This window comes from Aulonocara stuartgranti, assembly GCF_965226115.1.
Source record: "Aulonocara stuartgranti genome assembly, chromosome: 16".
In the NCBI taxonomy this organism is placed as follows: domain Eukaryota; kingdom Metazoa; phylum Chordata; class Actinopteri; order Cichliformes; family Cichlidae; genus Aulonocara; species Aulonocara stuartgranti.
Window position 1 is genome coordinate 25,981,223 of NC_138952.1, and position 140,428 is coordinate 26,121,650.

Genomic DNA, 140,428 nt, shown 5'->3' on the forward strand with positions numbered 1-140,428 from the left:
CTGGGCTTAAGCCCGGGTTGTTTTGTCAGAAGCCCGGGGTCTTTTGGAGTGTAATTTTTTCATAGTTAGATGCCTGGCTGACAACTGTATAAAACAAAAAACTACACACAATATTCGAAGCACATAGTGCACACTGTGGGAATTTAGGACTGTGTGTAAATCCCCCCTAATATTGGTATGATCCGAGCTCAGACACTAAGCGGGGCGGGGCAGCTGCTGCCTGCCAGTGCGCTGTTGGAGAAACGGAGCTAGGCAGACAGACAAGAACTGAAGTTTGACCAGGTTCCAAAGCAAATCATTTATACTGCACTTGACCCATATTACTTACTTGCTCTTCAAGTGAATCAACAAATGGTGAAATGAAAAGCTGAAAAACAACAATGCTGTTTCTTTAGAGAGTCTTAGCTTACATGTGTGTTTATTTCATATTTTCAGTTGTTACCCTCCACGGCTAAATAAATCGGTTTCAGTAATGTACTGATATACAAGAATGGACATAAGGAGCTTCTTTCAAAGAAAAAACTCTGGTAGTATTTTATATATTATGCTTTGTATGTTGTTCAGTATATTTCATGTATATGCAAAACAAGAGGAATTTCAATACACAGCAGTATATTCACAGTTTAAACCAGATATTTACATACACTTTATGGAAAACACAAGAACATTTTTTTACTGTACAACATCAATTTAGAGTAAACTTGTTTTGTTTTGGATAAATAAATATTGAAATATCTTTTGAATTAGTTAAATGTCAGAATAAAGAGAGACAGAGCTCTCTATTTTTATCACTTATATCAAATTTAGGAGTACATATACACTAAGTTTATTGTTAATTAATTAGAAACTCCAGACGTTCCATTCTGAGCTGAAGAAGCTTCTGATAGGTTGGTAGAGTCCATGTGAGTAAATTGGTGGCACAGCTGTGGATGCATATAAGGCAAAACACAGAGACTGTTTCTTTGAAATGGGAAAATCAAGAGCTATCAACCAAAACAACAGGAAAAGAATTGTGGAGCTCCATAAGTGTGGCTCAGTTTTGAATACAATTTGGTGCCATTAAGAAATACAGATAGTTTCTCTCTTTACTCTTAAAGTTAACAAATACGTTTTTTATATTTATCAATCTAAAAAAATAAACATTTAGTCTGATTTGATGTTACAATTAAAAAAGTGTTTGTGTTTTGATCTGAAGAGTGTGTAAATATCTGGTTTCAACTGTATATTTGATGATTGTCAGCACAAAGAGGGAGAGAGAGGAACAGAGAGGGAGAGAGAGGAGAATGAGGACAGAACAGAGATGGAACAAGAGCAGATGAGACACACATGTTAGTCAAATGGTCGTTTACCAAAAGTATCACCGTATCATAGGTAACTCATGTATCTCGTACCTAGTGTTTCTTTTTAGGTTTGTTATTTTTCAAGTTATACATTTATTAAGTTATGCAGGCTTGTTTGCACAACAAGGCTAAATAATTATATAAATTTTTCTCAATCTAAATAGTGGACTTTGGTAGAATTAAAAAATAAGTGTAGTGCAGGTCTATGATGATTTTTAGTGCTACTATCATCTAGTTCTGATTCTGGTTCTGTTTTGGTTAAGTCCTCAGTAGTCCTGATTTTGAACTGTTGTAGTCCTGTTTTAATTCCGGATCAGTTCTGGGTCTGGTTGAATTGGGGTTTAGTCCTCGTGCCTTGATACAGCCCTGGCCTTGTTCTGCCTTGCTGCTTAATTAAAAAACTAGTTTAAGTTGTCCTGCATATGTGATATATTTTTTTCCCTATATGAAGTCATTCTTTTTTGAACAAAACTCAAAACAGAGCCTATTAATCTTTCAGTCATTTCTTCCCCCCCCCCCCCCCCCCCCCAAAAAAAAAAAAAAAAATCCCACATGCATACTATCCTTTAGGGCTAAGCCCTGGGTGTTTCAAATGTCTGGCTCCGCCTCTGCTCTTAACTTAAGTTTGTCAGTAAAGTTAAACATCTGCGCTAAAACCTGGTGACTTTTAGCTTTGAGCTGCCTGACAAAACAAGTTCGGGGAACAGCATACATCGTTTCTGATTGGTTTTCAGATTGTTGGACACGCCCTGTAACGCTTGCGTGGAAGCCCGGCTGACTTTTTGTTTATGTTTAAAATGCAATCAGCAGCGTAACATTTTTATTCAGTAAAGTCACGATTAGCCTTGTTTGAATCGATTTGAACGTCAGTTTACGTGGCTATGAAGGGTAGTTACTAAGATTTTCCAGAGGCAAGTCTTACCAGTGGCTGAAGTTACCGTAAGTTTTGACCAAATTGCAAGAATACGCCGGTTACACGAACGTGCTAGCAGATTTAGCCTAAGTAAGCTAAGCTAATGTTAACAGAAGCGCAGTGCAGACAAATTATAAAAAACTTCCGGATTGTGAGCTGAGGTAATCACATATCTTATGATTGTTTTATTTAAAAACTATTACTTAATCACAGTGGGTTACATGGGTATTTTTTTATTGTTGAAAGCAGGTACAAGACGAGTTATGTAAGAAAAAAGATATCCAGACAGTTTAAGGAAAACATGAATCCTTGACAACGTACAATGAAAGAATGTGTCGGTTTAGTTATGCTACTGCATGATTTGGGTCGACGTGTCTTGTAATAGAGAAGAGTCACTGCAAATCTTCACCCATTGAGAGGTACATATTGAATAAGTTATATACTATAACTTATATGATAACTTCGCTTATGGGAAGTTTGACAGTGATGGGATGAAAGATCTAATGACAGAATACATTTTGGAAGAATTGTTTCATCCTTCAAGCAGAGGGAGGGGACACTACAAGCTGCTGTGGTGGCATGCGGTGGGCTACATCTTTATAAGATTCGCCTCGTTTTTCCTTTATATTGTGACCCGTTTGTTTGTGATGGTTAATGTAGTAGATACAGAGTATTAATAAGTTATTCTTATGAAAAGAAACCCCAAACTGTTAATGACAAGCACTTTTCAAATTTTATAGTCATTGTGCCAATAAACCTCGTCCACATTGTCATGCATGATTTTTAAGATAACGTTTGGTTGTTAGTGGCTATACCGTCCTCTGGTTGCCTAGGTAACCATCTGGCATATGCACTCCCTCACATACCAGTCAACAGTACCTTTTACCCTCATTGCTGCCTGCCTCAGTGGGTCGTTTTAAAGCTGAGAAAAGTTTAACTCGTGATTTGCCCCCATTATTAAGTCACCATCATTTCTCTATACTTTATACGGCAGCGGTGGGTAATTAGTTTTCCCAAAGGACCACATAAAAATTTGGCACTGTTGTGGTAGACTGCAGCAATAAGCCTATAAAGAGATAAAATCAATTTTGAGCAGAACCGAGTTAATCTTATTGCTGTGGGCCTCCAAAACAGTCCCAGTCTGTCATGTGTCCCCTTTGGATAATTCATTGCCCACACCTATTTAGATGGCCACAAATAGTCTGCCCCAGAGCAGCTGTGGCTACAACTGTAGCTTGCCTCCACCAGTGTGTGAATGTGAGAGTGAATGAATAGTGGTATTGTAAAGCGCTTTGAGCGCCCCGAAAAGCGCTATATAAATGCAATCCATTATTATTATTATTATTATTATTATTATTATTATTATTATTATTATTATTATTATTTCAATAAAATTCGAATCACCTTTTCCTGTGTGGATGTCCCTTATGATATGACTTAACTGGTGATATCCAGTTAGCAAGTCAGAAACCTGCATGTTTTTTCTATTAGCCATCAAAAGGTGACCACTATTTTTGTAAAAAAAAAAAAAGAAGTCTGGTTTCAGAGAAATTGACTTGAAGACAGCAGAGCCTGACTGATATAGGATTTTTAAAGATCAATACTGATATTAATGTTTGATGATTTAAAAAGCTTTCTTTCATTCAGACACACAAAATATAAACAAGTTTCCCTAATATTCCTTATGAATCCTTACTAAGATAATATAACAGTGCATTTTAAAAATAGTTTTGTTTACTGTCACAACTAGCTGTGAATTATGCGTCTGCATTCTGTCCGACTCTGCTTGGATCAGCTGGTTGTTGTCTTTGTGGTGTTCTACACATTGTACAACGGCAACACTCTTAACAGTTTAATTTCATAGCTGTTATAAATGCTGTTATAAGAGCTAAGTTAGACTAATATTTAATATATTGGTCGGATTCTAGAATTTCACTGATTTATGACATCTATAAACATTTTTTGTTGAGTTTATTGTCTCAGTCACTAGTTTTACGTCATATTAAATACAGTATGTTTTTCATTTTCTACTATTTTTGTCCCATTTGAGTCAGAAGAGAAGATAAAACAGAGTGAAGCAACTTTTAGCCAATAACCTATCAAAACCAATGTTAGTTTCTCAGAGCAATATTGTGTGAAATTAGTCTCAAAAGGTTGACAAATGTATGTGATATGATTGGCAAGCATGCATTAAGTTACAAATGTCTGTAAAGATTTGGTTGTAATTCTGAATACTCACAAAAAATGGTCCAATCCACACACAAATGTAGGGCAGTGTGAACACACAGAAAACTATTTTACAAATGCAAAACCTGAGTGATATTTACGCACACATATTTAAGTTTAGCTCCACAAATCTAATCATTTTCTCTTTCGGAAAACTCCCTGCATGTAAAATGCCTAAAGTTATTTGCTTTGGGATTTTTGCTCACAAAAATATGAATGCACATATTGCATGATACACATAGAACATCACTTTGCATGTGAAATTCTGAGGATCTTCATACTGCCAGCTTCCCACAGATCCACAAATATAAACTGCATTTAAGTGCTGCTGAAAAACTGGGACCTGTGGGTTCCCTGTGTTTAATAAATAAATAAATAAAATGGGTGTTTATTTCTAAACAAACAGAGGAGTTCATCACTTCTTTACTACAAATGATACATTTATCAATTAAATATGCCATGCAGTAGTATATAATAAGCTGTCACACCTTAGTGAATAATCTTCCGATGGGAAATCATTCTGACAAAATGGTGATAGTTTAGGAACAGCAGACATACTCTTCAAACTGTATTGCTGATACAGCTGATTTGATAACAATGATCGACTGTTTATTACGCATTCAGATAATGTTAACATTAATCTGCTGTTATTGAGGAATGATTGGATGAATATGAAAGTGTTATCTCACATCACTGGGATCATTTCTATATTCAAAATATACAACAGCTTAGCTAGCACATATTCACTTCAGAGGATGAGCCACAGGAATGTTCAACCAGGGTGCTCTCCCATCTTCAGCTGTGCTCTGACCCTTTTCCCAGCAGAAGATCGTCCACTAAGTGGCGATAGGTTAGTTAAGACATATGCCATACATGCTAACGTATGGCACATTTAACTGGTAAATTGGTAAAGTGGATGAGGGGTAATGAACTGTTTTGCTTATTTAGAAATAAATATGTGTTTTATTTGAAACAACAAGAATCCGCTGGAAGCCCAGATGTCCCAGTTTTCCAATAGCACTTGAATCCAGCTTTCACTTTTGGACGTGCAAGCTGGCAGTGTGAAATGTGTCTCAAAACTCCACATGCACATGCAGCGTGACTTGTACACATCAGGTGTTTCTTGCACGTGTATTTAGCGATCTGTAAGCAAAGGAAATGAACATTGCAAATATTTGTAGTAAACAAAAACAATCAGTTTTGATAAGTTGAACTTGAAAATGTGTGCATAAATGGTCACTGTTTATTAAGGGTTTGATACATGCGTTTGTACAATAGTTTTGTGCGTTCAAATTGCTCTGTATTTGTGTGTGGGATTTGTGGGTACTCAAAGTTACACACAAATCTGTGTTTATGCTTGTGGATCATATCTTACATGGCTGTAACACTTTTGAGACTAAGGCTATGTTCACACTGCAGGCGAAAGCGCATCAATTCTGACTTTTTTGACCCTGTGCGACCCATATCCGATCATGGTTTGACAGTGTGAACAGCACAAATCCGATATTTTCAAATCCGACCTGGGTCACTTTCGTATGTGGTGCTGAGTCCGATACATATCTGATGTTTTAGAAAGCGACTGCTGTTTGAACGGTCATGTCGCATTAAATCCGTCTTTTACGTCACTGACACAAGACAGACGCCAATTATCAGCGCCCTCGCGAACGCTTCCTGGCCAACCAGTGAAACTGTTGGGAAGACAACGTTGGAGAAATGTGAACATTTTATTTATACTGTATAATCTGCAGATTCTGACAGAAATCTGCATCCTTTGAAGCACCGCTCCTCTAAAACAGCAATAAGGATCATTATTAGGTTATTTACATTATTATGTAAATAACAAAATAACTTTACAACTTAAAGCTAAATTGGGAAACGTAAAGTCTGAAACACGTCTTTATATTAAGGTCCATCAGTCAAACAATCCTGTTTGGTCTGGGTCTAAACAGAGCGCGTTGTGTGTGACGTCTTCTTTTGTGCATGCGGGCTGCTTTGAAGGTTCACACTAGAGAACGTTTGCTGTCATATTTTATTTGTAGTGTGAACAAGCAGACAAAAAAATCAGATTTGATCAAAAAATCGGAATTGAGCATTAAGACCTGCAGTGTGAACGTAGCCTAATTTCCCTCCATAGATCCACTGTCATGTCCGATTTGAAAATGCCAAGATGATCAGGCTGATGCTTCACATCAGGACTTGACTAAGCAGTGGATGATGCCAGCATGCCTATGTCTATCTTTTAAATACAGTTTCTGGTGACTTGACAGCATCACAGGAAAGACAAACACATGCATGCTGCTGGGTGTTCTTAATTACTGTGTACAATGACTAACGTGTGTATCTTTTTCAGGTTTTTGATCGAGTCTTCCTGTTCATCTGATAATGTTTTCTTTGAAGACTATGATGGCCTCGAAGGCTACCAAGCAGACTTCAACTGCAGCATCCAAGATAAAAAATAAGCTTCTCAGTGAGTCTGTTTGCTTTTTTTGGATCTCAGAAATTTGCTGAAAGAAGAGTTCATGTAAATGCCAAACACAAATACTGTCGTGTTTCCGCACCAGATACCTCGTCCTTCTTCAAGGTCTCTTTGAAGACCAACAACAAAGCCTTAGCTCTGGCCTTGCAAGCTCAGAGGAGGAGAAGCAGCCAGCTGGAGATGGAGGTCATGTACCTGCAGAAACAAGTGGACGCTCTCTGCTTTGAATTAGCCACCAAGAAATACAAGCACAGAAAACTGGTGCGTTTGTCGTTTGCTTGTGTTCTTCTACAGCACTAAAATTCTGAGTAGACAGTTACTGGTCATGATGCAAAGAAGAGTGCAGCGATGCTCCGCTGGATTGATTGCATTGACTGCAGAGCGTCTTTTTTTCCTCTTGCAGCTCCTTATCTTGAACAACTTCCGTAGTAATGCTTTGCAGCACCTGGACATGGTGGCAGACCTGTTCTCTGACAGCGTAAGGATTTCATTCAATACATATTTACAGTTTCTGTGGCATATTGACATATTTGTGACATTTTGGTGAGCGCTGCTGAAAAATTTACTTAAAACTGGCACAATGCAGGGTTTCCTACTGATGCACATAACTTCAGAACTGTTCAAGGCTGACAAACTCTTAACTTCTACAACTCTACAACTTATCTTTAATCTTTACAACTTGTCAGCTGACAGATGATTTTTTTTTTTAGAGCCTCACCAATACAGGATTTGAAAGACATGTAATGATACTGATATTTGATTATTTAAAAATCCATATTTGTTTTTTAATTTCAGGCACAGAAAACAAATTTCCCTAAACTGATCCTTTGTAGCTAATTATGAGTCCTTATGACGATAGTATGCACAACAAGTCGTGGATTACTTGTTTGAGTTCTGCCTGACCGCTGACGGACAAACTATTCAGTGTCACTACTATAACTGGTTGAACAGTTATTATACATTTTAATTTATCAGCAGATAAATGAAAATGATTATCAACAGATTGCTAATATTGGCTGATATATCGGTCGGGCTCTAAAAGTTTCCCATAGCTACTTCAGATGTGTAAGAAGCTGTGCATGATGTGTGCTGGCTTGCAGTGATTGTAATGAAATATTGGCTGCACTTCTGCAATTTAGCATCACACACACTCTGTAATGTAGCGCTGGCAGTCAAACATTCATCCTCTGAGGGGTTAATGATGCACCAAGGAAAAGATTAGCAGTGACTTGGCAACTGGAGACCATAGACAGTCAGTGACATTCAGAAACGGCATGAAATAACTGCTGCTGGTGTGCAGTGTTTGGGTCCCAACTTGAACTATACTTAATTTCACAGTGAGACTTTAAGATTGATTGGTAATTGCATTGGAGGATTATCTGGACAACTAAGCCTGGAATGTCAACGAGTGACCAACTGTCAGCTATGAAATGATGCGGTACAAGTGAATCGCTTCCTGTGTGAACATTTCTTGGATCCTAGGAAAAGTTTAGACGGAAAGCCACTTAAGTTTGAACAAAAGTAGAAGAAAATGCATTGCAATATCAAACCATACTAACATTTGCTTCTCACAGGATTCTCAGAGCCTTTCAGGAGATTCCCGGATCTCGTCTGGTGACATCAGAATGGAAAATCTTGCAGCTGGAAGGTCAGAAATGAACTGAGTTCACAGTGATCGGCTCTTTGCAATGAGAACCACTGATTTAGCTTAGGCATCTCTGAATGGCATTGACATTTCTTTTACACTTTTCAGACTTGCACTCCTTTTTTATTAAGGTCACTTCAGTGACGCCACCTAAGTGTGTCAGAATGTGTAGCCTGGTCATGTTTCCATAAAAGTCAGTGACAGACTTAGTAACATTTATCACTTTTAAAAACAGCACATTATTGAATAGACACGGACAAGAATACAATGTTTATATCTTACTGACAGCTTCAGTTGCTTTTCTTACACAGTGCTGTGAGAACGTATTTGCCCCTCCCTGTTTTTTGCATATTTGCAAAAATAAAAAACCAAAAAAACATTTTTCAGGTCATCAAACAAATTTTAATGTTGGGCAAAGTAAATAAAAAATGCAGTTTCTAAATGATGATTTATTCAGGGAAACTATCCAAACCCACCCAGATTTATGTGAAAAAGTATCAGCCTCAACCCACCCGTTAAATCGAGATTAAGTGTTGGGAGAATGGCCTTAATGGCCTTAAGGGGAAAAACCAGGGTTTTATTTTTCACACTTTAAGACCCATTTTAGTGTTATACACTACCTCATTTAATGGTTTGTCTTTATTTTTACTACTTTTTGTAGTAAAAATAATATTGTAGATAAAAACTGAAGACATCAAATATACCAAGCAAGATATGTGGAATTATTTAGCAAAAAATCTTAAAAAAACATCTAAATATGTCTTATTTTTTAGATTCCTCAAAGTATACACTCTTTGTTTTGTTGACAGCGCTGCAAACCCTCGGCCTTCTCTCAGTGCGCTTCATTATGTAGTCACCTGAAATGGTTTCACCTCACAGGTGTGCCTGTCAGAGTTGATTCTTAATGAGGTTGGGACCATCAGTTGTGTTGTGCAGAAGTTGTGTTAAACCTTGGATTAGAGCCCAGATAGATGCCACACAGAGTTGCAGTAGAAGACACATCTCTACATCAGCTGTTCAGAGGAGACTGCGTGAATCAGGTCTTTATGGTCAAACAGCTGCTAAGAAACCACAACTAAGGAAAAGCAACAAGCAGAACAGATTTGTTTGGGCCAAGAAACACAAGGAATGGACATTAGACCAGTGGATATCTGTGCTTTGGTCTGATGAGTCCAAATGTGAGATCTTTGGTTCCACCTGTGTCTTTGTGCAGAAAAGATGAATGGATGTTCTTTACATTCATGGTTCCCACTGTGAAGCATAGAGGAGGAGGTGTGATGGTGCTTTGCTGGTGACACTGTTAGGGATTCATTCAAAACTGAAGCCACACTGAAACAGCATGGCTACCACAGCATTCTGCAGCGTCATGCCATTGAGTTTGCGTTTAGATCAAACGTGTGAGCTATGTGCTACCTTCATTTTGCTTGAGGAATATGGAGCATTTAACTTTTCAACTCCAAAAAGGAAACACAGCATTTGGTGATGTCTGCCAGTTCTAGACTTTAGGCGGTCATTAACTAAAAAGGATTTTCAACAAATTTGAGTATTAAAAGCAATCTTATAATTGGTAGCTTGTCAAATTACTTTTGAGCCTGTGCAAAGTGTGTCATTGTCCAAATACTTTAGGACTTGACTGTAAAATTCTGTTTTCAGTGACAGAAATGTTTGCGCATGCACACGGCCTAACAGTGGTCAATTTAGCATTTACTTAAAATACCTTAGCCTCGACATAGAGCGAGATCTTGCTCTATAACAACAAGTGACAAGTGGATTATCACACGTTCTGTTTATGCTAACCTACTGTATACTGTAGGTTACGGTAATATTTGTCAAGTTTGGGAGACATTCTTATAGTTGCATAGGGTCCCCCAAAATATAGCTGCAAGACATCTCAATATATGTTACCTGATGCACTGTGAAAAGTTGCTCTACTACTTCCATTAACAGTGTGGAGAGAAGCTGTGAGAAATGATGATAATAATAATAAAAATAACAGTGTCAGACTGCTGTCACTAAACCAGAGTGTGAAATTTTTTTTTACCTCTCAGCTGCAAAAGAGCTGATGGAGTGTTGTCATCGCCCTGTCAGGTGGACCCAAGCTTGTGAATGCAATGTAGGATTTCACAGTTGATTCCACAGATGCATCTCCTAAAAATCTCAGACAAGTTTGAGTCTACCAGGAGGCTGAAAGGGTGGCACCTGCATTCACTAGTGAGTTGAAAGAAAAAAAAATTATATATATTTTTAATATCTTGCCTTTTTGTCCCATTTTAGTCAGTTACCGCTGCAGACAGATGTTTCAAGGAATTTGTGGTGTACCAGCAAAATCACAACATCTGCCCTGCTTGAAAAAACCATCAACGAGGACGTCTCCACTTTTCTGAATACATGTGAAAAGTCGACTGATGTTTGCAACGGTAGGCGTGATTTAAGCATTGAAAGTTTTAGTGTTAACTGTAAAATGTTGATGATGTGAAATGCTGATGTACTCTGCTTTTTGTGCAGATAACACAGAAGCTGAAAAAAGGCTGTCCACCCAGTGTGCACAGGCTGCCCACATAGAAGCGTCTGGCATGGCTAATACTCCGAGGGAAGATGTGGAGAATCCCTCTCAGTCCCAGGCTGATATTCATTCCGTCGTCTCTGTTCAGAACAGTCAGACTTGTGAAAAATCCACACCATCCCTTTCTGGAGATCAGAATCTTCCCAGTGTCTCCACCATGGAAAGTGAAACACAGCTTGGCAAAAATCAAGAGAAAACTGTTTTGCTCAATGCAACCATGGAGATGACCTTAAGTGAAGCCACTGAGATAGTCACTGTGGAAACCAAAGCGAAAAAAAAAGTCAGCTCTGGCAGAAAGGACAAGGAGCAAAGCTGCAGCTCAAGTATAGAAGTGCAGAAGTCTGCATCTTTGTTACAAGCACATAAAAAGCCGCTGAAGGATCAAAGTACTGCCACTGTCACTCGCATTCCTAAACTGGGCAAGCATCAGAAAGTATCAAAGGATAAAGTCAAATCTTCTGACCGCACTAACATCTCAAATGTAGACCAAATGGATGTGGAAGATTACTTCTCTGATCCTAAAATGAGGTTTTCAAGCACCAGCAGAAGTGTGGCTGAAGAAACAAGTTCCAAAATAACATGCAGGAAGTCCAGAGCTAAAGGAAAGTGGGCCTCTTCAGTAACCAGGAAAAGTTTTTTCACTGTGCCGTCTGGTGAAAGTGAGGGCAGCCAATCCCACCAGGAGAAAGTCCAAAAACCTAAAGCGGGAGACGAAAGCTTACAGTCTCAAGTCTCTGAGGACGCTCTGCTTTGTGCACAACCAGAGTCAGAGCATGCGGAGCGTCTGTCCTTTAGCAAAACTAATACTGTGACTAATTCTAGGGGAGGTCACAAATCAAGATGCAGGGAGACATTTGTTATCTCAATAACCGGCGACAGTGACTCACCAGAGCATGATGTGGCGCCTCCTACAGGATCCAGTTTTCAGGCAGAAGAAGCAGTCATGAGGAAAAGCGTTGTTGGACGTTTAGAATCAAGCAATCGTTCAAAGACTCGGCGCTCTGGGAAGCGATCCTGGGTGGCCACTCAGGACTCTGGGAACTGTCAAGAAGACTCAAGTAGCGGTGACAGTGGTGAAGCACTGCCACTAGACTGGCAGGCGGCTTTAGGATCACAGTTTCAAAAACCTAAAAAATCCAGGAGAGACAAAACAGGGCAGCCCAGCAGGAACAAAGTGGTGCAGCGAGAAGAGGGTGATGACTTGTTAGATGACAAGACGAAGAAAAAAGACAACAAAGACTTAAGATCTGAGAGTGAAACATGTTATCTTCCTGACCCTAGAGACGCCTCTGCTCTCTGCCTTGATTCTGAAATTGCTAAAGATCAATTACATGATTTACAAATGCTCGACTCACAGTCTGTCATCAGCGAAAAGCATGAAATCTTTGAACATCTGAATGATTCGCAGTCCAGGAGGGATTCGAGTCCCACATCATCTAGAAATGTATTCATGCTGAACACAGCCACGGAAACCAGATATCCCAGGAAGACTTTTGTTGTCTACAGACGAAAAACTAAGAACAGAAGTGGATGTAGTTCTGAAAACATCACCAGGATGTCGAATGCATCGGACACCTGCAGTCACACGGTGGACACCAGCGACCAGGCAGTTCATCAGAATGTGGGCGACCTGCTGATGGATGAGCTGCCGCCGTGGCTGGACGTGGATAACAGCACAGCTCACTTCGATGTGGACTCTCTACCCGCCACTCCAAGCAGGGAAACACCAGGCAGGCTCGCGACAATTGGAACGGCTGAAGCCTCTCCAGGTGTGGAACAGTCTTTATTTACAGCAGTGCAGTCTAATGCAAGCACAGCTCTGTCATCAGCTCTTATGTTACTGAGTTTGTACATTTTTAGCTTTCATTTGTGACAGATGGGTAATAATTGTACTTTGTTTATCACTGAGGTCATAGCAGACAAAGGTCAAAGGTTCAATACCCTGTCACTTTAAGACATTAATGTTTGTGGCAAATGTCCCCAAAACATTTATCTGAACAGAAAAGTATATACATAAGGACAGATTGTGAATTTGGCTATCATAATGCAGTATAGGGCTGTGCGATATGATCAAAATCTCATATCCTCATATCCATCTATCGTCCCAATAACGATATAAATCACAAAAATGTAACATTTTCTGTAAATTCTGTGAATTTCGGGCAGCTCGGCTTGCGTGAAGTGTTTCCAGCTGGGCGTCGCGTACCTGGAGTCGAGTGTTTTAACCAATGTATGAAACGATACATTTTTAGACATAAGTTGTAACGGCCGCCATTTTCTTTGTGAGCATTTATTACACGGCGTGCTGCGGGGAAAAGCCTGTTCTAACGTTTGAGTCTAAGGTTTATTTTTTAGCACCTGACGGCTCTTTTTTGCTTCTCATCCGTAAACACTCTGCATACTCTTTCACGTGATCCAGTTTATTTTGAAAAGTCTCAACAGGATCTTGAGCTTTATTGTGAAAGGTTTATGTGGAAAATAAACAAGCGGACACGCGATGGTTTTACCGTCGTTGTTGCTAATGACAACGCATAAAAACAGGCTCTTGTCCGTCCGTAGTGTGGTTATATAAAATATAAGAGAAAGAGAGAACTTTAACAAATTAATATAGCCACTACAGTGACCATCAAATCCATGAAAAAATATTGCCGTAAACAGTTTATTTTGCGACACCACAAAACGAACAATAGTGTAAAATGAAACGATAGACGTTTTTATATCGTCATCCGATATATATCGTTATATCGAACAGCCCTAATGCAGTATGAGTAAATGTAGAGGGTAGCTGAGAAGCAAAGCACAGAGTAATATGCATGCAGCATGCTATGATGCTGTGCTTAGCAGTACCTGTTTGTCCCCGCAGGCAGAGTCTTATCGACAGTAACCAACACTTTGACAACACCAGACTGTGAAAATGGAGAGAGAAGCAGGAGACGGAGACCTGGGAAGGGTGCCGTGAGTTACAAGGAGCCGCCTCTCAACAGGTGAGGATGTTTCTGTCTAAAATCTGTGGCCCTGCGAAAACCCAGAACAGCACAGTATTAACCTCATTTATGTTTTCTATCAGCAAAATAAGGCGTGGAGATAAATTCACTGACACCACATTCCTGAGTTCTCCTGTGTTTAAGGATGGCCGGAAGAAGAAGAAGATGACGACGACTGCCAAATGATAATTTGTCTTTTTTCCATTTTACTGTTTTTAAAAGTGATTTTAAGCTGTTTTCTTATTAAAGTTGTTTGCTAAAATCATTTTTCTACAGATTCGACCAGAAAGTATTGTGTGTCTTTAAGTGCTTTACATTTCACATTAAAGTAGAAATTTGAAGTATTTGTTCTTGAGTCTTTTCTTCAAGCTGTGTTCTGCTGACACTCAACAAGACAAAGTGTCACTAAAAAACTATTATAGTCATTATTGTTAACTTCTGTAAAGAGAATTTCCCAAATCTGGTTTAAAATGTATATCTTATCTTTAATGCTAGCACAGCTCAGTTGATGGACTTTTAGGGATTTGGGTTTTTTGTTTATGCACATATATCACATGTATAGCATTTAGTAAAATTTGTGTAATTTTTAGTAATGTCAAACTGGCATCAAAAAGGAAAAAATATATACCTCAGGGACATTGTCATATTGTTAAATGTTCAAATAATTAGAACCTGTTACTGTAATCGACAGTCAAAGTCATAATAAAGTAATCTGATATTTAGAATCGCCATGTATCATTGCTGTATGTTGGTAATACAAACAACAGCAGTAAGAAACATTGTTTTGATAAATAGCTCTGCGCTATCGTTGACATTCAGAACAGTCGAGTGACCTTGAAGGAGAGGTCGGGGATCAAATATGAAATAATAGTTTGAATCCTTTTACAGTACTTGTGTTGAGAATGTTTAACACAAGTACAAAGTTACAAGGCTTTGTTTATGACAACAGCTGAGTCATTAACTTGACAGATTTTAATGGATTGTTAACATGATCTACACTCCTATAAAGTTTTATTAGAATTCATTCAAAACTTCTTGATCTATCATGTTTACAGACAGAATGATGACATGCACGCATAACCTACTTGGCAGAGACAATAAGGTTTACCTCAGTCACTACATTGCTAAAATGCTGCGGTTTCAAATCAAATCAAATCCCTTTTATTGTCACATCACATGTGCAGGTACATTGGTACAGCACATGTGAGTGAAGTTCTTGTGTGCGAGCTTCACAAGCAACAGAGTTGTGCAAAATACAATAATGTAAACAAGCAAAATACAAGAATGGCTACATCTGAAACTAATAAATAATACAATATATAGGTTTCCTTAACCTCCTAAGACCTGAACTCTTCCACAGCATGCATTTTTAATTTCTCTTTGCTATTTGGGCTGATTGGGACCTGATGAATGTAGAAACAAATAATTACCAGATTTTTTTAAACCAGATTTTTGGTTCTGAGAAAAATGAGATCCACATATGAGGACATTCAGTACTGGTTTGTAGTATTCTGATATTTTCCTCCTTATACATACATACATTTGTGTAAGTACTAATTTAGCCTTGTACCAAAGTTACAATATGCTATTATGTTGTTTTTCTCCCCTTGCTCCTATATTGATTGCAATAGGCACATTTATGCACGTCACTGCTCTCTGTGTTTCTACCTACCCTGCTTCACTTGTTTCCTTGGGATGTCTGGTTTGGTAATGATCAGACTGACAGGTCTGTAAATTATTCAGGCTATGCTGTTCATCTGAGAAGTCTGCTGGACGTTGATGTTAAAAGCTTGTGTCCCACCTAGAAAGGTTAAAGCATTCAGTGTCGCATGACTGCAGTCGTCTATGTTTAGGATTTTGTATGATCGTGTCAGGTGAAGTACTGTAATCTCCTTTTGACCAGTTGAGTGAGTATCTTTCTTGAAAACACGTGCATGTGTTTAATGTGTTGCTGTTTGTTCTTTGTCTTTATCTAAAATGTGCTACACGGGGAAAAGGAATTCTAGTTTGGATTCGGAAATCATTGATTAGAGAGGAAGTGAGCCCAGTAAGGGTGTCAGGTTGTCTGTGAGATCATCAGTTAATCAATCCTGTATTTTAAGTGAACTGCCTGATGCAAGCTCATTGCCACCCTGATAGATTAAGACAGCGGTCTCCACCACCCGGGCCACGGACCGGTACCGGTCCATGAGTCGTTTGGTACTGGGCCGCGAGAGTTGAGGCTGTGATATTTATGGTTTTCGTGGGTTTTTTTATCGTTAGCTTGGTTTCCCTGGTTCTTTACCCGTGTAGTTGTGTGTATTATTCTGAAAGAAATGTTTACACGTTACCATAGCGACTAGAGACCATTATGGGGCAGAGAGGAAATGCTCCTCCTGAAATGCGCCAACAACATTGAGAGTTGGCGCATCTCAGGGGGAAGCTGATAATAAAGTGACACAGTGAACTCGCGTTTATCATTATATTTACAAAATACCACAGTTTTTGCTTGGTCGTAACATTTTATTTTGTTGTATTTGTCTGCGACACCTTTAAGGCTGGTCCGCGGAAATACTGTCTGAGATTAAGCCTTTCCTTGGGGACCACTGGATTAAGAGATAAACTATCCAATCTCATCTGATAGAATTCACATCTACTTGCTTTGTTCCACTAAAGTATGTTTTGGTATTAATTTTAAAGGATTGAAATGGCTATTTGTCCCACGTCAGTTTTTGCATACTAATCGTTAATAACAAAATGTTGCAAATGTATTAAAAATCAACAACTAAAATATCTAATTTATAAAGGTATTTAGACCTTTAGTTGAGAAATTTTTGGAAGCCACTTTGCGTTTTGGTCTTGTGTTGCCTGTTTGCATAGATCATTCTGGGAACTTAACCAATGCAGAGGCTGGTTGGGCACATCAGTGAGCAGTCCTGCAGGAAGACGACAGTGCAAACTTGAGCCATGATGGCTTTGAGTGCCGGCAGAATGGTGACTGCCTATAGACCAAGACCTTAAGTTGTCTAGAGGATTTGCACGCCTGGTTGCGGACAGTATATCTTATTTCCCATGACAAAACTTCTTGAGCTCCTTCACATAGGATGGGTGGTGTCAGTAAACTGGCATCATAAGTCTCTCTAACGCAGGGGTCTCAAACTCCAGTCCTCGAGGGCTGGTGTTCTGAAACCTTTCCACATGTCCCTGTTGCAACACACCTGAATACAATTAGTAGGTCATTAGCAAGAGTCTAGAACTTGACTGAACTGCCACCTCAGCATGCTCTATACTTCTATAGAGTCCTGGTAATGACCTATTAACTGTATTCAGGTGTGTTGCAACAGGAACACATGAAGTTTCAGGATACCGGCCCTCGAGGAGTGGAGTTTGAGACCCCTGCTCTAACGTGGTCTGTAGGTTTAAAGCACAGGTGTTAAAGGGCCAGTGTGCTGCAGGTTTTCGATGTGTCCTTGATCCAATCCAACACAGCTGATTCAAATGGCTAAACTACCTCCTCAACATGTCATGAAGTTCTCCAGAAGCCTGGTAATGAACTAATCATTTGATTAAGGTGTGTTGACCCAGGGTGCTATCTAAAAGCTGCAAGACACCAGCCCTCGAGGCCTGGAGTTACACACCCCTGGTTTAAAGCATTGGCGTTATACTACCACTACCTTGCTTCACTCTAAGGATGGTATCAGCACACACACTGCCTCTAGTTTATTAGTACAAAGAATTTATATTTTTTGTAATCCTTTTCCATGTGCTCACAGAGGCCTTTCAGAGCTTTCTGACAAACACAAAAGCTGATACGGTACCCTGTTAAGGAATTATATTCATGTCAAAAACTGCAGGTGAGAAAAAACGCAGCCAGGAGCAAATAATTTCATTTCATGGGTGCAGATATTCATTGCCACTCAATCAATTACATTCTTTGTGTATAAATTCAATAACCTGCAGGTGTAGAACTCAGCAGCCGCACACATAGAGAAGCCATCATGCATGCAACATCGAATTCTATAACTTTCTTGCACAGTCTTCTGTTTATCGAGGATTGGTTCCTGGTAAGTTGGTCCTTTCCCTGGTGTGCACTATTTCTGCTCAAACTGGCCAGATGCCCATCTCTATGAAGTCTCCCAGTGACTGGTGAATTCAATAAAAATGAACAGGAGGCACATCAAAGGGTCTGAATATGTTAACTGAAACATTAAAAGCATGGTTTCACATTCAGTTAGGTTACATGTTGTTAGGAAAATTACACTTTTATCATTCAAAAATGAATAAAACAACAAATTGCACAAAACTCTGAGGTGACTAGTTAAGATGTAGAAGATGTACTGTGGACTCTACATGTGTTGATTTCTCTGCAGGAGTCCTAGATGAAAGGATTTCATTCAGAAAATGGAGGCAAACAAGCTCAAAAGAGATGTTGAGGCCCTTATGTGAGTGGATGCTAAAATGTTACAAAGCATACCGTGCAGTCGGTAAGTAAACTGGCAACTGGTTCATTTTCTCCTGTTCCCAAACAGAGACAACTACATTGGACAGAAACTTAGGGAAGACGCCTTTGATCCGAAGGGCAAGGGAACTTTCACAGCGCTGGATGACTTGGTAAAAACTCAGCAGAAGCAACCAATGCTAAAATAATGTTTTAATGTATAACTAAGTAGAGCTGGCAACTTCTGTGTGACATGTTGTAGGCTCACTATGATCTTGCAATCAGTGTTGCCCTTTGGTGGCTGGAGAAGAAGGAAGGACGACATGTGCTCGACAGAGAGATCATGTACGTTTTCTGTTTTTTAAAGTTAAACGTTCTATCATTGATAATCCTGAATTATGTTTATTATGCTCACAAAATTTAGTAAAAATTAAATAACAAGTATAAAAATAAACAAAACTTTGGTAAAAGCAGCTGTAATAACACATGATGCCGTACAGTGCTTTTACAAAGGCAAATGAATAGAGTCAGTTGGTGGATTGGTTGCCTTTCATCACCTTCCTCCTGCACCACAGTGGAGCAACATGCAGTTTAGGAAGTGCCCAGTATCCTAATCGCTTAGAGCGGGAGGCTATGATCTTGTCATCCTTTGCTGGGATTATTATGGTAAGGATTTTTACATGTAAATGCAACTTTTAATAAATCTAAAAGCTGAAGGTAAACTCTCGAAAAACCTTCCTGAAAGTACTTTGATGCACTTAATGCCTAAACTGCTTATTTTAGCTGTTGTGTGTTTCTGTTTAGAGTAGCCTGCCAGTGGAGGAAATCTTGACTCTGTACAGGTGTAAACCAGCCGCTTCATACCCCAACCAGAAGTCCAAGGTACAAAAGTGTCCTAGTTAGGAAAGTGGCTGCAACTGTTTTATCCTTTTTGAAACATAATTTTGTCTAAAAACATTTCATTCCTTTTTCTTTTTCTTAACCCAAGGGCTCAATTGTCTATCCCATCACTCTGTCCTATCATCCGTTTGCAATACTTGGATCCTACAAGGCCGTGTACCACTCCAAGAAACACAGTAAGTGTGTGTTGTCTGGTTTAGCCTTTATGGTAGTGACAAGAGAATAAAGATACAAATTGTTTCTCAAATGGGAATCAAATAGATTTCTATACAATTAAACTGCTTTGTACAACCAAAGCGGGCGCGAGTTGCTGGCAACTTTAATACAGTCTATACTTGAAACAAGTCTCAAAACGGAGTGCGTCTGGTGCTTGGCAAGAATATTTAGATTTTATGAGTACATATAAAATATAAGCAACTTAAAATAAGATTTTCTTTTCTTTTTTTTACTCTTTCTGGAGACACACTCCTCAACAGATAAATGAGTATAGCAAAACCTCTCTGACCTCTTAGTAGTGTACTCAGCAGTATTTATCTTGAGTTTCCTGGGAAACTTTAAGTAAAAAAACAAAACAAAAAAAACAAAAGCAAGAACTTTTCCTTCTTTTGAGTTTTAATCTTCTTTGATCTGTGTTTTGTTTCTTTAAACAATATAGACAACATCATCAACAATGTACTATTCTGTCTACATGAACTTTTATGACTTCTGTTTTGTTTTTTCTTTGATTTTTTGCAAAAAGTGCTCTTTTGCCAAACGTTATTCTTTAAAAGTATTTATCAGTTTGCAGAATGTTTGATTTTTGAGCCAAGTAGAAATATAAGGAATACAAAACAGAAGCACTCAAACATGTACTTCAGTTCAGTAGTGACTGAGTAAAGCTATTCTGCAGACTCAGGCTGACTGCAATTGACAGCAGTTATTTGCTGGGAGGCAGGTTTGCTCCTACCAGGTGACCAGTGAGCAAAAATGGTTTCAAACCAGTTGGTTGCTTCAAATGCCAAATGTGAAAGAAAATTCATTCCAATCATCCTGGGAGGTTTTTCAATCTAGTGTGACTGAGCCATTAATATTCTGAAGGACTGTTTTTTGTTTTGTTTTTTGAAAACCCCAAAACGAAACTCTTGCAGATCAGAAGCTGAAACGATGGCTGTCCGGGCAGACAAAGGCAAGTGCTCCACCGAAGCAAGTTTCATCTTCGTTTTCCACTTCATCTCAGTCCTTCATCAGTGTGAGTACCGTATCTGAGCAATCACCATATGTGTGGTAGGCAAAATAAGAACTCTAAAAGATCTCTAAATACCAAGGAAAAATACTTCAGTAGTCAGTACAAATCATGTAAATGGCTCCTGTGTTTCCCATCATAAACCATATACAACATGCAGATATGTTTTAAACTTTTAACCACTTGCTAAACTCAGCTGCATACTCTGTTTTATTAACACCTGCTGCTTACTAAGTCTCGCTGTGTGCAACCCCCACCTCCCCCCCCAATTACAAATAAAGACAAGCAGCTTTATTTCAATGATGAAAGTAAAGTGAAGGTTGCATCTTCAAGAGACAGTAGCTTCAGCACATCAGACACACCTCGATATTTAATAATCTGACATCAAGCAGATTATTAAAGACTGCCTTTATTGTACATAGAGCCAAATTAAAATAATACTCTATGGTGCCATGGTATAAGACAAGATGTTGACTAAAACACGAGACGGTAGCACGTAGAATAAATAAAATCACACCTTTTAGGTTTTTTTCTTATTTAACATCCGCACCGCCTGCTGAAACAACCTTTTGCTAAATCTGGACGTGTGAGTCTTGGCCTATAACACCTGCCATAGATGATGGCCCGGGTGAGTGAAGTCCTGGACAATTTTGGTATTTCTGCTGAGGTAGCGTGATATGGCACTCTCCTCCAGAAACAAGCAGTCAGTTCTTTTCTGTGCAGTTCTTATCGCTCATTCCTGCACTTTCTTTTGGAAGTTGCAGTGGTGTTGGCCGACCAGGAGAGGTCCTCGTATATGAAACCCCCAGGATGTCTGCACCCTTCCTACGCGTGCTCCATTTATACAGAGAGGGGCAGAACTGTGTCATATTTCCTCCACTAATAATGCAGTTGTCTTTGTGGTGATGAGTCTCTGGTTATTCACCAAGAATCACTCAGATAGTCTTCATAGCTCTTCTCTGTATGCTGACTCATTTCTTGTGATAAGCTTAATGATGGTTGTGTCTAATTTAATTATGGTGTTATAGGAGCGGACAGGTACGCAGTGATGGAGTAGTAGAGGTGAGGACCTAGTTTGACTGTCTGTGAACGGCTGGTGAGGAAGTCTTTGGTCCTGTTGCCGATGGGGATTGAGAGGCCAAGTCATGTAGCATGCTGATTAGCATGTCCACAGGATGTCCAGCTCTGTGTTCCAGGTGGTTTAGTGCTGTGTGGATGGTGATGGCCTCTTCGGTGGGTCTGTTAGCTTTGTGTGCAAACTGATGTGAGCTAAATGTGGAAGAGAGGCTGGTTTTGATATGATGCAGGACCAGTGTCTCAAATCACCTCTTAATCAGTTAGGTAAATGTAGCTGACTTTATGCATTTCTAGAGCTGACTGACCTGAACGCACATCCTATTCCTGCAGAGTGAATCTATGAAATCTTTTGGCCTCAAATTGGAAGAAGAAACAATTTAGTTCCTCCGTGTTGCCATTCAGATGTTGCAGATGTTCCCTTTGTTGTTGTAGTCTTCATCAGACCTTTCTTGAGTTGTTACATGTCAGGTGGTCCTCAGTGCCACTGTTGTAGGCCCTCTTAGTCTCCTGTAAATACAGTTTGGGTAATGCGGTTCTTTTTTTCTTAGTATTCCCACATTTCCCTGACCTCATGGCATTTTCAGTCTAAGTTAAGGAAAAGTGATTAGGAAAAGCGATAGGAAGTAATTTTGAAATGTTCAACATCAGTCCAGAAATATTTCAGAGAAAAGACTAGGCTTTGAAATGGCCAAAGCCAAGAAGGAAATATTTGAACAGTAATTTCTTTTTCCAACGTCTGCATTGAAAATCCTCTGCTGCCACCCTGTGGATCTAAAAAGACCTCCCATACGCTCTGCTTCACTTTTAGAAAAGCAGTGATGTTCACCAGGAAAGGACTGAGCACTATGAAAGCTCGCAAGAGTCTCTGCACAACTGACGTCAACCTCCAGCAGCTGCCAGAAGTAGAGACATTGAGCTGGAGCAATAATACTAACATGAAATGGTAAAACTGCTCAGTTGAATGTTAACGTACTCAACTAAAAATGTCACTTAAACTCAAAAATGCACTTGAAGTACTCAGAAATAAAAGAGACATAAACAGAGAAGTATTTTCTGTCAACTGGGCTCTGTGTTATTTGATAATGCATTATATGAATAAGTTGTTACTACATTCAATGTCATGCTTTAATGTGTTTCCTTCACTCTGTACTCCTCGCAAAGTGCCATACCAGACTGTGTTGGTGGAGTTTATGCGATTATGGAGGTCTGATGACCTGAAGCACAACTCCATGCTTCTTGGTCAAACAGCCTTTGGTGATGCTGGAGATGTGCAATGACTCAAACTACTGATGGTCTCACCGGAGTCAGAGATTTTTAAAAATATATTATTTACCCAGGAAAAATACAACTCTTGGAGTTAAAAATGGCTTGTCCTCACCAAGAAAGACACAGCTCATACACAAGGTCAGGGTTTACTGATTTTCATATTTGATATGACCTTGACCTAATTTTCATCAAAATTAAATTGGCTCAACCTGTCACTGGTATCTATCTGGACTGGACTTCTTTAAGTTGTTTGAAGACGTTTTTATTTCTCATCCAAGAGGTTTCTTCAGTTCTAAAACCAAAAGGTGGAGAGTCCCGGATATTTAAACCCTAGTAGGGATTGGTAAATGGACTGATCCTTATATAGCAATTTTCTACTCTATCTGAGCACTCAAAGTGCTTTACACAACTTGTCACACCAGTACTTTTCCCCCCTAAGCACTTACTATCTAACATTCCTACATACCCCGATGGATGCATCAGAGAGCAACATGGGGTTAGTATCTTGTCCAAGGATATTTGGCATGTAGACTGCGATCAAACTGCAAACCTCCCAGTTAGTTAGTAGGTGACCTGCTCTACCACCTGAGCTACAGCCACCCTCAGGATCGATTCTGTGAAGGGTCGTTGAAACACTATTGATCATGTATGTCATCAAAAGGTCCAGGGTGTGAAAAAAAGGCGTGGGTCATTACCAACAGAGGTTTCGGGAGACACCTGTGTGACAACCTCAACCTCTCATGTACCTATTGAAGTCACCTGATGAGTTGGGGTTGAGGCGCCTGGGAAGGGATCTCAAAACTGGATTGTAGGTGGCAGACAGTGTGTCGTAGGCCTCTGTTCAATGACGGTCATTCACAGTAGACATAGAGGCCTGTTTCAGTCCTTTTTCAAACCATCTTTCTTCTCTGTCCAAAATGTGAACGCCGGGAACCTTTAAAAGAGTGAACTCTATCCTTTAGGTGCAGATATACAGCTGAGCCTTGTCCCGTCGAGGTGGCATGCGTTTGTGGAGTGGCTGTTTGGTTTCTCCCATGTACAAGTCTAGGCACTCCTCATAGCATACAGCAATATAAGTTTATGCTTTTGACAAGATTCACTTATTACCTGTTAAACATTCCAGTTTTGTCTTTGATGAAAACAATGAAATCATTTTTGTTACCTCGGGTTATGTTATTAATTTAGAGAATCAGTTTGTGGATAAATGATTATTGTAGGTTTGTTACCTTGCAGTATAAACTACCCTGATGCAACTGTTGTTGCGGCTATATAAATACAATTGAATTGTTATAGAAATGTAAGAAAATCTCAAATGATTGACTTTTAGAATCAGTCCTAATCCATGCCCAGTAATATTTAGAAGCATTCGTTACCATTGTAAGAGAAAAACTGGATATTTGGTATCTCTTTACAATTACATATCAGATTGTTTGTAGAGTTACTAAAACTGTCAAATAAGTGTACCTGAATACAAACTCCAAAGTGACACAAAGTAAAAGCACCTAAATATCACTTTGGTACTGATATTGACTTTACACTGAAGGTGCCTGGTCCCATTTTCCTCATACAAATAAAACACACAAATCCACATTTTTCTTTTTTGGAATTTCTGCAAATGTTTATAGAGGCTGATTCATTTTGTGATTACCTCTGACATTCTGCGAGCAAAGATTAATCTCCTTGATGAGTGGATAAAATGTGTCTCTAATGTCCATATCAATAAAGAGGGCACAGTGGGTCAGTAATTTGCCTGGTAGGACTTTTGCATTGATGATTCAGGGATTTTCGCTGTATGCGCAGGATCAAGACTCTTGGCAACGATGCCAGTACGTTAAATCCCCACTCATTGAAAAAACAGCTAAAGTGGGATCTACTAACCCTTTGATTGAGGTTTATATAGCGGGGCTCTGGTGCCGCTTTGTGAGACCACCATTTTTCTGTAGGTGACTGGCTCCAGCACACTGCAGGATGAGTAGTAAGGTAAGAGAGATTCATTTTGTTTAGAAGTGGGCTTCTTCAAGCTGACAAGTTGTGTTGCAGCTTCTCAAATAATGATTAGGTTCTAAAAACTAAGCTGCCAGACACACCGACAAACTGACAGTGCCTTTAACTGACTTTAACAACCCATGACATGATCAACACTACCAGAATCACACATACAGGCTCGACTGAAATCTGTAGTACAGCATCACCAGACTTGGCTGTGACTGCCTCTGTCCACCCTCCTCCTCCTCCCCTGGCTTTAGATCATATTCTATGAGGACAGAAACTTCCAGGGTCGCTCGTATGAGTGCGACACCGACTGCCCTGACATGCACCCCCACTTCAGCCGCTGCAACTCTATCAAGGTGGAAAGTGGTTGCTGGGTGCTGTATGAGAAGCCCAACTACACTGGCTACCAGTATGTTCTGACCAGAGGCGAGTACCCAGACTACCAGCGCTGGATGGGCTACAACGACACCATCCGCTCCTGCCGTACCTTCTCCTATGTGAGTGAACAGGAAACTATGTGCAGTTAATACTATGAAAAATGTCATTTGAGAATTACATTTTCTGACTTAGAAGTGGTTTTATGTCATTATTTAGATGATTAAACCACTGATTTTTACTGTTTTCTATGTGCACAAGCCAAATAACATGATTAAAATATTAGATATTTTTTCCTTCCAACTAAAGTTGCACTTTAATAAGAGTTTAGATTTAGTTGCTGAAAAGTGCTTTCCCTGTAAAGAATCTACATGAAATAGTTCAAGGTCAGGTGTAGGAGAAGGTAATGTTTGGCAAACAAGTAAATAAAAGTCAATTATAAATGTCAAATAAGTTGTTGTTGCTGTTTTCTCATAATTATGACACATTGTAAAACTGTATTAAATCAGGTTCCATGTATTATCTGTATATTATTATTTTTTATTTTAAGCACGTCTATGTTTAACTATTCTTTTGATGTGGCACGACAAATAAATACCAGCCTCTGACATTACTTAATGAAATTTTATTTGCTCACATGCAGATATCACTGAACAAGGCCAATGTAGGCCAACATTTAGATGATATATTAATGCAGTCCTACAAATTCAAAATTAAAAAAAACCCAATGGTTTTGACATTTTTTTTTTTTTTTTAGACACATTTATTTTTTAAGAGTAAGCTATGTCAATTTCCAATAAATCTTCCCCTCACACACACCCATACAGAGCTGCAGAGGTACTGATGCTACTCTAATTTTGTGTTTTACCTTACTGCTATGTTCATCCAGACCAGCGAGGGGCCCTACCGCATGCGCATCTACGAGCGACCCAACTTCCAGGGTCAGATGATGGAGTTCAGTGAGGACTGCGAGTCGGTGCAGGATCATTTTCGGAGCCGTGACATCTATTCCTGCAATGTCATGGACGGCTACTGGACCCTCTACGAGCACCCAAACTACCGTGGCAGGCAGTACTTCATGAAGCCCGGGGAGTACCGCAAGTTCAGTGACTGGGGGGCCACCTGCGCCACCACTGGCTCCTTCCGCAGAATCACAGAGTTCTAATCTGGATTGAATCGCTATAGAAAAACAAAACGAAATAAAAATGGTAACGTGTCTCAGCGATTGACTTGGCATTATTAAGATATAACTTCCTAAATAAATGGAGCTGTTGTTAAACTACTTTCTGTGCTTTCTTTGTTACTGACTGATTTAACTAACATCACATGAAATGACACATAAATTTTGTGGAAACATTTCCAGCATTTAAGTATCATCATTTATTATATGGACATTCCACACATTGACACATTTATTTGAAACCTTAATAGTTTCCTGTGCCAGAATGAGCCTTTATCTCATTTTGACATACTTGCACATTCAATAAGGAGGTTGCCATGTGGCATTAATATAATTAAAATGAACATGGCATTGTTCTGCTTAATTTTTACTGCATAAAATTTAGTGAAATTGCAGCAGAGAGTTTTAGAACACACTCACTGGCACGAGTGTCTCTAACTCTTTGTAATAAGGTAATTATTTACTTTCTGAATTCTCCTGATTAAAAAAAGGGCTAATTTTTGGTGTAATGTTTGTTGGAAGTACGGTTTTTAGTTTTTCTAGTAGTCAGTCTCACTCCTACAGAAAATTATAAATCAATATCAACACACACCAGCAAAAAGAAACGTTTTATAGGCATTTACTCACCCTTCATACTCTGAATCCAGCCCATTTAAAGCAAACACATGAAGATTGAAAGACCTGTGACTGTTCCAGCGCCTGCACATGTTGTAGCTCTTGCTGGAAGCTGTATGGCATCTGTTAACCTGAACACAGGACATGACAAACAGGAGTGGGAAGACTCTTGTAATATTTCTGCTGACACCACGCCTCATTTAAATAACACCAACTGCTCCTAAAAGGGTATTGTATATAAAGATGGAAGCTAATTTTAGGATTTAAAAACGCAGGAAGAAGTTTGACCAACAACAGCAGGCATTATGGGAAAGGTTTGTATGTCGTTTTACATGACGGATATCTGTAGATCAAAAATGAGCTTACATGCCTTTTTCTGTCCCTCGGTCAGATCATCTTCTATGAGGACAAGAACTTTGGAGGCCGTTACTATGAGTGCATGAGCGACTGTGCCAACTTGCACTCTATGTTTGACCACTGCCGCTCCATTAGAGTGGAAAGTGGCATGTTTATGATCTATGACCGTCCGGGCTACGCGGGAAACCAATACTTCATGAGGAGGGGAGAGTACTCTGACTACATGGGCATGACCGGCATGAATGACTGTGTCAGATCTTGTCGCATGATCCCCTCGGTAAGAACCTCAGTAAAATACCATCACTGTGTCATACTGCATCTTAACCTCTTACAATAATAGATTCAGCGCACAGAAAAACATACACAAACTATTCAATGATTTTCTTTTTCGATTAAAAAAGTAACTACTCTGAAATTAGAAATGAAGGTGATTTCACTTAAACTAAAGAGGTCACTGCTGACTGCTCCAAAGCTGATAAAGTGCTGCTTTTGTGCTCTTCTGTTAATTCTAATGTTTTAAATTTTGCTTGCTTGTCCTCCAACATAACTGCCAAGCAGCAGACTGTATACTTGACTTTTAGCATGTAGCATCAGCCAATAAATGGGCTAATTTTGCTACAGCAATCTGTGTTCAGAGGTGTTTTTGGTTTAAAAAATATAAACTATCCTATCCCACCAGAGAACTTTTGTTTTCTGGGTAGAGGACCATGATGTAATATCCTTTTCGTCAACCATAGTAGCCACACGCTAGCTTGTTACTGTCTTTTTTCTCCCGTTTTATGGACAGTGGCAAGCTGGGTAAATTGTTAAGATGTATTAGAGTGAAAATCAGTCTGTTAATTGCACTGGTTTACATTATCAGATACTTGTGATACTTGTAATACATAATACTTGATATTAATATTTCATTTTTAAAAAGTATGGTGGTACTGGTATGTTAACATTAATTAACACGTACCATGCCTACCAGTGGTGTAGAGTAGAAATGGCCTAGAAACAGGCATCAGTGTTTACTCTCTTCTTTTAGTGCCAGTATCTATGCTAAGCTAGGCTAAGCAGCTTATTGCAGATATTTTATTAGGTATGTGGTGCATCATCTAACTCACAGCTATGCACATGAACAGATTTCACAAAAAACAAACCTAATGTGACCGTTTGACTTTCCTGACCTCTGCAGCACAGTGGCAGCTTCAGGATGAGGCTGTATGAGCATTTCGACATGGAAGGTGGAATGATGGAACTGACGGATGACTGTCCTAATCTCATGGACCGTTTCCGCCTCTCCAACTTCAACTCCTGCAATGTGATAGATGGCCACTGGCTGATGTATGAGCAACACCACTACAGGGGGCGCCACTACTACCTCTCACCTGGCCATTATAGGAGCTTCAGCAACTGGAACGCCATTAGCTCCAGGGTTGGGTCCATCCGACGTCTCATGGATTTATAAAGACGGAAGGACAGTTCTTGTGAAATGTCTACTCTTTGCCTTGTTTTACACACTGAATAAAATGGCATCAGTGCTCAAGTGTACTCCGTTTTGTTTTTGCTCTCTGCATCTAGAGGGCATCTTTCCCCAGGAGAATGTGCTGGGCTTGTGGCCTGACATCCTAACGCTCATAAGAGGATTGAATAAAATCATTCAAGCACTAACACTTTTCTCACCCAGGCTCAAGTGTTATCTATTGGACCTTTGTGTTTGTTTAGACATGAGCAAATATCCTACAAATTAACACAAGCATTTTGAAAGGTTGTCAGTAAAAATGTAAACATTGTTTCTATTTTGGTCAGAAATAAAGCTCACCACCAGATGGCAGTGGTAGAATAAAAATTACATAAAACACAAACTATCATTCTGTTGACAAAAACACAGACAGACTCATTTCTACCATGGGAAAAAATATTCTAATCAAGTAGCTCCAAACAAAACAACTGGAGGTTTTTATGAATGTAAACATTTAGAAGATATCTTGGTGAACGTGGGTGGAGCATAAACCCTCAGTCTGAGGTAAATTTTAGCAGTGCAACAACAAACAGCACCCATTCAGAGTTGACATTGGACCAGTCAGCGCTCACCTGTACATACATAATCCCCAAACATCTCTTCAGGATAACACAACGGCACAAATGCCAAAGATTCCTGGCATTACAATATGAATGACACGTGCAGAGTCTGCATTTCACATTCACTATATATGTAACAGGTTTGAGTCTTCAAAGAGCTGGATGGATCATACAGAGACTAGGCACAGGGCAGGAGAAGCAGCCAACATGGGGAAGGTAAAAATGACAGTTTTGGGCAAACAAGCAGGTGGGGTACGAAATGCTAATAGGCTTCCTGAGTGTTCACAACTTGTACCGAGATGTCCATTAAAACCATGAAAATGCTTGTAATACTCAAGCAAATATGATAATATTTGTTTCCAATGAACATATTTGCAGTGCAAACACTGAAAAATATATGATTTGTATGTTTAGATTATCTTCTATGAGGACAACAACTTCTCTGGGCACCATTTTGAGTGCTGTAATGACTGTGAGGACTTGTTAAGCCGACTCAGCCGCTGCAACTCAATCAAGGTGGAGAGTGGTTGCTTCATGATCTATGAAAAACCCAATTACTCTGGTAACCAGTACTACCTGAAGAGAGGAGAGTATCCGGACTTCCATCACTGGATGGGTGTCAACGAGTCTGTCAGCTCCTGTCGTCACATCCCTACGGTGAGCTACTGTTAGTTGGCCAAACCCAGCCTTATACATTCGCTAGAGTTCACACTGCCTCTTGATAGATTGTGAGAATGTAAACTAACCAGACCTAACTTTTATTGAAACAATTTTTAAACCTTTGTTTTTAAAATGTATTTCAAGATTTTGCAAACACTTTTTAACCTACAGGTTTAAAAACAGTCTCCATTATAGACTCATTTATAATCTTAGCTGCCGTTCTGTTTTTAATATTTTCTAAGTAATAGCATATTATGTCTAATTTACTTATTCCAAGCTGTTATATAAATCAAATGGATCTTTATACAAGAGGGTGCATCTTAATTGTTGCTATTGATCTTCCAAAAACAACTGTTGTAGGACTAATTTTGCCTTTGGTGTAATATATTTTAAATGTTAGCATGATTTCACTGTTCTTTCACCTTAAAGAAAGGCTAAATCAGTATTTGAATTTAATTTTACTTTGGATTTTCTTTGAAGAAAATGTAAAAAGAGGGTAACTTTTACCATGAAAATGGTCAAATCAGATATGAATACATGACGTTTTGCTAATTATAACTTTATTTAAATAACTACAGAATTAGTCTGCTCTATAAAGGTGAATAAATGCTGACACAAATCTAATGCCTATCAAAACACTTTATAATGAAAATATCCATCCAGTCAATCTGTACCACAGTTTTTAGAGTCTTGAAGATGGGCTGGCCCAGGTACTGGATTTCCACTCACAGGTTTTGCAGACTCTAGTTGTAAATGAGCCATTAACACATGTTTTAAAGTCCACTTTAAGTATTTTTTGCCTTCACTTTTTGTGCAATCTGAGGAAGTGGAACTGTGTCTTTCATTTTGACCAAAGTAGGTACATTAGCATGTTTAGCTAGGTTAGCTAGCAAGCTAAAAACATATTATTTCATTGTCGTTCAAAAAATCAGTTTCCCAAACTCATTCAGTATTATTTCCTTGTAGCAAAATAGAAGATTCCATAATTACATTCGAGAGTCATTACAAATATAACAACTTTTTTTTTGTAGAGGTAGTTCCTGAAGGTGCAGCTGAGTAAATGATGACCATCTTTGATTCAAAACTAGGACCCTGGGATGTTCAACATGCGCCTGTATGAGCGGATCGAGTTTGGGGGTCAGGTGATGGACCTTGTGGATGACTGTCCCAGTGTCATGGATCGCTTCCACGTTAATGACATCTTCTCCTGCAACGTGAAAAATGGCAACTGGCTCTTCTACGAGCACCCAAACTACCGGGGCAAGATGTACCTGATAAGGCCTGGAGAGTATAAGAGGTTCAGTGAGTGGGGTGGCAGGAGTGCCAGAGTCGGATCCATCAAACGCATCATGGACTATTGACCACTTTTGGTAGTTGCCAGAGCTACATGAACATTTTAGAGAGCCTTCATACTCAGATAATTATGCTTGCAACACTAAAGAAAGAAACAGAAAACAGTTTTTGTCACTTAATCAAAATACTACTGTCCTGCATCAGAACATTCCCTTATGTAAAGCTTGGGCTCACCATTGGACTCACCATTGTAATAAAGCAATTGCAAAATGGAGTCGTCATAGTCCATTCAGTTGTGAGGAGGACCTCATTTATCAAAGCATGATTTGTTAGTACTGTAACGTTTCAAACAAACAGATTAGTCCATGGTGGTAACCTGATCTGAGTAAGACATTTTTGTAAGTCCTTCATATGAAGTCATAGCCAACATGTTTGATACTTTAGAAATGTTGACTCACATAAAAAAAAAACCCCAACAAGCAAACAGCTGGCAGCTTGTGCAAATTATGTGCTGGCTCTATTAAATATCAGTATTATTCTGCTGATGTTGTGCAGGACTATGTGACTATCATCCTATTGTACAACAGCATTTTCGGGAAGAAATTGTGATGAACATGGAGGAAAGAACAATAACGACACACACCAAGAGTCATCTATACATAAACAGATTTTCCTATCTGCCCACCCCCACTTGTGATCCATCATCACTGTGGGGATATATTTAAATGACAATACTTTATGCTGTGCAATCACACAGCAGTCCTTTCTTTCTTTCTTTTTTATAAAGCACAGTAGCTTGGCTCAGGGACAGCACTGGTAATAGAGTCTGATGCCAACACAACCATGGGAAAGGTAAAGAAACTAAATGTTGTGGTTTTACAAAACTCCTGTTTTTGTGGCTTCTAACAGCACTCTGTAAAAAAGTGTCCGTGTGTGCCTGTTGCTTTTGCAGATCATTTTTTACGAAGACAGAAACTTCCAAGGGCGCTCTCATGAGTGCAGCAGCGACTGTGCCGATCTTCACACCTACTTCAACAGATGCAACTCCATCAGGGTGGAGAGTGGCTGCTTCATGGTGTATGAGAGGCCCAACTACATGGGCAATCAGTACTATCTGAGGAGAGGAGAGTACTCTGATAACCAGCGTATGATTGGCATTAATGACTGTGTCAGATCTTGCCGTATGATCCCACAGGTAGGTCATAATGACTTGCTTTAAGACTCTGTTATAACCCCATAATATCCATCAGGTTACCAGAAACCCATATTGGGTTACTGCTAAATGGGCAGATATTCAGAAACTATAAATTAATTTTAGCACCATAGAGTTTACTGAAAGCTCTTTTGCAAGATGTTAATAGACAAAAATATTATATTAAGGGACTAGTTTTTAAATCCTTATAGGTTACCCGGTCAACTCTTGCTTTTCAAAAATGTTTTAAGTAATTAAATGCATGTAAAGAAGGACCTGATTGGGGAGATTATAAGAGTTTTTTTTTTAATTTCTTTGCTAGCACCAGGGTTCCTACAGGATGAGGCTTTACGAGCGTGCTGACATGACCGGGCAGATGCATGAGCTGGTCGATGACTGTCCAAATGTCCAAGACCAACTCAGCATGTCTGATTTCAACTCCTGCAATGTGATGGACGGCCACTGGCTACTGTACGACCAACCTAACTACAAGGGCAGAGTGTACTACCTGAGGCCTGGAGAGTATCGGAGGTACAGTGACTGGGGAGGCATCAGCCCAAGGATCGGCTCCATCAGAAGAATCACTGACTTCAACTGAAGTCAAGCTTCATTTAAATGCATCTTTCAGTGACTTGAATTGTCTGTATTCCCAATAAACTTTAACTGCTTAATAAAACAAGCATCTTTTATTTCCATGTATCACTACAAAACTTCATTAATATTTTGCAAAGGACCCTTAAGATGGCAGATGAGTTTTTTCTTGCAATCAAATGTTACAGAATGGAAAATAAGTACTCTTTGGGGCCAGTGGTGAAACAATTTATCTACCAGCTTCTGGGTAACTGGGCACTATAGTTTAATCTCCTCTATGCTTAGGCATACCATGGCAAACAATACCTCTCCCAGTTGGTTGGCTCGATAGGATTAGCTGGTCTGCGGTGGGAGAATTTATCCATACGATTAGTGTTAAACACTACGCTGCACGGTGTAGGAGAGGAAACTGATCCTGGACACCTCTGACAACAAATGACAAAATATGGAATAAACAATGTAAGAATGAGATTGATCTGGCAAAGATGGTAACATAAGCACATGTTTTTTAAACAGTTTAAATATAATGTCAGACACATTACACTGTTATGATTGACAGTTGCTTTGAAACAGCTCACAAGGACCAAAAACATTCATTATGCTAAAGATTGTCTTAAAGATTTTAAACAAACAACAAAAAACGTAAAAGTTAAACAAAATTTATCTGGAAAATAAGTATAATATAAACTTTAACTTTTTTAGTGATTGATAAACTACACTGCTAAGTGATATTAAATACAGAAACCGTAACATTTTCACATAAGTCTTACATTTGAAGAGAGAGGGAGAAGAAAAAAAGGCTCAAATCAAGGTGAAATTTACTATTGCACAGTTTTCAGCATAACAAAATGTTATAAGTAATTAATTATATTTGACTAGTGGCTGGTGGTAATACCAAGAAATAAAAATAATAGGAGTTATGTGTTCAGGTCCATTTCTCCTGTAGGGGGAGTCTTCAGAAAGTCAAATTACTGTGAGTAAGTAATCGTGAAAGTCCTAAATCATTTAAAAATAGTGAATTTTACATTGCTTAACATACAGTAAACTGTAAAAGTATATACAAAACTTCTGTTATCTTCTATGTCACATGAAGACTGGCAGCACAGTATACACACGCTTGTTTATTTGCATATGGTAGGGTTGCTCAGGTAGAGGGAGAGTAAATGGCTTCCTGCTCTGTTACACAACATATTTAATGCCAAAGCCCTGTTCCATATTGTTCTGCAGCTATTGTCCACTGGATGTGTGGATACCATACTAGTCTTTTCCTTTGTCCATGCATGTCAAAACCAAACCAGTTAATTTATCCTTTTTTTCAAATACAGATCCATATTTCTCACCCAATGTTGGGCTCTAACAAAAAGGTAAACATGTGCTAGTAGCCTTCAATTATAACTATGAGATAATTTGAATAACAATGCATTTGTTTGTCGCAAGGTAGTATAAAAAGCCCTGAAAACATGGGGAATCTCTCCAACGGAGACCATGGGCAAGGTAAGTACTGGTTTTGTCTCTCTCTGCTCACATTGAATGTTAGTTAAATTTGTTGGTGGTCTTTTACACTTTTTTTTTTTGCTGGAAAGTCTTAACTGAGCAGTTGAAGCTACGACTCTTTTATTTTTCATTAGATTATCTTTTACGAGGACAAGAACTTCCAGGGTCGCTCCTATGAGTGCAGTAATGACTGCACAGACCTTCACTTGTACTTCAGCCGCTGCAACTCCATCAGGGTAGAGAGTGGCTGCTTTATGATCTATGAGCGCCCTAACTTCATGGGCCACCAGTATTTCATGAGGAGGGGAGAGTATCCTGACTACCAGAGGTGGATGGGCTTCAGCAGCTGTATCCGCTCCTGTAGGATGATTCCAGTGGTAAGACAGACATAACGCTGAAAAATACACCTAGACATAATGGTTTCACTGAAATATGGCAAAGGTTTGAACATGTTGCTGATTCTCTTCTGGCCCCACAGTATCGAGGTTCCTACAGATTGCGTATCTATGAGAAGCCTGACTTCAGTGGTCACATGATGGAGTTCATGGATGACTGTCCCTGTGTGTCTGACCGTTTCCATCACCGCCATGTCTACTCCAGTAATGTTATGAATGGCTACTGGATCTTCTACGAGTACCCCAACTACCGAGGCAGACAGTACTTCCTAAGACCCGGGGAGTACAGGAGGTACCGCGATTGGTGCGCCACCTGCGCCATTGTCGGCTCCTTCAGGAGAGTCACCGAATTTTAGCCATCAACTGAAACCTTGCTGTAAATATAAAGCACTTTGTTTATTAAAGATGTTGAATTTTTAACTCGTCTTGTGAATTTGTTTTGATTGAGTTGTTCAGCTTTGAAACTGTGATTGCTTTGTTGCGGGTACATAACGGGACCCATCAAAAGACTGGTAACATGTTGACTGTTTGGTCTGCAGATCCTGTACTTACTCTGTAGGTACTGTGAAGAACAATACCTACTTTTGTTTATTAAATTAGATGTAATTAAAAAAAACACCCTGGCCAGTCCAGCTGATCTTAAACAAATAAACTATACATCAAGTAGGCAACAACAAAATCATCTACAGCATTATTGTTTGGACTCACTTGTTGTACTTTCTGGAATAAAAGAAAGAATCTGTGTATAACACAATGATACATTAATTTCATGACTATCTGTCATATTCTACATACTAATACTAGGTATTTGTACCATTATTTCTTATCGACATTGCTGAATCCCTTATTATGTTGGTAATCATAAGTATTTATAAACTTAATAAAATAACTTCTTTTCTTATGTTTGAATTTTTATATTAATATTATTAACTTAATATTGTAATTTCTTTTGAAATCGCCCAAATTCCACTCTTTAGGTCAAAGTTAAACAAAGCCCTAATGTCAGTCAGGAGATATATGTTTCCAGATGTGATTTTCTTTTAGATTTTTCTTATCAAAGTTGTAGACCACATGGAGCAATCCTTCTTCAAAATCCCAGCTCACGATGTTCACGATGGCTCATCAGTATTTCTACTTACGACAAACTAGTTGAATTGAATTTGGAAGAATCGTCTAATATATACGTCTCACTTGAACAACTGTATAGTTATTATATAGCCTAGAACCCAATCATAACAACAGAGTCTTTTTTCAGGACTTCCTAATAAACTCAACTTTTCAAAATAGTGTCTTTATATAATTTTAGTTACAGTGCAAGAAGAAGAGGCAGATCAGTGATAGAAATGAGTGTTTCTGATCCAAATTTGCAAAAACGTTTAAACAAATGCCTGCAAATGAAAAAGTAAATTAATGCAACTGAAATGAATTGGTGCAATATCACCATATTGCTAATGCTTTTTCTCCAGCCAGCTGCTGTTAAAGTATTGCAAAAAAGGAACAACCAGATGTTGCATGATGGAATTAGAGGAGTGACACATTTTTAATTTTAATTTCTTTAGAATTAAGCTGTGTGAATGCAAATTAAAGTATTCTCCATAGGTATATGTACATAAACTGTCTGAACTTTTAATATTGCATAAATCCATCTACTGCTAACCTACTTTTTAAACTTTTTTAGTAACTCATCAAAAGTAAGAATACTGAATAATTAGTTACTATATTTTATGAGATTAGAATGTTGATAGCTGTGTCTGTGTTTGTTTAAAGGCTGTGTATCTTACTGTAGCTTGTGTATGGCCTTTCATCTCATGATTATTTATCCCACTTTAATCTTATAGTATAATAACATCTGTAAGAACTTAATAAAGCATGCAGATTCTCCTTTAAATGAAGCTCAGTCTTTTAAGTTACGGAACATATTTCTTATTATCGAGAGTCCTGAAAGCCGGCAGTTAGTATATTTATTTCTTTGTATTAACGGAATCTTTCCACAGTTTGTCAGAAGTTTACCACAGATGTAGCCTGATGTCATGTTCTTTCCATCCCTGATTACTAACTGTATGTGAAGAGCCTTCTGACTCAAAATGGAACACACACAAAGCATATGCTTATAATAGACAATACGGATGACTGCTGCCAGAAATGTATGGATGGAGAACCATTGTTAGTCATTTATAGGCCCCGTTCAGCAAAAGTAATACTGCTAATTCATCAGCTTTGCACATTTGAATAACAACACATCATGGCCCCTGGGATTTTGTATAAAAAGGCCCTGGAATCATGGAGTTGGCAGAGCAAGTTGAACCATCCACTGGGAACAACCTTAACCACCATCATGGGCAAGGTAATGGGATGATTTTTACTGTAAAAGGAAGCAAAAATAATCTTCTTTAATCGATTTACTGATTTATCATTTTGTTTTTTCAGATCGTCTTCTACGAGGACAGGAACTTCCAGGGTCGCTCCTATGAGTGCACGAGCGACTGCTCTGACATGTCCTCCTACCTGAGCAGGTGCCAGTCCTGCAGGGTGGAGAGCGGCTGCTTCATGGTCTATGAGCGTCCCAACTACATGGGCATGCAGTTCTTCTTTAGGAGGGGCGAGTACCATGACATGCAGCGCATGATGAGCATGGGAATGATGTTTGATTCCATCAGATCCTGCAGAATGATCCCCTTTGTAGGACGTGCTTCACTTTTGCTACTATAATTTTGATTCATTATTAACTTTTAAAATGCGCCTTAGTAATCATACTTACATTTTCTCTACATTTAATTACAGCACAGAGGCCAGTTCAGGATGAGGATCTATGAGAGGGAGAACTTCGGTGGTCAGATGTACGAGCTGATGGACGACTGCGACAGCATCATGGACCGCTACCGCATGTCCGACTGCATGTCCTGCAACGTGATGGATGGCCACTGGCTGATGTACGAGCAAGCCCACTACAGAGGCAGGATGATGTACATGAGGCCCGGAGAGTACAGGAGCTTCAGGGACATGGGCATGAGCGGGATGAGGTTCATGAGCATGAGGCGTATCACTGATATGTGCTAGACTTCTGTATTTGACTTCAGTAAATAAAAGCAATGTGTACTTCATAACCACATTTGTCACATGCACTTTCTTTATCTTGCTACATTTTTTATGTAGCTACATCTATGTACCTAACTGCAAGAAAGCATTCCCTAACTATACCCCAAATTCCGTGTTACTCAATAACTAAATATATACATAATTATCAGGTTCAACTTAAAAAATAATAAGAACGATCAGCAGTTTCATAGCAAAGTCAAGACAGCTTCCATTCAGTAAATGATGAGGCTAAGTCTATAGAACAACCCTAGGCTTTTGCGTTTAGCCATCCTCAGTTAGCATACGAACTTTTATTCTGGAACTAAAGACTATAACAACTAGGACAAATAAGACTGTAAATACAACAACAGCATAAGCATTCAAATCTGCAATAACTGACCTACGAAGCTCAGATACAGTAATGTTGTTAAAACTGATGTATTAGCCCAGAACGTCACTTAATATTTCACTTCATCATGCATTGTCAATATTTTTCCAAAAATGTACTTTTTTGGATTATAAATATTATATTTAATTAAAAACTGAACAACTAAACAACTAATCAAAATATCTACACTCTTGTTTGTAGCACCAAAGAAAAATACACCTAATTTACCCATTTTTCATTGAACACACACACACAAAGGAGGAGGAGGAGAAGAAATATATAGATAGAAATATATAGAGGTCTATTGAGAATAAACAAATTTTTTTCGATTTTCGATTTTTTCCCCCGTTTTTTTCCTATTGAAAAACACCAAAATAATTATTTGCCTAATTAGCCTAATTTAGCAAAATAAACTATATTAATATTTACGTTTTATTTTATTAAAATAAAAAAATAAAAATGATCTAATAAAAAAGTAAATTCAATAGCTTTTCTTTAATTGTTTAATTTGGTAAAATGAAAACAAACAAACAAACAAACAAGGAATATCACAGATCTAGGTCGACTCAAACACAGGACTCAATATCAAGTTCAGTGCATTTATTTACAGTGAATAATGCGTAACACAGAAGATCAACAGTAGCGATGGTCCCAGTCCCCTCAGGCAAGGTTTTCCACAGAGCCACACTTTCCCACAGATTCTCTCTACAGATCACCAACACAGGTTTCTCTGGGAGGATCACAAGTTCACAGGGAAACAATGAGTGAGATTCTTCCTTGGAGGAAAGTAGGAACATGTACAGAAGCTGTAAAACAAACCAGCGAGGACTGAAGGTCAGCCACCACTGCCTTAAAAAGTTGTCACAACAACGACATCAGGAGCAACTGTGAGACTGAGTGAGACACACACACACACACACACACACACACAGACGCACACACACACACACATAGACAGAGGAGAGGTAGAGTGCTTATAAGAGAGAGATAGATAGAAAGTAGTGAGCCAACTGGAGAGGACAAAGGGAACATGACAGTAACATCAAACGAAGATCTTTTTGTAATGCAAAAATAATTTCAAATTTTGATTTATCTGACCTCTAACAGAGGAAATTTTCAATTTGCTTCAGTCCATTTTAATCAGCTTTCAGTGTTTTTCCTGATGATATGTTTCATTAACCTATATTTGCGGATGGCACAGCAAACTGTGCTCAGAGACAATGATTTCTGGAAGAGTTCCTGAGCCCATACAGTGCATTTCCATGAAGCTGCCTGAAGGTCACACGTTGCACAACTACACACAACCTTTTGATGATATACTGCACATCACGATGACATATTAAAAACTCATATACTCAACTCTGCTGAACCCGTAAATGCATTTTATGAATAGCATGTCCTATATATGTGACTATGTGTTATAACCTGCCAGCTTTAATTTAATTAAATTGTAATTATTCTAACTAGAAGGGAAACAGCATATGCTATTGAAAAATATTAAAGAATTAGTTGCCATTTATTCTGTATGCTGCTTTTTATGCATACATTTCCTCATATTCAAAATTACATTTGCACAATTAATAAATTATGTGTAATTTAAATTGTTGTGCCTTTTTACAGGTCGTTGCATGAATAAAAAGGCAAATGTTGCAGAACAGAAGGACTGCATTCACATATTCTGCATTTCTAATATTGCGGTGTATTTAATGTATTTATAATTTGCCTAAATGTAACCATTTACTGTGGTTACATTTACAGATATCAATAAAAATGGTGATATGCTGTCATCTGGTGGTGTGCAGCATAGTGACCCTAAAGGTTTGCTGTTAAACTGAATACACAGCATAGCACTTAAAAGTTAGCTGTTGCTAATTTATACAAAAATGTAGCCTATGTTTGCGTGTCTTATTTTGGTTTGTTGTGCAAGTTTCCGATCACTCAGTGACAAATTCAATTAAAAGAGAATTATTAGATTTTTATTTAAAATCATGCTTTTATACACTGGTGCTCTAATAACAGGAATCCATGATGCGCCTCATGCTATTGAACCTCATCCCGCTCATTCCCATGTCCCTGAAGCTCCTGTACTCTCCGGGCCTCAGGTACATCATCCTGCCTCTGTAGTGGGGCTGCTCGTACATCAGCCAGTGGCCATCCATCACGTTGCACGACTGGCAGTCGGACATGCGGTAGCGATCCATCATGTTCTCGCAGTCGTCCATCAGTTCGTACATCTGACCTCCGAAGTTCTCCCTCTCATAGATCCTCATCCTGAACTGGCCTCTGTGCTGTAAATTGAAATGAATAACAATGAATCAAAGAGATCTCGTTAATATTGCTTTCGCCAGGTTCAGCATCTTACACCATATGTCAAATATTAGAAGGAGTTTTCAATTTACAGTACCATGGGGATCATGCGGCAGGACCTAATGCAATCACTCATGCCCATACGCTGGTAGTCAGAGTACTCTCCCCTCCTGACAAAGAACTGATTTCCCATGTAGTTGGTACGGTCGTAGACCATGAAGCAGCCGCTCTCCACCCTGCAGGAGTGGCACCTGCTCAGGTAGGAGGACATGTCAGCACAGTCGCTGCTGGTCTCATAGGAACGACCCTGGAAGTTCCTGTCCTCATAGAAGATGATCTGAAATTGAAAAAAAGAGAAAAAACAAGGACTATTTGATATCGTACTTTTTGCATCGCATCCACATTTGTTCAGCATCCAATCAAATGCAAAAAATCCGAACAATGAAATAGCCAAAGCTGCACACACCTTTCCCATGGTCATGGTTTCAGTTAGGACTCTTTAGGCTCAGAAGGACTGCACAGTTTTCACGACATCCCACGAGTTGCTTTTATACCTGACCTCACGCCGAAAGATACATGACCCCATTGTTCAAATTCCTGACAGAGCAACATGGAGCAGAGGCCCCCCGTGTACGTTTCAATTCAAAGGGACCTTCAACGGATCGTGATTTGCAGGGGTTGCATTTGTGAGAAGAGGCCCCGCTGTGTATTGTCTTTGCAGCTGAATAACAGAGAGAGCGTGTTTTCCACAAACATAGCATTCTTTGAAGGCCTCATTAAAGTTTTCATCTCTAATGTTTCACAGGTGAAAGAACATTCTGTTTTTTTGTTCTTTTTGCCAAAATTAGCCAAAAACCAAATCTTTAAAATCTGTTAAAATTTAATTGGACTCAATAGAGGATTGAATCAATTCATTAAAACTGAGTAAACCTATAAAACCTATAAGGGACAGATAATCTACTGATATGTTAGTCTAAATATGTCTCCATCAAGTATTTTTTGGCCCTCATTTAGTTTAATGTAATGAATGAGATGTTGCCAATGAATTTCATGGATATCATGGTGATTTATTCATGAAGCTAATCCTTACATAATTTGTAGATGATATTCAAGCCCTTTCATAACAAGTGTACTGCAGGTGATTTCTTCTTTTTTAACCCATTAACTTGAATACTGGAGTTATATGCATGGCTGTGTGATTGACATGTCTCTTGACACTATTAGCTGTAGACAATGGCTGTTGTCTGAACTGGACCTCTCAACTGCATTTGTTTTGTTGGTGTCTTCTGGAGCTTTTTTAATGGAATTACTTGGCAAATGTTTTCATGTGATGTACAGTATGGTCTCACTTCCATTAAATGTGGGCATTTTGATGAGGGAAGTTATAGTGCTTTATTAGGCTGTTAGCACTGAGTAGCAGATAACTGCTGCTGTGACTTGGAGCTATATAAATAAAATTGAACTGAACTGAAATTGAATTATTTGTACAGCATGCTAACCAGGCTTTTCCACATTTCTACCTGGCTTAGGATTCCACTCTGTCATCCAAACCTGGTCACTTTTGGCTCCCCAAGCAAGCAAGCAAGCAAGCAAGCAAGCAAGCAAGCAAACAAACAAACAAACAAACAAACAAACAAACAAACATTGGCCAAAACATTAGCACTAACGTCTTAAAATGTGTTCCAAAACCAGTGGGTGACCTCAAAGTGGAAATGTTAATGTTTTATAGCTGATGAAATGTTTTATTTGTTAATGAAATTGTCATTGACAAATTAACAGTGGATGTCCATGCAGTCCTCCCATGACTTTCCTTCATATGTTTGTATGAGAAAAAAAAGACTTTTTCTATATTACTGTAATTTCTCACATAAAAACAATACACTGGGTATAGATGTAGGTTGTTACGATCTGGAGTTATACTCTTTGACTTAAGCCATTAAAACAATAAATCAAAATCTCTAAAAATCAAAGTAAGATAGTAAGATCCTCGGTGAGGTAGAGTAACTATTGCTTTCTTCTTTTAAGGTTTCCTAGCTTTAAATTCTACATATTTTAGTTTTCTTTACAGTTTAACACATTTCCAGCTGCTGTTTTCTTATGAGATTATTTCTGACTTATAATAATAATTTTTAGACAACAACAAGCATTGTTTGCCTTTTTCAGGCAGTCTGATACAGATGGGTCAGATATAAGTGTTCGCTCTCGGATATGATGTGAAAAACAAGGTTTGTTATAAGGCCAATGTTGATACATGGCCATATAACTGGATCAGAACTAGATTGTATTTTCTTCTGAAAGTGACAAGAATGACCGAAACAGTGCTCTTACTGTGAATATTTATTGGAAGAAATCTGATGTCGCAAGTCGCAAGAAAAACATCTTTCATTTTTTGATGTGAAAAATACTTTCGTGCAACAACCTTTGGCTTTTAATTGGAGTCACAAAGACCAAGTTTCCTTTTTGATGGTCACGTCAAAACAAATAACTAACTTCTGAGTCAACTGATGCTATCAAATGAATATGTGTACAGACTTGAATATTGCCATTATATTAAAAGTGCAGTACAAGGAAAGAGAAGGACATTTTTTTCACATGCCACAAATCTGTGTTAGCACATGTTGATGGAGTCCGTTATGTTAAGGTAGAATGAACGCTTCATGGACTGTGCCTTTAAGAACTGATCAGTCACTACATTATATGCTACAAAACAAATCAGGCATAATTAAATAACTATATGAGTCTAACTGAAAATGTTCAAAGATACTTGAAAATATTCTTAATCACTTTTTAAAAATCATCAATAACTCCAACCATATTTACAATAATCTTCAGAAGAGACGAGGTCGCCTGGAAAACCTGGAAGATGTATGTATATTTGAATAATGCCTAGGAGAAAATAATGATGGGGAGCAAGACTTTACCAAATCTTATTTTCTGCTGTTTATTTTAATTTTGGAATCACATAACACAATGTAAAAGGATAGTTAAATCACATTAATTGATTACCACTATTACAAATTGTGTATGCCATCTGGTGCATGAAAATTCTTTTATTTCTTTACGAGATTAAAATGTATTTGTTGTTAACAGGATTCATTGATGCGTCTGATGGAGCTGAATCTCATTCCGTCATATCCCATGTCCCTGAAGCTCCTGTACTCTCCGGGCCTCAGGTACATCATCCTGCCTCTGTAGTGGGGCTGCTCGTACATCAGCCAGTGGCCATCCATCACGTTGCAGGACTGGCAGTCGGACATGCGGTAGCGGTCTTGGAAGTTGTCGCAGTCGTCCATGAGCTCATACATCTGACCTCCGAAGTTCTCCCTCTCATATATCCTTACTCTGTAGGACCCTTTGTGCTGTTAATATTACAATGTAAGGATGAATTATTTTATATAATAATCTTAGCAATAAACCTTATTTATAAAGTATTCTTTAAACCAAGTTACAAAGTGCTTCAAAGAAAGAAATTGAAAAGAGAGACATAAAAAAATTTCCTAAAAGTTTTAAAATAGTGCTTCAAGAAAATATTTAAGTTGCTATTTTGATTTCAATGGACGAACTGTTCCACAGTGTGAGAGAGTTAATGACAGAGGCCCCAAACCAGCTAAGCCTTATTACCAATTTAAGGAACCCAGACCAGCGTATGTAAGAGACGAAGGTTTTGATATACTATTCATTCTGTGAACTATGTTGATGGACATTTTGCAAAAGCCATATCACATATGACACATATGTTATTATTATTATTAGGCCGTATTAGTTTATATATGAAAGTTTAGCAATCTCGGTACTGTACCATGGGGATCATACGACAGGATCTGATGCAATCGCTGAAACCTATCATACGTTGGTAGTCTGAGTACTCGCCCCTCCTCATGAAATACTGGTTTCCGATGAAGTTTGGGCGGTCGTAGACCATGAAGCAGCCGCTCTCCACCCTGCAGGAGTGACACCTGCTCAGGTGAGAGGACATATCAGCACAGTCGCTGCTGGTCTCATAGGAGCGACCCTGGAAGTTCTTGTCCTCGTAGAAGATGATCTGGATCCAACAGACGAGGCAGAATTCAGTAAACATTTTAAAATCATAGCTTTTGTTTTAGGTCAGAAAGATAAAAATGATCTATTTTCTCTAATACACGTACCTTGCCGTGCATCGTGGCTGATAGACTGAATGACGCTATAGCAATCCTATCCCAGATTTAAGCCTTTTTTATAGCTAACGTGACATCCAGACAGTTGATGTCACCATTGTATGGAAACCATGAGTCAGCAGCATCCAATGTTAGTCCCTCTGTGAATGCTGATGGCAAAGGGTTGTTATGCATCCTCTGACAGGCTCTATTATTCTAGATCAAAAGAGTTTCTTTGTGATTACCTTGAAAATGATTTAGTGTTTTTATTTTGTGGTGATATACTCAAAAAGTAGTAGAGCCGTATTTAAATGTAGTTATTTGTGCTAGTACCACAAATGCTGTTGTTAAACTGATACTACACCCTGAATGTATGTAAATGGTAATGCAATGGTGCTTAAGCTAATTTATAAAGGTTCATGTTTTTTTTTTTTTATCTATACTGTAGCAAATAATTGGTTGATGTTAGACACATACACACATGCTTACTTATAACAAGGTGGTGCTTTTCTTTGGTTTGTATTTAACATTCATTTCAGGCGTAATCTGAAGGTATTATGTGGCATACTATAATATAACATTTCAGTGAAAGTTTAAGTGGAAAAAACGATTAAATTAAATATTATATTTACTTTGTTTGGGGTTTTAAGTTAACACTGCTTAATAACTTACTGATCTGCAATAAAGAGGTTTTTAATCAAAACTAGACTTTGACGTGGTTTAATAGAACAACAATATTTAATGTGTGCTGTGTATAATACTGGGATTAGTTTATAAAACTGTGGCACACTTTTTGATTATTTATAGAGAATTAAATTTTTCCCCCAAGTTCATGTGGTGTATTTATTATTTTATTAAGTTGATGGTGATGGTGTGTGTCTCTAGAGAATAATGTAACCATTTCATTGTGTTTTTCCCCTTTCAAACCCCTTTAATGATCGTTTATTCACTATATTAGAGGAGATAATAAAGAACAACAGAAAAAGTCACTGATGTAAGATTTTGTCTTTATCTTTTATTTTTTGTGAATTTGTTTAGCACATGTCCATGATGCGCCTCATGCTCATGAACCTCATCCCGCTCATTCCCATCTCCCTGAAGCTCCTGTACTCTCCGGGCCTCATGTACATCATCCTGCCTCTGTAGTGGGCTTGCTCGTACATCAGCCAGTGGCCATCCATCACGTGGCACGACTGGCAGTCGGACATGCGGTAGCGGTCCATGATGCTGTCGCAGTCGTCCATCAGCTCGTACATCTGACCACCAAAGTTCTCCCTCTCATAGATCCTCATCCTGAACTGGCCTCTGTACTGTTAGAGAGAATGGAAAAATAATGTGTTATGGAGTTTGCACTTGTACTAGAAACAGGATTTCATGCTGCATTCTACCTACCATGGGGATCATACGGCAAGACCTGATACCACCGCTCATGCCCATCATGCTCATGTAGTCAGCGTACTCGCCCCTCCTCATGAAATACTGGTTTCCCATGTAGTTGGGGCGGTCATAGACCATGAAGCAGCCGCTCTCCACCCTGCAGGAGTGACACCTGCTCAGGTAGGAGGACATGTCGGCGCAATCGCTCATGCACTCATAGGAGCGACCCTGGAAGTTCCTGTCCTCGTAGAAGATGATCTGGAAAAAAGGAGTGCATTAGTTCATTTAGAGTTCACCGAAATAATACGATCTATATTCTGTATGCTCTACAACATCAGTGCATATGACGTTCATGACGTTCATAAGCTCACCTTGCCCATGCTCATGTCAGTGGTGGACATACTTAATGATGAGCTGCTGCTGTTGCTACTGCTACTGCTGCACTGCTGTCCTCTTTGGTTTAACCCTTGCTTTTATACCTGACCAAACCCTACAGAGTCAGTGGGCCCCCATTGTTTAAACCCCTGACCCAGCAACATGGTATAGAGAGCTGTACCAGCATGCGGTACTGTGTCATATAATCACATGATTGGGCAAGCGAAGACTTTAGAAATTTGACCTTTTGACGAGTAACACAAAGCCTCTATTCTCAGCTCTAAGGTTGTCGTGCCCATTTAGATGCATTAAACCAGAGACCTTCAATCAGAGTAACATAAAAATAATTGATTAAGGTTTTGTAAAGTAGAAAGAACTCACAGTGCATGCTAATGGAATGTAGATGTTTATTGCACATTTTTTTCTGGACATAAGTTAAAATCAGCAACTCAGAAACTGAAAAACATTTTGTAGAATTTGCACTATTAATTGTCATCATCATGATCATTTATTTGGAGGATTATAGATATATTCAGTTTTAGCATGGTTTATGTGTCTGTTTTTAACATTATGTTTGCATAATTTTGCAGTGTTCGATTCTTGTAGTATCTGATTTGATTGCCTTCTTAAATAATATAAATATTTCTCAAATTGATAATTGTATTTTACTCTGTAAAAAGGCTAAATCTAAATACTCTGTATTTAGATTTAGCCTTTTAGAACCTTTTGGCTCTTTATTTATGAATTGAGCTTATGGCAACCATTGTCTTTTCTTGCACCAAATAATAAATAAAAATAATAATACAAGTGGAAACAGATGGCACAATCAGTATTTTCTTAATATGCAACATGTTAGAATTAACTTTCACAGTACAACAATCTAAATAAATGTCTGATTTTTTTTAAGTGTCTTGTTTTTAACTTCAGGAGTAAAACCACAATGACCAATTATCCAAACACAGTAAATAATGACTCACTGTCTGTATTGTTCCTGATGCAAACAGAGTCATTGTTAAAAACTGAATAATTTCTGGGATTGTTTATATTAGACACATCACCTTTAAAACGAAAAAACAAACAAACCCCAATACATGTATATGATGGCAACAAATTTTTTATTAATAAATATACAACATGTCACAGTATTTACAATTTCATTATAGGGTGTAGGTCTGAGTCACTTCAACCGTATCCTCAAGCAATTTTTAAGCACTTGTAGCTTGTAGCTAAATACTGGACAGATAGTTTCAGAATTCATTTAGTGATTAAAAATAAGAAAATAAGAATAAAAGAAACTTAAACTATTAATGATGCATAAAACCAAATTTTAAGCTAAAAAATTTAACCTAGATTAGCATCATCAGATGTTTTTATGACCAAGTTAGTGTCAGTCAGATGACACTTACACATGACATAAACAGAAAACATGTTACTTTGACAATTGTTTGAAAATTCCCTTATTTTGATTTTATCTTTCAGTTTTTGAAAATGCTAATTGGTATTCTATTCAAGATCACACTTTATATTATCAGGTATCATCAGCTGAATACAATTTAGAATCAATATTTGCTTGCTATTGTGTTTGTTGCAGATAAAATTATAAAACTTCAAATATTTTCAGTATATATATGTATCACAACAATGTATCATTTTTTTCATGATGAGTTAATTAATAATCTCGACAAAGGTCAAAGTACTGTAAAATTATTTTATTTAGTGGCATTGGACAGTGAACATTTAGTAACAGGAGTCCATGATGCGCCTCATGCTCATGAACCTCATCCCGCTCATTCCCATCTCCCTGAAGCTCCTGTACTCTCCGGGCCTCATGTACATCATCCTGCCTCTGTAGTGGGGCTGCTCGTACATCAGCCAGTGGCCATCCATCACGTTGCAGGACATGCAGTCGGACATGCGGTAGCGGTCCATGATGCTGTCGCAGTCGTCCATCAGCTCGTACATCTGACCACCAAAGTTCTCCCTCTCATAGATCCTCATCCTGAACTGGCCTCTGTACTGTAGGGGAAACAGTTCACAACAAAGAATTTGAATATATAATTCAAGCCTATCTGGAGGAAAATGATATCCACAGCACAGCTTTCCTACCATGTGGATCATACGGCAAGACCTGATGCAGTCTGACATGCCCATCATGCTCATGTAGTCAGCGTACTCGCCCCTCCTCATGAAATACTGGTTTCCCATGTAGTTGGGGCGGTCATAGACCATGAAGCAGCCGCTCTCCACCCTGCAGGAGTGACACCTGCTCAGGTAGGAGGTCATGTCAGAGCAGTCGCTCATGCACTCATAGGAGCGACCCTGGAAGTTCCTGTCCTCGTAGAAGATGATCTGAAAAACAGCAAAATAAAATCCTTCTTTAAAAAGCAGCAGTTATTTGGAAGCAGTAATCACTGTTGATTAAAAAAGAAAGAAATCTGTACCTTGCCCCTCATGTTCATGCCAGTGTTGCTCATGTTGCCTGCCAGTGAGTAGTTACTCCTATTCTGTCCTGTTCTCTACCTGGTTTAACCCTTTTCTTTTATACCTGACCAAACGTAAAGAAACCCCTCCCCTACACCAGAGAACCCATTACTCAGCAACTTGCTAGTGAGGCCCACAGAAAGCAAAGGTTAGGTCCATTTTTTTTATAGACACTGGGCACCAGCAGTCTTTAGAAAGGCCTTTTCTCTTTTTACAGAATGCATTTTCAACCGTGCTTGTGAAATGTGAATAGGTTGGCCCATGTAATTGTTAAGAATTGTGTTTATGACCCGTGTCACACATAAACTGTCAAAACTGGGTGTTTGAATTGTTTTTCACGGTGAACATGCTTGTTTCCACTGTAGAATATGAAAAATAAATTGACTGTAGCAACAAGACATTTTAAATTAGTTGCTGATACATTTACATACAACTACATCGTACTCCATCAGAAATTGTTTATATTGTATTTTGGTTATAAATCCTCAAACGGATAAAGAGGAGGAAGAATACATCAACAAAATATTGACTGTGTTAGACAAATGCAAGTATGATATCATGTAACTGTGAGATTAGTGTTAATTACAGAGTGTTTGTTTGATGTTTTTGATCGTTTGACCTTTGGGTAGGTGATGACCCCACCTTAACACTAACTCTAACTGTACAATGTGTGATGTTTCTTTTTATTAAATTATTCTCCCAGTCTTAGCCAAGGGCACAAAGAAAACACCACAAACTTTACCCCCAAAAAGTCAGTTTTGGCTTTCTCCAAAATAAAGGAGAGATTTTTTACCTATGGCTTAATGTTTGTTATACCCTTACCATAACTAAAGAAGCCGTGTACAATTTTGCCTTCATTCTGTAAAAACTGAAGCTGTTTTATCCCTCACTTATAACAACATGGACGTTATTTGGAGTTGTGGTTGCTCGTTTTCCTTTTGTTTGCTTTGTTCATTTGTCTCTTTTAATTCTATTTTTTTATACTTTTTCAACATGTTCAAAATAAAGATTCAATCAATCAATCAATCAAAACCTTTTGACGAGTAACACAAAGCCTCTATTCTCAGCTCTAAGGTTGTCGTGCCCATTTAGATGCATTAAACCAGAGACCTTCAATCAGAGTAACATAAAAATAATTGATTAAGGTTTTGTAAAGTAGAAAGAACTCACAGTGCATGCTAATGGAATGTAGATGTTTATTGCACATTTTTTTCTGGACATAAGTTAAAATCAGCAACTCAGAAACTGAAAAACATTTTGTAGAATTTGCACTATTAATTGTCATCATCATCAAAGTCAAAGTCAAAGTCAACTTTATTTGTCGATTCTTCCACATGTACAGGACATGCGGAGAATAGAAATTGCGTTACTCTTCACTCCCTAGATAAATAGCAAATGAACATTTAAATATATTTAAATATAAAAGTGATTAAAAAATGCAAGTAAAATAATTAAAAAGTAAAAATTTAAATAAATACAATTTTACATATAACAAGAAAGCTATATAATATACAATATAATGGGTAAGTGACATTGAGTGTAAACCAGGCAGAGTAGTGCAAATAGGCAAATAGTGCAAATGGAGATTTAGTAGTGTACGGTAAGAGAAAGTGTAACAACAAAGTCTTATGAGGTAGTGGCAGTCCAATGCTCCACAAAGTGACTGGTAACTGGTGCAGGCCAGTGAGTGAGTCAGAGAGTGTGTGTGTTTGTGTGTGTGTGACAGAGTTCAGTGAGACCGTGGAGGAGAGAGGGGAGAGGGGGCAGAATCGGGAGGGAGTTAAGCTTCCTGACAGCCTGATGGATGAAGCTGTCCTTCAGTCTGCTGGTCCTGGCCTGGAGACTCCGCAGTCTCCTCCCTGACGGCAGCAGCTTGAAGAAGCTTTGCATTGGGTGTGTGGGATCAGCCGCTATGCAAAGGGCTTTTTTAGTGAGACGGGTGCTGTAAATGTCCTGGAGGGAGGGGAGAGAGACACCAATGATCCTCTCTGCAGCTCTCACTATGCGTTGGAGGGTTCTATGACAGGACGCATTGCAGGCTCCAAACCACACAGTGATGCAGCTCGACAGGATGCTCTCGATGGTGCCTCTGTAGAAAGTGTACATGATGGGGGCTGGTGCTCCTGCTCTTCTTAGTTTGCGGAGAAAGAAGAGACGCTGCTGTGATTTCTTGGCCAGTGCTGTGGTGTTGTACGTCCAGGAGAGATCCTCTGTGATGTGCACACCCAAGAACTTGGTGTTGCTCACTCTCTCCACAGACGCTCCGTCATGATCATTTATTTGGAGGATTATAGATATATTCAGTTTTAGCATGGTTTATGTGTCTGTTTTTAACATTATGTTTGCATAATTTTGCAGTGTTCGATTCTTGTAGTATCTGATTTGATTGCCTTCTTAAATAATATAAATATTTCTCAAATTGATAATTGTATTTTACTCTGTAAAAAGGCTAAATCTAAATACTCTGTATTTAGATTTAGCCTTTTAGAACCTTTTGGCTCTTTATTTATGAATTGAGCTTATGGCAACCATTGTCTTTTCTTGCACCAAATAATAAATAAAAATAATAATACAAGTGGAAACAGATGGCACAATCAGTATTTTCTTAATATGCAACATGTTAGAATTAACTTTCACAGTACAACAATCTAAATAAATGTCTGATTTTTTTTAAGTGTCTTGTTTTTAACTTCAGGAGTAAAACCACAATGACCAATTATCCAAACACAGTAAATAATGACTCACTGTCTGTATTGTTCCTGATGCAAACAGAGTCATTGTTAAAAACTGAATAATTTCTGGGATTGTTTATATTAGACACATCACCTTTAAAACGAAAAAACAAACAAACCCCAATACATGTATATGATGGCAACAAATTTTTTATTAATAAATATACAACATGTCACAGTATTTACAATTTCATTATAGGGTGTAGGTCTGAGTCACTTCAACCGTATCCTCAAGCAATTTTTAAGCACTTGTAGCTTGTAGCTAAATACTGGACAGATAGTTTCAGAATTCATTTAGTGATTAAAAATAAGAAAATAAGAATAAAAGAAACTTAAACTATTAATGATGCATAAAACCAAATTTTAAGCTAAAAAATTTAACCTAGATTAGCATCATCAGATGTTTTTATGACCAAGTTAGTGTCAGTCAGATGACACTTACACATGACATAAACAGAAAACATGTTACTTTGACAATTGTTTGAAAATTCCCTTATTTTGATTTTATCTTTCAGTTTTTGAAAATGCTAATTGGTATTCTATTCAAGATCACACTTTATATTATCAGGTATCATCAGCTGAATACAATTTAGAATCAATATTTGCTTGCTATTGTGTTTGTTGCAGATAAAATTATAAAACTTCAAATATTTTCAGTATATATATGTATCACAACAATGTATCATTTTTTTCATGATGAGTTAATTAATAATCTCGACAAAGGTCAAAGTACTGTAAAATTATTTTATTTAGTGGCATTGGACAGTGAACATTTAGTAACAGGAGTCCATGATGCGCCTCATGCTCATGAACCTCATCCCGCTCATTCCCATCTCCCTGAAGCTCCTGTACTCTCCGGGCCTCATGTACATCATCCTGCCTCTGTAGTGGGGCTGCTCGTACATCAGCCAGTGGCCATCCATCACGTTGCAGGACATGCAGTCGGACATGCGGTAGCGGTCCATGATGCTGTCGCAGTCGTCCATCAGCTCGTACATCTGACCACCAAAGTTCTCCCTCTCATAGATCCTCATCCTGAACTGGCCTCTGTACTGTAGGGGAAACAGTTCACAACAAAGAATTTGAATATATAATTCAAGCCTATCTGGAGGAAAATGATATCCACAGCACAGCTTTCCTACCATGTGGATCATACGGCAAGACCTGATGCAGTCTGACATGCCCATCATGCTCATGTAGTCAGCGTACTCGCCCCTCCTCATGAAATACTGGTTTCCCATGTAGTTGGGGCGGTCATAGACCATGAAGCAGCCGCTCTCCACCCTGCAGGAGTGACACCTGCTCAGGTAGGAGGTCATGTCAGAGCAGTCGCTCATGCACTCATAGGAGCGACCCTGGAAGTTCCTGTCCTCGTAGAAGATGATCTGAAAAACAGCAAAATAAAATCCTTCTTTAAAAAGCAGCAGTTATTTGGAAGCAGTAATCACTGTTGATTAAAAAAGAAAGAAATCTGTACCTTGCCCCTCATGTTCATGCCAGTGTTGCTCATGTTGCCTGCCAGTGAGTAGTTACTCCTATTCTGTCCTGTTCTCTACCTGGTTTAACCCTTTTCTTTTATACCTGACCAAACGTAAAGAAACTCCTCCCCTACACCAGAGAACCCATTACTCAGCAACTTGCTAGTGAGGCCCACAGAAAGCAAAGGTTAGGTCCATTTTTTTTATAGACACTGGGCACCAGCAGTCTTTAGAAAGGCCTTTTCTCTTTTTACAGAATGCATTTTCAACCGTGCTTGTGAAATGTGAATAGGTTGGCCCATGTAATTGTTAAGAATTGTGTTTATGACCCGTGTCACACATAAACTGTCAAAACTGGGTGTTTGAATTGTTTTTCACGGTGAACATGCTTGTTTCCACTGTAGAATATGAAAAATAAATTGACTGTAGCAACAAGACATTTTAAATTAGTTGCTGATACATTTACATACAACTACATCGTACTCCATCAGAAATTGTTTATATTGTATTTTGGTTATAAATCCTCAAACGGATAAAGAGGAGGAAGAATACATCAACAAAATATTGACTGTGTTAGACAAATGCAAGTATGATATCATGTAACTGTGAGATTAGTGTTAATTACAGAGTGTTTGTTTGATGTTTTTGATCGTTTGACCTTTGGGTAGGTGATGACCCCACCTTAACACTAACTCTAACTGTACAATGTGTGATGTTTCTTTTTATTAAATTATTCTCCCAGTCTTAGCCAAGGGCACAAAGAAAACACCACAAACTTTACCCCCAAAAAGTCAGTTTTGGCTTTCTCCAAAATAAAGGAGAGATTTTTTACCTATGGCTTAATGTTTGTTATACCCTTACCATAACTAAAGAAGCCGTGTACAATTTTGCCTTCATTCTGTAAAAACTGAAGCTGTTTTATCCCTCACTTATAACAACATGGACGTTATTTGGAGTTGTGGTTGCTCGTTTTCCTTTTGTTTGCTTTGTTCATTTGTCTCTTTTAATTCTATTTTTTTATACTTTTTCAACATGTTCAAAATAAAGATTCAATCAATCAATCAATCAAAACCTTTTGACGAGTAACACAAAGCCTCTATTCTCAGCTCTAAGGTTGTCGTGCCCATTTAGATGCATTAAACCAGAGACCTTCAATCAGAGTAACATAAAAATAATTGATTAAGGTTTTGTAAAGTAGAAAGAACTCACAGTGCATGCTAATGGAATGTAGATGTTTATTGCACATTTTTTTCTGGACATAAGTTAAAATCAGCAACTCAGAAACTGAAAAACATTTTGTAGAATTTGCACTATTAATTGTCATCATCATCAAAGTCAAAGTCAAAGTCAACTTTATTTGTCGATTCTTCCACATGTACAGGACATGCGGAGAATAGAAATTGCGTTACTCTTCACTCCCTAGATAAATAGCAAATGAACATTTAAATATATTTAAATATAAAAGTGATTAAAAAATGCAAGTAAAATAATTAAAAAGTAAAAATTTAAATAAATACAATTTTACATATAACAAGAAAGCTATATAATATACAATATAATGGGTAAGTGACATTGAGTGTAAACCAGGCAGAGTAGTGCAAATAGGCAAATAGTGCAAATGGAGATTTAGTAGTGTACGGTAAGAGAAAGTGTAACAACAAAGTCTTATGAGGTAGTGGCAGTCCAATGCTCCACAAAGTGACTGGTAACTGGTGCAGGCCAGTGAGTGAGTCAGAGAGTGTGTGTGTTTGTGTGTGTGTGACAGAGTTCAGTGAGACCGTGGAGGAGAGAGGGGAGAGGGGGCAGAATCGGGAGGGAGTTAAGCTTCCTGACAGCCTGATGGATGAAGCTGTCCTTCAGTCTGCTGGTCCTGGCCTGGAGACTCCGCAGTCTCCTCCCTGACGGCAGCAGCTTGAAGAAGCTTTGCATTGGGTGTGTGGGATCAGCCGCTATGCAAAGGGCTTTTTTAGTGAGACGGGTGCTGTAAATGTCCTGGAGGGAGGGGAGAGAGACACCAATGATCCTCTCTGCAGCTCTCACTATGCGTTGGAGGGTTCTATGACAGGACGCATTGCAGGCTCCAAACCACACAGTGATGCAGCTCGACAGGATGCTCTCGATGGTGCCTCTGTAGAAAGTGTACATGATGGGGGCTGGTGCTCCTGCTCTTCTTAGTTTGCGGAGAAAGAAGAGACGCTGCTGTGATTTCTTGGCCAGTGCTGTGGTGTTGTACGTCCAGGAGAGATCCTCTGTGATGTGCACACCCAAGAACTTGGTGTTGCTCACTCTCTCCACAGACGCTCCGTCATGATCATTTATTTGGAGGATTATAGATATATTCAGTTTTAGCATGGTTTATGTGTCTGTTTTTAACATTATGTTTGCATAATTTTGCAGTGTTCGATTCTTGTAGTATCTGATTTGATTGCCTTCTTAAATAATATAAATATTTCTCAAATTGATAATTGTATTTTACTCTGTAAAAAGGCTAAATCTAAATACTCTGTATTTAGATTTAGCCTTTTAGAACCTTTTGGCTCTTTATTTATGAATTGAGCTTATGGCAACCATTGTCTTTTCTTGCACCAAATAATAAATAAAAATAATAATACAAGTGGAAACAGATGGCACAATCAGTATTTTCTTAATATGCAACATGTTAGAATTAACTTTCACAGTACAACAATCTAAATAAATGTCTGATTTTTTTTAAGTGTCTTGTTTTTAACTTCAGGAGTAAAACCACAATGACCAATTATCCAAACACAGTAAATAATGACTCACTGTCTGTATTGTTCCTGATGCAAACAGAGTCATTGTTAAAAACTGAATAATTTCTGGGATTGTTTATATTAGACACATCACCTTTAAAACGAAAAAACAAACAAACCCCAATACATGTATATGATGGCAACAAATTTTTTATTAATAAATATACAACATGTCACAGTATTTACAATTTCATTATAGGGTGTAGGTCTGAGTCACTTCAACCGTATCCTCAAGCAATTTTTAAGCACTTGTAGCTTGTAGCTAAATACTGGACAGATAGTTTCAGAATTCATTTAGTGATTAAAAATAAGAAAATAAGAATAAAAGAAACTTAAACTATTAATGATGCATAAAACCAAATTTTAAGCTAAAAAATTTAACATAGATTAGCATCATCAGATGTTTTTATGACCAAGTTAGTGTCAGTCAGATGACACTTACACATGACATAAACTGTAATGGAGGAGGTCACTGTAAGTGGGATGGACTTGACCTCCTGACTATGAATGATGTAGATGATAAGGTGCTGACTCTAAGAATCCACAATCTCAACAGGGTTGTCCGATAAGAACAGATGGCATATCCACAAAATCCACTGCCACTCAGGTATCTGTCGTTCACTCATTTATTTAGCAAGAATCCGAAGCACACATCCATAATGTGAGTGAGGGGATTTAACAGACTGTAAAATGCTATATGCCGTGTGGTGAGTGATGGTGTGGTTTCTGTTGGAAAGAACATAAAAGTCTTCCATAATTAGGTGAACAGAGTGAATTAAATGTGTAATACAACAATACAAACAATACTGGATAGTGGAACATTCAACCAAAATAAGGGAGTGTCAACAAAGGCTAATTTTACTATTTACATAAATCCTAACTAGGCACTTTACATTAGAGCTAACATGAGAAATTAGTGACGGTCCCTTAATGACCGCACGGCAGAGGCTGCTTCGCAGTAAACGGCAGTAACAATCGGTAAACAAAGTGTGCGCCAAGGATTAAACAAGGGAGGATAATGGCCGCAGCAAAGAACAAACACGATAAAACACAGAAACTTACAGTCTCATGGACGCACACCGCTAACAGCATTAGAGGAATGAAAATCCACACGGTGAGTAAAACTCTGCTGACTCTTCCCACCTGCAGCTCTGACCGAACTCTCTGCGTCGACATGTGCGTAATGATGAGGTAGAATTGTGTCTTCTGATTGGTGAAGAGAATGGGTTGCCTCACCGCTCATTGGCTAAACGGCAGCCGTATGCTGATATCTTACTCCGCAGATGCGGCTCCGTTTGTGAGTTCTGCGAACTGGCTGGCCTTTTGTACATAAACAGAAAACATGTTACTTTGACAATTGTTTGAAAATTCCCTTATTTTGATTTTATCTTTCAGTTTTTGAAAATGCTAATTGGTATTCTATTCAAGATCACACTTTATATTATCAGGTATCATCAGCTGAATACAATTTAGAATCAATATTTGCTTGCTATTGTGTTTGTTGCAGATAAAATTATAAAACTTCAAATATTTTCAGTATATATATGTATCACAACAATGTATCATTTTTTTCATGATGAGTTAATTAATAATCTTGACAAAGGTCAAAGTACTGTAAAATTATTTTATTTAGTGGCATTGGACAGTGAACATTTAGTAACAGGAGTCCATGATGCGCCTCATGCTCATGAACCTCATCCCGCTCATTCCCATCTCCCTGAAGCTCCTGTACTCTCCGGGCCTCATGTACATCATCCTGCCTCTGTAGTGGGGCTGCTCGTACATCAGCCAGTGGCCATCCATCACGTTGCAGGACATGCAGTCGGACATGCGGTAGCGGTCCATGATGTTGTCGCAGTCGTCCATCAGCTCGTACATCTGACCACCGAAGTTCTCCCTCTCATAGATCCTCATCCTGAACTGGCCTCTGTACTGTAGGGGAAACAGTTCACAACAAAGAATTTGAATATATAATTCAAGCCTATCTGGAGGAAAATGATATCCACAGCACAGCTTTCCTACCATGTGGATCATACGGCAAGACCTGATGCAGTCTGACATGCCCATCATGCTCATGTAGTCAGCGTACTCGCCCCTCCTCATGAAATACTGGTTTCCCATGTAGTTGGGGCGGTCATAGACCATGAAGCAGCCGCTCTCCACCCTGCAGGAGTGACACCTGCTCAGGTAGGAGGTCATGTCAGAGCAGTCGCTCATGCACTCATAGGAGCGACCCTGGAAGTTCCTGTCCTCGTAGAAGATGATCTGAAAAACAGCAAAATAAAATCCTTCTTTAAAAAGCAGCAGTTATTTGGAAGCAGTAATCACTGTTGATTAAAAAAGAAAGAAATCTGTACCTTGCCCCTCATGTTCATGCCAGTGTTGCTCATGTTGCCTGCAAGTGAGTAGTTACTCCTGTTCTGTCCTGTTCTCTACCTGGTTTAACCCTTTTCTTTTATACCTGACCAAACGTAAAGAAACCCCTCCCCTACACCAGAGAACCCATTACTCAGCAACTTGCTAGTGAGGCCCACAGAAAGCAAAGGTTAGGTTTTTATAGACACTGGGCACCAGCAGTCTTTAGAAAGGCCTTTTCTCTTTTTACAGAATGCATTTTCAACCGTGCTTGTGAAATGTGAATAGGTTGGCCCATGTAATTGTTAAGAATTGTGTTTATGACCCGTGTCACACATAAACTGTCAAAACTGGGTGTTTGAATTGTTTTTCACGGTGAACATGCTTGTTTCCACTGTAGAATATGAAAAATAAATTGACTGTAGCAACAAGACATTTTAAATTAGTTGCTGATACATTTACATACAACTACATCGTACTCCATCAGAAATTGTTTATATTGTATTTTGGTTATAAATCCTCAAACGGATAAAGAGGAGGAAGAATACATCAACAAAATATTGACTGTGTTAGACAAATGCAAGTATGATATCATGTAACTGTGAGATTAGTGTTAATTACAGAGTGTTTGTTTGATGTTTTTGATCGTTTGACCTTTGGGTAGGTGATGACCCCACCTTAACACTAACTCTAACTGTACAATGTGTGATGTTTCTTTTTATTAAATTATTCTCCCAGTCTTAGCCAAGGGCACAAAGAAAACACCACAAACTTTACCCCCAAAAAGTCAGTTTTGGCTTTCTCCAAAATAAAGGAGAGATTTTTTTACCTATGGCTTAATGTTTGTTATACCCTTACCATAACTAAAGAAGCCGTGTACAATTTTGCCTTCATTCTGTAAAAACTGAAGCTGTTTTATCCCTCACTTATAACAGCTTATGTACAAGAAACTGCCACGTTTGTTTAAATCAGAAAACACATTTTATCTCTATTAAATGCTATAAAACTGTCATGTCTTATGTTTTTTTTTTTGTTAGAATAATTTTTTATGGGCGAATTTGAACTTTATTTTCATATCATGTTATCATACAAGGTCATTATAATAGCAAAACTGCATGAATTTATAATATCAATTTAGATTATTTTCTGCTACACTGGAGATTTCTTTACTTAAAATTCAATAGAGAACTGAAAAAAAAAATGCTTTTTGGATAAACTTGACAGGATCATATCAACATAGTATCTGAAAGGTCTCCAAGTTCAAGTTCATTTTCTAGTTGCTGTTCCTTCTGGGTCATAAAAATGCTCTAATATGAAGAAAAAGAGGACAATGTACCATCCTTTCTGACCTCGTTTGAAGTCTGGGCTTGAGTCTGGCATACATTTCCAGCCAGAGGCTAGCTGTCTTGGTAGAACTGCAACACCACAGGTGGTGTTCTAGAGGAGACAATGATCTCATCCTCCAGGGCTGCAAAAACCCAAAATAGGTACAAACCAGTAGCATAGGAGGTCATAGTGTTATGTGTATATTTTAGAGTATTGAGAGTGAAAGCCCGATGATGAACTCACTTTAACTCCCAGTGTGGTGTTGAAGTCTCTCTATACCTGGGAGGTGAATTAGGGGCTTGATCAGAAATTACATCCAATGGTATGTTGTGTAATCTGAAAACACAATGAGCCATAATTTCTATTGTTTGCTGGTATGTGGGAAATTCGGGAAGATGCACAAAGTGGTCTGCCTTAGAAAAATACTCCATAATGGTGAGAATGAATGTGTTCCCATTGAAGTGTGTTAGACCAGAGGGAAAATCTAGAGCAAAGTGTGACCAAGGATATTAGGGGTGGATAACAGTATAAACAGACCAACAGGAGGCAAGTAAGAGGCTGCATTTGGGACACAAATAACACTGGCAGAGACACATGCAGAAGAGAGGGCCACAAGAAAATTCTCTAGTGAAAGATTATTCGGATACCTAGTTGAGAGATGAATATGCTGGTGTGTGCCCACTGTACTTGGTACAAAAAGACAGTTAGTGGGTCCACCTCAAAGGTCAGGTCCATCCAACAATGGATCACTGCCTCAATTTCCTTGGTGAATATACCAACTATTCAGGAAGCTGGGAGAAAACATGTGCTTTCATGTGCTTGGGTTATAGAATAAGTGTTGGGACAAGGCATTTCTAGAGTCTGTGCAATGTCTTGAAATTCAACTTTACAGAAAATATGGACCATTGCAAAATTCTTGTTGTGTTTGGCACTCCTCCAGCCAGGTTCTCCTCACTTACAAGGGCAACTTGACAGCCAGTGATTTATAATATCATACTTGCATTCTGCAGGGGAGAGACAGGGAGACAAGCAGGCACAGGGGCTGTCATGAAGCAGATGCTTGGCAAGCAGGATGACGACCCAAATGCAGGACTTGGGAGACAAATTGCAAACTCAAAAACAAATTTGAAGTTTAAGTCTTTAAAAGACATAAAAATATAAAACAATGGTAGAGCTGAATCCAGGAATTCAATAACTAGTAATCTAGGAGGAATCATGGAACATGGGAGCACACAACCAAGAGGGATGACATGACAAAGGAAAAGGGGGGACTAAGAGAATATATGCACAAGATAATGGCTAGGGGCGTAATAATAAGTCTAAACAATAATCTAAGAAGCAAATAGAACATTAGAATTATAAGCAGAAATTCAAAGGTCCACAAAGGACAACTTCTACATATAAAACCCGGGACCATGACTCTGGCTAGACAAGGACAGGGACAGAAGTGAATCTCCCTTAGGGGTGGTGAATGCATGTTCAGCAGCTGTGTCCCAAGTGAGAAGAGCTTTCACTGAGGTGAGTCTTCTGAATGGGCCTGCAATCCTGCTACAGTCACAAATGAGTCTGGGGCAGAGCTTAGTGAATTGTTAATCAGGTTAATTGGATTTTTCCCCCCCAGTCTTGTATAAGGCTAGAGTCAGTGTCACTACTGGTAGCATGATGAGATACCTGGACCCTACCGAAGTTGCAAAGGTGACAAAGGAGCACACAGAACTGAACGGCACCATCTCCTGGAGGAAAAGTAGGTTGTAAAGACATTAACTGACAGCAAGTACTCCATCAGTGACTTTTCATTTTGACCAGTTGATATCAGAGCAGTTTTAACATATAATAGCCAAGAACCAGAGGATTACCAGGATTCTTGATGATCTTGAAACCGAATTTGTGATGATTTCAAGACAGAATGAGATGAATATTTACTGTTTTGCACTAATGTCAACTAATGTCAACTTATTCGAATTCATAATCCTCTGAAGGGCTTTCTCTTCTGCCACCAAACCATGTAGCGGTGATAACGCACTCTGGAGGAAGCAGCATTTAAAAGACTACAGCAGCTTCTTATGCAGGTTGTTTTTCACATAATCAGTGATTCGCTCATAGATCACCTGCTGCTCAAGATGAGATGCATGGGTCCATCTTCTGTAAACCTCTCTACTCTATAGATATACTCCTATGGATGAGGTGGGACTTCATAATGACAGTGGTAAGTGACATGGGACAGTTTTTAAAACTGCTTTTTGGACTTCCTTCATCATTTGGTGTGTTATTTAAATCCTAAATTGTTTATTGTTTCACTTGATTTTTATGTTCTTGCATATTATCTTGAGCCTTTAATTTATTGATCTGATTAGCTGTCATCGAGTGTTCATCTGTGTTCCAAGTGTATCAGTGTTCCCTTAGCTACTTCCTGTTTTAATTTGTTGAGTCCTTATCTCTTATGCTTTTAGTTTTACTTACCTCATCTCATTGTCTTTGATTAGTTTTAACTGTTTCTTATCACCCAGGTGTTTCCGCTCTCTGAGTTGCTCTTGTTGTCTGTACATATAGCTTATGTTTCCCCCTTTAATATTTATTATTGTGGTATTTTTACACTGGAAACATTTCGTTTTTAGGTTGATGAACTTTTTATTTTTGGGCCATTCACTGCCTTAAAAACAATGGTAAACAGACTGGTTGTTATTTAGCATTTTCTCAAAATGCTTCATAGAAACCTAAATGAGGCAGTTTTCTATTTGAGTGTCTTATCCAGTGTTTTTCCTCTGATTGCAAATTTGATGTGTAGATGAAATTTTGGAAGGATGGCTTTTAAAGAGTCTGTCTAGTCTGTTACATTTTTATGATCTAGAACGTAACAGGTAAAATGTCACAGGGCCAAGTGGTCAGTACCAAAACTGGACTTAGGTGCAGAAACCCAGAACAGAGACAGCAGGTGGTTTTACAATATATTTATTGGTTAACCTTGGACTTGAAAGCTTGGCAAGGACAAAAATAGTGAAACGCAGAATTTGATGTGGCGTGGCCTGGGTAATGTGGCTACGGGGACGTGCATCTAGTGAGGGGAAATGGGCCTGAGATGTAGACTGGAATAGGGCAGTAAGCATTCACACTGAGGGAGAGAGAGGACAGAGTTAGGGAAGTAGCTGAGTGGAGCTCTGAAATTGGTAAGTATATTATGTAACTATTCTTACTTACAGGAGGAGAAAAAGAGTGATGAGGAGGGTGACGTGAATCCGGGGTGAGCTGAGTATTGTGAAAAGGCTGACCTGAGATCCGGAGGTTCCTGATAGAGTGTGGTGGCAGGAGGGCAGGCAGGTGAAGCACAGAGTGATTTCCAAAATGGTGGCTTGGTATCCTGAGTCTGAGAGCAGAACTTGAGCCAGAGGTTTGAGACAAGGTGAATCCAGGAACTGTGCCACAAGAAAGTATAGTTAACAAGGTAAATCACAAAGAGAGCTTGAAACATGAGAGCCAGCTACAAACAGGCGGTGAATGGACGTCAGCTTGAGGCTTAAATTAATCTGGCTTGATTGCCTGCAATCAGCTGCAGGTGTGAGGAACTGGAGGAGGAGGTGGCCCTGCCCAGGGGCGGATCCCAGGTAGGCTCACGAGCCTGATGGAAAACTCCAGCCACATACCCCAGACCATGACATAAAAGACAACAACAGGGTGTAGGAACCACAAGGAAGACCACAAAATAAATGTATTTGTGTACTGTAAAGTCAACTTCACTTTTTGCATATAGTATGCAATGCAGTGGTGTGTGGTGACTAAAAGGCAAGCAGACAAAAATTGTCTGCTTGTTCTATAAGCCGTACGTTTGTAGTGACCCTCCTGTGAAGACCACATATCTCTGAAAACAACAGTTGTTTGTGAGCTCAGAAATACAAGCCTACACATTTAAAATAAATAAATAAAACACAGTCTTGGTCAAGTTACTTGAAAAAAGTAATCAGTAACTAATTACTGATTACTTCCCCCCCAAAGTAATCCTGTTACTTTACTGATTACTTATTTTCAAAAGTAATTAGTTACTTAGTTACTTTTTAAAAACATGATTTACAACCTGAATAAAGCGATGGATCTTTCAGCCCAATTCTATTTTTTCTGCATAATAAATCATATATATAAATATAAATATAAATAAATATATATAAATCATATATATCCAATCATATAAATGTAATCAAATGAAAAAGTCTCTTTTTGAAACTAGTTTTATTAGTTTTAATCTTTTAACTTTATGCATGAAGCAAACATTAAATTATATGCAACACTCTCTGACTGGAAGAAATCTGTTGAACATTTAAACCTATTTTCTGCATATACCAGTGTATAAAATAAAATAGTTTTTTGTGTTTACACTCACTCTCTCAAATAGATGCAAGTGAAACACAGCAGAAAATAAATCAAATCAAAGACTCAGCGGTCCTGTTGCTCTGTTTTCACCTGTACAGCAGGAGTGGGGCAGGTGGAGGTTTGCCTTGGTGAAGGTGTGTCGTAGCGGTCAGTGGAAGGATCTGGCAGTTTCACATTCCCGTGGCAGCGTATCGGTGCTTGCTTGGAAGTTTAGGTGTTTTTTCGCTGTAAAAAGAAGTTTTCTTCCAATGCAGTGAGCAGCGGACGTTAATGTTTTTGTCACTTTTTACGGAATCAAACTCAAAGTAAGGTCAGTACTGCCCGCACTCGTTATATTATCCATTCTTGATCTGCACACAGCTGTTGCCACGAACATTGCACTCGCTTACATCATTGTCATGAGACACTGTCGCAAAAAAATCGCAGTAATGCAGCGTGAAAGTAACAGTAATCTAATTACCTTTTTTTGCAATAGTAATCCCTTACTTTACTCGTTACTTGAAAAACGTAATCAGATTACAGTAACGCGTTACTGCCCATCTCTGATAAAACAAAAGAAAAAAACAGCTGAATTAAAAGGCTTGAGCAGTGTTTCACATGGTTAATGATTCCCAATTCCCAGTGTAGCAAGACGAGAATCAGCATGCACAGGAGCTGATGAAGAACAAGATTTGCTTTTCTCTTTCATTTTCACAGCGCTCCTTTCATCGGGAGCATCTCTGGACCCAGCTCAACTCCCCTCTCCACCAGGTCCCAGCAGGCTACTAAACAGGGGAGACAAGACTAGACAAATACCATGAGGCGTGACGAAGAGACTCCCCTTCCGCTGCCCTCTGAACCCACTTCTCCATCCCTCCCCTGCAGCGCTGAGCCACCAACCACACCCCACCATTCACCCCCACTGCCTGTCTGAGGCAGGAGACATCCAACCATCTGTGCAGCGACAAGTGCTCAGATCTCTTTATTGGACAAAAACAACAGCTCCATAAATGGACGGTCCACCTCAACATGACAAGACTCAGCTGTACATCCACATCTAATGGATAAGGGGCTGCTAATGTTCACATTCTGGACAGAGAAGACAGACGGTTTGAAAGCGAGTGAAAGAGTATGTTCACTGTGAACAGCCATCCATCTTTCAACAGAGAGGTGGCTTAAAACACCAACTGTCTGCCACCTACAATGACATTTTGAGATCCCTTCCCAGGCGCCTCAACCCCCGCTAACATCTTGCATCAGGTGAACTAATGCATCAGCCGCCTGTTTCAATTGTTCCTGCTTTTTCTCCATACTTTAACCTTTTCTTACTTTTTTTGTTTTTCCTCATCTTTTATTATTATTTAGAGTGTTAGTTTGCTTATATAGTTTTCTCTCAAACATGTGGATTGTGAGAGTTTTTATTGCTCTTTTTGCAACTGAACTGTTACTTTATTTCAGGAATGGGACAGTGGTGCAGCAGCAACACACCACACGCAGTATTTACTTCAGAGATCAGCTAATTGCTCAGATCCTGGTGGCTTGTGAGCCAGACCCACGGACATACCGGCTGAAATCTGGAGGAAAACACACCTTGGATGCAGAGGTGAAGGTCAGACGAATCATTTCTCACTCACTATTTATAACTCCACAGTTTTCCCTTCACCTCAGGTTAAGAGCCTTGGTGTCATCCTAGACAGTTCACTATCCTATAAATCTCACATCAGTAGTCTCACCCTTTCTGCCTATTTACATCTGCGCAACATTAACAGATTATGTTCTTCTCTTTCCACCCAGTTTGCATCCATTCTTGTTTATAGTCTCGTTACCTCCCACATTGACTATTGTACTTCTCTCTTGCATGGTCTTCCCCAAAAATCCCTCCATAAGCTTCAACTGGTTCAAAACTCTGCTGCCCGCATTATTACCAGAACCACCTCCTACCTTCACATCACCCCTGTTCTCCAGGAACGTCACCGGCTCTCTGTGTCACAATCCTGGGTCATTTGACCCAGTGTTTTGAGTTTTCTTGTGTTTTGTCATTTTGTATTATGGTTTGAGTCCACCTTGTTAGTCAAAAGTGTATGCAGGCTGTTTAGTTTTGTTTACTGGATTTCTCCTCGTGTCTTTGCCCCCTGTGTCTCCTTCGGTGTGTTTGTGTTTTGTACTTAGGTATGTTCTTGTGCCCTGTTTTCCCCTCCTTGTGTTTCACTCCGTCATGTTTATCTATGTTTCCCCAGCCCGTCATGTATGCACTCTCTCTCCCTTGTGTTCCCTTGCTCCCTCTGGTCTGCCGCTCTTCCATTCCCGTTTCCTGTTTCATTGTGGATGTCTCATGTTTCTGCATTCGGTGTAGTTCCCCTGTGGTGTCTTGTTAATTCGTATCAGCTGCGTTCCCTCTGTGTTCTCATTTCCTCGTTATCCTTCTGTGTATTTATGTCAGCATCTCCCTCATCCATGGCTGTGTATTTCCTTCTGTGTCTCTCCATGTGTTTAGTTTATATTTTCCCAGTTTAGTTTTGTACCGTTTTCCCCTTGTGTCAGCAATAAAGCTGCCTTTTGAGTTCACTTTCTCATCTCTGTGTAGTCTGCGATTGGGTCCTTTCCTGCCTCCACACAGCCGCATCATGACACCCTGATAATATACAAGCTTCTTCTGCTCACCTTCAAGGCCCTTCATAACCTTGCTCCTCCTTAACTTTCTAACCTGTTAAGCACGACCTCTTCTGCCTGCTCACTTCAACCTTTTCTTCTATCCAACTTGTTGTGTCTTCTTTCTGTCTCAGCCTCAGCTCTGAACTCTCTACCCCCAGATATAAGAAACACTGGTTCTCTCCCCCAGTTTAAATCTCAACTCCAAACCCATCTGTTCTGCATATTCACTGTAAACCTGTTGTTTGTTTATTTTATCTTGTCCTTTTTTGCTTTTATTGTTCTTCATTTTATCATTGTTGTATGTGTTTTATTCTATTGTTAAGTGTCCTTGGGTGTCTTGAAAGGAGCTTTTAATTAAAATGTATTATTATTATTATTATTATTATTATTATTATTATTATTATTATTATTATTATTATTATTATTAGTAGTAGTATTGTTATTAAGAGGAGGAGGGAGACGTTGAGACGGACATTGAACTGTGTGCCGTTGGAATCAGGCCATATTATTTGCCCAGGGAATTTACCCATGTAAATTTACCCAGCCACACCAAACTCTCCGTCTCTCTCCACATTGCACCACAGCCTCCTGTGAAATTCTTGACACCCCTCCCCCACCTATCACTCCAGCAACCAGCTTAGATTTGAGACTAATGAGAAGACTCCACTCAGGTTGAGTCCCTGTGTCCTCAAGGCATGTGCCCCCTACCTTTGTGGAGTCTTTCATAAACTTCTCACGACTCATGATGAGTCTTCGTCTTCAGAGGGTCCCCGTGCTGTGGAAGATGTCAGGCCTCGTTCCTGTATCAAAACACCATGTCCTGGTGGCCCCCAGTATCGCAGACCCGTGGCACAGACTTCCCATGTCCTTAGGACCCTAGAAAGACTCATCCTTGACCAACTCCAACGTCAGACCACATCTGGAACCCCTTCAATTTTCTTACCGCAGCCTCAGAGCTGAGGACGCCATAATCTACCTTCTCAATCATATCCAAACCTATCTGGACTAGCCCGTCAGCACTGTGAGGGTCATGTTTCTCAACTTGTCCAGTGCATTCAACTCCATCAGTCCGACTGTCCTGGGTGATAAGTGACAGCGATGTAGGTGGATTCTTCTCTTGTGTCCTTAATTGTTGATTACCTGGCAGAACGACTTCAACATTGTGTGCCTTACAAGGTGATCAGCAACACAGGAGCTTCACATGGGACTGTCCTCTCCTCTTTCCTGTTCACCCTCTACACTACAGACTTCAGCCACTGCACAGATACCTGACATCTTCTTCTGCCAAGTTTTCTGATGATGCTGTGGTGTTTGGATGCATCACTAAGGGTGAGGAGACTGATCAAAGTCTGTGGTGGACTCCTGGTGTGAGCAGACTCATCTGCAGCTCAATGTGACAAAGACCAAAGCATTGATTGTGGGTTTCAGGAGGACCAGGAAATCTGTGACCCCTGTTTCTATCCAAGGGGTTGATGTGGTCATTGTGGAAGACTATAAATACCTCAGTCCACACAGAGATAATAAACTGGACTGGGTTAAAAACACCACTGCCTGGGCATCCCTGGGCAGCAGTGGGAACAGCTGCAGGGTACACTCTTCTGGGGGCCAACGACACGCATCCACCATTCACTGGAAGACCTCAAGGAAAGCTTGGAGGAGCGGTGATGATGCTGGCGAAGAGCAAGACCAAGTGAGAAGATTCTCCAAGACTTTGGTCTGGGCCTTGGCCCGGTCCAGCTCTTGCAGGTGCACCTCTGCCTGCTCCAACTTTGCACAATTTGGTCAGTGAACATTTTATTTACACAGTGTTTTTTGAGCAACAGTGACACTGGGATGCTTTTCAGTTCCCTCTCTCAAGCTCAGCTGCTGGCCCATGCGCTCTATCTGCTCTCTGTTCCCTCCTCTGTCCTCCAGGTCTTGGCAGCTACTAATATAGGAGAAACATGATGGAAAATCTGAGTTACAGCTGCCCTTCAACCTCCACTAACACTGCCCCCTGAACCTGCTACTCCACTCTCCTGGTTTTGGTTTTGAACCACATATCAGAACCAGTGACTAGGTGCCAGTTTGAAGAGTTTTACATTCTACTTTCTCCTTGTGAAAGTTGGCTACTATGAGTGACATGCTTTTGCCTGTAGAAACCCTCATTTCCGAAATAACAGCAGTAAGGCAGAATTCTAACATAGTAGAAATCCTATCAAGAGTGAAGCTGCTTCATATGTGTACAGCAGAATTTATGGTTCAGGTGGAGTGAAAATTAGTGTTATAAAGAATGAATGGGGTCCTTTGCAGCTACTGTCTTGTCCCTTGCAGAAATCGATTTATCCATATTTTTGGAATTCTCCATGTACCGTAGATGATGAAATATTGAAAGTTTTGCTTTTAACATTCATTCCGAACGTATTCTACAATGTGTAGATGCAGTTTTAGCAGACATTTTTACTTTTGAGAAACTCTGTCTCTATAAGTTGCTCCTTTTATGCCCATGGTCGTGTTACCGACCTGTTGCCAATTAACATTACTGGTTGCAAAAATGTTCCTCCAGTTATTTGTATTTTAGTATCACTTATTTGAATTGAATTTAAAAAGAGCCAAAGGTTTTCTGAAAATTATTAATTTTCTCAATTTATTGTATTCTACAGTACTGTGAATATATTATGGCCTTCTCTTATATATAAATAACTGTTTTCTGTTTTTATCTGCATTTTGCACAGGACGCCAAGTTTTTCAGAAACGTGGTTGTGATTTCTTTTATGCAACACCTAATTAAGTTGAGCCCATCTGTTATACCTGGTTGTCCATCCAGTTGTGTCAGTGCTGATGCCAAAGATGTAGTTATTCTGTACTAAAATCATCGGATGGCTTTAGTGACATGATACAAGAATGGTAAAATTAATAATAATCAATGTAACACACAAACATTTAGTCAAAAGTTTTATTTATTTGTTCATTCTATATATATATTTTTTTTACATGTCCATGATGCGCCTCATGCTCATGAACCTCATCCCGCTCATTCCCATGTCCCTGAAGCTCCTGTACTCTCCGGGCCTCATGTACATCATCCTGCCTCTGTAGTGGGGCTGCTCGTACATCAGCCAGTGGCCATCCATCACGTTGCAGGACATGCAGTCGGACATGCGGTAGCGGTCCATGATGCTGTCGCAGTCGTCCATCAGCTCGTACATCTGACCACCGAAGTTCTCCCTCTCATAGATCCTCATCCTGAACTGGCCTCTGTGCTGTAGGGGAAACAGTTCACAACAAAGAATCAGAAAACCCTTCTAGAATATCTGGAGGAAAATGATATCCACAGCACAGCTTTCCTACCATGGGGATCATACGGCAAGACCTGATGCAGTCCCTCATGCCCATCATGCTCATGTAGTCAGCGTACTCGCCCCTCCTCATGAAATACTGGTTTCCCATGAAGTTGGGGCGGTCGTAGACCATGAAGCAGCCGCTCTCCACCCTGCAGGAGTGACACCTGCTCAGGTAGTTGGACATGTCAGAGCAGTCGCTCATGCACTCATAGGAGCGACCCTGGAAGTTCCTGTCCTCGTAGAAGATGATCTGAAAAACAGGGATACATTGGTTTGGAGTTAGATTCAGCAGACACACGTCAACAACCACGCTCAAAATAATACAAAATTCAGCCAATGATGACAGCAGTTAATGAGGTGAATACGCATACCCTGCCCATGGTCCCAGTTAGTTGCTTCACAGTGTGTTACTACTTCGTGAAACTGTGTGAGTGGTACACTGATGATGGTCCTGTTTTAACTGTTACTTTTATACCTGGCTGAACCCAAAGAATCTCTGGCTCCCATTGTGTAAAGCCCTGACTCATCAACATGGTATAGAGGCCTATAGAGTGCAGGACATTTGTTACATGTCCATGTGACTGGATCCCCTAGAAGACTTTAGAATGGATTTTTCCATAGGGAACTCAATACAATGAGCATTTTTTGGAGTTACAATACAGTGAAACAGACAATAGTCCCTTTTTTAGCCTTTCAAACCACACTGTATGGCCCTGTCATTTGTAAGTGGCTAATTTATAGAAATGAGTATCCTTTCGTGAGACCATGATAGTCTCACGAAAGGATACATTTTCAGTACTAAACATTGATGTCATTAACGAAAGCCCTTTATCTGCCTTAACCTAAAGGATTTCTTTAACGTTTAAGCTGAGAACATGTTTTTCTATGGATTTGAGAAAGAAAAAGCTATTTATTTCAGTCTACGCTTTACCCTTTTAGTGTTTCATAATATATGGTGGTTAATAGATTGTTACAAATTGTGTCTCTACTACTTATAGCTATTAAAAAACACAGAGAGAAATCAAAATCAAAACTATAAACCAAAACTTCAAAGCAAACTGCCTCTTAGGAGTTTATGGTTTGAATAAGGCAGGTGTAAATATAACAAATCAATTACATTTTATTTCAAAGTAGCATCAATACATTATAAGGTCCTGTGTATTGGAATTAAATATTTAGATTTTCATCGGAATCTTCAATGGATTTGTGTTAAGTTTCTGTGTTAACAGAAAACTAAAAATCAATCTCGTATATTTGCCAAAGGGCCAGACTCGGCTCACTTGTCATTATGTATCTAATAATAGTGAATTTGTTAGTGTTACATGACATCATTCTGTCATTCAAGCAACACTAGATGAGGGGACTAATTCATCGTGAGAGTAGTATTATACAAGTTTAGTTCTTTAAAAAAGTTGCTATTGATACCTGATACCTGCATAAAACAATTTGATTCATTAAGATAAGATAAAAAATACTATTTTTAAATCCCAACTCAAAGTTGGATAAGATATTGAGTAAGTTTGGAAACTGTTTACTGCATCCGAAACAAAGTTAATTTAGCTCAAAAACAAATAAATACATATAATATCACTAAAAATGCACCCGCGGGTCTGATTACAGCCACATCTTTTGAGTTAAGAAATCACTTAAATAGAACCTGTGTCTCAAACTGAAGTAGGCTAATAGATCTCACAAAGGAACACATGCCACAATCTAAAGAATCAGACAAAGTCAGTCACACCTGTCAGTGTGGAAAGAGTTACAAAGCCACTCAGGACCTTCTTGCAGCTTTTACATTTACTTGGATTATCTTTGTTTAATATTAAAATTAGTTTCATCATCTGAAACATTTCAATATGACAAATATGTAAAAAAAAAAAAAAAGTAGAAATCAGGAGGGTGCAACTTTTTCACTGCACTGTAGTTGAGACTGAGGCTACGTCCACACGTACACGGGTACTTTTGAAAACGCAGATTTTTCTGTGCGTTTGCGTCTTTCGTCCACACATAAACTGCATTTTCGATCACTGAAAATGGAGATTTTTTAAAAACTCCTGCCAGGGTGGAGATTTTCGAAAACTCAGTTTTTGCGTTTATGTGTGGACGAGGAAAACAGAGATTTACTCACACAACGTCAAAGGTGTGTGCCGTTTTTGACGTGAGATACATTTCTACAATGGCAGATGTAGACAAAATACTGTTGCTGTTAATCTGTCTATCTGCAGTTTATACACGCTTACATATACACACATGCAGTTACTGTCCCACCATTTAGAAAGACAGAGGCATCAGAGGCATTCTCCATTCAACACAGACGCTCTCACAACCTACATCCTGACTCTGATGTCGGTTTGGAATAAATTTAATTTTTTTAAAATTAAAATTTATGCATTTTGTTCATTCCTAAATTGTGAGTCTACACCAGCCAAAATACTGTTTTGGTTGAAATGAAGGCACTTGAAAAGTAACACAAAATTAGCTACCTTTCCCGAAAAACACAAAAACTTTCCAGAAGTACTGCAGGTTTGCATAAAACCCTGTTTACTCTTTCCCTCCCAGGCTTCTAGACTTCTGTTTGGCCAACATTTCCGACACAGCTAGGATTTGGCATGTTCTTGACAACGTTTGACAGCGTTTTTCGCGTTTACATGTGGACGGAGATATTTTTCAAAACTGCACGTGTGGACGGAATAATATATATATATTAAAAAAAAACGAAAATGGAAAATCTGTTTTCAAAAATACCTGTGTACGTGTGGACGTAGCATGAAGTAAATGCAGTACATTATATAGTAAATGAGAGCAGCCAGTGCATTTATTTGAAGTCTAAAATCACACATGGATATAGTAAACCCATAAGATTGTGCTGTCTATAGTACTGTATAAGAAGATATACAAAGTTAAAGTTAAAGTTGCCATGTAAATATGTCAATAGTATTTTTCACATTGGGGGTTATTTCAGAAACTCAAGTTTTGATTCGTTTAACAGTTTAGTTTGACAGGGTACCTGCCCAATTCCTACTGGCAGTGGTTACAAATGAATGTTTTAAAGTACTTGTCAGCAAGTGAGATGGCAACAAGAAAGGCCATTACATTGTAAAAGTACATTTTTAATTCAATGCATTTCTATTTATATAGCGCCAAATCACAGCAACAGTTGCCTCAAGGTGCTCTATGCTGTAACATAAGACCATACAATAATACAAAGAAAACCGAAAAAACCTCAACAATCATGTAACCCTCGGTGAGCTAGCACTTTGGTCAAAGTGGAAAGGAAAAACACCATTTAAACAGGAGGAAAACTCCAGCAGAACCAGGCTCAGAGAGGGACGGCCATCTGTCGCGACGTTTGGGGTGAGGGAGGAAGGCTGGATAGAGACACACTGTGAAGTATGTGTAGCTATAATTAACATTAAATATGAATTCTAAAACTGAATATGTTGCACCCCCTCACCGCCCATCATGAAAAACTGTTTACCCCACAGCATCCCCCACTTGAAACTGCTGTTTTTCATTTATCAGTAGCAACTGACACTATGACCATACCTGTGATTGGTGCTAGAGGACATTTTGAATCAACACTTTGTGGTGACAATCAGTTTCTGCCAGCTACTACGAAGCTCCGCAGCTCCACGACACTGTTCTGATTTTTGGCTGAAGCGTGTCCTCAGGGGGAAATAAACAAGCTGGTAATGTGATATAGGAGATGCCACCAATGCCAACTTCCTATGCAGTAAGGTTAAGTAATGCAGTCATATGTAAAGTGAACCATATAACCAACAGGATCAATGTAAATGCTAAGGGGTGTTCAATGTTGGTAAAACAAAAATGAGCAACCTTCAGCTTCTAAAGACTTTGCCTAATTCAAAAATCCAAACTGTCAACACAAAAATAAAATATTCCATGCTCTACAACCTTGAAAGTAGAGAACTAATTGAGACTCTTATTTGGGACATCTTGCACAGTGTTTGTCTTGATGATTTTTTTCACAATAACATAAATTCTACCTCCTGCGATGACATGACAATATTGGAACTGTTAGTGGACAAAATCACTTTTTCATACTTTTTGAACATAGTTATGTACCCCTGGAGTATCTAGAGATATACCAAAAGAGCATCCATTTTTTACTTGTATTGCTTTCTCCAGTGTTCAGAAAGCACATCTCTGATTAAGTTGTCCAGATTTTCAGCCAGCTCTGATGCCAAAAACCATTACTGAGATCTGCTGTGTGTAGTGTGTGCTAACCTAATCCTAGCTCCATTTATGTTACCTGTATACATCTGATTTTTGCATCGCTCTTATTTCTGCCACACAAAATGTATTTCATTAAAACCAAAAGATATTCTTATTTACTTGATGTACTTTATTTTCTATTTTTATGCAATACCCAAATGCATAATAAACCATTGTGTATGTGGTGTTATATGTTGGTAAAGCAAAAGTATTCTTATGAATTTGTTTCTGAGGATGTGATGCTGTAATGTAATGGATTACTTCTTAATGACTGTGATACTAAAATGTTACTTCTCTGAGTTAGAAATGAAATGAAATGTCAAGACACAAGAATTTAGAAATTTATATCATTTATTGAAGTCAAAATGTAAAATTAGCACATGTCCATGATGCGCCTCATGCTCATGAACCTCATCCCGCTCATTCCCATCTCCCTGAAGCTCCTGTACTCTCCGGGCCTCATGTACATCATCCTGCCTCTGTAGTGGGCTTGCTCGTACATCAGCCAGTGGCCATCCATCACGTGGCACGACTGGCAGTCGGACATGCGGTAGCGGTCCATGATGCTGTCGCAGTCGTCCATCAGCTCGTACATCTGACCACCGAAGTTCTCCCTCTCATAGATCTTCATCCTGAACTGGCCTCTGTACTGTTTTATAGACACAAGACAAAATAAAATTAAGCATGAAACTTATGTTAATTCCAAAAAGGTCTTATATGGAAGTACCACCACTTTACACCTACCATGGGGATCATACGGCAAGACCTGATACCACCGCTCATGCCCATCATGCTCATGTAGTCAGCGTACTCGCCCCTCCTCATGAAATACTGGTTTCCCATGAAGTTGGGGCGGTCGTAGACCATGAAGCAGCCGCTCTCCACCCTGCAGGAGTGACACCTGCTCAGGTAGGAGGACATGTCGGGACAGTCGCTCATGCACTCATAGGAGCGACCCTGGAAGTTCCTGTCCTCGTAGAAGATGATCTGAAAAAAGTACAATGGGTTTAAAGGACATTTTTACAATCATGCTCTCCAAGATAACTTAAGTATAGGCTAATTAATGTTGATTTAACAATTTAGTTTCCTACTTTGCCCATGTTGACTGCGGTGATTCAGGTCTCTTAGAGAACTGTTTTTGAACTGATGCACTGGCTGTCTGAACAAGTTGTATTTATACCTGGCCAGAGACAAAGACAGTTTGCCTGTCCATTGTTCAAAGCCCTGACACAGCAAGCTGTTATAGAAGCCTATACAGTTTTTAGTTGCTTACCCATATACCAACAAGGTCATAACCTCTTAACAGAATTTTCCTTTCACAAGAGCAGAGGTTGTTTTTTTTTTTTTAAATAAAAATAGCTTAGAACGTTATTTATATAGATGTGAATGACTTTTGAAAAGTATAGATTTTCTGCAAGCTGTATAGTACAATAGTGAGTTTATATGAACAAGCCAGATAGCAGTTATCAAGCCAGATAAATAGATAGTAGTTTGTGGATTTGTTTTCATCAGGTATGTAAAAGTGAGCCCCTCAAGGCTAATAATACGAACGTTTGCCAAACTCCTGAGTATGAGTTAAAGAGGGAAAAAGAAATAGTATACTTGGTGATTTGTTATAACTGAGTTTGAATTTGTGATTTTCAATGCTATGGCAGGTATTTGTATATTTAATTTGTTTTCAAGTGGTGGTATTTACAAAAAAAGAGAGTTGTTTGTTTGTTATTTCTGTCACGGACCCGGCTCTGGGGACTCAGGGTCCGTGGGCAGTGGGGACTATGACTGTTGTTGTTATTGTTATTATTATTATTATTATTATTATTATCATTATTATTATTATTATTATTATTATTTGGTGTGTTGTCTGCACTGCCCCTGTGCACATCTGTATGTAGGCAGGTGTGTGTGTGTGTTGCCTTTCTTCTGTGGCCAAGTTACAGGCACCTTCAGCCCTGGGGGTGTGGCCTAACTTGAGGGCTGGCCACACCCGAAGTCCTTGCCGCACACCTGCTCCTCATCTGGGCTTGTCGGGGGAGCTATTTAGATGAGCGATGGAGCTTCCACCGACGCTGGATTATTACGTTTGACTACACGTCAGTCTTCAAACAAGTCAAGTGTGAGTGTATCCCTGCTGGGATAAGTGTGTAACGGCTGCCTCTATTGTTTTCCCCTCAGGAATAGTGTGGGACGAGAAAGAGCAGTGAGCACGGGGAGTGCAAGGGACACTGGGGCAGAGAGGGACTTTTGGGAAGAAGACACTACACGGGAGTCTGGGAAACTGGGGATTTATTGTTGTTTACTTCACCACCTTGTAAATAAACACTGTTGCACTGAAGAGTCCGGCGTTTGGGTCCTATTTCCCCATCTCCCCACGGTCTGCCAGCCAGACCGTGACAATTTCATGAACAGAATAAATGATTTCAGCAGATTCATATTGTGCAGATGAATGTATATGTTCTTTAGTCTTCATCTTTTGACATTTTCCATTGCTATGAAGTTTTAAAAATAGGAATTGGGCCGTGAGATCATTAGGTATTTAGTCTTTTTTTTTTTTAACTTTCATTGTCTTTCTTTTGAATAATTTTGATAATAATTTCTGATCATAAACTATTTTCATAAAAAAGATCAAACACCTTGAAAAAACACCACTTTAGAAAAGGAAATAACTGTATTCATTGCACTTCTACAAGCTTTACTTCCTCTTTTCACACAGACATGTTCCCTCTGTTGAAGTAGTTTTAAAGTGTTTGCAGTACATTTCTAAAAGGCAGTTGTGGAGGAAAGGTTTGTTCTTGCTCATTAAGGAGTTCTTTGATTGGACTGTCATCTGGAGAGTTTGGATGTCAAAACAAAGCCTTGGAATCTCTGTTGTGTGTCACAAGTCACTTCAGAGCTAAGTTCAGGCAGACGCTCAGTGTCAAAGTAAGATCCACAGGAATGCAATGCTCTAAACTTTTCTGGAAAAGCAAAGGATTGTAACAGAATGATCAATACTCATTAATCACCTCGCCTCATTAGTGGTTTTAATATTGTGGCTGAGAACCTTTTCTCTCCAAGTTTTTTAAAACTGAGTTGAACAAAGTTACTGTGGCATCTTCTACTCTTCCCACTAGCCTGTAGAGAGACCGGGTCAACCACCTGCTGTTTTTCTCAAGATCGCCTACCTCACCAGTTTTCAAATATTTTTATCAAAACTGATTTAAGTGCAAATGATCTGAAATCATTTAGGATTGTAGGGGAACTGGATTTAGAGGCAGCACAGTGGTTCCGTGGTTAGCATCACTGACTCACAGTAAGAAGGTCCTGGGTTTGAATCCTTAGATGGCTGGGGTTTACATGTTCTTACTATACTGAGACAGACAGCCACATGTTCTTACATCTGCATCCATGGCCAACTGAGAATCACCATTAACCTAATGCATATGGACTGTAAGAGGAAACTGGGGTATCTAGAAGAAACACATGCAGGGACAGTAAGAAAAAAAGATAAACTCCACCTGGAATTCCACAACCATCAAATATGGTCAGCTGGTAAAATTTATTTGAAACCTACTCTTCCAGTTTCTCCATATGAGCCACTGACTTTTCGTTGGTGCCTTGCTTTTATCGGTCAGTTCTCAAACGTCATCTCTGTTGTGGTCATGTTACTTATTCAGGCATTCTAATTGGCTCTCGACCAGTCTGTCAAAACCAATCAGGGTAAAGATTTGGTGAAATATATTCACCTGAATACTCAGATAGTTGAAGAAAAACACTACACAATTATGTTCCTTATATCTTTGTACTGTTATTGCCTTTCAGATTAATTTCTCCTTTTGCAAATCAGAACATCACTACTGCTGACATTGTGCTTTTCAGCTGGCAGAATGGAACTACATCCATAAACTATATCACTTTGATGCTCCAAAACAATGACTACTACTAATAAATACTGATAATTTGTTGACCCTGAACCCAAAATGAAGCAAATCTCTTCATATATATGGATGCATATCCATATATCGCTGTCTACCACAGCTGACTTCTACAAATCAAATAGAAACAGGTGGTAATTCAGTCTTTTGGAGATGCCATTCAAAAGAAGAATGAAAACATGTTTTTTACTCGGTGGTTTCCACTGATACTCAATGCATTTGAATTCAGTATGAATGATCTTAAAAAGGTTCACAGTGATGAAAGTAAATGTCATGACACAAGAATTTAGAAATTTATATCATTTATTGAAGTCAAAATGTAAAATTAGCACATGTCCATGATGCGCCTCATGCTCATGAACCTCATCCCGCTCATTCCCATCTCCCTGAAGCTCCTGTACTCTCCGGGCCTCATGTACATCATCCTGCCTCTGTAGTGGGGCTGCTCGTACATCAGCCAGTGGCCATCCATCACGTTGCAGGACATGCAGTCGGACATGCGGTAACGGTCCATGATGCTGTCGCAGTCGTCCATCAGCTCGTACATCTGACCACCGAAGTTCTCCCTCTCATAGATCCTCATCCTGAACTGGCCTCTGTACTGTTTTATAGACACAAGACAAAATAAAATTAAGCATGAAACTTATGTTAATTCCAAAAAGGTCTTATATGGAAGTACCACCACTTTACACCTACCATGGGGATCGTACGGCAAGACCTGATACCACCACTCATGCCCATCATGCTCATGTAGTCAGCGTACTCGCCCCTCCTCATGAAATACTGGTTTCCCATGTAGTTGGGGCGGTCGTAGACCATGAAGCAGCCGCTCTCCACCCTGCAGGAGTGACACCTGCTCAGGTAGGAGGACATGTCAGAGCAGTCGCTCATGCACTCATAGGAGCGACCCTGGAAGTTCCTGTCCTCGTAGAAGATGATCTGAAAGAACAACAAAGCTCGTTAGAATAGGAATCCACAGATTGTTTTTTTTAATGAATAAACATCTTTCCCATGCTTTACATACTTTGCCCATGGTCACGGTCTTCTGGTGGTTCCTCAGGACTGAGCTGTGGCTTCTGTGTATTCCTGTCAGTGGTAGCTGTTACTTTTATACCTGCAGCGTGGGAACATAGGATGTGTGGCGTCTATTGTGCAAACCCCTGACCCAGCAACACAGCATAGAAGCCTACTGAGCAGTCAGGGAACTAAAGGGTTATTTTGTGACGCCACACTAGTGGAAATGCATGTAGTGTATACATGTGGTATTGTTGCTACACATAAAGAAAATAAATAGAAGCTTCCAACTGTAGTATGACAACCATTTCTGTCTTCAGTGTAAAGGACATTTCATTTACTAACAGATGTTTTTGAAGTCATTATATGTTTATGTAAAAATATAAAACACTATAAATATAAACATGAACACTGTAGAGATCATTTCCTTTTTTGAGGTATGAAAACACACAAAAACTGATTTATTGTCCAGTTAAGTAGAGCATTAGATGCGGATCAGAAAACAGAAAAAAATAAGTTGTCAGGGAGATATGGTGGAGAGCCTGTGCAATATGTAAAGGTAGAAAGTTTTAGTGTTTTCTTCTCTTTTGTTTTTAGAAATTTGTTCAGCTACAAGTGAGCAACATGATAAGATTTAAAAACATGAATAACTGAAACATTTCATGTAATCAATTTCCTCTGAACTAATAATTTAAATAAACTGAGCATTTTTTGGCTGCTCGTGAGGAGTGCAAGTTGTGGGAATACTAATATGTGAACAAGTTAAAATGATGAAGTTAGAAAACAGCATCCAGCACTAAGTCTGTCAGGATACCATTTAATAAGATTCACTGCAGAGTTGCTGTTTATTTGGTTCAAATGAACAGACAACATGAGATCAGGTTGGTATAGACATTTATCACAGTGGGCAATTTGACCAGTTTTAATAGGAAAAGCATCACCAAATTATTTATATCTGCAATGGTTGTGCTCCATAAAAAGATAACTTCACTTATGTCTTCAGACTTTCTACTTGTTATGGATTGTATACGGATCAGAAAACAGAAAAAAATAAGTTGTCAGGGAGATATGGTGGAGAGCCTGTGCAATATGGATATTATGGACTATAATGGGATTGTTTAATCCCATTATAGTGGGATTAAACAATCCCACTATAATGTTTTTGTTACATTTCCACCAGAAAAACATTGCCATATTCAGTCAGCATTACCTCGAGAATGTAAAGGCCAAAATGAGCAACCTTCAGCTTATAAAGACTTTGCCTGCTTCAAAAATCCAAACTGTCAACACAAAAATTAAATATTCCACGCTCTACAACAGGGGTCTCAAACTCGCGGCCCGGGGGCCACTTGCGGCCTACATCACCCCTACGTGAAGAAATATAATGCAATTTGACCCTTGAAGTTAATTTTTTTGTTGGGGAGGATTTGTTTGTTGTTGAGTCCAATGTTAAAATAAGTTCTTTAAAAAGCACAAAGTGATTTAATAAGGCAATACGAGCAGAGAGCACAAACATGTTGAGGGATTGACTTTGTTAGTTATTTGTAAAGAAAAGTTTTCACTTATGTCTGCACTGTCATTTTGTTAAATACAAACAGTTATAGTTATTATATTCATTTGGTAGTTCATGAAAGGCTTCAATTAGTTAAGAGTGAGAAAAAACATTTACATTTTCATAAATATTTGTTTGTTTGTTTTATTGTACAACCGTAACACTAAAGTGGCCCTCACATGAGATGACAGTGCCACAGCTCATTGAAGTTTGGGACCCATGCTCTTTCAGCCAGCTCTGATGCGAAAGACCATTACTGAGTAGCCCTTTTAAATTCTTGTCAAACAGCTGTGTTCCAACATTGTCATGACCTTGCTAGCTTACATAAAAGTAAAGTGTTCTCTTGTGGCTCTAAATCTTCCTTCCTTCAGGATCCAGAACAAACAAGATGCGGAAGCTTCTTTTAGTTTATATGCAGTGTCCTCACCACAGCTGTAAAATCTCCATCTTTAGGACACGCAGGGCAAGTAGAGCTATCATTACCCTTCACTTTCATTATTGATGGCCATTATGAGAATTGTAACAAGTAGAAAGTCTGAAGACATAATGACATATCAAGACCAATAGGCTGGGATTGAGTATAAGTTACTGGGTGCGCTGTGTGTAGTGTGTGCTAACCATTTATGTTACCTGTATACATCTGATTTATGCATCGCTGTTATTTCTGCCACACAAAATGTATTTCAATAAAACCAAAAGATGTTCTTATGTACACACTTTCTGTTTCTGTTTTCACAGAGCAGAACAGGAAATTAAAACTGACTGAAAAGCAGCCCTATGCTAACCAGGAGTGCACCATGCATTAACATAAATAAAAGACAACTGTTGTTCTGTAATGTCGGCTTTATTTACATTTAAGTAATTTATTTTTCAGTGGCATGTGCTTCATATGACACCACACATTTCATAAGTAGAAGAATTAAGTGACACTGTGGATAAACTATCAACAGTAAGAGCAGCCAGTTGCTGATAATTCATGCACTTTTCTCTCAGGTTTGTGAGTTTGCCAGGGAAGTCGACCCAAATGATGAACTGAAACAGATATGAACTGTTTATTAACAGTTTATTTATTTTGTCTGTCTTGCCTAACAGGATTCCATGATACGTCTGATGGATCCAATCCTCATGTCCGTGGGACCCATTCCCATCTCCCTGAAGCTCCTGTACTCTCCAGGTCTCAGGTACATCATCCTGCCTCTATAATGAGGCTGCTCGTACATCAGCCAGTGGCCATCCATCACGTTGGCAGACTGGCAGTCAGACATGCGGTAGCGGTCCATGATGTTCTCGCAGTCGTCCATCAGCTCGTGCATCTGACCACCGAAGTTATCCCTCTCATAGATCTTCATGCTGAAAGGCCCTCTGTGCTGTGAAAGGACAGATCATTACTTTATCAGCAATATTAGAGTTGTTGTTTAACACATATAGCTGCAGAAAATAGAAGTAGATAGAAGTAAAGCACAAAATGATTAAGAAGCTTACAAGTTTGTGCACAGCACATGCAAGCAAAAAATATTCTCAGTGCCTGATAGATGCTTTTATTTTGAAACATGTGGGGTACCCCATAGTTTCTGTGTATTTCTATATATTTTCAGGTCTTACATACCATGGGAATCATGCGGCAGGAACGGATGCAGTCGCTCATGCTCATTCCCATCAGCCGCTGGTTGTCAGGGTACTCTCCCCTTCTCACCAGCATCTGGTGACCCATGTAGTTGGAACGTTCGTACACCATGAAGCAGCCGCTCTCCACCCTACAGGAGTTGCAGCGGCTCAGGTAGGAGGTGAGCTCAGCACAGTCACTGCTGGTCTCATAGGAGCGACCCTGAAAATTCCTGTCCTCATAGAAGATGATCTGAAAATAAAACAGTTTAATGTATGATTTAATCAAGTGTTTATTGGTCTCAATTACAGCAACAGTTTGTAAATTTCTCTCTTACTCTGCCCATTTTGGTCGTCAATTCTGTCCCTGATTCCACTCGTACTTGGCCCAGCCAAGCTCTCTGTCACTTTTATACCCATCATGATGGCTAAATGATCTATGGAGCCATTGTTTTGAATATCTTACTCAGCAGGATACCATACAGGGCTATAATGTTTGTTAAATCGCTCTGTAAATGGTTATTATTCCAGACTGTATGCATCTGGTGCAGTGCCAACCTCTGTGGCTCTCATATGGGGTACAGGTGGGTGACAGTGAGCAGATGTATCAGCTGGGACTCTTTGTACTGTCAGTGATTGCTGTGTGTTGAAAAGCACTCTGTTACTCTTATGTGAATGCATATCAGAGCTGAGCAACTGATCAAATGTACAAATGCTTCAACTTTAGATTTAAACACAGTTACATTTGTGAAGAAAAGACTGTAGTTTTTACATCACAGCATTTACATCTCCGCAAACACATTTACTAGTTACCAATACTGACTGGTGATCACGGTCTACCACTGCATCATGTACATCAGCGGTCCCCAAACCCCAGGCCAAGTCCGTGAGTCGTTTGGTACCGGGCTGCGAGAGTTGAGGCTTGGGTGTGAAATTGATGGTTTTCGGGGTTTTTAATCAGTTTTTATCATTATTTGTTTTTATCATTTTTATCCCTGGGTCTTTTCCCGTGTGTTATGAATAAATCGTCTTTTTTTTGGTACCAGTACTGCTTTTATTTTGTTGTATTTATCTGCGACACCTTAAAGGCCTGTCTGTGAAAATATTGTCAGACATAAACCGGTCCGTAGCAAAAAAAAGGTTAGGGACCTCTGATGTACATCATCCTCAGCATTGTATGTATCTATATCCAGTGTTGGGGAGTAACGGAATACATGTACCGCCGTTACGTATTTAGAATACAAAATATGAGTAACTGTATTCCGTTACAGTTACCGTTTAAAAAGGTGGTATTCAGAATAAAGTTACTTTGTTGAAATAAATGGATTACACTGCGGTACTTTCCTGTTTCATTTTGTCGCGGGTCAGGACTGTTTGGGTTTTGTTTGACAGCTACGTTCTGTTGTTCCAGGCGGCAGCGTTACGGTTGCCATGGTTACATGGTGACGCTCTCTCTCTCTCTGCGACTGTGTGTTTCCTGGGTGAGAGAGCGCCTTTTCGTTGTTGTTGTTGTTGTTGTTGTTGTTGTTGTGCTAAGCTAACAGGCAGAATGCTACAAGCATAGCTCTAAAGAATGTAGCCTCATGGGCAGTGTAGTCCGTGCTGCAGGGAGAATGGACTGCCATACACGTTATGGGTCTGTGAGCGCGAGGAGGGAGAAAAAGGGGAGTGGAAAGGTACGAGTTGTCATCGAGGAAAAACGGGAGCTGGAAGCATGTAAATATAATAATAACCACTGCAGCCAAGAAGAGTGCCTGACGAGCCCAGTTGTAAGTAAGCTATTAAGACTCGACTGTACACCGTGTTTGTGTTTTCCTCCGAAAACAATAAGTTCCGTTGGAGCAGCCTTTCAACGCCTCTCTCTGTCTCTCGCAAGAAAAGTTGACCCACACAACAAAGTAAAGCTATTTTTCGGCTACGAGCCGACAGGGACCCCGCCGTATTAGTCAGAGGTCCCTTTACTACAGTTCGGAGTCGCGGACCTTCAGTAATAGTAATAAATCACACAGCAATAGTACATTCACGTTGTTGTAAAAAGCATGATAATATATTAAGTAATCCAAAGTATTCAGAATACGTTACTGTCATTGAGTAACGTAACGGAATACGTTACAGAATACATTTTGGGGCATGTATTCTGTATTCTGTAACGGAATACATTTTAAAAGTAACCTTCCCAACACTGTCTATATCTATATATATCTATTAGGGGTGCAACGATACTCGTATCGATATTGAACCGTTCGATACAGTGCTTTCGGTTCGGTACACATATGTATCGAACAATACAAAACTTTAAATTTATTTTATCAACTTTCCTTCTGACGATGCTGTCTGTGTTGAGCGCTCAGTGGATCTGCGCTCGACAGTGCAGCCTAGGCGGAGTAGTCGAACGCAGATTCACTGAGCGCAGGGCAAGCCAGCGAGACAGAAGTTAAGCTCTCCTTGCAACATGGCAAATTGAACCTCCCCCACCCTCATTCAGATCTGGCGTTTGGAACTACGCCACGCAATGCTCAATTACATGGGTGGGAGCTAGTGTGTTAGCGCAGTTAGCTCGTTAACGTGTTGGCTGTCCAGCCCCACGCACGGGGCGATCCACGGTAGCTCGTTAACGGAGATTTGCCGTGTTGTGCCGTTAACGTCATTTAAACGAGATTAACACTGACAGCACTAGTGGGAACACAACGAATATGACTGCACATTTACTCCGACAGCATCCTAGTGCAAAGACAAGTGGAAGCAGACAAAAACAACAAGCACGCATGCTACAAACTTTACCCGAGTCATTTAGACAGCCGTTAGCACGTGATTCTCCTTATGGGGAGGTGATATGTTTAATATGCTGCTGAGACTATAGCCCAGAAGAAGCGTTTTTAATTGTATGTGTGATATTACTAATAACATTTATTGTGAATACAAATCATTCAGTCTAAACTGTGTGTTGTAACCTGTGTAGCATATAAAATCCAGAGTGTCTTCACCATTGCTTTTGAAACATGACATGACAATCAAGGAAATGCATATCCTGCTTTTTTATCATTTTGACTCTCATATTGACCATATTTTACAAAAGGAGAAGCATGACTTGAAACTAGATATAAAGAAACTTGAGATCATGAACTGTTTAGTTTGGCCTGAGATCAAGAGAAATAAATGGGAATTTTATTTTAGATTTTTGCAATTCTTTTTGCAACAAGAGGCGGCACCTCCTGTTGGAGAAAGAAATCTGGTTTAAGGCACACATCTTTTATATACACTGTTGTGACAATGTGTAATTTAACTGCATTTTGTACATATTTCTGCAACATGATATTTTCATAGCAGATATAATACTGTCTTAAGTTACACATGTGCTCTTGTATTATTATTGTATGCGTTGTAGGATCTTCTCTAATGGAGATTGGGGCAACTATTTTTGTGATTATTATAAATAAACTAGAATTGCATTAGAAATTAGAGGAATTGAATATCCCTCTATTATGTATGCTATTATAGCTCTGTAGTGTGCTTTTTAGCATGAGTTCATATATTACAGTGTAGTTGACACCCGACTCCCCCCCCCCCCCACACACACACACACACACTACCATGTATTCATATCTTTGTGGGAACGTCTAACTGACATAATGCCTTCCCTAGCTCCTTACCCTAACCATAACCTAATTGTAACCCTGACACTAAAACCACATTTTGAGTCTGAAAAATACCTTTAAACTTGTGGGGACTGGGATTCTGTCCCCATAAGAATTGTTGGTTCCCAAAAGTATAGTAAACTTACAGTTTTGGTCCCCACAGAGATATGAATACACAGTCACACACAAATACGTACACACCCACCCGCACACACGTACATCACAAATCTACTCAATATCAGATGGCATTAGTTTAATCTTTCACTTTATTATTCAGCGCATTATTTTCCTTTGCATCAACAGGAATCCATTATACGTCTAGCAGAGCTGAGCCTCATGCCACTATATCCGATATCTCTCATGCTCCTGTACTCTCCAGGTCTCAGGTAGACCATCCTGCCTCTGTAGTGGGGCTGCTCGTACATCAGCCAGTGGCCATCTATCACATTGCATGACTGGCAGTCAGACAGGCTGTAGCGGTCCATGATGTTGTCGCAGTCGTCCATCAGCTCGTGATTCGGGCCCTGGAAGTTCTCCCTCTCATAGATCCTTATCCTGTAAGAGCCTCTGTGCTGTTAGTTAAAGGAGGAGAGGAAACGTTGGACCGTTAAAGGCTACAGTGAAATGTTGCTGATATCAGATTTGCAGACTTAGTGTGTGAAAAGCAGTTTCATCAGCTCAACAATATCATAGTTTCTAATATCATATAAACTATGATATTATATGAACTAGACATGTTTTCCTTGTTGTAATCCCTGAGTACCTGAGGAATTAATCGGCAGGATCGGATAGAGTCACTCATGCCAAAAGACATGTAATCCGAGTACTCGCCCCTCCTCAGAAAATACTGGTTCCCCATGTAGTTGGGGCGATCGTAGACCATGAAGCAGCCGTTCTCCACCCTGCAGGAGTTGCAGCGGCTCAGGTAGGAGGACATGTCAGAGCAGTCGCTCATGCACTCATAGGAGCGACCCTGGAAGTTCCTGTCCTCGTAGAAGATGATCTGTGGAAAAGAAAGAAAAAACTTTACAAAATTGATTTAGAAAAGATGTCAGAGCTGACCTTCTCTTTTATTTCTCTCCATTGTTCATCTGCAGAGTTTGTCTTAAATTTGAAAAGTGCTTGTTTTCCGGTCTGCTCTCTGCATACCTTGCCCATGTTTGATGTTCTGTATTTGTGGGAAACTGTCCAACAACCTGTGGCTGCCAGACAGCTTTTATACTTGATACGCGCTGTAACAGGGTTTTGTCATTCAAATTATCTGGAAGCTGATGAATAAGCAGCTCTGCGATCGCTGTTAATTTCATTTGTGCCATCACGATCCAGAACAAAGGGAGGGGAAGTGGATGGAAGACACAAGGCCGGAGAGGAGGGAGGAGAACTGAGCTACAGTTTCTACATGTCTTCACACAAATCTTCATTTGGTCACATTTAACCTGTGTGTTTGGCTTAATTGTTGTACTTTGTTTGGATGTATCAATTCAGACCAGTAAGAATTCACTATCATCATTTTCAAACGACCATAGGTTTACTTTACTGCATCTGCAAAAATTTGTATTTGCAATCATAATGCCATGGAATGCAACACGTCTGTTTAAAGAAAAAAACAAAAACAAAACACACACACCCCTCCCCCATTAGTTTTGCAGGTCCTGTGATGAAGTGCATACAAGCTGCATTCTTTCTAATGGTCAGCAAGGGGCAACTATATGGTGGCAAAATCAAGTCTATCAAGTCAATCTTTCTATCTATCTGCAGTGGGGGAAATATTGATTTCCCCCACTGCAGATGCATTTGATTTTGAGAATACCAACCAAAGATCTAATATTTTGTTTTTCTCTGGCTTTTTCCCAGCTGTGTCTCCATGAGAATCTGTGAGTCATCCTCTATGTTTTGGAGAAAAGGAAAACAAACTGAAAATGCCAATACTTTGATGAACAGTTAAATAAGAACAGATTAGTATGACATACAGACAGCACAGGGTGAGGGTTGGGTAATAGATCATGACTGATCAATTATGGTCTATACCTCACAAGGTTAAAGAGATTTGGGAAAAAGAGCAAGAATGGAAATTAAAGAAGTCAGCGAATTTCTGCATTTGCTTTGAGCAAAACGTTTTTCAGTGTACAATGTATACAATGCATTATATAAGAGATACAAGAAAACCAAAAGCATTTACAATTAAGTGTATCGCTGGCAGTAATGATGGCTTTAACGTAGAGTGTTTAGTGTGTATTTAATCATTTTTAACTAGTTTAATGACTGTTTAGCATTTTTATGTAACTTTTGTATGTATTTAAACATACACAAGATCATCAGACTACTGAATTAAATGTAACTAAAATGAAAACCAAATTAAGTCTAACTCTATTTAATATGTACTATAATCAGAAACCATGCCCATCATGGAGCATCCTAAGCCAACAGTGACCTGTAATTACCAACCTTTTTGATCGCTCATCAAAGAAAATAACAGAAAATTTAATGGATATTATGTCCAATAGTACCACTGTTTATACAAGTCATATTATAGAAGATATTTAAACTTTAATTTGGCAGTCTGTGGGAGCGCACTTGTTTACAGGTGAAAAGGTCTTTAGATTAGCGTGCAAAATACATGAATCACTGACAAGAACAAGACAAATATGGATATAAATTATTGACAAAAGCAGCAAGAGATCCTATTTTCAGGGTTAAATACAGCCAACAGTCATCCAAAACTAAATAACTGCCTTGCTTCTTCTTGCCCTCATGATAAAATGCATTAGTTATCTCATCCTGCAAAAAACAAACTGTAAATGTGGATAAATAACCAAATGATTTCCAGGTGTACAAAAAGAGAGTGCTGACCGAGACTAAGAATTCAGTGGAAAAAACAACAACACATTTATCATCAAGTAGTAGTACTTTTACATGTCACATTTGGCACTTCTTTGATATGAGGCTATCACATGTAGACAAAGGGAAATCAAACTTGACCAAACCATTTTGCTGATATGCAAATCAAGGTAATTTAGATGACAATAGCTTTCCCTCGTCTGCACATTCTACTTTTCAATATAAGCCACAACACAGCTGCAGCTGGATGGCAGGCAAGCAATATCAGTAACAATGGTGAAGGTAAGGAACAAATGCTGTTTGAGTGAATAGAGTGCAAACTATCGCCTGTCTTATTTGCATAAGAAGTCAAAGTATTCTAATGTTGTAAAATACTGAGTAATTTTTGTATATTCATCTATCCAGATTGCGTTCTTTGAAGACAAGAACTTCCAAGGCTGTAGTCATGAGTGCAGTACTGACAGTCCTGACCTGACCTCATATTTTAGTCGCTGCAATTCCATTAAGGTGGATAGTGGGTGCTGGGTGCTGTATGAGCATCCCAACTACACAGGCTCCCAGTACATCCTGAGCCCGGGTGAATACCCCGATCACCAGCATTGGATGGGATTCAACGATGGCATCAAGTCATGTCGTTCAATTAAAAACGTAAGGCGGTAGACACTAACATTCATTCTTTAGAATTGATTTTCCTTTTTAATGTAACAGCTCTGACAATATCATAATGTGACCCAGTTTCTCCAAGGTTCAATAAGCCTATTCTAACAAGTTGTAGAGGAGTGCTTGGCTGCAGCAAAATACCACAGAGTGCACCAACCAAGCAGTAATCAGTCAAAGACCAACAGACAAAAAGGAGAGATAAAAGGCTCATGATTTGGCAGCTGGGTGCTTTATGCCCGTGCCAATGCACATCAATTATTTAAGGAAAGTGGGAAAACAGCCAAGAAACCATGTGTAGTTTTGAGTTCAAAGTATTATTATTTAATGCAAAACACCAACTTGATTTTGTGAGATTTGACTTGCTACAGGTCTATGGAAAATCCTGGAAGATCAGATTCTACGACAAGCAGGATTTTGGAGGCCAGGCAGCTGAGTGTGTCGAAGACTGCCCATCAGTTTATGAGACCTTCAAGTTTCGGGAATTGCGCTCCTGCGTAGTGATGGATGGTGCATGGGTCCTGTATGAGCAACCAGACTACCATGGACACCAGTATTTCCTGGAACGTGGAGAGTACCCCAACTATACAGACTGGGGCGCCAACTCCCCTGCTGCAGGATCCTTCCGAATGGTCACAGAACTCTAGAGCAGCAGCACCAAAGTAGGGTTCTGCAGCTTGTGAAAAAATTATCCAAGCCAACAATGTTCTTAATCTGACAGACGGATCAAGCTGCAGGACTCTGTATTCTAGAACATTGCTTGGTTATTGTTGGTTGTCTTGCTGATAAGACAACCAACAGAGTCTTGATACCATGGATGTCTTGTAACCTTTAAATAAGTTCTAGAACTCTTGAAGAAGATCCGGAAGTTCCTCCCTCCAACACTGTTTTTCCCTCCTATACCCTGTACTTCTTTCCAGCACTCCAAGTGCTATACTTAAATAAATAAATACCCTTCTTACTCATAACAATGCAGCCTCTGTTGCTTCTTATTACATTACCTGTTATGTCAGCTGCTTTTAGTCTCTCCTTCATCTTCTTTAAACCTTTTTTGAAGTTGCTTAAGTCAACCCAGAGGTCTAGTTATATATATGCATAATCAGATGAGAAAAAACAAGTAAATTTAACAACAGGAAGATGAAAGTTCTTTTACAAACCCATAAAAGTTAAACATTTTCAAATAATGCATGTTGCTGAGTGAAATGATGGCTGCATAAAGATAAAGACCCTCTTGCAAAGTTGTAGTTTTTACGTTTCCACTCTATGGCTCAGTACAAATATGTAAAATAAGATATAAAACGATGATATAGTGTTTATTTTCATTTGATCATTTTAGAAAAGTGTATGTACACTTTTTTGTATAAGCACTGATACGCTGTGTTTATTACACTCTGTGGTACACACTAGGTTGCTATATCACTCTGTGGTTACTGAACTTTACTAAACAAATTAACTGAGTATAACATAAGCTTCATTTTTAGGCATCCTGCAGTATTTAGGTTCATGACGAAAATAACAGAAAAATGCATTTTCAGATGGCCATTTTCAACTGTAAAATCAAAAATCAATAATCACTGTACCAATATAGAACCTATAACATGAATAGGGCTAAACTTAAAATGATTGTTTTTACATTGATAAAATGCATCATAATTGAATTTCTTAACTTCCATCACATAACCATCACATTGCAAGTGACCTATTCTGGGTTAGGTTACATTTTGTCTTCTTACATATTTGAAATAGAATAATGGATAGTACACCTGTAGTATAAAGGGAAGAACTCCATCTAAGAGAGTTGATTTGAAGCTATTTCTATTTCAAAGACACACCCTAAGCTGCTGGCTGGTCATTGGTGGATGTGAACAGGTTATAATGATCTTGTAAGGTTATGAACTTACTAAAACATTGCTGTAATGTTCTCATATTTGTTAGTGTTGGTTTTAGCAAATTCCCTGATTGGGAACTTGACTCAAAATACTCTACTTTTATATGTTTTTTCTTTTTTTTTTTTTTTGATATTGGGAATTTTTCCTAAGAGATATGATTTGTGAGTCCAGTGGTCCCTCGCTATAACGTGGTTCACCTTTTCACAGCCTCGTATTCAAATATACATAAATCTGTATATTTGAATGTGCTGTACTGTATGTTTGTAAGTTTTCTCCCTAACAAACACAACAATGTCAACGAAACATCGTCACCTGCGGGAGCCTTTGGTTTCGTTATATAATACTGGACTTATTTTTCTACAAGGTTTGAACTTTGTGTTTAAACAACAGAGAAAAGTGTGAAAATTTTCATGCCTCTCTGAGAAACGTGTATAAAGTGTGTAGTGAGGGGTTTTACAGCCTTAAAACATCTATAATAATTGTAAAAAATAAAGTTCGCTACTTCGCCGATTTCACTTCTCGTGGGTTATTTTTAGAACGTAACTCCCACGATAAATGAGGGACCTCTGTACACCAGTTCAGTTAATGTTTCATCATTCAAGGATACACATACACTACTTGTTTCCATGATTGCATGCAGATAATAATACAAAAGAAAAAAGGTTAAAAAAAGGATCATAGATTTTATTTGAACTCAAACTTTCATAATCAACAGCTTAACAAAAGCTTTACATAAAACTGCACACACACATTTATAGCTGTGCTTCAAATCTGTTTAGACCAAGCAGGTTTAGATTCTTGGCACTGCTAAACAATCATTGTGCAGCAATTCAGTGAGTAAGAACAATAGGCAGACTCTAGACGAATATTTGAATTGTAATCATGGTTACAGGCACTGCTAACCATGCATTTGGTAGCATTGTCTCTGCCATGTATAAAGAGTACTACGTTGGTAACTTAGTGTAGTATTTTAGGCTCGGCAGATGGAGAAGGTGAGAATTTACAGCATTCATAGACGATCTAATTGGGCTCTAAATTTAGTGCTGTAGATATTTCAGTTAACACAGATTCAGATTGAATTCGATGCGAGTAAAATTCTGTATAATTCTGCTCTTTCTAGATTGTGTTTTTTGAAGATCGGGACTTCAAAGGAAAGTCCTATGACTGCAAAGGGGACTCAGCAAACCTGCATGGTTACATCCGCCGATGCAATTCAGTGAAAGTAGAAGGTGGCTGGTGGGTTCTGTACGAACGCAACAACTTTACCGGCTACCAATATGTCATTGGTCCAGGAGAGTACAATAATTACAGCTCCTGGATGGGATTCAATGACTGTGTAAGATCCTGCAGGATCATCAGAAATGTAAGTCTCCGCCTAGAAGTGATCAGTAGAAAAACACGTCACACGTCAAACTGACTACATTTCTTTACTTTCAGCCCAAAGGGCCCTACAAGCTGATGCTGTATGAACGACTTAACTTTATTGGCCAATCTCTGGAGCTGACAGAAAGCATAAAGTCAGTCCAGGATAAATGGCTCCGGCAAGAAGTCCAGTCCTGCAAGGTTCTAGAGGGGACCTGGGTGTTCTTTGAACACCCCAACTTCAGCGGCCGTCAGTACCTGCTGGAGAAAGGGGAGTACCACCACTGCTCAGAGTGGGGAGCTCTGAAAGCAGTTGTAGGCTCCATCAGAATCATAAAGGCTTAAAATGTGACCTGTTAATCAAATATATTGTTTTAATTTGAATGTGTCATTGCACTTGTCTCTTCTTGTGAATACATTAAGGGGAGATCGCATGATCTCAATCTTTTCACCACAAGTTAGAGGAAATGAAAATATATATTCTCTCAAACGTTGTATTGCTCCTAATTCTACATGTAGCTGTACACCACGTCTGGCAGAGCTCATGTGATAGCTGTCAGCTGACTTTGTACCAAGGTGGGGTTGCTGATGGAGGGTGGAGCATCACCTGTCCCCTCCACTCAAGCCTAGTTAAAGCCAGTATCATGTTGCTATGTGGCCACAAGCCAACTTTACAGCATCAGGTGCAGCTGCAGCAGCTTTGCAGCAGACACTTTAATTGGATCAATAAATCGTTTCTGGAATCAGGCTTTGACAGATCAAAAGGTCAGCCACTGTAAACACTGTATAAAGCTAAAACAAATGCAGCATCAGCCATTGTGCTGATATAAATGCTGAGGCTATTAAAATAACAATGATGCCCCTGGCAGTGCATTTCAGTGTGCCCACATACACTGCATATATAAATCTGGACCAAGGCTGTAGGCAATAATGTCTATGTAAAAGGTGGGATAAAGAAACGGTGCTCAAAAATTGGTGTGAGGGCCAAACATGGACCGTGTGGGAAAGGTAGGAGGACGAACATTATCTGATTTAAAGATTCAACTGCAGCAGCAGCACCTCGAGCATGAAGTGTGAATATGCATATCCATTCACAGATCGTATTTTATGAAGACAGAAACTTCCAAGGTCGCTATTATGAGTGCAGCAGTGACTGTCCAGAGCTGAACGCCCATTTCAGTCACTGCAACTCTATCCGCGTAGAGAGTGGGTCCTGGGTACTCTACGAGAGGCCTAACTACATGGGCTACCAGTACATACTGACCAGGGGGGAGTATCCACATTATCAGAGCTGGATGGGCTACAATGACAGCATCAGGTCATGTCGGATCATACGGAACGTGAGTGGAATTAATCAGTCTTTAGTAACTTTTCACCTCATGTCATTAGTGTGATAGTTTAACTGTCTATTCCAGATGTTACATTTATTGACAATGAAAACCCCAGTTAGTCTTCACTTAGGTTCAGGTTTTAATCAGTTTTATGACAAATTAGACTGAAGAGCTTAGAAATGATAAATGATTTATATTCCAAGATCAATGTCGGATATTTGCTAGTGTCTTTTTCAAATAGATTTTTTTTTAAATGCATACTGCATTCACATGGCTGTAGATGCCAGTTAGCACTGTTGTAAAACACAAATGGTATTACCACTCAGACTGAACTGATGTTTGCATTACAGACCTCTGGTGCATTCAGGGTCCGTGTTTATGAGCGTCCTGACTTCAGCGGTCAGATGTTGGACTGCACTGAAGATGAGAACAACCTGCCCGACCGCTGGCACCACCGGGAGGTTCACTCTGCCCAAGTGCAGGATGGCGCCTGGGTCTTCTACGAGCTTCCCAACTATCGTGGACGCCAGTATCTCCTGGAAAGAGGAGAGTACCGCCGCTTCAATGAGTGGGCTGCAATGAGTCCCAATGTGGGGTCTTTCCGCCGTGTCCATGACATTTAGACAGTCTATCGCATGTTTTCAGTCTATCTCATGTTCTTTGCACATTTAATAAAAAAGAATTGTGCTCAGTATGTGTATCCCTTCATGCTCATGAGTGCTGGAAAGTGTAAAATGATTTTCAAACCCTCCTCTGTCCTGATGAAAAAGAGCATGATTTATTAAACTTTAAAATTCCTCTAATTCTTCTTTTACTCGTAACGCCCTCTTTACTGCATCCACGACCTGATCTAAGCTTTTCCTCAAGCAATACAGATTAATGACATCATTACCAAATGAATTTGAACAATTTTATGAATATTGTTTACATTAAATTCACTGAGAATAGGTATAAGCAGGATGGAGTGGGTGGGGATGGGTGTCGGGGTGACTTGTGAAAGAAGGACAGCAACAAGATGAAAATGAGACTTACTGTAATGTATAGTTTGGAGATGGTGGCACTGGAGGCGTTAGGCTGTCAGAGTTGAATATGCTGAGGTTTTCTCTGGGAGTGACCAGCTCAGGCTGAACAGATGGTTGGGAACATGTACAGAAGGATAGTGGGCATATTGGACAAAAGATATAAAATATTGAGTTGCCAGGCAGGAGGAAAAGAGGAAGATGTCAGAGAGGATTCATGAATGTCATGAAGGAAGACGTGGAGAGGGTTGGTGTGACAGAAAAGGATGTTAAGCACTGGGCGAGATGGAGGCAGATCTGGCGACCGCTGAACAGAGCAGCTAAAAGAAGAGGAAATGCTTATAGTAACCAATACGGCTGCTCTAATATTCTCATAAACATAACAGAACAGCTATTGAAGAGATGCAGAGAAGTATTAACAAAGATTCAATAACATCAGTGTCGTGACTCAGTGTTAGAAAGTGTTTATTTACATTTTTCCCCCACATTTTTTAACGTGTTGATTGGAACAGAGACTTATTTTATTTCTCAATCAGTCATCATTAAGGAGTCCGTGGATTTATGGAGATGCTGTTGACTGAATGTGGGGATATTTCCTGCAGCTGGGAATTTTAAAAAGTAACCTAGGAGTTGAGATATATTACATAGTGATGTGCGATGCCACTGATTTCCTTTCCGATCTGAAACCAAGTAAAATTCAGGGTGGTATCAGCGATACTGATCCGATACCAATACTTTGTACAAAAACCTTTTTTTGTATCTCCCCGTGAGAGACGTCTGTCTCGCCCTAGCAGCACCTGTCCCTCTCCTCTTCAGTTCGCCTCAACATACGCTCGTCATATTCTGTGATATGATTTGCTCTGAGGTGTTTGACAAGGTTAGAGGTGTTGCCACAACACCTCACTTTCTTGCCACATGTATCGGTAAAATACGTCCACACATGACTCCGTTTACGCTCAGCCACTGTTGTGAGTGTGCACGCCAGGGGCTGCGACACATTTATACAGCTGTATTTCACACATGACTATTAAAGGCGGAAGAGGAAGTAGTTCCTTCCAATGTAGACAATCCGAATGATATAGTTTCTTTCCACTCTATAAACTACAAATTTACCCTAAATTACTAAAATATCGATATTTTAATATGAGAATCGATTTTAGAGCATAAATGACTGGTATGGGAGGAATCAATATTTCAGTATCGATCCGCACATCACTAATATTATAAATGGCTAAATGACCTCCTCAACATGTCTTGAAGTTCTCCAGAGGCCTGGGAATGAGCTAATCATTTTATTCAGGTGTGTTGACCCAGAGTGAGATCTAAAACCTGCAGGACACTGGCCCTCGAGGCCTGGAGTCCGACACTCCTGGTGTAAACTATTCGAAGAGTTCAACTTGACAGGAACAATAGTCCTTTATTACCTCTTTAATGTCTCGGTGCAAATATGTGTTCAGTCATTATTTCATGCTTCCTATTTTCATCGCATCAAATGAAATAAATGTTGCCATGTATGTAGTTTGTTTAAATGTTAAAGGGTTAACTTGGCTAAGTTTGGCTAAATGTTAGCAAAAGAGCAGCTTACAGGCATCACAGCATGGACAGAAGAAAACAGTACATAAGGAAGGTAATAATGTTAAGGATGGCAAAGTAAGCACACGGTCACATCTTGCTCGAGTTAGAACAACAGGTGTTTTAAAGGGTGCCTGTATCCCACCCTGCTGTGTCCTAATGTCAGTGCAGGTGGTGCTGCAGTGTGACACCCAGCAGACAGGACTCCAACAAGGAGGTCACAGGGCTCACCTAAACCTGTGGACAAAGAGGAACAGCCTGCTGATGACTCAGTGGGATTTGCCAGTAAGAGCTTGAAGCACACCAGCTGCTGTTAGTGCTGACGCTCGCTGGAACAACACTATGACCGCAGCAACACAAAGGGAGCCCAGCCAGCATGTTCTCCTAGCTGGGGTTATTCACCTCTAAAGCCTCTTTGTTTGTGGTGACCCTTCATGTCCTGACTGGATAGGACAACGAGAGAGAGATAGAGAGATAGAGGGACAGAGAGAGAGCATGAGAAGAGAGAAAGTGCACCCTCTTATGGATCGTGTGGGGAGCAGCAGTCTGGGTCTGTCTGTTTCTCCATTTGCATCATTACAACAAACTTTCAGAAAGCGTTTATGTTTAATTATTAGTGAAGGCTCCGTTTCTATTTCAGTTCCAGTAGTGTCCTCTACACAGCTCTATAAAGAGAGAATAGCTTTAGTGTGTCAGAGAAGTGATTTGCACAGAAATCATTCTCTGTAATGGAGCAGGGAATGATTTCAGTGCAGATTTTTATGATTCAGAAAGCTTTTGTTATTATGTATAACTATAAATTATATGGGTGGATAAGACAGACCTGCTATTTACATCCAAAACAATGTGTACGAATAACCACCCAGTAAACTTTTATCGGTCATACAATTGCATTAAATTCTTGAAAATGCAGCAATAGCACAAGAATAAAACAAAAAATAATAAATAAATACATAAGAACAGTGAATAAATTAATACATTAAAATAAAAAACTGCGAAGAAATAAATAAATTAATGCTTTTAGAAATAAGACATCTAGATCTAGACAGACCCAGAAAACTGCAGAATGCATTTATAATAACTGTGTGCATTTATTTACAAAATGCAGAGAAAAAAGGATATGCAGATAACAACGTCATCAAGAACTGAATATATGTTCCCTTCTTGACGCATGTAATTGGCTGTAAAATATGAAAGTGGCGATTTCATAAACACAAAACATCAACGACACAATCAACAACACAGAAGGCAAGTATAACTGTATTGGAAAATTGATGCATTTAAAATGTTCACAATTGTAATAAAAACAGAGATCTCAGTGGTATCAATCCATCCCAGTCCTTCACAGTCCAGCTGAGGGTAAGATCATGAAGACTCAGGTGGAGATTTTCTGTAGATTTTGCAGGAATTAGCTGTTGTAGCTAACGGGGTACACTCATCTGGATCATGTGCATACTCCTGTTTTATTGTAGTTTCTGTAGAGTACAGCACTTACAACAGCTTTAGTCCTAAAAGATTTTGGCTGAAGAACCCCCGAGCTGCCTGTTTCCTCCAGCTCTGGTGTTTACAAGTCGACGGCTGTGATTTGTCTCAGGAGCTGAGAGGAATCATGCTAATCTTGGGAAAAGAATGCAGTTTCTGGCTGCAAGAGTTACCTTGTATGGCAACAATGAAAAAAGTCAAGGAGGGAGAGAAAACACAGGGTAGATGGAGAGAAATCCAGCTGTCTTAAACAGGGATAAGAATAGCAATGAAAAAGTTCATTTTAAAAATGAGCACAGCTACTCTGGCGGTATCACTGATTACTATGTTTTTTCCCAGCAGTACTCCTAATGGGCTGTTTAAAAGGTTGGCAAGCTGCTGTTAGAAGCCTGTGATACAGTGGTAACAAGAACCATCACTGTTTCATGCAAAATGTCTGGGCACAAAAATGACATGCAATTAATGATGCAGTACTAATGTTTGTGGTCAGAGAAATTTGTCAAATTACACTGGAGTTGAGACTTAACATTCACAAATGACTATAAGGCAATCAGTTCACAGTTTAGCACCAGTTTAGACAAAACAGTGCTCACTGGGTGGGGAATGTGAGGTGGATAACTTGTGAGATAACAGTCCTCCGTCCCCATACACCTCATTCAGGACTTATTTTGTGCAGACACCACTGTTATAAATGAGACATAATATCCAGGTGACAGGGCTTTCTCCACTGCCGCTCCGAGACTCTGGAACAATCTTCCCTCTTTTATAAAATTCTCTTCCTCTTTGGAAATCTTCAAATCAAATTTGAAGACCAACCTATTTTCAAAGGCTTTCAAATTTCTTTGACACTTTTATTCAGTTTTAGCTAGTCTGGTCTTTTATGTCACTGGATGATGTTTGCATGTGTATACTTATACACGTATGTTATGTTCACGTATTTGTGCTTGTGTGTGAATGTGTACACTTTTGTATATGTATGTGCATATGTGCATGTACATATGTATTTCTACAAACAAGTGTATATAAGAGTCTGCCTCTGTGTGTCTATATATATGTGGATGTCTTACAATGTTTTTTATCTTACCTATTTTAATTCTTTTTTATTTGATTATATTATCCCTCTGTTCAGCACTTTGGCCGACACTTGATGTCTTTTAAATGTGCTATATACATAAAGTTGACTTGACTTTCAACTCTTTGCTAATTTGGTTCCTGATGCGTCCCATGAAACTCTATGAAAACTGGGTAAAAAGAGCTAAATTATTATACAATGGTTGGGACAGGTGGTTCTCTATTACTCAATGTATGATTCCTCGTGTCGCTTGAAGTTGTGCAGTTGTCATTTCCAATGAAGCTTCATATTTACCGGTATGTGTCAATTAAGTGTGTTTCTGCAGTGGAACCATAGCTTTGGAAGTTTATGTCGTATGAAATACTGAGTAACATACCAACAACACAAGAAAGAGCCTGAAAATGCAATAGCTATGTTTAATATTGCAAATAACTTATTTGATATGCACACTCTGAAAACCCAGTATAAGAAATGAAAACATAATAAGCCAACTTGCTGTAAAAAGTGGCATGTACTGTATAGGGGAGGGTAATTTATTAAAGGCGATGCTAAAATCGCTTCTGGCTTGTGCTGTAGACAGACGAGATATATTTGCTTTCGGTCTCCTGTCACCCTCATGTCCTCTGAGATGCCCACTACTGAGAGGTCGTGTCTCTGCGATGTGGCTGAGAGCCCACGACACCCTCGGCCAGCCAATAACTTCACAGTTTCCATCCCACAGCAGCCACTGAAGCAAACACATGGACTTTTGTTAACACCTTGTCAGCATGCACCTGGCACTCATGCAGACCTGCTGGGACCTTAATATGGATTTAGGCTCTATGCAGGCTCAGGCAAAATGATCCCAATTTGAGCTCCTTCCTAAAATGTTATTCTCCATAATTTCTTATTCTACCTTATCTTGATCAGTAGTAGATGAATGGTGCTTTGCAGGCGATGCAGTTTTTATGTATTTCGCATGTTGTTTTATTACATTAGTGCTTGACCTTTTAGCCACTTACTGTTGCTGGAATATTTGAAAGTTGTCTTTAAATACAGTGGGGCAAAAAAGTATTTAGTCAGCCACCGATTGTGCAAGTTCCCCCACTTAAAATGATGACAGAGGTCAGTAATTTGCACCAGAGGTACACTTCAACTGTGAGAGACAGAATGTGAAAAAAAAATCCATGAATCCACATGATAGGATTTGTAAAGAATTTATCCATGAATTAGGGTGGAAAATAAGTATTTGGTCACCTCAAACAAGGAAAATCTCTGGCTCTCACAGACCTGTAACGTCTTCTGTAAGAAGCTTTTCTGTCCCCCACTCGTTACCTGTATGAATGGCACCTGTTTGAACCCATCATCTGTATAAAAGACACCTGTCCACAGCCTCAAAAGGTCAGACTCCAAACTCCGCCATGGCCAAGACCAAAGAGCTTTCGAAGGACACCAGGAAAAGTATTGTAGACCTGCACCAGACTGGGAAGAGTGAATCTACAATAGGCAAGCAGCTTGGTGTGAAAAAATCAACTGTGGGAGCAATCATCAGAAAATGGAAGACATACAAGACCACTGATAATCTCCCTCGATCTGGGGCTCCACGCAAGATCTCATCCCGTGGGGTCAAAATGATCATGAGAACGGTGAGCAAAGATCCCAGAACCACACGGGGGGACCTGGTGAATGACCTGCAGAGAGCTGGGACCAAAGTAACAAAGGTCACCATCAGTAACACACTACAACGGCAGGGAATCAAATCCCGCAGTGCCGGACGTGTTCCGCTGCTGAAGCCAGTGCATGTCCAGGCCCGTCTGAAGTTTGCCAGAGAGCACATGGATGATACAGCAGAGGATTGGGAGAATGTCATGTGGTCAGATGAAACCAAAGTAGAACTTTTTGGTATAAACTCAACTCGTCGTGTTTGGAGGAAGAAGAATACTGAGTTGCATCCCAAGAACACCATACCTACTGTGAAGCATGGGGGTGGAAACATCATGCTATGGGGCTGTTTTTCTGCCAAGGGGACAGGACGACTGATCCGTGTTAAGGACAGAATGAATGGGGCCATGTATCGTGAGATTTTGAGCCAAAACCTCCTTCCATCAGTGAGAACTTTGAAGATGAGACGAGGCTGGGTCTTCCAACATGACAATGATCCAAAACACACCGCCCGGGCAACAAAGGAGTGGCTCCGTAAGAAGCATTTGAAAGTCCTGGAGTGGCCTAGCCAGTCTCCAGACCTCAACCCCATAGACAATCTGTGGCAGGAGTTGAAAGTCCGTGTTGCTCGGCGACAGCCCCAAAACATCACTGCTCTCGAGAAGATCTGCATGGAGGAATGGGCCAAAATACCAGCTACTGTGTGTGCAAACCTGGTAAAGACCTATAGTAAACGTTTGACCTCTGTTATTGCCAACAAAGGTTATGTTACAAAGTATTGAGTTGTATTTTTGTTATTGACCAAATACTTATTTTCCACCCTGATTTACGAATAAATTCTTTACAAATCCTACCATGTGAATTCATGGATTTTTTTTTCACATTCTGTCTCTCACAGTTGAAGTGTACCTCTGGTGCAAATTACTGACCTCTGTCATCATTTTAGGTGGGGGAACTTGCACAATCGGTGGCTGTCTAAATACTTTTTTGCCCCACTGTAAGTCACTTATCTGCTCAGGCTGATGATAGACAGTGACAGCACATTTATACACTAGAATAGAACCTGGTGTAAAACAATTGAAAGAATTTACACTATGTAGATTAGACAATACAAGAAAAAAAATGAAAAAAGCATAAACACCATAATCTAATGAATATATGAAAAATTAACACATTTAATGCAAAATATTTTTAAATATGTTAAACGATTACTTGTGTTTATTTACTTCCTTATTATACAAGTACTTATATAACTTTACCACCATAGTGGATTATGAATTAAAAAATCATCATGTAGCTGAAGTGCAAACTGAGCTTTAATTTAAAGTTGTTTGAAAAAATGAACTGCATTAACTCTTTAAGAATTACAGGAAGTTTTATTGGTTGTATCTCATGTTCAGAGGCTGTTTTTTGCTGCTTGATCAAGCCACAAGAGTCACGAGTTACCACAAGATGGCGGAATTGCACACAGAGTGTTGGACCGGGACCAGTGTTGGACCAGGGTAAGGCTGAGTTTAAAAAACCAAAAAGCCTTCACGAGGTGATTGATGTGTAGCATTAAAGCTGCAGCAACAGCAGTTTAAAAAAGCAGACACCCCCCAAGCCGATCTTCTCGTACAAACTGAGAATGAATAAAAAGGGACTTGAGGGTGTTAGAAAATAAGAACGAGAATTATTTTGTTGTGCTAGCTACATTTAAAACGTGAGAGAGATCGTGTATCTAAGACGTGCAGTGCTATTAAGCAGGTCAGACACTCATGCTTCTACTACATTCACAGAGTATGAATATGAATCTTTGCAGTCTTGTGTAACCTACTTTTCTATTAGTACCTCTTCTGCTCTCATCTGTGCACACACACCCTTGTGTTAAAGGTTTACCAGGGAGCCTGATGTGACGTCAAACAGCGGACAAGGAAAAAAGAAACGGTATTGCCATGGAAACCTATCTCCCTCAGTTTCTCTATGATCTCTGATCTATCCTGAATCTGAGAACATGAAGGCTGTATTATTGCACAGACACGCACAAAATAATGCATCTTTGTGCATGACGTGGCAATCCTTTCAGGAAACCACATGGATGCAGAGCAGATGACTGCACAGGAGAGATTTGAATATATCTTTGGACTCTGTTTCAGATTTCAGATTTATCTTCAATGACAGGCTGCTGCTAATGTAGTGTAACCACACATTTAGTCCCATATACAGATTCTGACCTTATGAACTTCAAGCCATCATCAAAGCTTTTAAGGGTGGTTTGGGAGCCACAATGATTCTTGTGTGTTTCCGCACACCAGCAAATACTTTTTGCTTTAAAACGGCCAAAACGAGGATTTGGACTTACAGATGTTAAAGAGACAGCATAATGGGCTCTGTCATGGCTGTCCAATGTTGATACTTGTGTCGGTGATTTGCTGTAATCAATAAATTAAACTGGCTACTTAGGTGGTGCATGTCTAATGTGTTATTAAAGAGTTATTAGTCTCTCATTAGCTAGTTAGATTTGGGGAAATTGATGATGTGAGCCCTCTTCATTGTGTAGAAGAATGCAATAACTTCTGTTGTTTGACTAGCAAACACCAAGTGAGGAGGCAGCATAATTCTTGTCCAGCATAAGTTTCAGCCTGAATTGGACATAAGATAAACTGAGCTGGAGACCAGTGTGTTATGTTCCCTGTAAGGCCTGTCAAACTTTGCCCATGGTGGATTGTCTATGACAGGAGCTGCAGTAAGAGATAATCTTTCTCTTCAAGGACTGGGTTAAACAGATGACTACATTTGTTTGTGGAATTTCAAACGATGTTTCAAACGTGTGTAATATGTGATATACCTTGTGTTAAACTTTCCTCAAATACACACACACACACATACATATATATAGCATGGCTCTATAGACCGACCACTTGAGTTGGGCTCTAAGGCTGTTCATAGCGCTGAAACAGCTGTCACTCGCAGCTTTGCTTTGACAAAGAAAGAAATGGCTAGAACCACTGACAAATTCTTCTTTGCATGATATGAAAAAGACGTCCGTGACTTTTTTTTAGAAACTTTTTATTTATTTATTTATTTTTTAACATTTTACATGTTTGTAACTCAAAATTACTGATTGCCACTAAAAAATATGAGGAGATCACTTATCCTCATCCTGGTATTACTACATTAATTTTAGAATTCAGTTGAATATTTTCCTGATTGTTTTTCAGGCCCCATCTTATATTACCAGTCTAATTTGTTTACAGTGAGCTCACAGGTGTCACAGATACACAGGCAAAGGTTTATTACATATCCCAAGGTCATACGTCAAACACAGTGACAGAGCCTTTCCAGTCAGTGCTCCAAGTTTGGTTAATCAGTTACTACTTGACATAAAGAGTGCGGCCCTCCACCTCTGCTGTGAAGTGTAGGCCTTAAAGAAATTTTCATTCTACGGCCTTTCCAGCCCACTCTTTTCTCATTTGTTGCTGTGTGTCCACTGTGAGTACAGCATTTTGGTCAGTGATAATCATGTTTAAATTTACTTTTTAAATAAATTGTACTTAGTTTTACTAAATATCTGATATTTGTTATCATATGGTATCTACATATGAGTTACAGCACAAAGTCAGGTTTTGATTCAGGGCTTCTAAATTGTGGAACAGAAAACAACCGAGTTCAGTTTTTTGATGGGCTATCTGAACACTTCTTTTCTTTCATTGCACAGATGCATTAGGACTCTAAGTCAGCACTCAACACTTGCATTTATTTGGTTCTTGGGTCGAATGTGGTGAAGCTGCACTCTTTATTTTTGCATCAGGTTGTCACAGCCTCATCTGGCTCAGACCTACTGTTTAAATCTCCAGGGGTGTTCCTGTGTTGTTTCCAGCCTGTGGTGCACATGTTGTCCTCTTTAGCCATGCGGATTTGCTGTTGAATGAGCCTGTGAGATTGGCTGAACTGTTCATGTAATCTACTCAATTCAATCTGCGGGAAACAGAAGTATATAGAGATGTATTTACTGCGTCACACCAATTGTTTTACAGAGTAAAGCATATTCATTTGTAAATTTGCGAAACGTGTGAAGTAAGCAGGAGGTTTGCATCTTATTTTTATGATGGTGCCTAATTGACTTGGAGATCAGCAGGAAGCTAACCTTACTGTGGCATGTGTGCAGAATCTGACACTGTTTGCATATAGTGTGTAAAAAGTGGACAACCTGTTCCTCTGATAAGGCTGACTGCCTCTTTAAACAAAGACTAAATGCTGTCTGTTGCCATGAACAGATGCAGTGTGTGACTGTCCTGGAGAGAAACCAATGCTTTCATTTCTAGAAACCATAGTTAAAGTCAGTTAACTACTCATACTCAGATCGCTTCAAAGATCAATCATAAGATGTTCCCTGAATCTTCAGAGTCTTGAGATTTAAGAAAAGTGACCCAGATTCCATTTAATGCAGTGGTCCTCATTATTTTTTACATGTCAATTTTTAGTTTCAAAGCAGGTTCATGCAATTTGATTTTTCAACTGTTTTCACTTATTCCTGGGATGAGGAATAAGATTTCTAGCAAGGTTCCAAAGCTGTGACTTGGTTTCTTATCCACATAGGTGGTGTGCTTTTGACTTCTTGTTTTGACTAATTTAGGGAACGATTAAACAATGTTACTGGTCAAAAAAACAGTGAATTAAATGGTTTTTAATCCTTAATTTCATTCCATAATAACAATAAGCATTTTTATAATAACCTGGGTTGTTCATTCACTGCTATAATAGTTCAGAGAAACCAGCAGTTGACATGTGGACTACAAACTAAGGCCACAACTTTGCTTGGATAATGTCAGGTTTTGCCCAATTGGAATTTGCCCTTTCTTAATGGGAACGTGTCTCTAAGCTTTATCAAGGTGACTGTTTCTTCTGTAGAGCTGTAAGGCACTAACGCTCCCTCGGCTTGTTCAAGTAAAAATCCCACAGATGGTTCTAATTGTACAGCGGCTCAATGATGAATGCTTGCCAATCTAAACACCAGTTTATGAAGGGGGAGGGGAGGGCGAGGACTGCAGTATGTCCAACACACACAGGATCCTTATCCATGTATACATGTACACACACATGCACGCACACACACATGCTGCCAGTCACTGCCTGTCGCTGGCTCTCTGAGTGTTTACAGTGCCATAAGAGGGGGATCCTGGGAGGCAGCTATTTTTAGCTCTGGTTTCATCATTCTTCTCTCTCTGCTGTGTGCAGCTGCAGACTGGTGCTGCATTCTAATGAAGAGATGAGCGGATGGCAGTATAACACAGTGTTTTTGCTTCACACACGCAGAGAAAGGGCTACGACAAACTAGCATCGATTTCGAATCCCCAATAAATCACGATAATCACTAATAAATTTACTGTGATAGCATTTATTCATCACTCCTTTTACATTTATCCAGTATTATTTTGCTTGCATTATTTATTAGCAAAGCAGCCATGCTAAATGTGCCAAGCTGTAGCACACATTTGGAGCCTCAATCTGCAGTGTAGTAACGCTAGTTGGGAATGTTAACCAGCTGTACTCTGAACTCATGAAGCCGGCCATTGTTTCCTCCCTGGGCTGCCACAACAGACTCACCCCTTCAATTTCTATATTGTACAAGCCTGACACCCCTCACATACTCCTGCTCTCACCATTTACAATGTGATATGAATGAAACAAACACATGAAATAACTGAAAATGCCACTGTAACAATGAGGTACCTCAGTGGGAACATTGTGTAACATAGAGCAGTAGTTCTGCAACTCTAAGATTCTAGTTACTGTTAAGGACATCAACATTATGCATTTGTTTTTGGTTATTTATGTATTTTAAACCACCAGTCCCCAACCTTTTTTGCGCCACAGACCGGTTTATGTCCGACAATATTTTCACGGACTGGCCTTTAAGGTGTCGCGGATAAATACAACAAAATAAAAACAGTACCGGTACCAAAAAAAAAGAAAGAAAATTTATTCATAACACACGGGAAAATACCCAGGGAAACCAAGTTAATGATAAAAATGATTTAAAAAAAATAACGATAAAATCCTATAAAAACCCTGAAAACCATAAATTTCACACCCAGGCCTCAACTCTGGCCCGGCGGTTGGGGACCGCTGTACTTGATCATTAGATGTTGAATATAGTACATCTGGAAAGTATTCACAGGACTTCACATGTTACAGTCATATGCCAAAATAGATTAAATTAACACATAATTAACAAATAATGACAAAGTTAAAAAAAAAAAACCCATTGAAGTTCCTAATGAACAGTGTCCTCTATCATCATAAATGGAAGAAGTTTGGAACCACCAGGACTCTTCCCAGAGTAGTAGAAGGGCCTTAGTCAGGGAAATGACCAAGAATCCGATGGTCACTCCGACATGGCACTGTCCTTTCAGGAGCACAACTATTTCTTCAGAACTCAACCAATGAGGCCTGTATGGTAGAGTGGCCAGTTTGAGGTCTCTGGCCTGAATACCAAACGTCAAGTCTGGAGGAAACTCAGGCACTGCTCATCACCTGTCCAATACCATCCCTACAGTGAAGCACGGTGGTGGCAGCATCATGCTGTAGGGACTTTTCAGCAATAGAAACTTGGAGACTACTCAGCATCAAGAAAAATATGAATGCCAAAATGTACAGAGACATCCTTCATGATAACCTGCTCCAGAGTGCTCTGGACCTCTGACTGGGGTGAAGGTTTATCTTCCAACAGGACAATGAACCCAAGCCAGGCAGCCTTCACTATCAAAAGAACAATTTTAGCTCCTCCTACCAAACCAAAAAGAGCAGCAGGGGGTAATGGGGGACAGATGGGCAGATGATAGATGTAACTAGGGGAGCATAAATTAATACATATAGTATATGTATGCGGCTATTGAGCTGCAGGTTTTCAACCTCTGCCCTAAACACACAGGCAAGAGAACACAGGAGTGGCTTTGGGACCACTCTGTGAATGTTCCTGAATGGCCCAGCCAGAACCCATACATGAACCTGACTGAACATCTCTGGAGATTTCAAGCCAAAATAAAAAAATGACATTTAAAAAAAAACATTATAAACAAATTTTAATGTATTTAAATATTAGCCGCCTAGTTTTATCTTTTCCACCAATTACAGGCCCTGAAATGTGCTTCATACGTTTTTTGCTCACTACTGACTTTGTGGCTTTAAATATATTAAATATATATCTCCACCTGCTGATAATACAAGTTGGTGATTTAGGTGTGATTACACCTAACTCACTTTTACAGTCCAAAGGGCAACTTTGGAAGTCATTCCATTTTGTACTACCACATAGGCTTCATGTTACCTGGCTCAGTTCTAAAACCAAAGTCTTCTAGTAGTTAAAGTAATTCAGAAATACAAATACAAATACTAGTTGCAATGCTGTGTTAAAAGCAGCCACAATAGACAGGAAAACTTGGTAAAAGTTGAATGAAGATGGAAAACCACCAACTTTGATGTAATGCCTTTGCACTGCACCACATTCACAATAATATGGAGACATAAAAAACATGTTTGATTTCACAGTAAAATGAATCAGTTATCAAAGTGAGTCTTGGGTCACTATTGAGCCACAGCTTCATTGTTCTGGTTTAAGGTTATAGCTTTATTTTAAGACACAGGTGGCAGCTGATTAATTTAGACAATAAATAACAGAACAATTGGTGGTAAACTTCATTTAATAAGTAAAAATATATTCTTACTTTAGTATATGAAATCTAATTAGAGTAAAAATGCTTGGTGGTTGATATCAGTGGGGAGGTTCAGTGTTTCTGAAATCTTGGTGATGGTTCTTTACAAAAGGAAGATCCTGAGACTGAGATGAGGGACAGTCTTCAGGAAATGAGGCTTGCTGTGTATATTTTTGGAAATTAGTGTTCTTCAGCTTTCTCTTTGAAGGCCAATTGTCATGGAGACAAAACAGAAAAACAAGCTTATAATGGAATCAGAGTTTCCCAAAGCGAGGTCTATTGATAGCTCACTCCGAGTGGAAAACTGACATATCTGGGATGAACACTAGTTCATCCCAAATCTAGCGCTATGTTTTCCTTTCCTCAACCTTTCATCTCAGACCCCTGCTTGCCTCATGTTTTTACATAACTGCAGAGCTCTGTGCTTCTCTTAAACATCATCAGATTCAGATTGCACGGTAGTTACTGAATCTATTTGTGGCAATATAAACTGTATTTTGCTCCTAAGCAGCACACAATGGTTTGTTTATAGAGCACAGTTGCGTCACAGTAATTGAGATCCTAGTGAGAGCATTTTGAGCTGATGAAGCACTACAAGAGGCTGATAAATGACAGACCCTGGGTGTGCAGTCAAAAGTGAAAACTAGCACTGTGTCTTTGATAGAAACGTAAGATTTTCCAGAGAAATTCAAGGTTCCTTTTTCATGCTCCGGTCTCTCTTGATGACTGTGGGCTCAGCAAATATGTCTTTTACTAATAGAACATTATAGCGCTTTTTTATAGTTTCCTATTTGCCATTAAGGTGTCTCTGCTTTTAGATTTGTAGCTACACAGTCAGCCTATTTAAATGAAATATAACTGACCTTGCTTCCTCTGGAAATCAGACTTAAAAACATGTCGCGTTAATGATCAATGATTTCTTTTACTGGTGTAATGTAGCTGAGGAAATTTACTCAAGCATTCCACATTTGTCAGTTTTATTTATATAGCCCAATATAGCAACTTACACATTTGGTTCACAAGGTTTACAGCACATGACATCCTGTGTCCTTAAACTCATGGGGACAGATTTATGACTGCACTTACAAAAAGTTGGAACCCTGTTGGGCTATGTCAAATCCGTCCATCCATCTTCTTCCGCTTATCCAGGGCCGGGTCACAGGGGGAGCAGCCTATGCAGAGAAGCCCAGACCTCCCTCTCCCAGCCACCTCCTCCAGCTTGTCCTGGGGAACACCAAGGCATTCCCAGGCCAGCCGAGAGATATAATCTCTTCAGTGTGTCCTGGGTCTGCCGGTGGGACATACCCAGAACACCTCACCCAGGAGGCACCCAGGAAGCATCATCTGAACAATAGACTGGACTGGACTCATAACTCAGACGCCCTCTACAGGAAAGGGCAGAGCAGGCTGTACCTGCTGCGGAGACTCAGGTCGTTTGGAGTGGAGGGCCCACTCCTGAAGAAATTCTATGACTCTGTTGTGGCTTCTGCTATCTTTTATGGCGTGGTCTGCTGGGGCGGCAGCATCTCTGCTGGGGACAGGAAGAGACTGAACAGGGTGATCCGAAGGGCCAGCTCTGTTCTAGGATGCCCTCTGGACCCAGTGGAGGTGGTGAGTGACAGGAGAACGGCGGCTAAGCTGTCATCCCTGATGGACAACATCTCCCACCCCATGCAGCAGACTGTGACAGCACTGAGCAGCTCCTTCAGTGGGAGACTGCGGCACCCACGGTGTGGGACGGAGAGATTTCGCAGGTCTTTCCTCCCCACTGCTGTCAGACTCCATAATAAAGACTTTAACTGATCAAGCACACACATCCATACATATGCAATAATACTAAGTGCAATAATCCTTTCTGTCATCGTTGTATTTTTACTCAGTTGTATATAGTATTTGTATTTGTATTCTATTTTTATCTTATTGTATATTTATTTTATTTTATTCTACTGTATATAGTATTTTATTTTATTCTATTCTGTACAGTTGTGTACTGTATTTATTCTTATTGTATTCTAATTTTTGCCTCATAACTTTTGCACTGTCCACTTCCTGCTGTGACAAAACAAATTTCCCACGTGTGGGACTAATAAAGGTTATCTTATCTTATCTTATCTTATCTTATCTTATCTTATCTTATCTTATCTTATCTTATCCTTGTCAGATGCCCGAACCACCTCAGCTGGCTCCTTTTAATGTGGAGGAGCAGTGGCTCTACTCTGAGCCCCTCCTGGATGGCTGAACTTCTCACCCTATTTCTAAGGGAGCGGCCAGGAAGTCTATTTATGTCAAATGTACTGTACATTAAAAAGAAAAAAAAAGAATGTAATGATTTCCAAAACGTAACCTCCTAAGACATGAACTCTTTCATGGCGTGCATTTATATTTCTCTTTGCTATTTGGGCTGATTGGGACCTGATGAATGTAACAACAAAGAATTGCCTGATTTTTATTTTTTACCTGATTTTTGTTTCTGAGAAAAATGAGATCCACATATGAGCACATTCGGTTTAAATTTCGATAGAGCAGTGGCAGTATACTGTCCTCGTAAGTGGATATCAGGCCCTTGTAGAGCAAAATTTAGTATTTTGGTCTAGACAACCCAAAAAGTGATGTCCACATATGTGGACGCCAGGTCCTAGGAGATTAATAGAACACTGAAAACACACCAAATATTTGAAGTGAACGCCCCCCAAAAATACAATTTTAAGAGAAATATTAGCTTATTCTGAATGTAATGGCAGAAACATGTCTTAAAAAAAAATTGGGAAAGGGCCACTTTACCGCTGTATATAAGACTAAAAATCGGCCCTGGCATTTTTGGTTTAATTTCTAATTATTTCAAATTATTTTCCTCCATCTATCTTCTTACCATATAAATTACAATTTCCTCCATTTCTGCCTAGCCACTCTGTTTTGGGGGCTGTTGTCCCTCCTCCTGCAGTTTTTCAAAGCTAATGCTACTAACAGGAGCCTTCTGTAACTGCCCGAACTTACAAGTTGCTGCTGGTACTACTGTTGACTGTGAAGCAGCCAAGGCAGCTAGCATGTCAATTAATTTGACACATTTTGCTGCATCATTTCTAGGTTCTTTCTTTCCTTTTAGCTTTTTGCTGCACCTTTGTGCTTTTATTTGTCCATATTGCCAACCACTTGAGTCCAGAGGGAAGGTAGGGGAGGGCCCGGTTGCGTTAGGAGATTTGATTGGACAATCCAGTGTTGATAATGAAAACGAACAAATGGGCTTCTGTTGGTGTTTGTATGGTCAGTGTGCAGTGGCCCTTCAACCTGTATAATAATAGAAGGAATGCTATCCCAATCTTGTCTGATACAAGTGTCTATCTACTCAACAGTTGGGGGTCTTGACTGTGTCTTATTAAGCCGGACTGTAGTTATCGTGAGTTATGTTCTAAAACTAACCCGCGATAAGTGAAATCCGCGAAGTAGCCAACTTTATTTTTTACAATTATTATAGATGCTTTAAGGCTGTAAAACCCCTCACTACACACTTTATAGACTTTTCTCAGACAGGCACGAACATTTTCACACTTTTCTCTCTTGTTAAACACTCTCAAAATTCAAACCTTCGTAGAAAAATAAGTCCAGTATTATGGAATGAAACCAAAGATGAAACCCTGTTTTCAGGTCCACAACATGGGAATAGAGCAGCTGCCAGAGAATTCAACATTAATGAATCAATGGTACAGAAGTGGAGGAAGCAAGAAGAATGAGTTGAGTAAAGTCTGACTTATCTGACTGTTTTGTTTCGCTTAATGTACCTTATAATCTGAAAAATACAGTAACTTCTACCTTCCGTTAGCATGTCCAGAAGTCCAACTTTGTGGGCTATGGTTAGCATCTTCCTCTGCCTTTTGGGTGCTACAGCAGGTGCCTTTAACGGTGCAAAATGCTTTGTCGACATTGTTGTCTTTGTTGGGGAGAAAACTTACAAACATACAGTACACTTCAGAGTCACACTGTAGTGATCGAAGATCAAGATAAATTTGACAAGCTCAACACATTCTCCACTGTACAGGAGACACGGCACGGAAGAGATTGATTGACAATGGTCTACAGCCGATCACGACGCAGAACACAATGTGCTGTAAAAAAACAAAACAAAGCATGCAAAATTGCATAAAACTGCAGAAACAACAAAACAAAAACAGTGCAACACCAGACAGAACAGAATGATACAGACACAAGACAGTGCAGACACAACAATGCAATAGAAAAGTGCAACAGTGACAGCTGGTTGTGCAAAAACACTGACCATTGTGCAAAAGGTAACTTGATGTATGAAGGTGTGTGTGTGTCAGTCCAGCCAGAGTCCTTTTCATCAACTTTAGCTCAGCTTTTAACACGATCATTCCACAGCAGTTGGTGGACAAGCTGATGGTATTCGGCGTGAACCCGGCAACCTGCAACTGGGTTTTCAGCTTCCTGACAAAGCGGCAATAGACAGTCAAGGTGGGCAGCCACACATCAAAGACCATCTTAGAGAGCAGAGGCTCTCCTCAGGGGTGTGTCCTGACACAACTGTGGTTGGTCTCATCACTGACAACGACGAGTCTGCCTATAGAATGGAAGTGGAGCAGCTTGAAGTGTGGTGTAGACCCCACAATCTCTCCATCAATGTGGACAAAACAAAAGAGATGGTGATCGATTTCAGGAAGGCTGGCAGAGATCACCACACTGACCTCACCATAGATGGTACTGCTGTGGAGAGGGTCAGCAGTGTTAAGTTCCTGAGTGTACACTTTGCTGATGACCTGTCCTTCTCCATTAACACCACACCAGTTGTCAAAAAGCACAAAAGTCTCCACTCCCTAAGGAGACTCAGAAAAGCAGCACTCTCCACACTTCACCTCACAACTTTTTACAGAGGCATCATCGAAAATATCCTGACACAAAGTTTTACATCTTGGTTTGGCAGCTGCAAGTCCTATGAGAAGCGTCAACTCAGTAGGATTGTTAAGAAGATTGCCCCCCCCATCGCATCTCTCTACACACAGCGCTGCATATGCAGAGCTATCTACATCATCAGAGACCCCCACCACCGCTCGCATGACCTGTTCTCCCTTCTGCCATCTGGCAAGAGGTACAGGAGCATCAGCTGCAGAACCACCAGGATGCTGGAAGGGTTCTTTGCACAAGCCGTGAGACTGATAAACAGACTGTGACCCATCCCCACCCACACAGCTATTCACACAGCTACACTGTGAGGTCCACAAACGGACTGTAATGCCCCCTACCTACACACACACATACACACATACAATACACTCCCCAGATGCATACACTACCTAATTTAACCATCCCCTTCTGTGAAAGGACTGCTGCTGTCTACCCGAATGAATGTGACTTGAGTTTGTTTTAGAACTTAGATTTTATGTTATTTATCCATAACTATTGTTGCAATTCATTACTGCCTTTTTACTGCTCTTTTTAAACTTATTCTTTTTAGACTGTATTGTTTATTGCACTGTAGAGGCTGGTGAGAAACAGTATTTCGTTTCAGGCTGGATAACACCATACGAAATGACAATAAACTTCTTCAGTCTTGAGTGTTCAGGAGTCTGACATCTTGGGATAAGAAACTGTTGTGCAGTCTTGCAGTGCCGAATGCTTCGGTACCTCTTGTCAGAAGGCAGCATGGTAAAAAGTTTGTGTGAGAGGTGCATGGGATCCTCCACAATGCTGGTGGCTTTGCAGATGCAGCGGGTACGATAGGTGGGCACAATAGGCAGTTCTTACTATCCGTTGCAGGGTATCGCAATCCGATATGGTGCAGTTACCATACCAGACAGTGATGCAGCTGCTCAGGACACTCTCGATAGTCCACCTGTATAAGGTGGTGAGAATGGATGGTGGGAGATGGGCTTTCCTCAGCTTCCGCAGGAAGTAGAAGCGCTGCTGGGCCTTCTTGGTTATGGAGCTGGTGTTGAGGAACCAGGAGAGGTTCTCTGCCAGGTGAACACCAAGGAATTTGGTGCTCTTGACAACCTCCACAGAGGCTCCATCAATGTTAAATGGACAGTGATCTCTCCATGCTCTCCTGAATTCGACAATCATCTCTTTTGTTTTGTCCACTTTCAGAGACACCTTGTTGACTCTACAGCAGTCTGTTAGCTGTTGCACCTCGTCTCTGTACGCTAACTCATCGCTTTTGCAATCATGTTATCGGCAAACTTGATGATATGGTTTGAACTGTGCATTGCTGCACAGTCACGAGTCAACAGAGGCTGAGCACACAGCCCTGAGGAGCTCCAGTGCTTAGTGTGGTGGTGTTGGATATGCTGTTACCGATCTGGACTGAGTCGATATTTATACCAGTGCTGACTCCTCCTCCTCGCTAGATCGTCTGCTATCCAGAATCAGTTCTAGGCTCTCTCATGTTTTGGAATCGTTTTTTGTATTGTTACCAGTGTTGGGGAATAACGGAATACATGTACCGGCGTAACATATTTAAAATACAAAATATCAGTAATTGTATTCCGTTACAGTTACCGTTTAAAAAGGTGGTATTTAGAATGCAGTTACTTTGTTGAAATAAAGGGATTACACGGCGGTCTTTTCCTGTTTCATATGCTAGGCTGTCCCATCTTTTTTTGGTAATTCCACGCTGGTGGAAATCCAAACAAAACGCGCATTAAGAGGCTCTAATGCCTGTGCCTCAATCTCATGGTCCATGTCACCTCTACTTGCAGCCCGCATAATGACGTGACGAAATATTTTTTTTAAATTATTGTTCAAAAATTAATTAATATGAAGGCTAAGAGCATTCCGCCTAAACGGACATTAACACGCGAGGTTGACAGCGCTCCTGCTGAGACACAGGATGGATGCACTGCGTCATCTCAAGCAGTGCCACCCGAGGGGCATTGCTATCTCTCAGTTTCACACAAGCAGCCCTGCCTCTGCCAAACAGCATTACAAATTGCTTGTGCTGGGAGGACGAACTGGCGGTATCGCAATGAGCTCCCGGATGAAGAGGCTGGTGGGAGCAGAGAATGTAGCTGTGGTGGAGCCCAGCGAGATCCACTACTATCAGCCAATATGGACCCTGGTTGGTGCTGGTGCAAAGACTGTAGCGTCCTCAAGCCGTCCCACTGCGAGTCTTATGCCATCTGGAGTGAAATGGGTGAAATCTAAGGTTCAGGAAATTAACCCAGAGACAAATACTGTACGCACAGATGACGGGACTGAAATCTCATATGAATATTTGATTGTGGCGCTTGGTTTAGAGCTCCATTATGAGAAGATCAAAGGACTCCCAGAGGGGTTTGAGCACCCAAAAATTGGCTCTAACTACTCTGTCCAAACTGTGGAGAAGACGTGGAAAGCATTGCAGGATTTCAAAGAGGGCAATGCTGTGTTCACTTTCCCAAATACTCCTGTGAAATGTGCTGGAGCGCCACAAAAGATCATGTACCTGTCAGACGCCTACCTCAGGAAGACGGGCAAAAGAGCAAAAGCCAATGTGATCTATAACACATCATTGCCTGTGATCTTTGGGGTAAAGAAATACGCTGACTCACTGTGGGAGATTGTGAAAAAGCGTGACCTACAGATTAACCTGAGGCACAACCTGATTGAAGTGCGCGCAAATAAGCAAGAAGCTGTGTTTGAAAATCTTGGCAAACCAGGGGAAACCAAAGTTATCGAGTATGAAATGCTTCATGTTACACCGCCAATGGGACCCAGCTCGGTGATTAAAGGCAGTCCGCTGGCCGACGAGATCGGCTGGTTGGATCTGAACAAAGAAACTCTCCAACATACCAAGTATCCAAACGTGTTTGGGATCGGAGACTGCACCAACCTTCCCACATCCAAAACCGGAGCAGCTGTCACGGCACAGTCTGCCGTCTTGAGCCGAACTATCAGCAAAATATTGAAAAAAGAAAAACCAGATAAGAAGTATGATTGGTATACTTCACATGTCCCTTGGTCACAAGCTACAACACAGTAATCCTGGCAGAGTTCGACTACAACGGACAACCGCTGGAAACGTTCCCCTTCAACCAAGCCAAGGAGAGGCAATTAATGTACCACATGAAAGCAGATGTGATGCCTCACCTCTATTGGCATGGGCTTCTTAGGGGGCTGTGGGGCGGACCGGGACCTTACAGGAAAATCATGCATCTTGGGATGAAATGAAACCTCATCTTCAGTTTGAATCTGAAAGGAAATTCATTGTGTAATCATCTACCCAAGGGTGCACACGCATATGGATAAAGGAGTAATGTGAATGTTTTGAACATCATGATTAATCGGTCTCACAGAAAAGCTCATTTAAGTAGCGTTTTTGATATTACTGTGGAATTAAACGACTGGAATGATGGAGTGGGTCTAAACTGCTCATAGATCAGCTGTTTTTTTTTTTTTTGTTTGTTTGTTTTGGTTTATTGGTACTTTTGACAGCCCAATGAATGGCCGGTCGAGATGCTTTCATAAGCCAGAGATGGGGCTTTTATAGGGACAGAGAACAAAAGTTTGTAGAACACTCTTACTCCACACCTCTGGTGTTTTTTGTTGTTGTTTTGTTTTTTTCAGTTATAGTTGGTCAGCATTGGCAAAATTTATATAGTGACATTAAAAAACCAACTCTAAATTCAGATTATTTCAGGGTAGCCTTTAAGCACAGCATATAAATATTACTCTTTCCCAGATTGCTACATTTAAAACCATGCACATGTGTACAGTTTAGTCATTGTGCGTGAGATGTGTTCAAGTCTTTGGCTTTATTTAGAGTTTTAAACTAATCAAGCTACCACACATTGTGTAGGATTTGCCATTTGGGGTGTTTAAACATTAACATGCAGGCTACAACAAGTGCTTTTTCTTGCATTTAGACGTCAGTGTCTGAAGTAGAGTTTTGTACATGATGATTTTTTTAAAAATTTTTTTTTATTAGTCCTCAACTGAGGCGAAAACATCTTGGTGGCTGTACAGTCAACGCTAGCTTCATTGTATTAAAACAAAACAAAAAAAATCCTATAATCATTAAAATGACTGAAGCTTATGAAACCTCAAAAAAAAAAAAATTAATATGAAGGCAATAGGCAGAGTGTTACAGGCATCGCCCTAAAGAATGTAGCCTCATGGGCAGTGTAGTCCAGTTTTAAGTAAGCTATTAAGACTCGACTGTACACTGTGTTCGTGTTTTTCTCCGAAACAATAAATTCCGTTGGAGCAGCCTTTCAAAGTCTCTCTCTGTCTCTTGCTAGCAAAGTTGACCCAGACAACAAAGTAAAGCTAGTTTTCAGCTACGAGCCCAACACGGAACCGACGTATTAGGAGCCGCGGACCTGTTTTATATACGCGTGAAACAGTTTTCTATACGAGGTCGCTGCAAAAAGTGCAGCCTTATCTAATGTCCACCCTACTGTTACTCATTTTTTATTAAGATTTAAAAATCTAATTGCTATTGGTATCTTTCAGTAGTAGTAATAAATCACACAGCAATAGTACATTCATGTAGTTGTAAAACGCATAATCTTCAGTCAATTCCACGGACCACTCTAACCTGCTGCTTGCAGTAATCAACAGCCTGCTCGCCTTTCCCCTACTCACACACATTTATGTCTGTATGCAAATATATGTATGTATATATACATATATTAGTGCTATCAGCGTTAATCTTGTTAAAATGACATTAACGCCATAAACGCATTAACGCGGCAAATCTCCGTTAGCGAGTTAACATGGATTGCCCCGTGCAAGGGCTGCATAGCTTTAACGCATCAGCGCAGTTAGCTCGTTAACGCAGCCCCTCTCACGGGGGCTGCATTAAAGAGCTAATGCGGTTATGGTGTTAACATCATTTTAATGAGATTAACGCTGACAGCACTAATGTTTTATATATATATATAATTCCCCTCACACCCCTGGTGGTCTTCATCCTTCAAGCTTGGGTCCTCTACCAGGAGCCTGGGAGCTTGAGGGTCCTGCGCAGTATCTTAGCTGTTCCTAGGACTGCGCTCTTCTGGACAGAGATCTCCGATGTTGTTCCTGGGATCTGCTGGAGCCACTTGACTAGTTTGGGAGTCACCGCACCTAGTGCTCCGATTACCACTGGGACCACTGTTACCTTCCCCCTCCACATTTTCTTGAGCTCTTCTCTGAGCCCTTGGTATTTCTCGAGCTTCTCGTGTTCCTTCTTCCTGATGTTGCTGTCATTGCAAACTGCTACATCGATCACTACAGCTGTCTTCTTCTGTTTGTCTACCACCACTATGTCCGGTTGGTTAGCCACCACCATTTTGTCTGTCTGTATCTGGAAGTCCCACAGGATCTTAGCTCGGTCATTTTCCACCACCCTTGTTCAAATGCACAGATGTTCCTGTATACTAAGCTGGCCACTTGACTATGGCGTTCCATGTATGCCCTGCCTGCTAGTATCTTACACCCTGCTGTTATGTGCTGGATTGTCTCAGGGGCAACTTTACACAACCTGCACCTGGGGTCTTGCCTGGTGTGATAGAACCCAGCCTCTATGGATCTTGTGCTCAGAGCTTGTTCTTGTGCTGCCATGATTCGTGCCTCTGTGCTGGCTTTCAGTCCGGCTTTGTCCAGCCACTGGTAGGATTTCTGGATATCAGTCACCTCTGCTATCTGCCGGTGGTACATACCGTGCAGGGGCCTGTCATTCCATGATGGTATCACCTCTTCCTCCTCATTCTTGGGTTTCCGCTGCCTGAGGTATTCACTGAGCACGCGGTCAGTTGGGGCCATCTTACTGATGCATTTGCGGATGTTTGTTGTCTAATCCTGGACTGTGGTGCTGACACTCACCAGTCCCCGGCCTCCTTCCTTCCGCTTAGCATACAGCCTCAGGGTGCTGGACTTGGGGTGAAACCCTCCATGCATGGTCAGGAGCTTTCTTGTCTTTATGTCAGTGGCTTCTATCTCCTCCTTTGGCCAACTTATTATCCCAGCAGGGTACCTGATCACGGGCAGGGCGTAGGAGTTGATAGCCCGGATCTTGTTCTTACCATTCAGCTGACTCCTCAGGACTTGCCTGACCCTCTGCAGGTACTTGGTGGTTGCAGCTTTTCCAGCAACCTCTTCATGGTTCCCATTTGCCTGTGGGATCCCCAGGTACTTGTAACTGTCCTCTATGTCTGCAATGTTGCCTTCTGCTAGTTCGATCCCCTCCGTTCTGACTACCTTCGCTCTCTTTGTTACCATCCGACTACATTCATCCAGTCCGAATGACATACCGATGTCATTGCTGTAAATCCTGGTGGTGTGGATCAGTGAATCGATGTCTCATTCACTCTTGGCATACAGCTTGATGTCATCCATGTACAGGAGGTGGCTCACAACTGCTCCATTCCGTAGTCGGTATCTGTAGGCAGTCTTGTCAATGATTTCACTGAGGGGGTTCAGGCCTATGCAGAACAGCAGTGGGGACAGAGCATCTCCATGGTAGATTCCGCACTTGATGGTTATTTGTGCTATGGGCTTGAAGTTGGCCTCTAGTGTTGTACGCCACATCCCCATTGAGTTCCTGATGAAGGCTCTTAGGGTGACAGAGTTAAGGACTGAGCTGATAACTGAACAGGCAATGGAGCAAGAAACTGAGGTGGTAACAGAATGGATGACTGAGCAGGTAATAGAGCTGACAACTGAGCTAGAGACTGAGCTGGTGACAAAACAGGAAACTGAGCTAATAACTGCGCTATGGACAAAAGTACAAGTTGTAGTGGTGGTTGTGATGATGGTTGTAGTGATGGTGGATCATCAGGTAGCTGAACTTGTGACTGAGCAGGTGACTGACTCTTGGCTGCTCTCCTCCGGAGAACAAGAACGGGTACTGGGCCTGGCCAAACACCAGCCATCCCCACCCAAGGAACAGATACGGGTGCAGGGACGAGCTGGGCCTGCTCCCGCCCGAGGAACTGAGATGAGTGCAGGAGTCGACAGGGTCACAGTCGCCCTCATCTGGGGAACCGGAACAGGCACAGGCAATGACTGGGCGTCTGCCATCCCCACCTGAGGAGCAGGTACGGGTGCAGGGACAAATGGAGCCTCAATTAACCTGGGAACTGAAGCAGGGACCAGCTGGACGTCAGCCACCCTCACCCAAGGAACTGATACGGGTACAAGGGAAAGCTGGGCCCAAGCTGCCCTGGGAACAGGAACAGGAGGTGGAGAGCGGAGCTCAGGAGCAGTAACAGTCACTGGGTAAACTAGGTTAATGGTGCCAAACACAGTTCCAGCAAACAGAGACTTATGGCAGGCTGGTTTTAGCAACTCTGCTGTTATTAAGCTGTCCACGTTAGAATTAGCAGTCTTTGAAAAAGTCTGGGTCTTTAACTCTCAGCTCAGGAGGAGCGACTACAGAAGCAGGTGTATTTTGACATGCCGTCTCAGAATAAAGTGGCTGGTGGGCTGCACAGTCCAGGGTGTAACAATACCAACAACAGTCTCTTGAGGTGTAACCTCAGTGTTAACAGGGACTGACACACAAACATGGCGAGCTGGTTTACGTATAAATGGCTGTGAAACACAAAACTCAACCTGATCCATTAGTGCTGGGCCACTAAGTCCAAACATTTTAGCTATTTTAACTATGGCAGGTGGCACTCTGTTGCCATTTACATTTACCAGCTGAGGCGCAGCACAGTCCAAGGTTTGAGTGACAGTCCTATAGGAAACAACACAAAAAGTAATTTCATGAGGAGCTTCCTGAACAGTCTTTGCAGAGACTGAGCTAAATGCCTGGTACACAGAGTTCAAATGGTCAGACCGTGGAACACAAAACTTATTTGGTTACTGTCATAGATTTCTGGTGACAGAGCAGGTGAGCAGGTAAGACAGTCACAATGAGTAGCTGCATGGCTAATTGTCTTTATATTACCAGGTTTAGGCAGAACAGAAGAATCACTTGCTTGCTTATTAACACTGGATTTACTCAGAGGAACAACAGGTACAGAAACAGATGCTACTGAGTTAACTGCTTCAAAATCCTGAAACTTTAAATCTGCAGAGTCACAATCTACGGATTCAGGCTTAACAAAGTCTACAGAGGGAAGCTCAGTCTTACTCACAGAGGATGTAATGTCAGGAAGCCTGGGAGCTGAATGCTTGAGCGGAACGTGAGAAACACAATCACTCTCACCAAAGGAAGAAAGCTGCTCCGCTTGCTTTGGATCGCCGGTGGCGTGAATGCCGTTTTCTCTGGGAAGGGGGAGGAGACGAGCCAGGCCGCGAATCCTCCAGCGGACCGGGCTGAACATCCTCTGGCTCTTCATACTGGAGAGGCAGCTCTGGGTGGACGTGTACAGTGGGAACGAGGAAGTCCTGGATGAGGGGGTGTAGCGCGCCGAATAGTCAGGGGAGTCCGGAAACCATCCTCTGTAAACGGGTAGCTAACACCTCCTGGTACTCCGAGAACAGCAGCACTACCCATTCTTGGCAAAGATACTCCACCGACTACAAAACTAAACTGGGAAAAACTTATTATAATGTGCACCAGGAGACACAGGGAGAATCACACACAGCTATGAGGGAGAACGTGACACAGAACTGAGGGAGACGCGGACATAAATACACTGAGGGTTAACAAGGGAAGTGGGAGCACACGGAGACAGGGCAGGAGCAAACACAACATGACGCATACTGATGGGAGACTGTCAAAGTAAAACAGGAAGTACACAGAGGCGCAGACAGGAGGGGAGGAGAGAACACGGGGTGAGCACAGACATAACGGGCTGGGGAAAACATGTAATAAAACACAAGGAGGAGAAACGAGGCATGGGAACTCAGATACGTGGAGGAGGACACGGGGTAAAGACATGAGGGGAATTCTAATAAACTAAACTGAACAACCTAGGAACAAAATACAAAAACACAAGAAAACTAAGAACACTGGGTCAATATGACCCAGGACCATGATAACAAGAATTCTTTCAGGTACTTGAATCTCAGACAGAGCTTGGAAGGCCTCTATGACTTATTTACTCAGGATAGCTATCAATTTGGCACCCTCAATCCTTTTTACAGCAACAGAAATCTACTCAAAAGATACGCATTTTTGTGAATTTGATAAGTACTAAATATGACAAGTGTGTGTTTGGATTTATTTGCAGTGTAGTTTGTGTATAACTCGAGCCATCTGCTAACGTATATACATAGCTAGCAGCCACCTGGGTTTTATTTGTCATGAAGCAGAACGGCAGAAGTAGGACTCAGGGATGGACTCTCTTCAGTAATAATAGATCAAGTAATTTGCACAACTAAAGTCCAACACACAGTCCACAGTAGTGATGACCCCCCCCCTCACTAGTACTTGTGATTCTCCTCACTAAGTCTCTCCACAAAAACTCTCGGGCTCAGTTTGCTCACCACTCTCATGGAGGAATTTCTCCACAGGTATCTGCATACAGAATATAAGGGTTAGTGTTCCAACCAGGTTACAAAGCAAGTCAACAAGCAAGGAAGTCAGGGTTACACTAAGTGTGAGTAGTTCAACAATCCAGTGAAGACTAAAGCTTAGCCACTCCCTCAAGTAGTGACTTTGATGAGGACTCGGGTACAAGTGTGTGATGACCAGCAGGTGTCCAGAAACCAGAAGGTGGGACCTTGGCATGAGTCACACCAAGATAGGGCTGCTCAATTAATCGAATTTTAATCACGATTACGATCTGGGCTTTCAACGATCATTAAAAATGACTGAGCCGATTATTAGCCCCTCCCTCATTTATCCGCGACACCTTAAAGGCCGGTCCGTGAAAATATTGTCGGGCATAAACCGGTCCGTGGCGCAAAAAAGGTTGGAGACCGCTGATTAAGAGGACCCGAGGGAAGCTCGGAAAGCTAAGCAGAAGTTATTTGGAGAGTGACTGCCGTTGGTTGAAAAGAGAGTTTAAAAAAAAAAACTTCAGTGGTGTTGCACACTATTTTATATTATTTTTTAAAGTCATTGTTAACCCTTTAAAGCCGGTCAGAGCAGCACGCTCCGTTTTGCGTAACTATTTTTAAATCCCTGTAGAACCTGAACCGTGTAAGCTAGCGCAATAATTTGTTTTGCATATGAAACCGGAGGAGTTGTACTTACATCTTATGCCATCAGCTTGTCCTCGGTCACGGTTTCGTTCCACATATAGCTTTGCTAAAATTGCATAAAAAGCGCTTGCAGCAACAAAAACACAATATTCCAGAAACACGCTTTGCCGTTCCTATCAGCTGTTCGTAACACTTCCCACAGTGAAATGATGCACATGCTGTTTTCTTTGCAAATTTGCATCATAGGATTGTTTTTTGTTTTTCCTGCAGTATATAAAAATTGCTGTATCTCCAAAATAAAACTATGAAGACACTCAAAATAAATTTCCTGTTGTTGTAAACTATTTTTTGCAACTTTATTGTATTTAAAGTTTTGAGGGATAAGCCTCTTAAATTTCTCCAAGTAGAAATATATGTAAACAAAACAAAAGCGATTTTCAATTTTTTTTGTAGTTTATTGCACTTTTTTGCAATTTATGTAATTACTATGGACTTAATGCATACATATTATTAAAATATGGGCTATAACAGTTGTATTGATGTATAGCAACTTGAAATGCTCCTACAAATGGCACTACAACATGTAAAAAAAATAATATAAGCTCTGGTGGACTTGGTTCTATAGTAGGTCTTAAAGGGTTAAATAAATATCGTCAAATAATCGTGATCTCAATTTCAGTGAAAATAATCGTGATTATCATTTTTGCCATAATCGAGCAGCCCTACACCAAGACACATAGAAACACAGACACACACGTTAATAAAAGTTATACAACACATGACCTGCACTTGTAAATATTTAATAAAATTTAATAAATGTTTTTGGTCTACATATATTAAAGACTAGGGATGGGTACCGGTGTCCGGTGCCATGATGGCACCGGTTCTGACATAAACGGTAGTAACCAGACCGAAAAGCAGCGCACATTTCGGTGCTTTATTTCGGTGCTTTTTTTTTCCTGAGCTGTGATACACTTCTAGCCAATCATTTTACGTTTCCGAGGATAGTAGGCGGGGCCAGGTACGTACGTTCTTTTAGAGCAGAGCTACAGATTAAAAATGTCCAAGGCGAAGCGGTCAAAAGTCTGGCTGTACTTCACAGCAAAATATGCAAACTCCGCAGCCTGCAACAAGTGCTTTAAGCTGATACTGTGATACTGTCAAAGGAGGTAACACCTCGAATCCGATTAAACAGCTGGCGACGCATAGCGGTTTTTTTAAAAGCCGAGAAATGCGCCGTATTTGATAGCTTGCTGCGAGACCTCACACCGTGCACGTCGGGTGGGTTGCCAGTTATCGGACCCGGAGCAAAATCCCCCAAAAACCCGAAGAATAGAGTCCTGGCCCCTAGCCCTGCCAGTGTAGCAGAAATGATGACTGATGATGATGGCAGCAGCAGCCGTTCTTCTCTGCGTGAGTAGCTTCATGTTGTTCGTGTGTAATTTACGTTGAGTAGGCTAACCACGTTATTACATTAATGCAGTAAGGTGAACTAGCAAACATCATCATAGCTACATGCGGCTGTCTTCTTGTTTGATGGCAGATACTCCCTTCACCCTGGCCAAAAAGGCTAAAATGACCAAAGAAAAAGTGGGAAACAGTTAAACATGAGAGGGTTTAAGTTTGTGTTTTTTCCATTGTTTAAGCACTGCTTCCAGCCAAGAGTGATGCCATATATGCCACATAGCTGCAGAAAAGGCTAACATTGTTATCTTTTTACAAAAAAAAACAGCTGAACATGAGAGGTTTTTGGACAAAGTTTGTTCTCCATTCTTTAAGCACCGGTTTGAGCACCGTTTAAGCACCGGCACCGTTTCAAAAGTACCGATTTGGCACCGGTATCGGATAAAACCTAAACAATACCCATCCCTATTAAAGACCCTTTCCAGAAGTTAAGCAATCAGGTCATATTTTGGAGGAGTGTAATTTACCAATCAAGAAAGAACTCAAGAGTGTCATCATGAAGAATTTCCCACCAACAGGTAACCGAAACGTTTTTATTATTTCTGATCTGTAAAACATTAATAAATTGTTTATCAAGTTTTGATCCAACAGAAATAATTTCAAACTTCATGACTGCACCAATATTGCTCAACAATGTGATGAATCGAGCCACAGTGGAAGATTTACTATATGTCTAAAAATAACACAGTCGCTTCTCTGGAGTGAGCCAGATGGTTGTAACACAGAGCATTCACTTGATCAAATGATAACACTTCCTGTCAGTCTGCATGTGAGCACAAGCCACACTGGGGTTATGACCGTTAGACACCAGAAGGTGTGTGTGCAGTGCGAGTGGATTCATGCTTTTGAATATAACAGGGAAATAAAATGTTGTTGTTTTTTATCCATGTCTTACATTAGGCTTCTTAATTTAACTTCCACGTACTGTAATAAAAAATTAGTGCCTTTGCTATATTTAGAAAACATGGTCTTAATCTTCTCATTTTATCATTTCATCAAGACAGCAAGAGTAAACAAGCCCCCAGATGTTTAAAAAGTGCCATATCAGTTCTAATAAAATGCTGCGAAGCAGCAGAGTATAGCCAGCAGGAATGGATGCAGTAATTTATTCTCTTGTATTTTCTCTCCCAGGCAACTAGGATAGGTGGCACAAATGGAGCATTTTAATTAAAAAGTGCTGAGACACAGCGATCCTACAAGAAATCTTGGCAGCCACTGACAAGTCTTCCTGTTCCTATGGAGTGTAGGCAGTGGATTACTATGGTGCGTCTAATTCAGTTGAGAAAAAAAACAAAACAATAATGGGAACCCAATTAGTACCTCTACAGGGAAACCAAAATTTCCACAAGCTTCCTTCCTGTCCGCTGCTCCTGTGAGTCTGTTTCAGTTTTTCTTTTCCTTATATAACTGCAGGACTGACGACAATCATCTCCTGCTGGTGCTTCCCTCTGAGTTAGTAATGTGAATGATGACAACATATTCAGGTTATGAACAACAACACCACCAATGATTACCCTTGCAAAAGCTTTGTGCCATAAATAGTTAGTAATTGGTTGTGATTCAGTTTTTCCTTGCTGAAAGACTTTCACCCTGTTTAATACCAGATTCAACATACACGATACTAGCATCAAGTAGTAGTAGTTACATGTTTGTGAGAATATTTTATTAACAATTATTAATTAATTAGTTTATTAACACATAATTAACATGTTTGATGATGGTTTAAACAAGAATGGCCAAACAAATAAAAATGTTCTGAAACAATTTTTAAAAGCTTAATATGCTATAACTAATTAATTTAAATAATATTTTTTAACATATTTCTATTTTCATTTTCTCATTCTAGTTTTTCTTTCTCATTTTTGTCATCCTCTTCCTCCTCACCCGAAGCCTCACTTTTGAGCTGAAGTTAGGATTTGTAAACCCCACCCCAGCTTTTGTTATCAGTAACAGAGTCAAATTTGTGCTCTATCATCTTGGCTTTGACAGCTTTCCAGCTGTCACCACAGCACTCCCCCACAGCTGCCCTGCCCGCCTCCCTGGTGCTGCCCCTCGAGCCTGCTGCACCACCCCTCCCCAGCAGCAGAGCCAAAGCCCACACCTCATAAAAAAAACCCACTACAGGAACATGTTTCTTTATTCTTGATATTTTCGCAATTGTTTATCACGAGCAGACCAGGGCCCTATTTCAGGAAGCCGGTTTAGAAAACTCAGAGTGAAAAACGATACGCAGGGTTGAGTAACCCCGAACTGTCCAACTCGGAATATTCGGTTTCAGAAAGGCTGATAACAATTAGTTCAGTCAACGCGGAGTTGCTTTAACCCCAAGTGAAGCGCGCGGACGAGGATACATAAAGCCCTGATAAGCGGAGCACAGATTAAGCGAGTCACCATGGAGACGGAGGGAAAGAAGGCGCGGTCAATGTATGTCACAGCGCTTGAGGCCGAAATTCTGATGGCAGCATATGCCGATAACATACAAATTCCGCGGAAAAAAGTAACACAGCCACAGCTGCAAAAGAAAGGGAGCATGCATGGCAAAACAAAGCCGACAGAGTCAATGCGTGAGTGTTAATTTAAACATTGATCGAGGGATTTCCACCCATTTAACACGTTATTTTATCATATGTTATTTTATTTGTTATTTTATACATTTTATTTTGTGATGTGATGTGAGCGCAGGTGCAACCCAACAGGCCCCAAACGTTCCTGGCAGCAAGTAAAAATGAAATATAAAAATATAGTCCAAACAGGTAAGGTGTAATTGTATTATGAGCCACAGTGCTTGGTCTGTTTGTCCGATGTAAATCAATTGCAGTTAGAGGCTACATTAATTTTCTTTCTGTAAGCACTTATTGAAATTATCTGAGCACATTACAAGTACATATTTGCTTACTCTGTATGCTCAAATGTGGCCCGTTATAGCCAACAGAAAAAAAGCGGAGGCCCGAAAAACAGGTGGGGGTCCTCCACCACCACTACACAGAAGCTGAGCAGTTGGCCCTCAGCCAAAACAGTGGGCGCCCTGTGGCTGAAGGCATCTCTGCGGGGACATCCTCTGAGTCAATAACCCCGCAAGACACAAGTGCCGACATAAGGGGTAAATTCAAAATAATACATGATGTGCATACATCCTTTCTTCACAGTCACCTTTGCAGTGCTACTCATTCATTTGATAAACTCTTCACCATAATGAATTATTTTGTAGTGAAGTTATTTTCCGACTGATTTTGCCTTCCCTCAGTCTTGGTTGTCTTTGAGAGCATAATGACAATGACGTGTAAGGTGATTGGTATGTTTGTTAATTGCCATTTGGTCCCTTGTAAGTTTAAGTGACCTGTATAAACCTCATATTCTATCAGTTGATGGTGATGGTGTACTGCATCTGGTGCAGCCTCCTGTTGAGCCAGACCAACATGCAGTTGTGAGTAATACTCCACAGATTATATGAGTTTACAGTAGAACAGCAATGTTGTCTATTTCTTTACTACAGGAAAATAATGAAGAAACATTGACAGCTGTTACAGAGGAGGAAGCAACAGAGACACTTTATGAGGTTTACATCTTTTAATACTTTGTGTACAGGAAACACAGGCGACCAATAAAGCCAGTTGAACAAAAAATCTGTTTATTCTTCTTTCAACATGTTGAGGTGATGGGTCAAAAGAAATGATTGTGACATATGGTGTCTCTGACTGCGCTTCCATCTTGTATGTCCGTGGGAGGGTCAGGATGTTCATGGTTTGGATCACTGCTGATGTTTGGTTCAGAAGGACAGTGTTCTCCTCTAATTGTGGCAATGTTGTGAAGAATCACACATGCCACAATAATGTCACATGCCCTTTCTGGGGTGACCCTGAGTCTTTGCAGGCACTGGAACCGGGCCTTAAGCATTCCGATAGTCATTTCAATTCTGGCTCTTGTCCTGCAATTAGCCAGATTATATCGCTGCTGTGGGCCCGGTTCAGGGTCAGGGTAAGGGGTAAGCAAATAGGGTAAACATGGATACCCCCTATCACCAAGCAAGTAGCCAGTGAACTCTCCTAAGACAGAAGGATACACTTCAGTTCAAATGTCCCTGAAGCAATTGGTCTTTATATATTTTAAAGTATTCTCAACTCACCATGTCCAAATTTTGTGCTCAGTGTACATTCACGGAATATTTGTGAGTCATGGACAGAGCCTGGCCGCTTGGCTTCCACATTTGTGATAATGTTGGCAGCATCACATATGATCTTCACAGTGCAGAGAACACAAATTAGCATCCATTACTATAATGAAATAATTTGTTAGTTTGAAATGCTACAGGGAACTATGTACCTGTACATTAATGCTGTGGAAAGACTTCCTGTTCACATAGTCTCCTTCATTTACTGAAGGAGCAATGATTGGAATGTGAGTGCCATCTGTACAGCCAATCACGCCTGGGAACCCTGAAAATAAATGTACAATTTAAGTAGTAGTCCAAGTATCACCACATCATAAATTAAGTTTTGGTCATCCTGATACCTGCAATTTTGTGGAATCCCTTTTTGATAAATCTTGTGGGTCTATGACCGGGGAACACAAACGAGTACAGGAGACGTTTCAGTGCAACTGTAACATTCCTGACTGCCCGACAGACGGTAGCCTTGGAAACGTGCTCAGCGTCACCAATATTATACAGAAAGCTCCCGTTTGCAAAAAACCGAAGTGCAATACAGATAATACGTAATGAACTGAGAGCATGTCCGCGATGTGTCACATGCGTAATATATGGCCTGAGGATGTTATTCACATAACTTATAGATTGTGCTGAGAAACGGTAACGTTCGCACAGAAAATCATCAGGAAATGATAAAATGTCCAAACGCGCTCTGATCACTCTCTCCCGGCGGTGAGCTCTGCGGAGAATTTGGGCTTCACGATCTACTGGCTCTTCAAGGATGGGGCACGCCATGTCCGACACTTCCTACTGTCAGGTTTCCGACAAAGAGGCGGGGACAGTCAGGGTTAGTTGTAGTAAACCTGCTAGGGGGCAGGTTAGCTTCACGGCGTGTGTCGTCATAGTGACTCACTCAGGCTTCAGCTGAACTCGCTTTGTGAAACCGAAAACCCAGAGTTTTCGTTAACTCAGGGTATACTTACTCAGTTTTTCCACTAAACCGGCTTCCTGAAATAGGGCCCAGACATGGACCCTCTAGGTAAACAACAACATCATTTTATAAGCTAATGCTATGGCAGCTAATGTTTGACTTTAGAGTCCTAAAACTCTACCACTAGTACTTTTTCTGTGATGAGCAGTTACAATTACACTTTCATATCACATGAGAGTTTATTTATAAGTGCGAGTCTGACAAATTTAGAGCCACTTCAAGAAAATTTAATTGATAGCAGCTAACAGTCTGCTGTTAATTAAATTTGCTGTAGCTCAGCTGGTAGAGCAGGTCTACTAACTGGAAGGTTCATGGTTTGATCCTCGTCTGCTCCAGTCTCCATGCCAAAGATCCTTACTAACCCCAAGTTGCTGTCCGATCCATCCATCGGAGTATCAGTGAGTGTGAATGTTAGATAGAAAGAGCTTATGTGAATGTGTGAATGAGGTAAGTTGTGTAAAGTGCTTTGAGTGGTCAGTTAGAGCAGAAAAGTGCAATATAAGAACCAGTCCATTTACCAGTTAACAGGGGCAGAAACACCAGCCCTTAAAGATATCCTCAACAACTGAGCTCAGTGTCACTGTCATCAATCAAAGTTGAGCCACGATGACTCTTTGACAACTTAAGGCATAATACGCAGAGATGTATCAATATCAATATCAATATGTAATGAAAATCAGGTATATGTCAGAGCAATGACAAGCAGCTATGGCCCACCTGTTCCAGGCAGACTGAGGTTTGTTACTCATCTTGACACAAAATACTGATAAACTTTTGTAGGACTTCTGATTTTGTCCAGTACAGTTTTAGGGGTTGCTGATAACATAATGAAGTGAACTGTGTGGCGTGAAGCTTGGGAGAGTGTCAGGGTTGCACTTCACAGCAACAGTAACTAGATAAACGTCCGTCTTCAGCCGACCCTTGCATAATTTCTCTATATAATGGACAAGATGCATGCCAAGTATTTTACTTCCTACTACTACTATGTAGGTTTCAGGAAGACATTTTAGGGAAATAAACAGTTTTTCTGTAAAGGAAAGTAAAAAAAAAAAAAAAAAAACCAGCACTATTTCAACATAAATGGCAGACTAAGCATGGTCTGTCCTCTCTCAGCACTTCTCAACAAACACAACTGAGTAAAACATAGTATGAGACATGAAAGGGTATCAAGGTTCTCTTTCTGCTTATTTCCGGGCTATGCTTGCTTTTGCTTTTTTGTTATCTAGACTTCCACAGTGCGGCTGGATGCTGAAGCACAGTAATCACATTATGAGGATGGCGTTGGAGCAATGGACAACAGCACAGTGCATCAGTGTTTACTCCCAGCAGATGGGATACATCCATGACCAGCAGCGGAAATGAAAGAAAATGATCCAGAATGATCACATAAGGCTTAAGGGCCAAAATAATCAGATGACCATTCAGGATTCTCTGCTGTAATTTGCTAATTACTCATTCAGTCATTCTTTTCCTCCTCTCGCAGCACAGCCTGTGCGTGTCTGATATGAGAATAGGCTGTTTTATTAATGTTTGGGTTGCCATCAGTTTCAGACTTATTCCAATGTTGTTGTCTTTTAAAAGCTACTTAGCTTGATTAGAACAAATGCTATGTTTGCATAGAAAAAGCACTTTATAAACCACTGGATAGGGTAAAATATGTATTTTAATGCAGACTAAATCTCCATATAATTTTAGTGGCACAGTTTCTACTTATGTCAGGCATTTGTTTAATTTTAGTTCATAATAGTATTATGCCTAGAAATATAACTTACAAGTCCAATTCCCAAAAAGTTGAGTGTGGTGTGAGTGTGGTCTCTGGCCAGCTGCAGAGGAGGGGTGACGCAGTGAGCTCCTGGGGCGGCGCAGGGGCGGGGTGAACAGGTGTGCTGGGATCTGACAGTGATTGTGTCTCTTTATATGTTGGCAGTGACAGTCGGAGGGGAGGGAGAGCGGACGTGACAGCAGAGAGAGCGGGAGTGTCTGTGTCCCAGTGAACAATACAAAAACCACAGTGTCAAATAAAAAGTTCTGCTGTCATCATATTCGCTCCAGCGTATGTTTATCGGGTCCAATGTTACATTGAGATTTTGTAAAATGTAAATAAAATCAGAATGTAGTGTCAGTCTCATAATCCCATATTCAGTGTGCAACAGTATGGATTCATGGACGAGCACTATACATGTTTTTTTGAATAGTGTTAATGAAAACTACAGAGAAGGTCAGAAGGAACTGGACTGTGTCTTTGTAAATCTAGAAAAAAACATGCCAAGCGAGACACTGTGGTACTGAGGAGGTCAGGGTGGTGCAAGACAGTGAGACAGTGATGAGGCATGAGGGCGGTATCAGATGGGTTTACACCTACTCTGAGTCTGTTCTTGTTTGCAGTAGTGATGGACAGGTTGACTGATGAGGTGAGGCAGGAGTCTCTGTGGACTAACGTTCATAAATTTGATTGTGATCTGTAGGGAGAGTAGGGAGCAGGTGGAAGAGAGCCTGGAGAAGTGGAGGTGTGCTCTAGAGAGAAGAGGACTACGTGTGTAAATGAGAGACCCATCTGTCACTCCTACCCTATACCTTATCACTGTTAGCTTTGTGGTAGCTCCCTCTGTAGTTGCTAAACATCACCTTTCCATTTTACCTTCTCCAAGCTTGTGTCCACTGCCCTCTCTCCTAGACATCTCCATACAACACAGATATGTCCCATTAAATATCTAAATGTTCACCTTTTCTGACACACATGCAAAGCTTCACAAGTTTTCAGGCATGTTTAGCTCTTAAAAAAGAGATTTATTTTCACAAATTATACAAGTAATAAGAAGAAAATGAGTAGTGCATTCATGTTCAGTGCTTGAGCCCTGATACACAAACATTTAGCTTTTGAATCCTGCTCAGCAGCTGAATGGGTTTTAATTCTGCAGTATGTTTGAGTCAGTACACTGGGGATTGTTCTTTGGAAAAATGGCAATCACTCATTTGAATGTCAAATTGCTGTGGGCACAAAGGTCTTTATGACATTTCCATTTTGGAGCCGTGACTGCCATCAGACAGTCTGTCCAGATGTCCACTGCTATTGTCATGGATAAAGCTTAGACTGCTGCTGGCTACTGCTTGCATGTGCACATTTCACTTTGTTTTCACAAAGAAAGAGACTGCAAAAAACAACATTCTAATTTACATAGTTACTCTTACTGGAATTTGAATAAAGATGTGGAAACTGTACTTCAGGTGACACTTCTCACTTTTGCAGTAGCATTACTAGCTTAGTGACCACAGAGTGTAATGCTAGCTCATGTCTACAGTGATTCTTATTAAAACTACAAACCAGACGGGAAGAAACGACAAACAGAGAAACAAGAGTAAGTTTTAAAGTTGCTAAAAATCACAAGAACGACTGCAGATAGTAAATGAAAATAGAAATAATAATAAAAAATGTTAGAACTGATAATTTTTTACATTTGTCTTCTAGACTTTTTAATCCTCACTCCTTTCACTCCAATCCATGCACTGAATTAAAGATTAAATCATTGAAGTCAGACTTCATATGATTCAGAGGCTGCTCAGAAAGCTGCAGCAGGGTAAAGCCACAGATCTCAAATAATAACAGTTTTAGTGGAAATTTTAGATATGCTGTTTAAACACACATGGTGGACCTCCTACAAACACCTAGGATTCAATTTCCCACTTGTTTGTTGTGTATTTTAACACTGACGAATCACATACCTGTTGCTGGGGAGTAAATATATAAATAGAAAAAAATATAACAAAAAGAAATAGAGAGCGTCTAACTCAAATTTTTAGTGTCCTTCAGCCATGTTTTTGGTCTCTTTTTTGACAAATTGTGCAAAAAACACAATCACATTTCCCTGTGCTTGAAAATAACTCCTCAAAAAAAGACCATTACATTCAGTTTAAACAGATAAGAAAAAGGAAAACTTTTAAGCAATGCATACACTCACTTTGCAACCACCTACTGCTGCTCGTATCCACAATCTCATTCTAATGGTCACTACAAAGAGTTTGTGACCATAAATGAGGGTAGAGACATAGTTCCACAAGTAAACTGTCAGCTTTGTGTTTACACTCAGCTCTCTATTCACCACTACAGACTGATATTGTAGATGTAACCTCAATTCTTGTGTCCCTTAGAGCTATAGGGTGAGGAGTTCAGTCATTCAGGGGGAATTCAGAGTAGAGCCACTCCACTTGCACATTAAAGGAGCCAAAGGTGGTTTGGGCTTCTAATTAGCAGAGGTGGGACCAAGTCATTGTTTTGCAAGTCTCAAGTAAGTCTCAAGTCTTTATCCTCAAGTCTCAAGTCAAGTCTCAAGTAATGTCAGGCAAGTCAGAGTCGAGTCTCAAGTCACTGGTGTAAAAAGTCCAAGTAAAGTCACAAGTCTGAAACTTTGAATTTCAAGTCCTTTCGAGTCTTTAAAAAAAAAAAAAAAAAAAGAATGTTGCAGTTATGCTAAATGTAAATATTAGACCATGTAATTTTAAAATCTGTGTTTTTCTCAACACATGACAAAATAGTGAACTTAGAAAATATACACAAATTGTGAAATTGCACCTCTTTAAAATGCAGCTCAATTAAACCTAGCTCCAAGAATAATTTTCACCGACAGTTCTGAGATAAGCTGCATGTTATTCTTGGATGCGGTTGTAGGACTGGCTTTAAAATCGCATGACAAAAATATCATACACGTTAAAAAAAAACTGCATCACCAACGTAGCCTGGACAACATTTGCTAGTTAGATGAAGTCAGCTATCTCATCGTAGCATATTTATATGCATATTTATAATCATACGGTTCTTGGAGTGAGCGCATACACTCATGAAGTTTAGTAACTTCCGGTCACTGCAACAAGCCCAGGTACAGTTTGCCGACGGATGGGTGCAGGACCTTGAAATGCACTGTGTAGAAAGTAAAGACCATCGTACGTATCATAAGTTTACCAGTCTCACAAATCGTCGTCATAAATACACATTCATTAACCGTTTATTAATAGGACCTTTGAGCTCAATGGTAATTAATTAGCAGTGGAAATAATTTCTGGTAGCATCACAGAAATGTAGCAGTGACAATAATACTGTATGCTGTAATTGTACTGGACAATTAGTGAAACAAAACAACTGTTTTATCCTGTGAATAAAAGTATATGTTTTTGTCAATGTACCATAATAACAGAAGCGAAACGCAATATTGTGTCAGAACAATTCACTATTTATGCACAATAAATAAAGGAGCATAGCGCGACAATTTCTGTTCAGCGCCAGACTTGCTTGTAACCTATATCACTAAGAAAAATGACGTATTAACTACAACAGCAGACTGACCTTTGTGGAAATGCTTGGAGCAGACTAACCTGTGAGCTGGAGGGTTCTGGGACGTTATATTTGGTCTTTGAATGGCTGCAATCCAGTCGCCTCTTTGTTACTTCGGAAACATGGCTTGAACAATTTCTCTTCAACGACGTAATCCGATAACAACCGATCTCTTTACCCGTCGGCTTCCCGTGGCTGTCATGCGACCGGCTATTGCAGTTAATAATACAACAGCTTCTTGACATTTTTGTGTTTCTTTTTATCGCTGTATAACTGATTTTAATTGAAAGCCTGCGTGCGCTAGTACCGCTTGCCACGAGTTCCCAGAATCCTTTGCGGTTCTACCCGTGAATGACGTCACATTTTCAATCTCTATATAATATGCATGTTAAATTTTATATTTGGGGTAAAATATAAAGTCTTTTCAAGTAAACCGGTTCAAGTCCAATTCAAGTCCCAAGTCATTGGTGTAAAAGTCCAAGTCAAGTCACAAGTCTTAGAACATTTTTTCAAGTCAAGTCTAAAGTCATAAAATTAATGACTCGAGTCTGACTCGAGTCCAAGTCATGTGACTCGAGTCCACACCTCTGCTAATTAGCATGCCTCCTGGGCACTTCCTGGGTGAGGTGTTTTGGGCATGTCTTACCATGAGGAAGCCCAGAGGTAGAACACGGTGTTCCCTGGGATTAGCCGGAGGTGGTGGCTGGGAACTGGGAGGTCTGGGCGTCTCTGCTCAGGCTGCTGCCTCCACAACCTGGCGTAATATAAGTGGCAGAAACTGGATGGGTGGATGGATACTGAACAGCAACATGAGACAAGTTATCTGCCATCACACTGTTGATTTGTCCCAAATTTGTGATAAAAAATAAATGTATAATGGCTTCAGTCTATAGACATGTAATTGTTCATTTGCTCCTACAGTGTTTATTCTTTTTTAATCTTTTAATTCTATTAAAATATTTTAATTTTATTTTAGTTTTTGTTTTATTTATTCCTTTTTTGTTGTATGTTTCGATTTTTCAATTCAATTACTTACCTCCAGGCGGAAGGTATTTTTGTGCAAAGCTAACTGTACCATGTGGTATATTAATGTAATGATAAAAATAATAAGTAGATGGGGATACAAAATGTATTTTACTCTAAATTTTAATTCTGATAATTGTACTCGGCTTGAATCAGTAGAACATCATCAGAGAAAAAGAAGGAAAATAAAAATAAAATAGCTCTGCTTTCTGTTGTTTGTTGAACTGATAGAAATGTTGTATTTGAGATTACCTGGAACAACATGTTCCTTTATGCTTGCTTGTCTTCTGTACAGCTAACTAGATTCTGAAGTAACCTAACCGTAACTTATGGACACCTGCAGTTGTTTTGTTGTGCCAAATAAATAAATAAATAAATAAATAAAATAAAAACTGAATATGGCACACAGTTTTGCCTCTTTCATATCTTTTTATACAACATCTCCTGTTGATCAATATGACCTGCATTTCATGCTTTACTGTTTAGGCTCAAATGGGTTTGATGTGCCTCCCCCCAAATTCACCAAAAGTAACAAGCCTGTTTTGAAAATGTTCAGAGTAGAAAGTACAGATATTTGTTTACTCAGTAAAAGTAAAAAGACGTCAGAAAAAATAACTACTCAAGTAAAGTATTCATTAGTACTTTGTATTTATATTAGTATTTATAGTATTTGTACTTCATTTGTACGTCATGATTAACAAAGTATTTGTACTTTGTTACTTCCCACCTCTCTGTTTGGATGAATTTGTGGTGTGCATTGCAGTTTGCAGTGTTTTTTTTATATATCAATGGAATGCCCGTCTTTCTCACTCACTGCAGCCAAATGTGTCCTTTCAGCGACACTGAGTCACATGACAGCAGGACAACAAAACACCCCAGTCAACACATGTATGGGGCCCAAATAGGGAGCAGCAAGGCTAATATTTGGGGCCCACTTGGGAAACCCAACTGGGGTCCAGCTAATTTTCTCCTCAGTTTCCATGATGGCCCCAAATGTGTTTCCCTAGATGGGTTTATGCTGGGTCCCAGAAAAGCCCCAAATCAGGCCAGTCGAAAAAAAGATGTGGGGCCCAGATGGGTAGAAGCAGATCTGATATTTGGGGCCCACTTGGGTTACCCACATGGGACCCAGCTAATTTTGTCCTCAGTTTCCATGGTGGCCTCAAATGTGTTTGCCCAGATGGATTAATGATGGGACCCGGATGGGCCCCAAATCAGGCCCAGCCAACAAATGAGTATGGGGCCCAGATGAGTAGAAGCGGGTCTGATGGTTGGGGCCCACTTGGGTTACCCACTTGGCATCCAGCTACTTTTGTCCTCAGTTTCCATGATAATAATAATAATAATGGATTGGATTTATATAGCGCTTTTCAAGGCACCCAAAGCGCTTTACAATGCCACTATTCATTCACTCTCGCATTCACACACTGGTGGAGGCAAGCTACGGTTGTAGCCACAGCTGCCCTGGGGCAGACTGACAGAAGCGAGGCTGCCATATCGGCCCCTCTGGCCAACACCAGTAGGCGGTAGGGTAAAGTGTCTTGCCCAAAGACACAACGACCAGGACAGAGAGCCCGGGGATCGAACCGGCAACCTTCCGGTTACAGATACGCTTCCCAACCCCCTGAGCCACGGTCGCCCCCGTGATGGCCCCAAATGTGTTTTCCCAGATGGGTTAATAATGATGGGTCCCAAATCAGGCCCAGCCAACAAATGAGTATAATACATATACATACATATAATACATTTTTTTATTTGGAGAACATGTTGACAAAAATGTCCACATTATACAAAAAAAACAAAAAAAACAAATAAATGTCATACAATTTAAAGGAAAAACAAATGCAGCAAATCACAGCTTCTCACTCATTCACCAATCCATTGGTCCTGAAAGAAATTAAAAAAAAAAAAAATTAGTGCATTTTCACAAACAAAATCAGATTTGCGATAGTACTGGAGTTGTTTTGGAGGTTGTGCTGTTCAAGTTGTTTGACCTCCTACATTGAACTCTTTGAAGACCAAGAGTATTCATGGAAACAGAAAAGCTATTTACAAAAGGATTTACCAAGTAGGCACTCAAAAATTAAATTAATGTGAAATATTTTACCTTATACTATCTGAATTGAAGACAAATGTTTAAAAGACGTCTACATAGTTACAATGATAACTGGTGTTGTGGGCTGTCTCAGTGATCGGCACAGAGCTTAGAACAGGCAAGTGGTTAACCAGTTTTTTGCATGGTGCAGCACCTCATAATGAACACAAAACAAAATAGTAAAATGTAACAATGGCTACATCTACCAAGGAGTAAACAGATTCCACTTCTTGAAGTGTGTGCCAGGCGGGCGCCAATGATTTTCATGTAAATCAAAAATAGCGCCATCAGATAAATCAGTGCGTCACCAATCACACTGGTAAAAATACAGCCTGGCTCTGGAGTTCCTGGAGCTTATTCACATTCTGTGAGCAATCAAAAAACTGTTTATTGAGAGACTTCTTCAAGTATGCTGCAAGCCAGAAAGAAACGTGGTCATTCCTGCCAGCAGCCACCAACCTCCAGAACAACATGAGGTGATGGTTTCATCTCCACAATTTGTACAGTCTATCTAAACCACATGTGTCAAAGTCAAGGCCCGCGGGCCACATCCGGCCCGGCGTACATTTATATCCGGCCCGCGAGATCCTTTTATATAGATGTACTATTATTGTTATCATGCATGGCCCGGCGATATGAGGTGCTAATAATATACAAACTACAGATCCCATAATGCAGCACTGCAGCCTCCTTGCCTAATGCTAGGCTAACTGGGAACATTCCCGCGTCAATAAAGTCAAACTTCTGTTATTGCGAAGCTAGCCGCTCACAATGGTGGAGAGAAAAGTTGATTGTGAAAGCAGAGCCTTTCAGCGCCAGTGGGTGACTGAATATATGTTTACAGACATTGCTGGTAAACCCGTGTGTCTTATTAGTGGAGCTAATGTGGCTGTAATTAAGGAATTTAATTTAAGACAGCACTACGAGACAAAACGTCAGGATAAGTTGAAAAACCTAAATGCAGAGCAGAAACTACAGAAAGTAGAAGAGCTAAAGAAGAATCTGACATTTCAGCAGACTTTTTTCACCAGAGCAAAATCACAAAGTGAAGCTGTTGTGAAAGCAAGTTTTATTGTAGCAGAGGAGATAGCCAAATCAGCCCGGTACCACTCTGAAGAGCTGCATGATGAAGGTGTGCTACGTCTTGTGTCCAGACAAAACGCAGATTTTGGCAAATGTGAGCCTGAGCAGAAATACGACAGCGCTAGCATGCACTCTGCTTGCGCGTGAAAAAAAGAAAAAGAAAAACACCCCTTCCCTATTAGTGTTAAAGCGTACCATGTCGACCAATTAAAAAATTATATGGTAACATGCGGCATTTGGTTGTTTAGGAAGAGGGGAAATTTTTAAGAGTGATCCCGGCAAGTGAGCGAAAGAAAGAGAGCGAGCAAGTTTTGAGTTGTTAAGAGATTTTTGACGTTTGGCGTGTTTGCAGTGTGTAGTGTAGTGGGCCCTGCCATCAGGCCTGCAGGGTTTTTCCCTGTGGTTCTCCTCTGCATTACAGTGAACAGAAACAATTTT

At 40.0% G+C, this 140,428-nt stretch overlaps 20 protein-coding genes and 1 long non-coding RNA gene across 27 annotated transcripts; 10 read left to right on the forward strand and 11 right to left on the reverse strand.

Moving 5' to 3' along the window:
• The first annotated feature begins 2,018 nt into the window (after positions 1 to 2,018).
• Positions 2,019 to 14,569, forward strand: sgo2 (shugoshin 2). Of its 2 annotated transcripts, none has more exons than XM_082508329.1 (9): positions 2,019 to 2,279; positions 6,830 to 6,946; positions 7,041 to 7,216; positions 7,359 to 7,433; positions 8,530 to 8,603; positions 10,875 to 11,017; positions 11,106 to 12,932; positions 14,027 to 14,147; positions 14,231 to 14,567. In XM_082508329.1, exons 2-9 carry the CDS (start codon positions 6,862 to 6,864, stop codon positions 14,331 to 14,333), a joined length of 2,604 nt encoding a protein of 867 aa, XP_082364455.1. In that variant the 5' UTR covers positions 2,019 to 2,279; positions 6,830 to 6,861; the 3' UTR covers positions 14,334 to 14,567. The 2 variants fall into 2 exon arrangements, with proteins under 2 accessions (XP_082364455.1, XP_082364456.1); XM_082508330.1 differs by lacking the exon at positions 2,019 to 2,279 and adding an exon at positions 2,286 to 2,414 and having other exon boundaries at positions 14,231 to 14,569.
• A 969-nt stretch (positions 14,570 to 15,538) lies between these two features.
• c9h2orf80 (chromosome 9 C2orf80 homolog) lies at positions 15,539 to 22,745 on the forward strand. Of its 2 annotated transcripts, none has more exons than XM_082507510.1 (9): positions 15,539 to 16,054; positions 18,497 to 18,568; positions 18,656 to 18,737; positions 18,827 to 18,909; positions 19,140 to 19,230; positions 19,369 to 19,446; positions 19,553 to 19,640; positions 20,592 to 20,692; positions 22,572 to 22,745. In XM_082507510.1, the coding sequence occupies exons 2-9, from the start codon at positions 18,528 to 18,530 to the stop codon at positions 22,638 to 22,640; spliced, it is 633 nt and encodes a 210-aa protein (XP_082363636.1). In that variant the 5' UTR covers positions 15,539 to 16,054; positions 18,497 to 18,527; the 3' UTR covers positions 22,641 to 22,745. The 2 variants fall into 2 exon arrangements, with proteins under 2 accessions (XP_082363636.1, XP_082363635.1); XM_082507509.1 differs by lacking the exon at positions 15,539 to 16,054 and adding an exon at positions 17,614 to 18,190.
• Positions 22,746 to 24,920: 2,175 nt separating this feature from the next.
• On the forward strand, positions 24,921 to 33,415 carry LOC309690468 (uncharacterized protein). Its single transcript, XM_082507497.1, has 5 exons — positions 24,921 to 25,009; positions 25,276 to 25,518; positions 26,286 to 26,558; positions 27,583 to 27,825; positions 33,080 to 33,415. Exons 1-5 carry the CDS (start codon positions 24,998 to 25,000, stop codon positions 33,353 to 33,355), a joined length of 1,047 nt encoding a protein of 348 aa, XP_082363623.1. The 5' UTR covers positions 24,921 to 24,997; the 3' UTR covers positions 33,356 to 33,415.
• Positions 29,706 to 31,812, forward strand: LOC309690551 (gamma-crystallin S-1-like; the record flags this gene model as incomplete). Its single annotated transcript, XM_082507654.1, has 3 exons — positions 29,706 to 29,828; positions 30,027 to 30,269; positions 31,361 to 31,812. The coding sequence occupies 3 exons, from the start codon at positions 29,706 to 29,708 to the stop codon at positions 31,631 to 31,633; spliced, it is 639 nt and encodes a 212-aa protein (XP_082363780.1). The 3' UTR covers positions 31,634 to 31,812.
• Positions 33,416 to 34,833: 1,418 nt separating the features above from the next.
• LOC309690566 (gamma-crystallin M2-like) lies at positions 34,834 to 35,593 on the forward strand (the record flags this gene model as incomplete). The annotated part of the gene is made up of 3 exons (XM_082507677.1): positions 34,834 to 34,842; positions 34,977 to 35,219; positions 35,321 to 35,593. 3 exons carry the CDS (start codon positions 34,834 to 34,836, stop codon positions 35,591 to 35,593), a joined length of 525 nt encoding a protein of 174 aa, XP_082363803.1.
• Positions 35,594 to 37,541: 1,948 nt separating this feature from the next.
• On the forward strand, positions 37,542 to 38,318 carry LOC309690556 (gamma-crystallin M1). The gene is made up of 3 exons (XM_082507666.1): positions 37,542 to 37,581; positions 37,665 to 37,916; positions 38,019 to 38,318. Exons 1-3 carry the CDS (start codon positions 37,573 to 37,575, stop codon positions 38,292 to 38,294), a joined length of 537 nt encoding a protein of 178 aa, XP_082363792.1. The 5' UTR covers positions 37,542 to 37,572; the 3' UTR covers positions 38,295 to 38,318.
• Positions 38,319 to 40,697: 2,379 nt separating this feature from the next.
• Positions 40,698 to 41,522, reverse strand: LOC309690560 (gamma-crystallin M3-like). The gene is made up of 3 exons (XM_082507671.1): positions 41,474 to 41,522; positions 41,105 to 41,344; positions 40,698 to 40,988 (listed from the first exon to the last, which is right to left on the reverse strand). Exons 1-3 carry the CDS (start codon positions 41,486 to 41,488, stop codon positions 40,710 to 40,712), a joined length of 534 nt encoding a protein of 177 aa, XP_082363797.1. The 5' UTR covers positions 41,489 to 41,522; the 3' UTR covers positions 40,698 to 40,709.
• Positions 41,523 to 43,950: 2,428 nt separating this feature from the next.
• Positions 43,951 to 45,177, reverse strand: LOC309690562 (gamma-crystallin M3-like). Its single transcript, XM_082507673.1, has 3 exons — positions 45,153 to 45,177; positions 44,807 to 45,049; positions 43,951 to 44,366 (listed from the first exon to the last, which is right to left on the reverse strand). Exons 1-3 carry the CDS (start codon positions 45,162 to 45,164, stop codon positions 44,091 to 44,093), a joined length of 531 nt encoding a protein of 176 aa, XP_082363799.1. The 5' UTR covers positions 45,165 to 45,177; the 3' UTR covers positions 43,951 to 44,090.
• A 979-nt stretch (positions 45,178 to 46,156) lies between these two features.
• On the reverse strand, positions 46,157 to 46,950 carry LOC309690553 (gamma-crystallin M3-like). The gene is made up of 3 exons (XM_082507657.1): positions 46,889 to 46,950; positions 46,533 to 46,775; positions 46,157 to 46,450 (listed from the first exon to the last, which is right to left on the reverse strand). Exons 1-3 carry the CDS (start codon positions 46,916 to 46,918, stop codon positions 46,175 to 46,177), a joined length of 549 nt encoding a protein of 182 aa, XP_082363783.1. The 5' UTR covers positions 46,919 to 46,950; the 3' UTR covers positions 46,157 to 46,174.
• Positions 46,951 to 48,629: 1,679 nt separating this feature from the next.
• LOC309690559 (gamma-crystallin M3-like) lies at positions 48,630 to 49,366 on the reverse strand (the record flags this gene model as incomplete). The annotated part of the gene is made up of 3 exons (XM_082507670.1): positions 48,630 to 48,908; positions 48,999 to 49,241; positions 49,334 to 49,366. 3 exons carry the CDS (start codon positions 49,364 to 49,366, stop codon positions 48,630 to 48,632), a joined length of 555 nt encoding a protein of 184 aa, XP_082363796.1.
• Positions 49,367 to 52,878: 3,512 nt separating this feature from the next.
• On the reverse strand, positions 52,879 to 53,615 carry LOC309690558 (gamma-crystallin M3-like; the record flags this gene model as incomplete). Its single annotated transcript, XM_082507669.1, has 3 exons — positions 52,879 to 53,157; positions 53,248 to 53,490; positions 53,583 to 53,615. The coding sequence occupies 3 exons, from the start codon at positions 53,613 to 53,615 to the stop codon at positions 52,879 to 52,881; spliced, it is 555 nt and encodes a 184-aa protein (XP_082363795.1).
• Positions 53,616 to 58,007: 4,392 nt separating this feature from the next.
• Positions 58,008 to 63,458, reverse strand: LOC309690557 (gamma-crystallin M3-like; the record flags this gene model as incomplete). Of its 2 annotated transcripts, none has more annotated exons than XM_082507668.1 (3): positions 58,008 to 58,286; positions 58,377 to 58,619; positions 63,302 to 63,458. In XM_082507668.1, 2 exons carry the CDS (start codon positions 58,569 to 58,571, stop codon positions 58,008 to 58,010), a joined length of 474 nt encoding a protein of 157 aa, XP_082363794.1. The 2 variants fall into 2 exon arrangements, with proteins under 2 accessions (XP_082363794.1, XP_082363793.1); XM_082507667.1 differs by lacking the exon at positions 63,302 to 63,458 and adding an exon at positions 58,712 to 58,744.
• Positions 63,459 to 69,994: 6,536 nt separating this feature from the next.
• LOC309690565 (gamma-crystallin M3-like) lies at positions 69,995 to 70,803 on the reverse strand (the record flags this gene model as incomplete). The annotated part of the gene is made up of 3 exons (XM_082507676.1): positions 70,720 to 70,803; positions 70,356 to 70,598; positions 69,995 to 70,267 (listed from the first exon to the last, which is right to left on the reverse strand). Exons 1-3 carry the CDS (start codon positions 70,726 to 70,728, stop codon positions 69,995 to 69,997), a joined length of 525 nt encoding a protein of 174 aa, XP_082363802.1. The 5' UTR covers positions 70,729 to 70,803.
• A 4,154-nt stretch (positions 70,804 to 74,957) lies between these two features.
• On the reverse strand, positions 74,958 to 75,733 carry LOC309690564 (gamma-crystallin M3-like; the record flags this gene model as incomplete). Its single annotated transcript, XM_082507675.1, has 3 exons — positions 75,676 to 75,733; positions 75,329 to 75,571; positions 74,958 to 75,233 (listed from the first exon to the last, which is right to left on the reverse strand). The coding sequence occupies exons 1-3, from the start codon at positions 75,682 to 75,684 to the stop codon at positions 74,958 to 74,960; spliced, it is 528 nt and encodes a 175-aa protein (XP_082363801.1). The 5' UTR covers positions 75,685 to 75,733.
• A 3,087-nt stretch (positions 75,734 to 78,820) lies between these two features.
• Positions 78,821 to 79,556, reverse strand: LOC309690563 (gamma-crystallin M3-like; the record flags this gene model as incomplete). Its single annotated transcript, XM_082507674.1, has 3 exons — positions 79,520 to 79,556; positions 79,192 to 79,434; positions 78,821 to 79,096 (listed from the first exon to the last, which is right to left on the reverse strand). The coding sequence occupies exons 1-3, from the start codon at positions 79,526 to 79,528 to the stop codon at positions 78,821 to 78,823; spliced, it is 528 nt and encodes a 175-aa protein (XP_082363800.1). The 5' UTR covers positions 79,529 to 79,556.
• A 2,386-nt stretch (positions 79,557 to 81,942) lies between these two features.
• Positions 81,943 to 87,471, reverse strand: LOC309690555 (gamma-crystallin M3-like). 3 transcript variants are annotated; one of them, XM_082507665.1, is made up of 4 exons: positions 87,448 to 87,471; positions 87,062 to 87,301; positions 82,668 to 82,916; positions 81,943 to 82,428 (listed from the first exon to the last, which is right to left on the reverse strand). In XM_082507665.1, the coding sequence occupies exons 1-4, from the start codon at positions 87,454 to 87,456 to the stop codon at positions 82,147 to 82,149; spliced, it is 780 nt and encodes a 259-aa protein (XP_082363791.1). In that variant the 5' UTR covers positions 87,457 to 87,471; the 3' UTR covers positions 81,943 to 82,146. The 3 variants fall into 3 exon arrangements, with proteins under 3 accessions (XP_082363791.1, XP_082363789.1, XP_082363790.1); XM_082507663.1 differs by lacking the exons at positions 87,062 to 87,301; positions 87,448 to 87,471 and adding an exon at positions 83,002 to 83,088; XM_082507664.1 differs by lacking the exons at positions 81,943 to 82,428; positions 82,668 to 82,916 and adding an exon at positions 86,567 to 86,870.
• LOC309690552 (gamma-crystallin M2-like) lies at positions 84,100 to 90,749 on the forward strand. Of its 2 annotated transcripts, none has more exons than XM_082507655.1 (3): positions 84,100 to 84,144; positions 89,542 to 89,784; positions 90,165 to 90,749. In XM_082507655.1, the coding sequence occupies exons 1-3, from the start codon at positions 84,103 to 84,105 to the stop codon at positions 90,438 to 90,440; spliced, it is 561 nt and encodes a 186-aa protein (XP_082363781.1). In that variant the 5' UTR covers positions 84,100 to 84,102; the 3' UTR covers positions 90,441 to 90,749. The 2 variants fall into 2 exon arrangements, with proteins under 2 accessions (XP_082363781.1, XP_082363782.1); XM_082507656.1 differs by lacking the exon at positions 84,100 to 84,144 and adding an exon at positions 89,395 to 89,418.
• LOC309690550 (gamma-crystallin S-1-like) lies at positions 84,176 to 93,389 on the forward strand (the record flags this gene model as incomplete). Its single annotated transcript, XM_082507653.1, has 3 exons — positions 84,176 to 84,432; positions 92,803 to 93,045; positions 93,120 to 93,389. The coding sequence occupies exons 1-3, from the start codon at positions 84,247 to 84,249 to the stop codon at positions 93,387 to 93,389; spliced, it is 699 nt and encodes a 232-aa protein (XP_082363779.1). The 5' UTR covers positions 84,176 to 84,246.
• A 568-nt stretch (positions 93,390 to 93,957) lies between these two features.
• LOC309690561 (gamma-crystallin M2-like) lies at positions 93,958 to 94,998 on the forward strand (the record flags this gene model as incomplete). The annotated part of the gene is made up of 3 exons (XM_082507672.1): positions 93,958 to 94,052; positions 94,142 to 94,384; positions 94,726 to 94,998. Exons 1-3 carry the CDS (start codon positions 94,035 to 94,037, stop codon positions 94,996 to 94,998), a joined length of 534 nt encoding a protein of 177 aa, XP_082363798.1. The 5' UTR covers positions 93,958 to 94,034.
• A 20,637-nt stretch (positions 94,999 to 115,635) lies between these two features.
• On the forward strand, positions 115,636 to 117,218 carry LOC309691396 (sulfide:quinone oxidoreductase, mitochondrial-like). The gene is given in 2 exon segments (XM_082509007.1): positions 115,636 to 116,791; positions 116,794 to 117,218. Coding segments are annotated over 2 exon segments (1,317 nt in total). The 5' UTR covers positions 115,636 to 115,693; the 3' UTR covers positions 117,013 to 117,218.
• An 11,449-nt stretch (positions 117,219 to 128,667) lies between these two features.
• LOC309691321 lies at positions 128,668 to 129,845 on the reverse strand. The gene is made up of 3 exons (XR_014271957.1): positions 129,652 to 129,845; positions 129,455 to 129,566; positions 128,668 to 129,374 (listed from the first exon to the last, which is right to left on the reverse strand). It is a non-coding gene; the product is annotated as an uncharacterized lncRNA (long non-coding RNA).
• Positions 129,846 to 140,428: the final 10,583 nt, after the last annotated feature.

Excerpts from the sequence above, each read along its gene's own strand:
- LOC309690556 (XM_082507666.1), top strand. Across the intron at positions 37,917-38,018 it reads CCTGCAGAATGATCCCCTTT|CACAGAGGCCAGTTCAGGAT; the intron begins GTAGGACGTGCT and ends ATTTAATTACAG.
- LOC309690562 (XM_082507673.1), bottom strand. Across the intron at positions 44,367-44,806 it reads CCTGTCGTATGATCCCCATG|CACAAAGGGTCCTACAGAGT; the intron begins GTACAGTACCGA and ends TAATATTAACAG.
- sgo2 (XM_082508329.1), top strand. The coding sequence starts at position 6,862 with ATGTTTTCTTTGAAGACTATGATGGCCTCGAAGGCTACCAAGCAGACT. Across the intron at positions 6,947-7,040 it reads GATAAAAAATAAGCTTCTCA|ATACCTCGTCCTTCTTCAAG; the intron begins GTGAGTCTGTTT and ends TTTCCGCACCAG. Across the intron at positions 11,018-11,105 it reads GTCGACTGATGTTTGCAACG|ATAACACAGAAGCTGAAAAA; the intron begins GTAGGCGTGATT and ends CTTTTTGTGCAG.
- LOC309690552 (XM_082507655.1), top strand. The coding sequence starts at position 84,103 with ATGGTGACGCTCTCTCTCTCTCTGCGACTGTGTGTTTCCTGG. Across the intron at positions 84,145-89,541 it reads TGCGACTGTGTGTTTCCTGG|ATTGCGTTCTTTGAAGACAA; the intron begins GTGAGAGAGCGC and ends TCATCTATCCAG. Across the intron at positions 89,785-90,164 it reads CATGTCGTTCAATTAAAAAC|GTCTATGGAAAATCCTGGAA; the intron begins GTAAGGCGGTAG and ends GACTTGCTACAG.
- LOC309690560 (XM_082507671.1), bottom strand. Across the intron at positions 40,989-41,104 it reads CCTGCCGCATGATCCCCATG|CACAGAGGCCAGTTCAGGAT; the intron begins GTACTGTAAATT and ends TTCAATTTACAG.
- c9h2orf80 (XM_082507510.1), top strand. The coding sequence starts at position 18,528 with ATGGAGGCAAACAAGCTCAAAAGAGATGTTGAGGCCCTTAT. Across the intron at positions 18,738-18,826 it reads TCACAGCGCTGGATGACTTG|GCTCACTATGATCTTGCAAT; the intron begins GTAAAAACTCAG and ends GACATGTTGTAG. Across the intron at positions 19,447-19,552 it reads ACCCCAACCAGAAGTCCAAG|GGCTCAATTGTCTATCCCAT; the intron begins GTACAAAAGTGT and ends TCTTAACCCAAG.
- LOC309690468 (XM_082507497.1), top strand. Across the intron at positions 25,519-26,285 it reads CCTGCCGTACCTTCTCCTAT|ACCAGCGAGGGGCCCTACCG; the intron begins GTGAGTGAACAG and ends ATGTTCATCCAG. Across the intron at positions 26,559-27,582 it reads TCCGCAGAATCACAGAGTTC|ATCATCTTCTATGAGGACAA; the intron begins TAATCTGGATTG and ends TCCCTCGGTCAG.
- LOC309690553 (XM_082507657.1), bottom strand. The coding sequence starts at position 46,918 with ATGTCCACCACTGACATGAGCATGGGCAAG. Across the intron at positions 46,776-46,888 it reads CTGACATGAGCATGGGCAAG|ATCATCTTCTACGAGGACAG; the intron begins GTGAGCTTATGA and ends CCTTTTTTCCAG. Across the intron at positions 46,451-46,532 it reads CTTGCCGTATGATCCCCATG|TACAGAGGCCAGTTCAGGAT; the intron begins GTAGGTAGAATG and ends TCTCTCTAACAG.
- LOC309690555 (XM_082507665.1), bottom strand. Across the intron at positions 82,917-87,061 it reads CCTGCCGATTAATTCCTCAG|ATCATCTTCTATGAGGACAG; the intron begins GTACTCAGGGAT and ends TTTTATTTTCAG. Across the intron at positions 82,429-82,667 it reads CCTGCCGCATGATTCCCATG|CACAGAGGGCCTTTCAGCAT; the intron begins GTATGTAAGACC and ends GTCCTTTCACAG.